Raw genomic sequence first — 106,767 nt, 5'->3', positions numbered from 1 at the left:
TTCCGGCTCCACCAATTCCCGGCGACTTCGCCGCCGTCGCCCCTATTGCCATCCACTTTCTCTTCTGTCTCTTTTCTTTAACCACCCCTCCCTCCCCCGTAGCACTATCATTTTCTAGCGAAATTTTATTTTTTCCAACGAGGTTTGATCTCAACATATACTTATGTCAATATAATCCAATAATAAAGAATCACATCAATTAATTAAAATTGTTAGTTAAAAATAAATGAAGAGTTTTTCAACTTCAAAAAACATCAGTTATGGAATACAGAAAAATATTTACGGTAACTCCATTTTTTCCGGCTATGGTGATAGAAATTCATAATTTTCCGGTGAAATCTTATTCATCTTCCTGTACCAAACTAGATGGAGAAAAAAAAATTACAGTTGAAAAATTGATTGAGGGAGGGAGTGTCTTGTGGAGTGTTGGGAATGTTACGGTTGGGGTTCACTGGAGAGGAAAAGGTGGGGTTGCCGTAGGGTGGGTGGGTGGGTTTTTTAGAAAATTCTTTTTAATATTTTTAGTTAGTTAAATAGGTTTAAATAGTGATTTTTTAGAATATCATTTTTTCAATAAATTTTTTTTTATTTAAATGCCACATGTCATATCATTTAATTCATTAATTTGTCATGTCACAGCAGCGAGTGTAGCACACACATCTCATATTTTGGCAGATTGTCAAAAAAATGTTAAATAGGTATTTAAGGGGCATAGGTGTTCAATAGGTACAAATATTAATTGAGGTGTTTAAACGAATTATGCGGACAACTTTAAGGGACTACAGATGACTTAAGTCTAGTTTTAATATGAAATTACAATCTATCCCTATTTAGTTTGTAATTACATTAATCCCTGAAAAAGTAAAACAAACCAGATACATAATATGTAGCTCAAATACATTAAAACTAGCTCGAATACATTATAAAATAAACTGGATACATAATATGTAGCTCAAATACATTAAAAATTAGCTCGGATACATTATAAAATAATTTAGAATTAGGAGAGAAATAAGGGATTTTAGAATGTTTTAGAAATAGAAGGGAACATTAGAAATAAAGGAAACATAAGACGTGTATTTCAGTAATTTTTCTATTTAATTACACTAGGGAGACTTTCACATGTAGCCACTCAAAATAGCTTAATTACGCTCTATAGTTATAATTTGTTAATTATGATTCGTAGCTACATATTATAGAAAAGAGAGTGGCGAGCGAGATTGGGAGAGGGATAGAGGCGAGCGAGAGGGACAAAGAGTGGAGAAAGGAGAATTGTATATGTATATTTATCGAATTGTATATGTATATATGTCAAATAAATGTATATATGTAACTAATATACATATGTATTTGTATATCTGATGAGGGAGATTGGGAGATGGAGGAGAGATGCGAGATAGATTGGGAATGGGAGGAGAGAGGGCATAGAGTGGAGAGGGGCAAACTGTATATGTATATCTGTCAGATAATTGTGTGTGTATACATATATATACACTAATTTTTTGCTAGTGTAATTGAAACAACACCATTGTTTGTCATATTTGATTTAAAAAAATTCTCATTTTCTTGATGTTATAGAATTATAAGTTTGAAATGAGAAAAAAAGGGCTAGCCCGCCCAAGCCCTCGGCCCTTCTAGAGTTGGGTTGGATTGAGTATTTTCAAGCCCTACCAAATGAAGGACCTGCCCTCCCTAACCCTTCAAATTCCTTGGCCCACGCTTGGACCGTGTGGGACTGAGCGGGCCCTTTTTGACAGCTCTAGATGTAGGCATGTAGCCTCCTTTCTTCAATCGTTGTTTCCTTCGTCTTCTATATAGATGTTTTTAATATTTATTTTTCAAAGATTAAAAAATAAATTTAAAATCTCAACTTATTTTTCAACAAAAACCTTTCTCAAAAGAAAAAATAATCCTCGTTCATATCAAATACTCCCGCACTCCGTCTTAATTTATGTGATATATTTCAGATATCGAGATTCAAACAAGTCTATCTTTGATAGTAAATTATTCATTTTATCTTTTAAATATTTTAAATTGTCAATTGTTGTAACTTATAATAATTTTTACGTAATTTATAAATATATAAAATTTATTTAAGAAATTTATTTAAATTATTTGACTCTCAAAATATGAGAACGGAGAGAACATAGAGTACACCTTAGATTGAAAATATTTTCTATATATATATATATATATAACCGCTTTCCATATTCTCATTTCAAATCAAAACACTCCTCCCTAGAGTGTGCGGACTCCATTTCTACAATGATTTCTTCCTCTTTCCATCAATCTCCACTGCCGACGCCGGCCAATACGTTTACCTCCGGCGTCAACTCTATGCTATCACCGTCGTGTGTCAGATTCCGGCAATCTGGTTCATTCTCCGTTGCTGCGACCAGCTACACTTCTGTGGCCACCTGCGTCCCAGTTTCTGCTTCTCCTGCTTCGTTTTACAAAATTCTCGGAATTCCGATCGGCGCAACGATCGAGGAGATCAAGGCTGCTTACCGGAGATTAGTTAGAGTTTACCATCCTGATGTGGCTGCAATTGATCAGAAGGACTCCTATACGGATGAGTTCATGAAGATTCGTGCTGCTTACTGCACTCTCTCAGATCCCAATAAACGCGCCCAATATGACCGATCACTTTACCCAAGGCGCTGGACCGGTAATTTGTATTCTGCTGCCTATACTTGCCGGAACTGGGAGACAGATCAGTGCTGGTAGAAATTCCGGTTCGTTTCTCTTTGTTATAAATCTCGTGAGGAACTGAAGGAAAAAAAAAGGATTTAAAGAGAAAAAGTTGGAAAACGAAAATGGCTTTGATTTTCAGTTTTTATTTGGATTTGTTACGTATATTCTGAGTATTTGATTGAATCCTCAGAATTACAGTCAAAAAAGGATTCAGTTTTTGGAACGGTATAAGAATAATACTGAAGGTTTATAAGTAATGCACACGTTAATAATATTGATATTAATTATGTTTGTATTAGTTATCCTGCAACTATAATGCATCTTTGTCAAATCAATTCCTTAATTAGTATTCCTTTCGTCTTCTTTTATATGTCATATTTTTACTTTGCACTTGCATTAAGAAATGATGTAACTTTACCTTTTACCCTTATTTAATTTTTTTGGAATTCAAGTTTTCAATCAATGAATATGAATGAATTTATTTTGATTAATTAATTTAATCAATGAACATGAATCATTTACTTGGTTTTTTTAAATTGGTCAAACATATATTTTCAAGGCTAATAACTCACAAGGATAAAAAAGGAAGAATAAGATAATTTATGCATTGATTTTATGAAATGACAAATATTATGGACTAACTATTTATAAAAAAGGATGACATATAAAATGGGATGGAGGAAGTAGTCAAAAGATAAAATAGTACATATTATCCGTATTAGTTATTGTTTCTTAATTGATGTGCTAAGTTAACAATGAATAACTATTTTAGACAAAGAGAATATTAAATTTCTTTGTAACAGATTACACTTACACAGTCACAGCGTCTAATTAACTACTTTATCACACGCTTTAAAGGTGCAAAATTTAAGGAAAGTTAATTTTTTTTTAATGAACACTAGTAGTGGCAAGGGCTGTATGCTTGCTTATTTGTAGTTTGTATTCACTCGGCGTCGTTTAATTGGAAATAAATTATCTCAAAATTAGTTACACCATGTATATATAGAATAATTTATTTCATTTCTATGATATAAATGGTGAGATAAATAATTCAAGAACTACTTAATACCTTTAACTACACACACAGAATAAAATAGTCATATATTTTGTTCATGATATTATTATACATTATAATTTATACCTCACACAAAACGGTTCCTTACTTATCCACTATTTTTTTTATAGGTGTATTCAATCCAAATAAGATAATTAAAAGTAAACGAAAGGAATATCTAAGATATGGAAAATTTCTTTAGCTCTTTTTATATTCATAAATAAATATGTTTCACTCGTGAAATTTTATTAAATATATTATTATTATTATTATAAAACAAATAAATATAAGATTGTATGATTTCTTAAATTATTTTTATTTAAATATTATGCGTACCTTTTAATATCAATTAAAGTTATAAGTAATTGAAAATAAACTTTAGTCTTGAATTCATAAGTAACAAAAATATTTATTTTGGGGATAATGTGTCTATTTTATCTATTTCATTTTACTTGATTTATATATTAAAAATAATTTTATTTATTTATTTATCTATATTTTAATAAATTTAAAAAATATTTATTATTTTATTTCAATATTACCATTATCAACTACTAATAACTATGTAAAGTAATAGTCAAATAGATTTATTAAAAAATTTAAAATAAATCTCTAGTAATTAATAATTTCTTAAACGAAATGCCAAGCGAACAAAAACAAGCTAAGTAAAATGGTACAGAAGAAATTTTATCAAACTCTCGGAGCCAGATAGCAATGTTTATGATATATGATAGAAAGACGTGAGATTTTCTTAATCGTATTCTCTTATTGATAGAATGATATATAAAAAAATACTTACAACTATATATCTATAGGGTTAGGTTCTATTCTAGAAAAGAGTATAAATCGTTGTAACTATACAATTTGTAATTAAGTCATACTGTAAAAAAGAATATATTTGTGATTACTATTTAATTATACCATTGCTTATTACCTTGATTCTTTTTACTCGAAGTGGAGTAAAATTATTTTAGTTTATGAATTTTAAATTATAATTTTATTTATTTATTTATTAGATTTTAAATAGTTATTTTTATATAAAATAAAATTTTAATGTAATAAAAATCTATCAAATATGAAGTTGTGTCAAAATCATACTCATCGCGCTATGACTCTATCCCATAGCTATTTTTTTCACTTTCACTTATAGTAGAAACAAAGCATATGCATGTGTGCTAGATTGATGATTATCACATGGAGTGTCTTAATAAGTGGGTATAATTTGGATGCTTTGGCTTGGCCTTGAAGAAAAACGAGGTGAAAGCAATGTTGAGCACACCTTATTTTTGAATCAACAATATGTATGGGGTCAATCACTATGCAATATCTAAAGTTGTCTGGATATCGATCGATACTGCTTCATTAACAAGTGAGCTTTTTTGACTTATTGATTTGTTGCGTAGAGATGGAGCAGTCATACGCTCAAATCTCGCCGAGTTCGATCCTCAAAAGTTGTAGGGATTCCAACCTCCAATTCCTAGTCAATTATTATTTGTTTATTTATTTTTAAATATCAACACCACTTACCAAAAATCGTTGATGGCCATAGGTTGAAAGTGAAAACAAATAAAAATGTCAACATCAAAGTTACTTGACCTTTGTTGGAGGAAAGTTAGTTGCTTGAAGAAGCCAAAAAAATAATAATAAGTGGTGGCTTTATCTAGCACATAAGCATAATTCAGAAGTATAATTAAGAATTTTTGTGAACTTTTTTCGAAAATCGTCTAGTTAAAGTAGGTACGTTGATAGAGACTTGTCTGCATCAACCTCAATTTTCTCATATATAATAAGAGAATATCGAATGTAACACTTAATAAGTTATGAATTAAGAAGAGAAAATATAGTCCGAAGCAATAGAAGTTCAATCCAAAAACTTTAATGTTGAAAAGAACACTTAATAAGTTATGAATAATTATTTTATAAGATTAATTAGTCTAGATTTTAAAAAAAAGGAGTAAAAAATTATTTGATGATTGTTTCAAACTGCTTCAATGGTGTTGATGGAGAACGAGGTGAAAATAACGAGGACAAGAAAGCGGTGAAAGAATCCTTCTTATTTTTGACAACCAAATAAGAATTCTAAACAAACTCCTATAATTAATTTAGAGTTTAAGTTACCATATAATACTTATTTTTAATTATTTTTATTTAAATATTAATAATATGTGAACATATTAAAGAAAATAAATATTTCTAAAAATGAACTGACAGTGTAATTTTATTGTACACTATCAGTGGAGAGAAGTTAATCTCATATAATAGTACCATTATTTATGCCTTGGAATAGCAGTGTAAAATGAGAATCAACAAATCACATCAAATCGATAATGAGAGTTAATTTGACAAAATAATCCAATTAATAATTTGGTTTAGAATTTAAAATGTGTACTCAATCATAATTAGCTTGATTTTAACTAAAAAAAATAATAATCGAACCAAATCAAACGTACAATAAAGGTATATAATCTTAAATAATATTTTATGCATAAACATTATTATTGTAATGTAACTTAGAAATATTTCTTAAACTTTTTTTAAAATAATTTTTATCTTTAACATATTATATAAGTTTGGACTTAAAATTTTAATGATTCAATAAGTTTTATCGCCCATAAATGTTAGTAACTTAAATAAAGTCAAATCAAAACTAATGCTAACCAAAAAGGAAAATCAATTCAACAATAGACACTATTGACATTAATATTAGATATATACTCTTTAGTTTCACGTGTTTGGATTAATTTAAAAATTGATCAAATCTACTTTTAAGTGATTTTTAGCTTTTGGGAGTATTTGACAAATTTAATAATAACTTAAAATAAATTTGAAATGACTTTTTAAAAAAAGTTAAAACATAAAACTAGGACTCTTCTTATTTTTTATTTTTTTTGACTTAAAAGTCGTTTAAGTTTAACTTTAAAAAGTTACTTATTAAAAGATATTTTTTTGGGCCAATCCAAAACCGACTATTAGTCTTTTTAGATTATTGCCATTTTTATTATGACTTGATATGTAACTTGGATCACATAAAATGAAATGCCTATAAAAGATATGTTTTGGTTGGGAAATGGACAGAGCATGTGATGACAAATCCCAAATGTTTCCATTGAAAAGAAGTAAACATTGTGTGTTGACTATAAATTTGGATGCATTTATTCTGTTGCTCAGAATATCGATATTATTAGGAAGCATGTTTGGCAGTTAGTTTGGCGGTGAGTCTGGTTAGGAAAAAGTAATACAATATTGATATTGGATTGAAATTACAAAGTAGTAAATAGCTTATCATAAATATTGTATCGTGGCAAATTACCTTGAAAGCTTCAGCCGGATTCCGGTGCAAATTGTAGTAGCTGGTTGCTCCCCAAGGTTTCATAGTTACTCTCAAACATGTGCACTCGTGACTGAAAGTTTGGAGATTGCTCAAAACTAATTGCCCAAAAATATTCTAAGAATAAACTTAAGAAAAGAAAGGAAGAAAAACTTTTTCTCTTCTTTTTTTATTTTTGTTGTATATCTATTATGCTCACAAAAGGTCATGCTTATATAGATATTTCAAGAGGAGGAGTTTCCAATAGAAGAGTTAATTTTTCATTTTGAGAAACAGATTGTCAAGGTTAATGGCATTAAAGGCCATTACTTCACTTTTACAGAAACCCCCTTGTTTGTCTTTTGGAACGGTTATGTTTTCTCCTTTGAAACGTATTGCTATTATATCTTTGCATTAGACTTAATTAGCATAGTTAGAATTAACTCAACTATAGAATTTACTCAACAATCCCCCACCAATGCAAAGATAAAGAGTATGAACTGACTTTTGGGCAAAAGGAAGGAACATGTACTTAAGTGTCAATATCTTTGAATTTGAATTGACACGTAGTGATATGAGGCAACAACTTAATATCCACAAAGTGAAGTACTCTTGAACTGAGTGGATATAAATTGAGAACCCCATAACACATACCATATCCTTAAATTTAAGCAACCTCCGTGATACAAAGTGCTTTTATGGTCATGCACACACACCTTAGGTCTTATGAGTGCTCTAGAAAGACGACCCAAGTCTTTCATAAAAGGCGACCACACCTTTACACTCATGTAGGTGACTCCATCAAGTCTATCTCAAATAGACCACCTTACAGCTATAGAATCATTAAGAGCAAAATAAGCTCAACCTTATAAAACACTACATTACGCCATAGAAAATAGAAAATGAGGTGTATATTGAGGCCTAACAGGTCCACAACATTACCTCAATTAATGGGCTTTAACCCCATCCCCCTCGACGTTTCAAGGATTATTTTCCTTATCAAGCCCTTGGTCATAGGATCCGTCAAATTTCTTTCGGACCTTACATATTCCAAGGAAATAACACTTAGTTTCAAAAATTGTTTAACCGCACCATGTCTGATGCGAATATGTTTCCTTTTTCCATTGTACACACTATTTTTGGCAATTTCAATAGCTGCTTGTGAGTCGCAATGAAGAGAGACTGGTGAAGCTTGTCTTCCTCCACAATGGCACATCCGTCAAAAGATTTCTCAGCCACTCAGCTTCTTGCCCTGCCAACTCAAGAGCAATGAATTCTGATTCCATGGTAGAACATGCTATACAAATATGTTTGGAAGACTTCCACTAAATAGCACATGCACCGAAAGTAAACACATAGCCACTGGTGGAGCTAACTTCATCATTGTCAGTTACCCAGTTTGCATCACAAAAACCTTCTAAAACAGCAGGAGATTTATTAAAATGCAAACACCAATTCATAATACCTCTCAAATACCTTAGCAAGCGATGAAGAGCATTCTAGTGTTCACTACTGGGATTATGAGTATATCTACTCAATTTACTAACAACATAAGCTATATCAGGCTGAGTATAGTTCATGAGAAACATTACACTCCCAATTGCTTTAGCATATTTAGTTTGAGAAACACTAGATTCTTTATTCTTCCTCAAGTGCATGCTAGGATCATAAGGAGTTCTCACTGGAACTACGTCAAAACAATCAAATTTTTTCAACATCATTTCAATGTAATGAGACTGACACAAAGAGAAACCATTAACAGTTCTTTTGATTTTAACTCCCAAAATCACATCTGCTTCACCAAGGTCTTTCATTTCAAATTTAGAAGACAAAAAGTTCTTGGTCTCATTAATAACATTCACATTAGGACCAAATATTAACATGTCATTTATATATAAACATATAATGACACAATCTGAACCTATCATCTTAGAATAAACACAGGTATCAGATGAATTCACAACAAAGTCATTATCCACTAATGTGATATTAAATTTTTTATACCATTGCTTAGGTGCTTATTTTAGTCCATACAAGGACTTCCTCAATTTGCATACTTTATCCTCTTGTCCTGGAACCACAAACCCCTCAAGTTGAGTCATATAGATCTCTTCCTCTAAATCACCAATTAGAAATGTTGTTTTGACATCCATTTGATGTACCACTAAATCATGAATAGCAGCTAAAGCAATAAGAGTCCTAATGGTCGCTATTTTAGTCACAGGAGAATATGTATCAAAGTAATCAACACCTTTCTTTTGGTTAAAACCCCTAATCACAAATCTAGCCTTATATTTATCAATTGTACCATCAGGTCTTAATTTCTTCTTAAATATCCACTTGCTACTTATGGGTTTACAACCTTTAGGCAAATCATACAAGTCCCAAGTGTGATTAGAAACTATAGAATCTAATTCACTTTTAATAGCCTCTTTCCAAAATATAACAAATATTGATCTCATTGCTTCATTATAAGTTTAAGGGTCTTCTTCTATTAAATAGATAGACACTAATTCATCATTTAAAATATTAATATCAAAATTTTCAGTTAAGAAAGTAGTGATAAAATCAGGATCAAAATTAATCTCAACTCTACGTCTTTTACTCCTTCTATGTTCATTTTCATGCCCATTAGAAATAACATTCGAAGAAGGCACAACATGAGAATTAACTGACATAGATGTAGAAGCATTATTTTGCACATCACTTGACACATTAATTTTTAAAGGAAAAATACTCTCAAAAAATCTTGCATCTCTAGATTCACAAATAGAATGATCATTGAGAGACATAAATCTATATGCAACACTATTTTGAGCATAACTAATAAAGACAGTATCAGAAGTCTTAGAACCAACATTTACTCGTTTAAAATCAGGTAGACCAACCTTAGCCAAACACCCCCACACTTTCAGAAATTTCAAGTTAGGAGCAAACCCTTTTCCACAACTCATATGAGGTCTTGTCTAACTTCTTATGAGGGACTCTATTAAGAATATAGCATACAGACAAGACTGCTTCTCCCCATATATTTTCAAATAGACCAGAGATTAAAAACATATAATTCATCATTTCTTTAAGGGTTCTATTTTTCCGTTCAGCTACACCATTTTGTTGGGGAGTATAGGGAGCACTAACCTCATGTATAATACCATTTTTCTCACAAAAATCTTCTAGAGTTTTAGTACTATATTCACCGCCCTATCAGATCTAAATCTCTTGATTTTCCAGTCTAATTGATTTTCCACTTCTGCTTTGAATTTCAAAAACATGCTTTCAGCCTCATCTTTAGACTTAAGAAGATATACCTTAGTGTATCTAGAAAAGTCATCAACAAAAGTAATGTAATACTTTTTTCCACCTTTGCTAACAGTGTTCTTGAAATCTGCTAAATTTGAATGTATTAGTTCAAGTAATTCGGTCTTTCTACTAATAACAGATTTGAAAGGTTTCTTGGCATGCTTTGCTTCTACACACATAGTATATTTAGAAAATTCATCAGCTTTTATCATAGGAATTAATTTCATTTTTCTAAGTCTTTTAATAGAAGAAATATTAACATGACCTAGTCTACCATGCCACAAATTGATAGACTCAATAATATAAGCAGCATTTGAAATACTTCCATTATTGACATCTCTTTAACAATGTTCAATACAAATAATCCTCCACTAAGATGTCCCTTCCCAACAAAGTCTCCTCCACGAGAAATAATTATTTTATCAGCTTCAAAAAGAAGTTTAAGGGCTACTTTGTTGAGAAGTGCTCCGGAAACTAAGTTTCTACGGAGGGAGGAAATATACAAAACATTGTTCAAGGATAATGTATTTCCAGAAGTTAATTTAAGTAAAAAATTTACTTTACCCATTACTACAGTAGTAGTGGAGTTACCCATATATACACACTCACCATTAGTGGACTCCTCAAAGTTATGGAATAAATTCTTTTTGGCACAAAAATGCCTTGAAGCGCCTGTGTCTAGCACCCAGTCAGTTTTGTTAGTCACCAGATTTGCCTCAACGACTACAACAACAATCACTTCATTACCCTTAGCCAGATGAGCTTGGACATCACTTTGTCCTTCCTGCTTTGAGTCATGCCCTTTTCTTTAATAACACTTGGCAGTCCTGTGACCAACTTTTCCACAAACAAAACAAGGACCCTTAAATTTTTGAATTTGACTCTCTGGCTTGTTGAATTGGTTTTTCTTCTTCATATGTTCCTTTTTCGAGACTTTCTTTTGTTTGCCTTTGAACCTATCTTTCACAACAGTACCAGAAGATTCAACAAGATTAGCTTTAGAAGAATTAAGAGAAAGTTCTTCCATCTTATCTTTGAGACGGTTCGCCTCTTCAGTCCTCATATGACTAATAAGTTCTTAGAGAGTTAAATTCTTTTTCTTATGTTTTAATTGATTTCTATAATCACTCCAAGATAGTGGGAATTTTTCTAGCAGAACATTAGCCTGAAATATCTCACGCATCTTCATTTCCTCATTGATAACATCAGCAGTCAAGTTCTCATATTCATGAACTTGTTCCATTATTGGCTTATTATCAACCATTTGGAATTTAATCCACTGACCGACAACATATTTTTTCTTTCCTGCATCATCAGCACCATGTTTCTTTTCCAAACTATCCCATATTTCTTTGGCAGATTTATAAGTAACAAATAAATCAAATAAAGGATTAGTAATATGTTTTAGCAAGTGTCCTCTCACAGTTCTGTAATCCTTTTCAAACTTCTTTTTAGCAACATCATCAACAACCATAACATTGCTAGAATCAACAGTAGTATTAGAACCATTCATAGAAGGTTCGTTAAATAAAACATAATCAACTTCTAATTGTTCAAAGAAAATTAAAAGTTTTTGTGACCATCATTTAAAATTATTTCCATCCAAAGGCTCAAGTTTTGACAAATCAGAAAGAATTTTGTTCAAAGAAATAGCCATTTATCAATATTGTATGTTAGTAAATTTGCTTTCAAATTGTTGGGAAAAAGTACTACAATATTGATATTGGATTGGAATTACAAAGTAGTAAATAGCTTATCACAAACACGGTGTTGTGCCAAGTCACTGCCTTGAAAGCAATTTCGGCCCGACTCCGGTGCAAATCGTAGTAGACGATCGCTCCCCAAGGTTCCACAGTTACTTTCAAACACGTGCACTCGTGGCTGAAAGTTTGAAGATTGCCCAAAACTAATTGCCCAATAATCTTCTAAGAATAAGCTTAAGAAAAGAAAGGAGGAAAACTTTTTATCTTCTTTTTTTATTTTTGTTGTATATCTATTATGCTCACAAAAGGTCATGCTTATATAGATATATCAAGAGGAGAAGTTTCAAATAGAAGAGTTAATTTTTCATTTTGAGAAACAGATTGTCAAGGTTAATGGCATTAAATGCCATTACTTCACTTTTACAGAAACCCCCTTGTTTGTCTTTTGGAACGGATATGTTTTCTCCTTTGAAACGTATTGTTGTTATATCTTTGCATTAGACCTAATTAGCATAGTTAGAATTAACTCAACTATAGAATTTACTCAACAAGTCTGAGTATATTCCAAATTAATACTTTATTTGATTTGTAATTTAATAATCTATATAACTAATAAAAGTATAAATTATAAGGAAATTTATATCTTATTTTATAAGTTGAAATAACAAATACATGAATAATTATTTTTTACATAAAATAATATATAGATTCTTTTATAACTAATTTGCATGTTTACTAGTGTAACTCTAATACGCTACCAAATGATTTATTTTTATTTATTATAGTAGATAATATATTTTATTTTTATAATTTAATTCTATATCTTTTATTTAAAAAAGGTTTATGAATATCATTTGAATAATTTAATAGTGTAAAATAATATTTACTCAAACGATACAACAAAAACAATGTAAACACAAACAATATATAAACTTTAATCAGCGAAACAGTGTTTCGAATTTTCCGGGGAAAAAAATCTGAGTGTTTGGATTCCGGATACTTCTCCGATCGGAGAGGTTTGCCGGCGGCGGTGAAGTGGACCCCACCATTTTCTCGATAAGCAGAGGAAGTTTTGTCTTTGTCATTCTCGACACAGTTTTTTGTGCATATTTATGAGCACGAGCTCTCGAAATTCTCATAACAGGGAATATTCCATATTTTTACGCTTCTTCTCAAAATGCTCTTAGCGTACGATAGTTAACGTGCGCATGGGTGGTAGCAATGGCGAGGGAAAGAGGAAGAGGACGGAGACATGGACAGAAAATACCATTAATGACAATAGGAAGCTTAGTAGGGACTCGAGCGGAAGGAGAAGAGATAAAAGCGCATAAACAATCCAAAACCCTTCCCATGAACGAAGGGGAAACGATAAAAAAGGGAACAACATCAAAGTCTGAAGTAGCTCGGAGACTGAGCTTAAATACTCCACCAACTAATGTAGAACTACAAGAGGAATCAGATCTGGAAAATTTTGATGACGGGAAAAGGTTGATAACAATGCAACAGTAAAACTAGATGCAGAGAAGGAGTCAATACACATTGTTGATACAGAAGGGATTACTAGAGACCAAGATATAGGGAAGGAGCAGATTAAGGAACACAAGGAGCCATAATGCAGCCCATGGGCTAATCAGATAGATTTGGAAGTCTGGGTTAGGAAGTGGCAGGCTCGGTACGGTTCGCTTATCCATCGGCAAACAGGTGTCAGGCCAGGGAAGATAACTGCATACCCTAGGGAATACAACTCCATAAGAGAGAGAAAGTACGGGGATAGAAAGAATCACACGATTCCCTATCGTGATAGAAGCAACAATAGGATAGGAGTGCGCTAATGACATAGTAGTTAGAAACTAGTGGCAATAAAGAGTGACAGTTCCGGCGGCAAGTACTGTTTGAGTACTTATAGTGAAGTGGTAGAAGCGGTCATGGACTAATATGTTCAAAAATAATTGAGCAGCAAATAATGGGATGAACTTGTCTATTTCCCTCCACAAATAGTAGGTGGGCAAACAATGGTTCAGCTGGAAGAAAATGAGGTACAAGTTGAAAAAGATAAATGGAAGTGTGCACTTATTGCATATGTGATTGGGGAATGCCCTGGGTATAACACCATGAGTAGGTATATAACAAATGAATTGGACAACAATGTCTAAACCTAATGTATATCTACATGAAGAAGGTTACTGCATAGTCAAGTTTTAGAATCTCAATGACATGAATGAGATATTGTATACTGGGCCTTACACTATCAAAAATTGACCTATCATTCTAAAACAATAGTGTCCTGAATTTGACTTTGGGAGTGAATTTTTAGGTGAGATTCCCCTATGGGTAACTTTTCTCAAACTGCCACTTAACTATTAGGGTGTGGGCTCTCGAAGTAGAATTGCTAGTATTGGAGTCCCATTATTTGCTGATGAGTGCACCACAAAGCAAACAAGAATTTCATATGCTAGAATGCTCATTGAAGTTAATGTTACTAAGCCTATCCCACAATAAATAACAATTATGGACCCAAATGGAGGAACTGTTATAAATGTCAGAAGATTGGCCACCAATGATAACCAGTTGTACCAACAAAGAAGGATCTACCAAAAAGAGAAGACCATGGAAAAAAGTAACTCAAACTTGGCAAATATAAAGGACCAATCCAACCACAGGAGGAAGTGTTTAAGCAGAATAAGGAACCAGAACAAATAGCAAGGGAAACGATTTTTATACCACTGCTGAGAAGGGTAAACAAGAGATAGATCAGATACAAGACAAACAAACACTAGGGGAGTTGAGCCAAATTAATCTGCGACCAAATGCTAGAGGTAAACATCTGGATTTTAATTATACAAATTTTCCTGGCAACTACCAACTAGGAATAGTTTTGAGAGCCTCATGCATAGCAAGCTTGCTTCACTGCCTATTAATAGAGGTGGAGCCCCCAAAACATGTTGATGAAATGGATAATTTGGAATGTGAGGGGTATAAATAAAAGGTATAAGCAGAAGGTACTTAAAGCCTATCTGCAAAATAATAAAGTAAATATTGTAGGATTAATTGAAACAAAGGTAAATGAGCCTAATATGAAAGCAACAATCAGGGGGATAGCACCAGGCTGGGGGATAATGCATAATTATAATGAAGCCGCAAATGGTAGGATATGAGTGATATGGGATGAAAACTGGTATGAGACCATTCTTATCAGTAGTATTGCTCAACTACTGCACTGCCAGATCAAGGAAAGAAGCAATGGACAACAAATTAGGCTCACTGTGATTTATGGATATAATACTATAAAGTAGAGAAAAAACCTCTGGCTAGAATTGAACACACTGGCCCAATGCATCTCTCAACCATGGCTCATTGCAAAGGATTTTAATGCTCTACTCTCCCACAAGATAGACTAGTTGGAGCTCCCTGTGACCATCAATGAAGTAAGGGATTTTGCAGAATGTGTGAAAGACATTAGTGTCACTGAATTACAATGGAAGGGGAATTACTATACTTGGACCAACAAACAACATGGCAATGATAGAATATCAAGCAGGATTGATAAAGTATTTGGAAATGATAAATGGATGGATAAATAGAGACATGTTATTACTGAGTATGAGAGCCCAGACATATCAGATCATTGCCCAATGCAACTCATATTGCAAACAACTCAGAACTGTGTAAAAGTGAATTTCAAGTTCTTGAATGTGTGGACTAAACATGAGTCTTTCATGGGCTTAGTGGAGAGTATATAGAAGCAGGATTATGGCAAAGATAGCATGAAGAAGGTCTGGTGCAAACTAATGGCTCTCCAACCTATATTGAGACAACTAAATAGAAAAGAGTTCAAACATATTAGCCAGCAGATTGAGAAGGCTAGAGTTGAACTCAGCAGAATCCAAGAACAATTATACATCCAGGCAACCGATGACTTAATTGATCAAGAAAAAGATATATTGATAGAGGAAAGTGCTCTTAGACAGAAATCAAGGACAAAATGGATCCAACAGGGGATGCAAGCAATAAGTATTTCAGTGCAATTATAAAGGAGAGAACTCAGAAGAAGTAGGTCAGGGGTATAACATCCCTAGCTAGAAAGATGTTGTATGAGCCACAGAAGATCCAAAATGAATTTGTTTTGTTTTATAAAGGTATGATGGGAACTTCAACTTCTACACTACCATCTATAGATGTCCAGGTAATGAAAAGAGGGTCCATGCTGATAAAACAACAAAGTATTAAGTTATGTGTTAATATAACTGGGGAGGAGATTTATGCAGAGTTGCAATCTATTGGGAATGACAAAACTCCATATATATATATATATATATGGTTATAATGTCTATTTCTTTAAGTATTCTTAGAAGACCATTAAAAAAGACATTATTGATGTTGTTCATAGTTTTTTCAAAATCGAAAAACTCTACAAACCTGTCAACTGCTCATTAGTAACTCTTATCCCAAAGGTACGAAGCCCCAAACCTGTGAAAGAATATAGATCAATTGCTTGTTGTACTGTGTTGTATAAAATCATATCCAAAGTATTGGAAAAAATATTGCATGATGTTATTCATACTGTCATTAGTGATAGCCAAGTTAGGTCCATACCAGGGAAGAAGATATCCGACAATATCTTACTAGCTCATGAATTGGTTAAAGCCTATACTAGGAAGAACATTTCTCCTAGAAGCATGCTAAATATTGACCTCCAAAAAAGCTTATGATTCAGTGGAATGGACCTATTTAGAGCAAGTGATAAACAGACTGGGATTTCCTGTTATGTTTACACAGTAGGTAATGAGTTATGTGAGAACAGTGAACTATTCTATAGTAGTGAATGGGCAGGCTACACAGAATTTTGCAGCAGCTAAAAATCTCAGACAAGGAGATCCAATGTCTCCTTTCCTCTTTATTATAACTTTGGAATATCTCAGTAGATGATTACTCAAGGAAGAGACAACATTCAAGTATCACCCAAAATTCTCTAAACTAGACATCACTCATTTATGTTTTGCAGATGACTTGCTAATATTCTCTAGATGAGATCTCAACTCTATCAAGGTCATCCAAAGATGCTTCTCACAGTTCTCACAAGCAAGCAAATCTCAACAAAAGTTCCATCTATTTTGGGGGAGTCCAGCTAAAGGTGAGGCAACAAATCGTACAACAATTTGGCTACAAAATGGAAAAGCTACCATCCAAGTACCTTGGGGTGCCTCTTTTTACTAAGAAACTGACAGTAATACAATGGTACCCTCTCATTGACAAAATCATGGCCCGGATCAACTCATATCGAAAATTGTCATATGCAGGTAGAACATAGCTAGTACAGACTGTGTTGTTTGGAGTTCAATCATACTGGGCACAACTGTTCATTATTCCTGCAAAGATAATCAAACTGATTGAGGGGCTATGTAGAATCTATTTATGGTCAGGGGTTGGATATATTATTAAAAAGGCACTAGTTGCTTGGGAGAGAGTGTGTTGTCCTAAATCTGCAGGAGGCATGGGACTGATTAATATGCAAGTTTGGAACAAAGCAGCAGTTACCAACTTATGTTGGGACCTTGCAAATAAGAGGACAAACTTTGGATCAGATGGATACATACATACTATATAAAGGGCCAGAGCACATGGCCAGAGTCCAAACAAGCAAGCTGGATGATAAGAAAAGTCACGAGTGTCAAACATATAACTGATCCAATTCAACTGATGAGGTTCAAAAAAGGGAGCATGACCAGGCAATTTTATCTGTACATGATGAGGGAGCAACAAAGGCCTGACTAGAAATGTCTCATGTTCAAGAATGCAACAAGGCCAAAAGCTTATTTCACTATGTGGCTCATGCTTAAGAAGAAGTTAGCAGCAGCTGATAGGCTAGCTAAATAGGGGTGGAAGTAAACAAGACTTGTGTCTTATGCAAGAATACAAAAGAGACTATAGAGTATCTGATCATCCAATGCCAATTTTCTAGAAAGTTGTGGGAAAGGCTGTTTCGATGGATCCATCATCATAGTATAGTTCTGATGGCATGGAGACAATTTATACAATGGTGCATTAAACATGGAAAGGGGAAGACTAAAACAACACAAATATTCTAGATTATTTTGGCCGAATGTGTCTATGGGGTGTGGATTGAGAGGAATAACATAATTTTCGAGAAAAAGAGCAAAATGGAGGAAAGTGTAGCCAAAGAGATAGCCTATGTGACTATTGCTAGAGCTCCAGCAAGTATTAAAAATATTGTAAATGAATTTAAATTCTAAGCAATAGGCTGTAGTGTTAGAGTTTTAGCTTTGATGAGACTAATTTTGAGAACAAAGCATGCTGTGATAGCTGCTTGAATGTAATGTTTTGCTTCAGGTAATTAATAAAATGCTAGTTATCGAAGAAAAGAAAAAAAATATATATATATATAAACTATAAACTCACTCTTTAATATAGGTGAATCCTTCCTTATTTATTTTTATATTATGCTCCTTATATATATCCCAACTTTATCATTATATTACGGGTTCACGAAAGTTCAGTAATTTTTATTTAAATTTTGTATTTATTAAAATATTTATTAATTTATTTTAGTGTAAACTTAATTATATTGTATATTAATTTAAATCTTTATAAAAATTTATAAAATTCTAATTCTAAATTCACATTTTTTCTTGAACAAAGAGAGTCAAATAGTGGCAGTGGATAGAGACCCAAAGGAACAATATATAATTAGTGGAGGATTAAGCATGATAGAATTGTTGAGAAACAAGGAAAAAATATAACACTAAGTATTATTTATGACTTGATATATAAATTAGCGTAAGTTGTGCTAGACACTATTTCAACAATACTAATATTTTCTTAGAATTAAACAAGTCTACGACCTCCACAAAATGTTCCACAAGATCTTATATCAGCTATACATCCTCCATGCATTTATGCCGGAGACGTCGCCAGTGCTATGGGCTTTGGCTTATGTAGATCAAAAATGATGAATGGAATTGTGGCACTCCACTCACCGCCAATGCGGAAGGATGCCGCCGAAAAGAATGGAACAAACGAGCTCTTTACCCTCAAATTCAAACATATATATATGTGTGTGTGCGTGTGCGTGTGCGTGCGCGCGTGTGTGTATACCTTGTGTTTGGGCCTGCTAAAATTCTAAAATCTTAAAGTAAAAAGAAAATTATACGGATAAGCTAACATATATTTAATTAGTTAACATAGCTATAGTTTGAATTAATTATGGCTCACAACTTAATTTTCGTTGTAATTACGTGACCTCTCCTCTCTTCCTCTCTCTTGCCTCTCTCCTCTTTTATACATATACAAATACAAATTATACATATACATATACAATTATATGACAAATATACAAATACAATTAGTCTCGCTCCACTCTCTGTCCTATCTCACTCGTCTCTCTCCTACCTCTCCCAATCTCAATTGCCTCTCTCCTCCCTCTCCCAATCTCAATTGCCTTTCTCCTCCCTCTCCGATCTCGCTCGCCAGATATACAAATTCATATGTATACCAGTTACATATATACAATTATCTCGTATATATACATATACAGTTCGCCCTCGCTCGCTTCTATCCTCCCTCTCCCAATCTCGCTCGCCAGATATACAAATACATATGTATACTAGTTACATATATACAATTATTTGACAGATATACATATACAATTAGACAAATATACATATACAATTCATCTCTCTCCTCTCTCTCCCAATATCTCTCATGTCTCTCCTCCCTATAACATGTAGCTACAAATCGTAATTAGCAAACTATAGTTATGTAGCATGATTAAGTTATTTTTGAGTGACTATATGCGAAAACTCCCCTAAAGTAAATGCTAAGAATCTAGCAAGCATTTGAACTATATAAAAAGAAAAAATTACATAAATACACATCTTATTTTATCATAATCTCTAAAGTTTCTTATCATTTAAAAGAAATACAAAAATCCCTTCTCGGATAGAAATGATACATTACTTAATGGAAGGGATATATCTGAGAAGAGATTTTTGTAATTATTTTAAATTATGGAGAATTTTAGAGATTATGGTATCTTAAGTTGTGTATTTATGTAATTTTTCTTTTATGAGAATTTTACACAAATCACATAGTGTTAAGAGCGAATTACATCATATCCCTAATCTTTTCAAATTAAAAAAATTCCTTAAATTTGGTGGAATCTGGATACATCCTAAAACATCCCGATACATCGTGTTCTGATACATCACGTCTCAATTTTAGATACATCACTCAACGTCCCGATACATCATGTACGTCCCGTACATCAAGTAAAGTGGAATAGGAGAGAATAGAAGATTTTGTAATTTTTTGAAATGGTGGGGAATTTTAGAGAATATGGTAAAATAAGTTGTATATTTAAGTAATTTTTCTGAAATATGCATATTAACAAAGAGTGTTAAAGTCTCTATCGACATTAGTAAATTGTCATCAGATTTAATATCGCTATAGGCTTTAACAATATTTATAAAAAGTGCTAAAATTTAATTGTCACTAGTAATTGGCTCTATATATTTAGCGGCAACTAATCATGTTATGTACCGGCGCTAAAAATCATTTTGATTTACGGCGCTTTATATATGGCGCTAAAAATCATTTTGATTTTTGTAACATGCATTATTTTTACAATTAATTACGATATATCGTTAATCAATTGCCGCTAAAAATTATTTTGATACAATATAAATAAGATCCCATCCAATTATCCAAACACAAGTTACATCTTAAAAGAGCTATGACAACCTCTTAGTAGGTCAAATAAAACACAAAGATGGACTAAGATTAAACAATTTTGACAGAACTAGATCCTAAACTCATAAACAACCAAATCAATGATATTTTGAACTACCCATAAAATCTTTTCCATATAATTTTTAGAAGTTATTAAGGTGTCATAACTACAAATTTCATTCATAATTAGCTTAACCAAACGTCAGGCAAAACTTAGTGATAAACTAAATCTAAATGAAACTGATTGGTGCTAAATGAGCTAGTAACTTGAGGTTGGCAAAACGTTTAAGACTTGTACTGGACCTATTGAGATATTAAAGGAAAAATTATCTTATCATACCTATTCATATCATATTTATTAATTCTCTATATAGTTTGAAATAACTATATATATTATATATACATGTATTTTAACTATCAATTACACTGAAATAAGGAGAGAGGCGAACGAGATAGTTTGAAGCTATTTAGGATTATACCTGTTTAGTTACCGAAAGACACAAAAATATAGACGCCACATATCTCTTTGTTCCAACATACCACTTCAACCATCCAAAAAATAGAAAAAGTAAAGAGAATATTTCAATTGATTAAAATAAAATTACAAGAAAATGGGAATTAAAATAATACCACACGTTTTCTATTATTTTTTTTAAAAAAAATACTTAAATAGTTGTATAGTAGCCACGTTTCCTTTTTCTTATCGGATTCCAATTAAAATCATGTTATTTGATTTATATAGGGGTAATATTGTCATACATGAATAAATTCTTAATGCATTAGGAATGGACTAATAAAATTTTAGCCTAAATAATATTGGATTAGAATTTCTAGTCCTACCTAACTTAGGTCTTATACTATTATAAATAAAGGTAGTTTGGTAGCTCTTTTCTATTACGACAAATAGCATAGAGTTCATTAGTTTATAAATAAAATACCTTTCATCAGAAAAAAGTAGAACGTTAAAATGAATAATTCTAAGATAACAATATACGTGGTGTCTTGTTGGATTTTTGCTGCTTTTGGTGGACTGATGTTTGGTTATGATATTGGTATTTTTGGAGGAGTTTATGCTACGGATGATTTCTTGATATGGTGTTGGTGTTGGATTTGGAAACGAGACTGTTCCATTGTTTTTAACTGAAGTTGCACCAATCCAACACAGAGGAGCTGTGAATATTATGTTCCAACTGTTTGTGACTATAGGAATAATCATTGCAAATCTTGTTAACTATGGAACATCAATGATACATCCAAATGGTTGGAGAATGTCGCTTGGATTTGCAGCTATTCCCGCGGTCATTCTTCTTTTTGGTAGTTTTGTTATTACTGACACCCCTACGAGTCTAGTTGAGCGTGGCAATGAGGAACAGGGGAAGGCCTCGCTAATGAAGATTAGAGGTGCATGTCAGTGATGTTGAGGCTGAGTATAAAGAAATCGTGGCAGCGTGTGAACAAGCCAAGCAAGTTAAGCATTCGTTGAAGAACTTACTGAAGCCTGCCTGCTAGCATTCCGCCACTTGTGATTGGTGTGTTGTTGCAAATCTTTCAGCAATTTACTGGAATCAATGCCATTATGTTTTACGCGCCTGTTCTGTTTCAGGCTAATGCCTCGCTTCTGTCCTCTGTTATTACTGGAATTGTTAATGTTGGCAGCACATTCGTTTCGATCTACCTTGTTGACAAGGTTGGAAGGAGAAAACTGCTCCTCCAAGCTTGTTGCCAAATGTTAATTTCTCAATTGGCAATCGGAGCAATTTTGGTAACGAGTTTGTCTGAGACGGGAACGTTGGACAGGACACTTACAATAATAGTGGTGCTTCTCGTGTGTACGTATGTGATGTCGTTCGCGTGGTCATGGGGACCTCTTGGTTGGTTAATTCCTAGTGAGACATTCCCATTGGAAACAAGAACAACTGGTTTTGCTTTCGCGGTCAGCACAAACATGCTCTTCACTTCTATCATTGCACAACTTTTCTTGACTATACATTTTCTTCTTTTTCTCCGGATGGATTGTTGTCATGGGATTATTCGTCTTCTTCTTCTTGCCTGAAACGAAGGGAGTTCCGATTGATTCCATGATCGAAAGAGTGTGGATGCAACACCCTATTTGGAAGAGACTATTCTAAAATGCTAGTACTATTTTTTTTGGGATCAAAACTAGTCTTTTAAATTAGCTTCAAAAGACTTTTGATCAGATTTTTACTTTTGTTTGTAGGTTCAGTTGTGCATTTACTTTTCTTTTTCATTATGTTGTCTACTTAGTTTCATCTTTTAATAGTAATATTTTTCTATTTACATGAATCACTTCTTAAGCCTATTATCAAATTTACATATTCTTCGATCATCGTGTTTCTTTTCAAGCATCTTATCGAATATAAAGATTCTTCAACCATCTACAACATCACAAAGTGAAGTATTGACTCTCGAAATTAGAACTATGTCATATAAATTGGGACTAAGGGAGAAAGTAGTTTGTTAGCTCAAAAGGCTTGTGATCAAATTTTTACTTTTGTTTGTAGGTGCAGTTTTTATGAGATTTATAAGAATACTAGTCTCTGGGTACATGCGTTGCACGTGCATCCCATATGAAAATCAATAAAAAATAAATTAAAAAGTATATAATAAACTATTAGGAGGACATGGTGTTTTTAACAAGTGTTTCTCGATATTTCCGATCTGCTGCACAATAGATAAGTCTCAAAATAGGTATGGTCAAATTAAGCTTACCCATCTAAAAGCAATTAAATGTACATACAATCATCAACAACTAAAAAATACATAAAATTCTGGCCAACCAAAAGGTGATTAGATATCAACATTTGTAAAATATTCCAGGAAAAGCACCGCAAATTAAAGAATTAAAAAGAGAAAATGTGATGTTACTTAAAGTCTTCTTGAACTTCTTGTATTCTTAATGTGTGTTTCGTTACAAATACAACTACTTCCTTATAGACTTTCAGATATACCCAGACTTACATTTATAGGCTTACAACTACTATACATCACTGCTAGAGAAGACTTGGAGTTGCTATATCTGTTTAAGAAAATGTGATATATTTTGCTAGCAAACAACTGCAATTTCAATATATTATTAATAGTATAAAATTTATAAAGCATAATTTCTTTTCTACGGGAACTATCATAGCAGTTAACTATCATGTTTAGTTTTTCGGAACACTTCTAATATATGATTATAAAAGAGTTTCAACTGCAATGCTTAGAATCAAAGAGAGTTGATCATCAATCAGCATCAAACCACATGTGTACAACACTCAAATGGGAAATGCATATGACAATTAGCTCCTGTGGATAGTAGTACGTTTTCTTTAGTTTAAATGTTCGTTAGAAATCTTTTATTTTGGTCAAGAAACATAATCAATAGAAACTTATTCATTATTGGTCTAAGATTATTTATTTATGGGAAAAGGGTTAAAAATGCCCTTAACGTATTCCTAATGGTTCAAAAATGCCCTCCTTCCACCTTTTGGTTTAAAAATGCCCTCAACGTTTTTTTAAGGTTTAAAATTACCCTTTTTTAACAGCTTGTTGACATGGCAAATGCTGAGTCATTAAATTAGACAAATGGCTTCATCTTATTGGTCCACCTATTTTTTAAAAATCCAGCCCAACGACCCGACCCATATATAATACAAAAACTCAAACCCACCCACAAACCCATTTAGATATTAACCTAACATATCCTTGAAACTCCATTTTAGCGCCATTCTCAACATATTCAAATTGGAGGCGCTATTTTATCTGCTTAAGCCACACCAAAAATTACCAGAGGAATGTCATCTTCTTCAGTTTCATCAGGACAAGTGGTATACGCCTCCCGTGTCTTCTTGCTTGCACCATTTGCATGACTGTTGGATATTTCCCCTACACCTCGAGCATGTGAATTGTCTACTCCACTCTGTTTCTGCTATGCCACTTGAGTGTGGTGGAAAACAATTGCCTGCATACCTTCTCGAGTCACTGTTTTCACCATCTTCACCAACACTTTGATGCACTGGCCTGCACTTCGCTGGAGCACAGTTTCCATCAGATGCACGCGGGATCTGTGTGTGATTAGAGTGTTGTGAAAAAGCATTGGTATCTTTGGTTAGTTGTAGAGTTTTCCCTGGTCTTGTGCGGCTGCGAACTAATACCCTTGAAAGATTTGCTTATGCATAACTTCGGGTTAATTGCTACCTTTTTTAATGCACCATTCCTTAGAGTTATTATATGAATTTTAATCCTAAGAATTAGTTGTCCAAGATGGTTGTAATCAATTTTCACCTATCGGGTCAAATTTTTGAACAGATGAATTGAAGGAGAAGAAAGAAGAGAACTAGAGCTAATGGGAACAAAAGACCCAAAAAACGATCAGCCCATCGGGTCAAATTTTTCGAAATTGGTTTTTAGACTAAGTGAGTCATATATTTTGAAATGGGTAAATCAAATCCATGTCACATTTGCCATGTCAGCCAATTGTTAAAAAAGGGCAATTTTAAACCTTAAAAAAACGTTGAGGGCATTTTTAAACCAAAAGATGGAAGGAGGGCATTTTTGAACCATTTGAAATACGTTAAGGGCATTTTTAACCCTTTTCCCTTTATTTATTACTAACATAATAAGACAAAATATTTATATTCTATTTGAAAATAATTTCATATGATCCCGTAAGGGGGACTGCATTGGTGCAATATGTACTAGCTATTCCATAAAATATGATGTTTTCTTGCTAATGTTTTTTTAGTCAAGCTTATCATACTGAGTTTGCCTTGTGTAATTTATATTTCTGGTGTGATTTGTGATCTATTACATAAAAATGAGTCTCAAAGACTTTAATTGCCGCCAAATATGTTTTTAGAGGCATTTATCACTCTTTGTAAACAGGGGCGTATGTACATGAAGGGGAGGGGGTTCACATGCACCCATCCTCCCCTTCCTAACCCCTATATAATACTACTATTTTTCTAATTATCTTTTTAAATTTGTATTGGTGAACCCAAGGTTAAAAAGAATACTCTAGTATATTGATAAGTAAGTACAAATAGGGGGTGCATAACTTATAGATTTGTGGTTCAAAATTTTCTATCCACATTAACATTTTAAATTTTTAATTAATATAACAAAATGTGCCACTTTTCATAGATCTTTTTAATAATTTATAAATAAAAAGAGATTCAATTACCCATATTTTTAGGTTGCATTAGCTATGTCTAGACCTTAAGCTAGAAGTGTCAATAAAGTTAAATTATATTTTTTACTTTCTTTTTCTCCTTTCCTTCTTTATTTAGACGTTTTTCTTATTTATTTTTTTTAACTTTTTCTTTTGACTTTTCAAAGCCCTAAACTAAAAGGTAAAAAGGAGTAAAGACATCATATTGTTATTCTTTTGGCTTCATTCCACATTTCCACTTTGTTGTTCATGGTGAAGTAGAAGTGAGATTTGAGAACAAGTAACAAGGTATGTTATCTAAAAAAAAAATTATTTATTAATGTACTTCATTTGTTTTATATGTTTTTCTTGATTTATGAAGTGGTTCCATTATTTGATTGCTTGAATATTTAAATTTATAAGAATTTCTTGATTTCTAAATAGTTATCTATATGTTTTTCTTGATTTATGAAGTGGTTCCATTATTTGATTGCTTGAATATTTAAATTTATAAGAATTTCTTGATTTCTAAATAGTTATCTAATAGTTGTGATTCTTTTATTAGTAAACTTGTTATTTGTGCTAATATTTTTTAAAAATTATTTTGTTTTTATAAGATTGAATAGAAGGGTGAATATTTAATTTTGTAGGTAAAATAATTCTTGCAATCAATTCATCAAATCACAAATGGATAAGTTTCTCATCAAGTTACCAAAGCCAAAAGATGGCCAACCAAGTTCTAGCTCTAATCAACCATTTGTGAGTTCACAAGTTGCTCCGGAAGTTCAAAGACATACAAATTCTTTTCCACTTTCAAATATGGATAATATGCTTGATTTTAAATCTCTTGAAGCAGATCCCAAAGATCGAATGCCTATTTCATCTTATGGTCCTAATATTCGAGATGCGGTAAAGAGGTATTACATTCAAAAAAAGCCATGTCAACCTGTTGATCATATCTTCCCTAAAACTAAGTTTGGAGAAAAAATGCGTCAATTTCGACCAACTTGGTTTAAGAGAAGATCTCAATGGTTGGAATATAGCATTAAAGCAGACGCGGCATTTTGTTTGTGTTGTTATTTGTTCAAGAATGAACTTGAAAGTCGTGGAAATGCCGGAGATTCATTTACAAGAGATGGTTTTAGGTGTTGGAACAAAGCTTTAGAAAGATTCAAAAAACATGTTGGTAAGGTAAATAGTATCCATCATAAATGTTTCAATAGGATGCAAGATTTGAAAAACCAACGACAATCGATCCAATCTTCTTTTGACAAGCAAAGTGAAAAGGCAAGAAGTGATTATCGGATGCGTTTAAATGCCTCAATTGATGTAGCAAGATTTCTCTTGACATCGGGATTTCCATTTCGTGGGCATGAGAAAGTGAAGGTTCCGAATATAAGGGTGCTTTTCTTGAACTTTTGAAATGGTATGGGGATAGAAGTTTTGATGTGGGAAGAGTAATATTAGGTAATGCTCCACAAAATGATATGATGATTTGTCCGACAATTCAAAAAGATATTGTGGAGGCTTGTGCTAAAGAAACAACTAAGGCTATCATTGAAGACTTGGACGGTGATTATTTTGGAATATTAGTTGATGAATCAAAGGATGTTTCTCATAAGGAGCAAATGGCTCTAATTTTGAGATATGTCAACAAAAGTGGAATGGTGATAGAGCGATTCTTGGGTATTGTCCACGTAAATGATACATCTTCTCAATCATTAAAAAAGGCAATTTATTCTTTGCTTTTGGATCACTCATTATGTACATCCAAAATACGTGGTCAAGGTTATGATGGGGCTAGTAATATGCAAGGGGAAATAAATGGTCTCAAGTCTTTGATTTTACAAGATACGTCATCTGCATATTCTATTCACTGTTTTGCTCACCAATTGCAATTGACACTTGTAGGTCTTTCCAAAAAGAATTCGGATGTGGATAATTTTTTTTATGTTCTCACTAATATTTTGAATACTATTGGAGCTTCATTTAAACGCAGAGATTCACTTCGACAACATCAAGAAGATAAGTTGAAAGAGTTGCTTAAATTTGGAGAAGTTCATACAGGGTAAGGTTTGAATCAAGAACGTGGCCTCCAACGACCGGGTGATACTCATTGGGGGTCTCATTTTAAAACCTTGGACAATTTCCTGATTCTTTTTTCTTCAATTGTTAATGTGCTTAAGGATATGAAACGTGATTGTCCATATCATCTTGATAGATTTGCGGCGGAAAATCTTTTGAGCAAGATTCATGAATTTGAATTTGTCTTTATGTTGCACTTGATGTTTAAGGTGTTGCTATTGACGAATGAGTTGAATAAAGTTTTACAAAAGAAAGATCAAGATATCTTAATGCTATGGGATTGCTTGACCTTTCAAAGAAACGATTGCAAATGATGAGAGAGGATGAATGAGACTCTATGATGGATGAGGTTAGCTTATTTTGTGGTAAACATGGAATTTCAATTCCCAAAATGAATGAAGACTACTCTAATGGGAAGTCGAAGCGTAAGAGGTCCAATATTTCATATTTGCATCACTTTCGTGTGGAAGTATTTTATGCCGTCATTGATTTGGCACTTCAAGAACTCAATAATCGTTTTGATGTGGTGACTAGTGACTTGCTCCTCGGTATGGCTAGTTTGAGTCCGGTTGATTCATTTGCTAATTTTCACAAGGATAGGATAGTGAAACTAGCCGAGTACTACCCAAGTGAGTTTGGTGATAAAGAGCTTCGGGAACTCAATTTTCAACTTGATGATTTTATTGTCGATGCTCAAAAGTGTGATAGCAAGTTTCTCAACTTGAAGGGAATCAAGGATCTTGCAAAAGTGATGATAGAGACAAAACTAGATCAAACTTGGTCACTTGTGTATCTACTTGTGAAGTTAACTTTGATTATTCCTGTTGCTACCGCAAGTGTGGAAAGAGCATTCTCATCAATGAAGTACATAAAGAATGATTTGCGTAATAGGATGGATGAAGATCTTTTGAATGGTTGTTTAGTTTGCTATATAGAGCGTAGTATATTTAAAAATGTAAGTAATGATGCCATTATTGACCGTTTTCAAAATATTTAAAACTCGTCGAGGACAATTGTAAGTGAATGATGTTTTTTGCTAATATATTACTATATAAAGATTGCTACTACCTACTTTCTCGTCAACTTGTTCTCACCGTAAAATTTATATAATTGAATTAATTGTCTATTTTGAAGATAATGGTGCCCCCATGTTCTTGAGATCCTGGATACGCCTCTGTTTGTAAATGTCCCTAAAGCCTATAGCGGCATTGGATCCAATGACAATTAACTAATACCCATAAAGACTTTAACACTTTTTGTTAATGTTCATATTTATTATCGCTAAAAATTGTTATTTTTATAGTGTGAGGTCTTATTGTTTAAATACCTAGATTATTGCATATCCAATTTATTTACTTTCGTCTTGTTGTCGGATCACCCAAATGATTATTGTTAGAGAAAAATGAGGGAACTCGTGGCTTGAAGTCATGAAAAATGAAGAAAAGGACTCGTGGCCCAAAGATGTGTTAAAAGGTAAGACACTTCAACCAAAGCCCAATATACAAGATTTCGCTAGCTAATATATAACATGAAAATAATAGCTAACACATATAACAATATTTCAGATGAAACATTTCTATTAAACGGCGTACTATAGAGCTTGAATCGAGCGTTCTCATTGATTGATGTGTTTCTTTTATTATTTATAAATAGTGATTTCATTCACTAGTAAAAGATTGAGTTTTCGCCAATACTAAGTAATATAGTTAGCTAGCTCTCAAGAACACACATATTTATACCTATGATTTCGAAATTTATTGCAGAAGGCTAGTTCCGTCAAACTCAAACATTATTATTTCAGTAATTTATATTTTACATTTTCATTTTTAATAAGCTTATTTAATCATAAACTACTTGCTTAAGAACAAGCTAACAAGTTAAATTGATCCACATTTCTCTCACTTAATCTCAAAAAAAAATAAAAAAATCGTACCAATTATTGCCTCATTCAGATGGTTCCCTTTTTGGTACCGAAAATCATTATTTATTATTTCATTTTCTATTTTTGTATATTGTTTTCTTTGAAGGAAATAAAATTACCCATAGTAATAATATATGTCAAGGACTATCAAAGCTAATACATATATTATTTTCTTTAATACCTCCTTACAAAACAACCTGTAAATGATATATATGAATGCCAAAAAAAAGGTAAAATACATAAATATGTTCTTTAATTTGGTTTCAACTTGCATTTATGCCCTTCAATTTTGGGTGTGTCAGATAGATACTTAAACTTGTATAAAATTGAACAAGTAAACACATGTGTCCTACGTGACACAATATATGTAGGACTCTACGTAGGACACAATTTGCTATGTAGGTCGATTGTATCAATTTGTTCAATTTTATACAAGTTAAAGTGCATATTTGTACACACCTAAAGTCAGAACATAAATGATACATTTATGTATTATGCCAAAACGAAACAGATTTTTGTTATGCGTGCATAAATTAATTTGACTTGAGTAGTTTACTACCTACAGTTACAAACTCATAAATCAGTTGATGCTTAAGTTCCTAACCAAGTTCAGAAAGTTCTAATTAAACAGATGAATTAATTTGTATTTAATTATATGTTTAGCTTTCATAAAAGCATATTATCTTAAAGTGCAACATATATCAGTGTCCGTTTCCATTTTCCTGTAGGGTAACTGATGGTTTAATTAGTTAAGTTTCATAAATAAATATATTCTTAAATTAAGTAAGAACAAATGAATTAGCCATGCTAAAAATGTTACTTAATTGTTGAATACTTGAATTAATTTTCTCCATATATATACGTAATTCTATGTAATTGTCCAGGATATCAGATTTTGAGGAGTAAGAGATAGTGATCCATAATTCCCAGGTAACTTTATACTTTCCCTAATTACTAAATTAAGCCATTAAGTAAGTTCTTTTTCTTTTGGGGTTGAACTTATATATATATATATATATATAGATTAGTTTCATTTGCTTCTTTTTACATACCAAGTATTCTATATTATTAAGTATCTATTTTGAAAACTAATTAATAGTTAAATTTAAATTTCTAAAGTACCATTAATAAGGATAATACTAAAATAAAAAATATATAACTAATATTCTCATTAGTTTATAATAATTACTTGTTATCTTTTATTAAGTGAGCTAATTAATAATTTGAAAATAAAATATAAAAGTTATACTTTTCTTTCTTCTCATTTTTCTTTTTGGAAATAGTATTAGTAGTTTTTTGAAAATTGGGGAGGGGAAGAGGATTAAATTGAACTCTCAGCAAGTAAGTAACTATTAGTAGTCAACCAACTGGATTACTTAACTCCCATCTGATCATACATTTTGATGTTTTGTGAGAGAAAGTATCTGATTAAATTTACAGGTCAAAGTCAAACGAATATTTAAAGAAAAAACAAATTCAATCAACTAAAGATTTCCCATATTAATATTTCTTTTATTCTTAATCATAATATTTTATTTTATTTCTTTTTTGGTGTTTTTGGATGTAGGAGAGAGAAGGAAAATATTTCATCTACATATATATATTCAAAGAAAAGAGATGACACTTGGTTTATTAGCTTTATTATCAACACTATTTTGGGGTTTAGAGAGCCAATCTCCTCCTCCTCCTCTTCCTCTCCCTCTTCCTCCTCCACCTTCGTCGTCGTCGATTTTCGATGCTATAGTTGCACTAGATGGAAGTGGAAATTTCATGTCCATAACAGAAGCATTGCAAGCAGCTCCAAATAACAGTGATAGGATATACACCATACAAATTAAAGAAGGGATATATAATGAACATGTTTTTGTTCATAAAAATAAGACTAATATAACATTTATTGGTGAAGGAATGGACCGTACCATTATTACTGGACGTAAAAGCAATGGCACGGGATTCAAAACAAATGAGACTGCTACTGTAGGTCAGTAATCGTCTGTTTTATTTTCAAGATTATTATAACTGAACGGTTACCTGACATATTTTATTTTTGGATTTAATTCATATATATTGCCTAGAACAAACATTTTTCAATTTCAAAGTCAACAATTACCTTATAAAACTTTTCGTTTCATTTTGAATGATGGAGAAAGAAGAAAAAGTTAAATACACAATCATTTGAAATAATTTTTTCTTTTTATTCAACCAGATTCTAAAACTTATAATGTAAAGATCCTTTACGTTACTCATTTATATATTTTAATTTACCATAAGTTGCCTATCTTGTTATTCTACAACTATCTTATATATAGGTAACATGTTTACGTAAAATTATTTTCTTTTACACTAGAATTTTTCATTTTTTGCTCATCGATCAAAATTGATTATAGACGCTAGCTAAATATACAAACAATATACACAATTGTATACCAAAATATACATTTGCCAATTATCTTTTTTAGGTAAAATTGATGCGATATTTTTTTGTTGTTGGTTCAAAATAGATATACATGGCCATGGATTCGTAGCACAAGACATTACAATTCAAAATACTGCTGGAGCATCGATGCATCAAGCGGTCGCGACGAGTATTTCAGCTGATCACGTTGCGTTTTATCGATGCAAGTTCGATGGCTATCAAGATACACTTTACGCAAGAAAAGGTGTACAATTTTTCAGAGATTGTGAAGTCTATGGTACGGTGGACTTTATATTTGGTAACGCAAAAGTCATTCTTCAAAATTGTAGTATATGTGTTAGAAAACCTGAAGATATTCAAAATGAAGTGACTATAACTGCCCAAGGAAGAAAACGTAAACATGAAGATACTGCTATTGTCCTTCAAGGTTGCACCATAAATGTGTCACAAGAGCTGCGCGAGCGTGAACCTAAGGTAATATCAATTAAATTGTATGATTGCCTCATTTAAAACATAAAGTTTTAAGAATAATACATTTTTTAGTTAGGAGTGTTTGTTTGTGACTTCACTTGCAAAATTTGACATTTTGCGAGTTGAAGTTCTGTCATTATTACTTGCAACTACTGAATTCTAGTGAGATATTGAAATACTTGTTTGAGGAGTATTTCAAGTGAAATATTAGTTTATTTAAAAAATATATATATATGAAGTTTTTTTTCCAAGAGAAAAATATGTCTAAATATGAAATCGATTTTATAATTTAAGTTCAAATACCCCCTTTTTTGAACTTCACCAAATATTGTCCAAGGGAAGGGGTTCAATACTTCAATTGAGTCCCCTACGCAGGGCCGGCTCTATGCTTTCAAAAATAAGGTCTTTGCCTTAGGCCCCCAAATTTCGGGGGCCCCAAATTTTTGTCAAGAATAAATTATGTGTTAATTTTTTTATAGAAAAATTAATTATTTATGATAAAAAGTATAATTTTTTTAAAAATAAATTATTTTATCCACTTTAACATCTTTTGTACTCTGTTAAAAATAAGAATTAACAGTGAAAAGTGTTGAACAAAGTGAATTACAAATTATTTTTTATTTCTTTTTAAATTTTAGTTTCAAGCATTACTCTAAGCATATTAAAATGAGGTATACCAAGTCATCAACTTTTTGAGTCAAATTCTATGATTTTAAACTTCTACCTCTTATCTTTATTTAATATTTATCAACTTATTACTTATATCATTATGTTAACAATACATATAATAATTGTCTCACTTAAAGGATGTTTTTCAATGTTGAGTTGATAAAATCTTACCTAAAACTAGTAACTCAAAAAACGATATTAAGTACTAATAATTTTCATCTTAATAGTGTATTTTATTTTATTTTTGAATAAATACGTATATGAAGTGTATTTATATTTTAGGCCGCAAATTGAAATTTCGCTTTAGGCCCCCAATTACGTTGAGCCGCCCCTGCCCCTACGCGGTATTTGGTGTGGGCGTTATAGCATTGAAAGGACCTTTCCCTAGTACGAGTAGAATGGAAAGGACGCACCTCTAATGTACAAGTTATAATGCACATGCAATAGGGTTATAACATGTTCATTTTGTTATACATAATTTTATCGAACCCCCTTTGATATACATAAGGGGAGATTCTACAAAATATATTGTAAGTCACATGTTTAAATCCGATATATACTCTTGCATTTTTTGCAAGTTCCCTTATATATATTACTAATAATAAATTTCTGATTTTGTCATTACAGGTACGAGTATTCCTAGGAAGGCCTTGGAAGAATCACTCGCGAGCGATCGTGATGTCAAGTTACCTAGATGATTTCATTGATCCAGAAGGTTGGGTTGAATGGAATGGGAATACAGAAGATATATATTTTGGTGAGTATAATAACAGAGGACCAGGAGCTAACATGGATGGAAGAGTGAAATGGGCAAAAATACTTTCAGAGTATGATGTTTCTAATTTTACTGTTCGAAATTTTCTACATGGACATGAATGGATTCCCTATGAAATCCCAATGACACTTGATCTACTTTAAAATATTGTACTATTAGAGTATGATATTTATGCTCTCTTTTTTTCACTTAGAAAATAAATGTACTAGACATTTCTTAATGGCATGTTGTGTACTTGAATGTGTTATTCCAAACAAAAATAATTGAAGTGCAAAAAATTACTCGATGTCTCAATTTATCAGACACATTTCGAATTTTGAGACTCAAACAAGTTATCAAATATCTTTAAGTATTTTGAATTATCAATTATTGTAACTTATAATACTTTTACGTAGTTTACAAATATATAAATTTTATTTTAAAAATTTGAAGAGTCCATGAGTAAATTCTCGATCAAACTTAAACTGACATTCAAAAAATGAAATGTGTCCATAAATACAGCACGAAATATGCATAGCCAATTTTCCTTGTTGAAAGCTGCATAAAATAAAAATGTACGACTCCGCTGGGGATCGAACCCAGAATCTCTGGTTTCGTAGACCAGCGCCTTATCCATTGGGCCACGGAGTCAACTTGTTTATAAAGCTGCTACGGTCTGTAGATTATTGCTTAGTTATTTATTTAAACTAGTTTAATTTTCTTAAATTAGTCACAGAAAAAAAAAAATATTTAAGGAATTTTAAATATTGTTACAATGTGTAAATGTAAGTTGTAACTTTGTGTGTAGTAACTGGAAACGTGTATTAAGAATCTGGAATAAATTCTCTTATTCTATAAGTGAGAGTTAGCGCAACACCATCAACATGTGTGCTTCACCTGCCAGCCAACATTATTGTGATTATATGTGGGACCATCATTTATTTCCTCATGTCAAAATTGATTTCGATAGTTAGTATTATGATAAATCGGTAATTATAATTTGTTTAATTTCAAGTTTAGAATAGAAAATCATGACTTTTAAAAATTAGTTTGATATAGTTCACATTTTAAAATTTAATTGTAATATTTAGTGATACGGTAAATCCGTTATTATAACTTATTTCAATTTCAAAATTTCAACTTACATATACTCATAGAATAGAGAATTATGACTTTTAAAAATTAATCGATATAGTTTGACATTTTTAAGTTTGATTTCAATATTTAGCGGTGTGGTAAATCGATAATTACTATTTGTTCAATTTCAAGTTTTCAATTTATATATACTCTGAATAGAAAATTATTTCTTCCATCCACTTTTAATTGTCATAGTTTTCTTTTTAGAGTCAAACTATTAAAACTTTGACTAATATTTTATGATGTATTTTTTCATCATATTGATATGCAAAAAATTGCAATTTATAGTACTTTTCGTGTAGTTTTTGAATATCTAAAGCTCCATAGCAAACATAAAATTTGTATAAAATTGGATGTTTCTAGCGAATTATACAAATCAAAAGCTCCATAGCAAACATAAAATTTGTTATAGAGCACAATTATACAAGCTATAGCTATAACATACATATATGATTTTTATGTTTGATATACGTGAAAGTTGCTCCACTTTTAACTCTTGGGCCCATCACATACATTATTGCACTAGTAATGAACAAAGTGACAAATATATATGCATGTAAATTGTAATCCAATGTAATTTTGGCTTAACTAAATATTATTTTTATTATTTTATTTTAACTGTCGTTATATCCTATAATATTTCACTTAACTACAAAACAATTCTCGAATTTTCAAAATATGACCAAATATATCCTTTTTATTTACTAAAAATTCCCAATTCTCCATCACCTACTCGTCCTCCTAAAAAGTCATTTTTCCTTGAGACTATAACAATATGTAGTTTTAAACTAAAAATATGTAGAATATACTAAAATAATTTTTAATTTTATGGACTTAAACATGTCATCTAAAAGTTATAATTGAAGAATTGTCAAAAATGGAAAGAAACATTCTTTTGAAACAGACTAAAAAGAAAAGTATGACAAACTAATTGAAACGGAGGGAGTATATCATTGCAGAATCACTCTTGCACCTTACAAATGTAGCCTTAACATTCCTTTGTTTTCTTTCTATAAATATCCTGACACGGTGATTCAAAAAAATGTAATTGAACAAAGTAGCTCTGTTGATTATTATCTCTTATCTCTGGTGTTTCCAAATTGAAATAGTACCTTTGTTATTCATCATATTGCAAATGTTTTATTAATAACAAAGGGTGTATTAAACTCACATTTAAAATGAGAAATATTCACGGACAACATCATAACAACTTACAACATTAATTAATACAAATATATTTCAATTTAATATTGTTATAAACATTTACAAATGTTTACATACAACGTAACTTCATATTTTTTTCTTTTGTGCTATATATACTAAACTACCGTACATGTTTTCGGTACCTAGGGTATGCAACGTGAGTCATGTCCGCGAAAAGAAGTTGGCGCTTTGCATGTGACAGACGATATAGTATTACAAGGTCTTCATCCAGTTGCATTCTTCCCAGTTTCGCGAGGTGATCCGCACAACTATTTCCTTCCCTTAGAGTATGCACCATGGAGATCCCAAGTTCAAATAGAATACGCCGACACTCTTCTATGACGTCACTATCAGGGTGATTGTCGACAACGCCTCTCTTACTCATGAGCATCAATGCTTCATGAGAGTCTGTCTCGATGATGATGTTCTTCATGTTAGAAGTTCTTCGCCAGGGTCAGCCCGCCATGTATGGCCCACAGTTTCACCGTGAGGCACGACGTTGTTACCACACCTAATCGCCCCATGAATCCTCCTAACCACCTACCCCTATCGTCTCTTGCAATGCCTCCATATCCCGCTAACCCTGAATTCTGCATAAAAGTTCCATCTATGTTGATCTTAATGTATCCGGATGGAGGGAATGTGTAATGACCTGTAAAGTCATTTTTAGAAATTTATACAAAATTATTATTTTACCACTACTGATAGTTGTCCCAGGTCATTTATGATTAGTCGGTGAAGTTGGTTTGAAAATTTGAACTATTCAATAATTATAGTTAATTAATTGGCAGGTATTTATTAAGTAATGTCTTTTAATTTGATTGGTGATTAATGGATCAAATTATAATTTATTTTTACCCATATATTAAAATAGGTTATTAGGGTTTGTCACTTTTAGAACCTGATTTATTCAGAAAATAAAATAAAGCAAAGCAGAAAACTAACCTGCGTGCGTGTGGCGTGAACACGGACCAAAGATGGAGGAACTGCTTCACGTAAGGAAAATTCAACCAAAATTTTCAATTTCTCATAGGCATATGCTTACATTAATTGCTCTGCATATGCTTTCATTAATTGCGGCATATATATTTATATATTATATTAGATTTGAATTGGAAGGTTAAGGTTATTTATTGAAGGCTAATAAGAATGAGATTTGGCTGATTGTTGGCTACATATTTTTGAAATTGGGGTCTGATTCGTGGGGAGGTTACATGCGAGGAGTTGGCTCCTTGGCTTATGCGGTTCCACCACTGGTTTCGTAACCAGTGGTTTTCGTATTTATTAATCCTTATTTTACTATCATATTATGATTCAAGTTTTGATATATTAAGGCATATAATTAAATAAGTAGGTGTATTGCATCATATGAATATAATTATATACATGATATTTGGAGATATTGGAACTTGACCCTAGCCTTGAAATTTAGGAAATATGAGATTTGACCTATTAGTTGGCATCACAATTTAGAAACTTGTTATAGAGTTGGGTGAGTTTTAGGTCAAGGCTAAACACATAGTAATGCGGGTGTTGTTACTTTCAAAATCTTATTGTAGTGATTTATTTGAATAGATTGCATTGATTTGGAAGCCCAACGAAAGGGGAAGACTCAAGTCATGGGGTGAATTCTTGATTAATTGAGGCAAGTGGATTTCTAAACCCTTGTTAAGCGTATGGAATTCATGTATTTCCTTGTAATATGTGTTTAGGGTAATGAGGCTTGGTGATGGATTGACTTGTCCACATTGATTAATTCTAATGATGAAAAAAGGATAATAAAAGGCAATGTGATCAATTGTTTGTGTGATGTGTTGAGAATTGTTTGAAAGGCTTGTTGAATCATCGTTGATGTTGTATCCTGATTGTCTTGTTGTGAATTGTGCAATGTTATGAAAATGGCCATCTCCTCATTATTTGTGTGAACATGTCATTTGCATTGTTCTGAGACATGGTTGTGACAAGTGTTATGTGCATTGAGAAAGAATAAGAAAATAAAGAGGATGTACCATTTCGAGGGACGTATCGCGTGCCGCGATGGATACTATATTTCGAGGGACGTGTCGCGCGCCGCGACGGATACTATATTTCGAGGGACGTATCGCGCGCCGCGATGGTTACTATTATCGAGGGTCATATCGCGCGCCGCGATGGATGCATGGACAGATATGTCCCCCATGGGTTCCGGACTGAGAGACAGCGGGTGTGTATCATTAGGTCAGACATGCATCACTATACTTGACATTGCATTTCATTGCATTGCACTTCTTTATTATTGGTGAACTTGATCTTGTGTGTTGCTGATCTTGTGAGTGCCTTTCTATGGAACTTGTGACTGATGAATATTGAACTTGTTGTTGAAGATATGCAATTGTTAGAGCGTTGTTGAGGATATGAAACTATTGTTGTTGCTGAGGATATGAAATTGTTAGAGTGTTGTGTTGAGCTATGTGCTTTGTAAACTGTGAACTGTTATGTTGGGCTGGTACTAAGCAGGTTGTAGTTGTGGAGGTAGTAATTGATGAACTTGTTGTTGAGAATATATGATTGTTAGAATGTTGTTGTTGAGATATGTGCTAGTAAATTGTGAACTGTTAGGTTGGGTTGATTTTTTTACAGATTGTAGTTGTGAAGGTTCGGTTGGGGTGTAAGGAGTACTTGTATTCTATCCCATTAGCTCGTGTTTAGAGGTTTACTTGCTGAGTACCGTGTGGTTTGGTACTCACCCCTTGCTTCTACAAATTTTTGTAGGTTACGAGCCTGGATTTTTGTGGTACTTGTTATTCTCTTCTTTTTCGAGGCTTCTGGGAGATTTGTGAGGTAGTTGTTTGTCTTCTCAACGATCATTCTTACTCCTGTTTATGATCTTGTTCTACTCTAGAAACAATGTCATATGAGACTTGTATTTTTCTTTTGATTTAATTGTAATACTTTAGAGGCTTGTACACGTGACAACCAGATTTTGGGGGTATATTTGAGTTTATTATAAAAATTTCCGCATTTTATTGTAATGGTTGAGTTTTAGGCTGACTTGTCTTGGTGGGTTAAGACAAGTGCCATCACGTCCATTTTTGGGTCGTGACAGAATGACCAACTAATATTTCCCTCTCTGTCTAACATGTCTAACTAAGAAGTGAACATGATCATGAACATTAGATACGTATCCAATAATGGGGGGTCGAACACAATGAACATTAGTGACATATCCAATAACGGGAAAATGGACATAGTGTCAATTATTGGCAGTAGGGACATATATTATTATTTTTTAAAAAGCTAATAATAAGATCACTTGTATGAGAAAATAAAAAAGTAGTTAGAAGTAATAAGTTTTTTTTTTTTTGCATATTAGAAACCTAATGGTAGAGTAACGTATTTATAGGTGTTTCATTTAGCCTAATCCTAGTAGAAGTTGAAATTTGATTTTGTTTGGTAGTTTTAAGTTACTAAAATTAGTTGTTAGGGTACTATAAAGTATTTATGGTAATATCATCATGATTATTTATATCATATTTTGATAAGTATTATTCTAATTTCACACTATAAAATAACAATTTCGAGAAAGTTGCCAATTGGTTAAAGTATGAATTCATTTTAGTGTTGTAGCTATTATGGTTGTTGTCATTTCTAATAGTTCAAGGATATTTTTGACCTTTTTCCGGATATATGTTTTACCTCTTCACTAGTATCATTTCCTAATCTAAAGTTAAGAATGCCCTTCGTTGTTTTTAAAAAAATTTATATCTGACCAAAAAATGAAGCAAAATAATTAAGAAAAAAAGAGGAGACCAACTTTATTGTTTGGAAAACAGAAAATATGCTAAATTTTTTACAATTACTATATATTATACAATATCTTCTTTCCTGTCCATTTTATTTTCATTTTTGGCTTAAGTTGTGTTATTGGAAAATACTTATCTTTTTACTAAATAAAAAATACTTTAGATTTTTTTTTTCTTCAGAGGTAGTTTACAAGGTTACAATAAAAAATATATATATAATGGTATATGTTAAAATTAATATAGAATATATGATCTAAAATATTATTGTACTACTACATTTTTAGAGATTATCTCGAGTTATCTTTGTGTATTTGTCTTTATTAAGGATATTTTTATTTTAATTGATTAAATTTTTAAATAAAATCTAAATTATATCAACAAGAAATCAGAAAGTATAATTAACTTGATGATACAAATGAGGAGTCAAAACTAGTGGAAACTTACCAAAGTTGGTGAGTGTTTTCCTAAATTGTTCTCTAACTATGGTTAGGAGGCTTGTTCAATTAATTTAATGTAGATCTTTAATTATAAATATGACAAGTTTCACTTATCTAAATATGAATAGGAACGATAAACAAAATAATGAATCCCTAATCCAAACTGAAATAGGAATACTTAGGATTTACTTTTCTAAAATACAACTAGGACTCTATGCTTCTAAACAATATAATATGTTCAAATTATTGATCAAAACAAGACACAAAATTGATATAGTCTTTATAACCTTATTCGTGAAATTATCATAATGATAGCACACAAGTTCTAAACGCATTCGAGGATTTATCAAAAATACAAGAAAAAAAGAAAATCAAATTAGGAAATAATTGATCAGTAAATTTTCGAGGAACACACACATATTAAGAATAATATTCAAAGACGTTAAACTATAATTTTCTCATTACCCTTTATATAATTATAAATATGACTTTATAATTAGTGTAATTTATTTTCTAGAAAATATAAAACTTAAATAAATGAATGGAAAATTATGAAGAAAAAAAAATATAAACGTACATCTAGAATTTTAAAAAATTAAATTATTTTGACCAATAGAAAACACCTCAATTATTAGTTAATATGGAATAGTGGGAGTACAAGCTTCCAAATGTTATTACAAGATATTTTGTTTTCTTAGTCCATATCAGACAATTATTTTTCGAAATTCAATTATTTGGAGCTTAAAAAAGTGAAGTAATTGGGATAAAAAATATTACTTCATTTCACTTTGTTCTTAATACTTTTATATATCCATTTTTATGTTAACACAGTTATTATTTATGTAAAAAATTTCATTCATATAAATTTATACATAATATAACATTACATTATTTTGATACTTTGACGAGACCGTCAAGTACACTAGTAAAAAAATAAGTTGCTATATGGTTAAACTACATTGGAAATGAAATTATATACACTACCAATTTTAATATTGTTTTTTTTTACAAAAGGTATATACTTTTCTAAATGACTTTAATATAGGCCCAGATGTTGGTACTCCCTGAGTCTCATTTTTACTTGTTTACTATACTAAAAATAGATAGTTATTTTTTTTCAAAGCATTGAATTTATTATTCCTTTACTGCATTCAAAGAGTGATTTAGTAAAATTATTATTCTATTTATTGCTCTTTAAATGGTGTGTCAAGTTAATACCGAACAAGTAAAATAAATGAAAGTGTATGACCAAATCTCTCTCTAGTAAAATGGATGTATATATAGGTGGAACCACATATGTTTTCGAGTACACATGTACCTGTTACCATCGGAAAATATTATATATATATATATATATATATATATATATATATATATATATATATATATAGCTTGAGATAAATATATATTTTACTATGCACCCAAAGACTAAAACCATTTGGTTGAGCTGGTTTAGATGTTGCATACTCTGAGGTGAGAGATTTGGGTTTGTATCCCATTTACTATTTTTCGTGAATAAGGGGATGACTAGTTTTGAACTTGCGATCTCATGGTGTAAAGTGAAATTTAAAATCATCAATCAACAAAGCAAATTTTATTTAGTTAGGTCATTTAATTCATATTTATACGTTAGTTATATTTAATAAAATTATCATATAAATTAAATAACATATTTTAACTAACGTATATTAATCATTGATGATGCATCCATCGTTTTCAAATTCTGAATTTGCCCTTTCATATCTTATAAGTTATAACTCGCAACGAGATGTGCATTAGTTGTCTTTACGATTACTGAACATTTTTCGATCATGATAATATTTGTATAAACTATTGTTTGTACCTACCTCTCTTGAACATCTCGCTTGCCTAACACAACATTAATGAGAAAAGACAGGATAGTTTGAACAAAAAAAAAACAGAAGTAAGAGAGACTTTTAAAAAAAAAATTAAATATAACTTTTTTAAAAAATTATAATTTTTTTAAATTTAAATTGATCAAAGTGACTAAGAGGGTGTTTGAATTGGTTTATAAGTTGGTCAAACCTACTTTTAGGTCAGTTTTTAACTTCTAAAATTGTTTGGCAAATATAAAAATAACTTAAAATAAGTAAAAAATGACTTAAAATAAAGTTAGAAAATGTTTGACAAAATTAAAAATATATTTTGAAATAAGTTAAAAATGACTTAAAATAAGAGTGTGTTTAGCATTTATGCTAAAAACTACTTATTTTCGGAAGCACTTTTTAAAAATAATTTTTTAGAAAAGTGCTTTTTGAAAAAAAAAAAAACAATTTGTTTTTGGCTAATTTATTTTATAAGGGGTTTTTATGAGTAAATTGTGTTTGACTAATTTTTCTAAAAAATGCTTTTGAGAGTCAAATTACCATAAAGGAAAAGTATTATGTGCTTTTAATATTAAGATTATTTTATAGTGAGAAACTAGTTTAAACATTTATAACAAAAAACTAAATTAAATTTAAATATTCATATTCAAATTTTCAATCAATATTATACATTTTGGAGGGTTGAAATCTTTTATTGTTGTTTTTTCTTTTTTCTAATCTTGCAAAAATATTGTTGTTACCTTTTTTTTTTCTAATTCTGCAAAATAATAAATAAAATAATAATACATAAGCGTAAAAAAAAAAAAAAAAATTATATAAAAATAAAAATAAAATTATCAAATGAAACTTACCGAGACATGTGAGATATGTTAATTAATTAATAATAGATATATTGGTAAAAATATATAAATGAAAAGAATATTTTAGTCTTGAAAAAAATAATTTTCTACTTCTGCTTTTTTAAAGAAGAATTTTTTTTTAGCTTCTCACCAACTACAGAAAAATTGCTTCTGCTTCCATCTAAAAGCAGTTTTACAAGTTTGCCAAACACCTAATTTAAAAAAAAATAAAAAATTCTCAAAATAAGTGCTTCTAGGCTCCCAACAATATTGTCAAACAAGCTCTAAATTAAAAATCAAAAGTAAGGCTCCTCCTACTTTTTATTTATTACTTAAAACCTACTTTTTTAAGTCAATCCAACGGGCTTTTATATAGTTTTCATCGGAGCGTAAAGGGATCCTCGCAAGGGAGTGGTAAAATATATGTTCCTCGTCTTTTGTCTTGTAGCGTGGGGCCATACCCAAGAGGACGTAGGGAACGAAATAGTCCTGTGACTTTCTGCTCCTTAGTCCTTGTATACTAATGGCCCGTTTGGCCATAGATTTTTCAAATAATATTCGGAAAAATTTGGTAAATAGTGTTTGTCTATATAATTTGCTATTATTTGGCAAATATTTTTGACAAATATCCCAAATACTAGTTTTTTCTAGTATTTGGGACCAATCTCATTATTTGGAATCTTTTGAAAATTGAAATTTTACACCAAACTTTTATCTTTTACAAAAACACTCTCTATTGTAGTTGTTTGCGCTGTATTACATAATTTTTTACGCGAACACCAAAGTAGTGATGAAATATTCAGTGAATGAAAGTGATGATATGGTTGTTGATGAAAATGATGAACAATCGGCTCAGGGTAACAAAGTCATGTGTTTTGTCTACTTCACGATGTATGAAATGATGCTTGTTGCACTCACTCCAAACTACCACATTGCTCTAGTGGCATGGACACTACTTGTTATTTGTTGCAACGAAGATCCAATTGACTTGTAATACAAATTTATGATTAGTTTTGATAGTTTTTAAAACTTATGGGTATAAATCATATTTTTCTAAAAAGTGAAATATATTTCCGAAATACTATGGCCAAACACATGGTAAAATTTCACCCAAATTTTCACCCAAATAATATTTTCCAAGAATATTTGGAAATTCATGGCCAAACGCTAGCTAAGATTCTTCTTCTTGTCCTTTCTTTCGTCAAAAAGACAAGGTTAACCCTAGTAAAACCAATTGATTCTTCGTTTCATTTTATGTGACCCAGTCTTCTTTCTAGTATGTTGCAAAAGAGTGTCACCCACTATAATTAGAAACAATTTAACTTTAAAAACCTCATTTTATCTTTAATGAAATGATTTATAATTACACATATATAAAAAGATTGTTTTATACTATATATATTTTTTTCTTAAATTTTGTATCAAATCCAATGGTATCACATAAAATAAAATGGGACGGAAAAAATATCTTTTTAAGTTTTATCATGATAAGAATCACTTTTTTAAGTCAAGTCACCAAAAACTTAAACTCTTCCATAGCCAAACGTCCAATAGAAGTTCATCTACTTTTTTTAGTACTATTATTTATTAGTCTTGCAAAACCCAAGCCAAAAGTCTTTCTTTATTTCTATCCCTTACAATCTTCATTTCCCTTTTCATTTGATATATACTATAGTCGTACGTACGACAAAGCAAAAGTTACATCAATTACTCACTTTCTCAAAAGTTTTTTAGTCATTGATTTCTCATCATTTCTTGGTTTTTGTCGGCAAGATTCTTGAGTTGGCTAAATAAAAACTTCATTTTTTAATTTTTGATCTAGCAATTCTGCCAAAGAAGAGCAAAAGTTCCTCATCTTGAACAGATCATAGATTGAATGAATGCAACAGAGTTCAATTTGCTCTAAATAAGGCAAAAGTAAGTTCTTTTTTTATAAATTGTTGAATCCCCTTTGTAATAAAACAAGTATTCTAGTATAGTGTTGATGGCGGATTTAGTTAAGCAAATCTTGGCAAATCCAATTCAATTAGCTGATCAGGTGATCCAGGCAGCTGATGAGGCTGTTTTATTCAGTCAAGAATGTGCTGAGCTAAAGTCCAAGACTGAGAAGCTGATTGTGCTGCTTCGTCAAGCAGCACGAGCCAGCAACGAGCTCTATCAACGACCCATGAGCCGAATTATTGATGATACTGAACAAACTTTGGAAAGAGCTATGTCTATTGTTACCAAATGCTGCACTCAGGGACTAGTGAAGCGCGTATTTACCATCATACCTTCTGCAGATTTCCGTAACTTGTCTTCACAGTTAGAGAATTCTATTAGTAATGTGTCGTGGCTACTCCGCGTCTCTGCCTCAGCTGAAGAGGGTGCTGATAGGTACTTAGGACTTCCTCCTATTGTTACTAATGAGCCTATATTGTGTTTTATTTGGGAGCATATAGCGATTTTGTGTACTGGTTCGGTTAATGATCGATCTGAGGCTGCTGCATCGTTGGTCTCATTGGTTAGAGATAATGATCGGAACAGAAAATTGATCATTGAAGAAGGTGGTGTAGGACCATTGTTGAAATTGTTGAAGGAAGGGAAATCGGAGGGTCAGGAGAATGCTGCAAAGGCAATTGGATTACTAGGATGTGACCCTGGAAGTGTCGAACACATGGTGAATGCTGGGGTGTGTCTAGTTTTTGTGAAAATCCTCAAAGAAGGTCTAATGAAAGTTCAAGCAGTGGTGGCTTGGGCAGTTTCTGAACTTGCTGCACATTACCCCGAATGTCAAGATGTTTTTCATCAGAATAACATAATCAGATTACTTGTTAGCCATCTCGCGTTTGAGACGGTTCAGGAGCATAGCAAGTATGCTATTGTTAGCAAATCCACGTCGATTGATGCTGTTCTTTCAGCTAGTAATGTGAGTAGTGTGCACAAGGTGAATGAGGATGATGATAATAGCCACATTCCACATCCTTTAGGAAATAAGAAGCCTACTCAGATGCACACTGTGGTTACTGCCACCACGGCTATGCAAGCGTCTCAGCAGATTCCGGTCAATGATGCAAACCATACATATCATCAGCAGAGTCTTTATGCTACAGGGGTCAGTAATAAAGGGCGAGAATCGGAGGACCCTAATACCAAGGCTTATATGAAGGCAATGGCTGCAAGAGCTTTATGGAAACTGGCCAAGGGAAATTCAACTATTTGCCATAGCATTACTGATTCAAGAGCACTGCTTTGCTTTGCAGTACTCTTGGAGAAAGGGGATGAAGATGTTCAGTATCATTCGGCGATGGCAGTAATGGAAATCACAGCTGTAGCGGAGAAAGATCCTGATTTGAGAAAGTCAGTGTTCAAGCCTAATTCACCTGCTTGCAAAGCTGTTGTTGATCAACTGTTGAGAATCATTCAGAAAGAAGATTTGAACCTGCTTGTTCCATGCATTCAATCAATTGGGAATTTGGCCACGACTTTTCGAGCTACAGAGACGAGGATGATTAGCCCATTAGTAACGCTGCTCGATCAACGAGAACCAGAGATTTCAAATGAAGCAGCCATTTCCCTCAAGAAATTTTCTTGCAATGAGAACTACCTTCACCTGAATCATTGCAAGGCAATAATAAGCGCTGGAGGTGCAGGACATTTGGTTCAACTTGTTTGCTTTGGTGAAAAAGTAGTTCAGTTTTCTGCATTGCTTCTGCTATGCGACATTGCATTGCACGTCCCTAATAGCGAAGAGCTTGCTGAAGCCGAGGTGCTTTCAGTGCTCAAATGGGCATCAAAGCAGGCACACTTGAACCCAGATGAAAAGACGGAGACATTGTTGCATGAATCCAAAAGCAGGCTGGAACTCTACCAGTCCAGAGGATCCAGGGGATTCCATTGATTGCATCAAAACTTGTGTAAAAAAAACTTCAGGGATATTCTATGTAGGAAAAGGCACAGTATCTGTTACTCTTGCAGTATATGAATAATCATTTTCATTGGCATTCTAGTTTTTTCTTTCATTCTGCTCAAGGCATTTTCTCCTCTCTTTTTTTTATTTATTAGAATAGTCCTTTCACCAATTTTGACAAGAAAGAGTAAGTAGTCTTTCGACAATGTTCAAGTCGTGGAAACATACAATGTATGTCTGCAGAAATAGACTCAATGGTCTGGCACTTCCTCAGACGCCACACATATATAGTGGGAGCTTAATGCACTGAGTCACCCCTTTTTGTATTGGTAAAGACTTGAAGCTTACTAAATGTGCGAGGGAGCATTTTATCAACATCTTATACTCAAACAAGACTTAAAATTGTATATGAACATAAATCTCACTTGAAATAAAGTTGAACATTTATGAGTAAAAATCCCTTATTTCTCTTGAAACACTTCTCAAACATATTGCAATATTTTACCGGTATTTCAGAAAGGTAATAACCAAACCAATATTTGTAGATGTACCAAACTTCATAATACTCCAATAACAAAATGTAAATTTTTTTGGCCTACTGGAATAATTTGCTTAGTATGCCACTAATCATGTGCATATAATAGCCTATCAAATTAAAATTCTCATTATGTGACTATCTATGACATCAAAGAAATTTTTCTTTGACAACTACTGTTTTAAAAATATTTTGAATTATTAACTATTACACTCATATTACTTTTAAACATAATTTTTAAATATGTAAATTTTATTACAAAAAAGTAATACATTCTTGTAAGGATCTCTAGTTTGTAAATTGTACTGAACATTTATAAATCAAGTTGTATTTATATTTTTGCCTAATTTTTTTTTCTAAAGACAGTTTGGTGCACAAAACATTCTGTATTAGCAAGATCCAGGGAAGGACCGCACCTTAAAGAGTGTGATATACAATCATGACTGCTTGAATAACTCAAACACGTGATTTATAAATCACATGGAGATAACTTTTGTGTTGTTGCTCCACTTCAAATTAAAGTATTTTAAATTTTGTCAAAAGACCTTAGGCCTAAATTGTGCATTTTTCCTTATCCTCACATCTTGATCTTCCAATCTCCTCCACACATTAATTCTAAATCAACTCATCTCTCCAGAAAGCTCCTAGTTCTTTACCATTCTCCTAATTTTCTTCTTAACAACCTCACTCCCCCCCTAACCCAACCCCCCCAAAAAAAATTCTTTTGTTCACCACTCTCAATTTCTTCTACTATTTCTCAGCATCATAACCAATATGGCTGCTGCATTAAGTGCTTCACTCTCTCTACCATCCTCTAATTCAACTTCTCTTTCCATCAAAACCATCTTCATCTCCCCTGAAAATATTACCTTCAACAAGGTAAATTTCGATTCATTTTCCTTTTTTCTCGGAGATCATCACAGAATTAACTTATATCCACTGACAGTATAAAAGAATTTTCACTTAAGATGTTGTAAAAGATTACTAAGCAATTCACTTAGTACATTTTATTTACTTTTCTAATGACTTATACTTCATAGTGTAAGATAATAATTAAAAAAAGCTACACTCTGAGTGTACACAAGTTATATTTGTTTGAACAGGTTCCTTTATGCAACAGAAATGTATCAGCTGGTGGAAAAGTGTTTCCCATTAGAGCTCAACTCACAACAGAAGTACCTGCAAAGGTTGCAAAGGTATCGAAGAAACAGGATGAAGGTGTAGTTGTAAACAAGTTCAGGCCAAAGGATCCTTATATTGGCAGATGCCTTCTCAACACTAAGATCACTGGAGATGATGCCCCTGGAGAAACTTGGCACATGGTCTTTTCCACCGAGGGTATGGAACTTGTTTGTCTGGTTTTGACTTGGCATAGAGTTTACGAAAGTAGAAGACTTTTGAATCTTCTGGTCTTAAACTAAACATGTGTAGAATGTACCAAAATGTCCGTCTTTTAATCGTGTGGTATCTGAAAGTTAAAAATAAAGAGTTGTCAAATAAGGAAAGAGACATTCTTAAACGAACTAAAAAAGGAAGTAAGACAAACAATTAAAATGGAGGGAGTAGTTCATTTGATTTTAGTGAATTTGTTAAATGAACTTAACTTATATATAATGACAGTATGAGTATTTTTGACACTTCATGTAATTGTAACTTGGTGGCATAAAGATTATTTTATACAGCTAGTGTATATAAGTTAAACTCTTTGTAAAACGATCATTTGAGGTTTTTGTGTTGGGGTTGATCAGGAGAGATCCCATACAGAGAAGGCCAATCTATCGGAGTGATTCCTGATGGTGTTGACAGTAATGGGAAGCCCCACAAGCTCAGATTGTACTCCATTGCTAGCAGTGCCCTTGGTGACTTCGGAGACTCCAAAACTGTAAGCTATAAAACTTCCTATTCCTTCAAATTTTATCCAAAACACTACATGATTCGGTGATGTAAACATTATTTTCTGTAAGATGTGTTGGCCTATTGCTATAATTTGTCCAGTAAAGAGTGGTGTTGACCTATTTGTATACATACATTATCTTATAGAATCGACGTCCCTCTTAGTAAAGGTTGCCCTATTTGAAATTCAATAACATAGGTTGGTTAGCTAGCTATTATCCTTCTTCTAGTATCTGAAATAACTAGAGCTAGGTTTCATACAGGTATCTCTGTGTGTCAAAAGGCTTGTCTACACAAATGACAAAGGGGAAATAGTTAAAGGAGTCTGCTCGAACTTCTTATGTAAGAATCAAGGACTCCCTAAACCTTCAAACAATGTTAGCTATTATCTCGTGTATTTCATCTTTTCTCATGTACTTGGCCTGAACATTTCTTAATGAATATAAGAATATATGCTTAGAGCCCTGCACCTACTTTGGAATGTTAATATTCAGGTGACTTGAAACCTGGAACTGAAGTTAAGATTACTGGACCTGTTGGAAAAGAAATGCTCATGCCAAAGGATCCCAATGCGACAGTTATAATGGTCCGTGCTAGCTCCTATGTTATCACTATTAGGCATTTCTGTGTGCTCTCCTTCAATATGACTTAAGCATAGTTGTTAATTATTAGTCTTTGATCTTTTCTTCTTGCAGCTTGCCACTGGAACTGGAATTGCTCCTTTCCGTGGATTCTTGTGGAAAATGTTCTTTGAGAAGCATGAGGATTACAAGGTAAACCAGAAATCATTAGTATTTTATCTTTTCATGTCAAAATGAGGACAGAAGTGGAATTGATCAGATGAATGTAATGGTGAATCTAACATTTGTGATGTATGTGTCAAAGATGAATAGTTTTGACACTTTTAAGAGAATTCAATCTCCATTAATCCAAAGCTTTGAACTATGCAGCTTCGAGTTTCACGATAGTTATATGACTGAGTTTCTTCTCACATTATTCATTACCTCCTCGAATGACACGGTTTTGGATTTATGCAGTTCAATGGTTTAGCATGGCTTTTCTTGGGAGTACCGACAAGCAGCTCACTTATTTACAAGGAGGTAATTTGAGTCTTCAATGCTTCTTGGATACAAAATTTAGTACTATGTCACAATGCAGGACTAAGATTTATAACTTGTTGTAGGAATTCGAGAAAATGAAGGAGAAGGCCCCGGAAAACTTCAGACTAGACTTTGCTGTGAGTAGGGAGCAGACTAACGAGAAAGGTGAAAAGATGTACATCCAAACCAGAATGGCTGAATATGCTGAAGAACTATGGACATTACTCAAGAAAGACAACACATTTGTGTACATGTGTGGACTCAAAGGCATGGAGCAGGGAATCGATGACATTATGACTTCACTTGCTGAAAGAGATGGTAACATAAGTTCAAATATCTCATTATTCCATACATACATATGTAAAAGAATTCGACTTTTGTGCACTGTGTCGAGTTAAACTGTAAGGTAGAGTAAGTACTACCTACTACAATCAAGCCGTCAATGTATATAACTTAAATCCGATATACATGTCTTGATCCACTATACATATCAGTCAAAGCCTAACATTCTTACCTATGTTTTTGAAAGGTATTAACTGGGCAGATTACAAAAAGCAGTTGAAGAAGGCAGAACAATGGAATGTGGAAGTCTACTAAAACTTTTGGTTTCTTTGTACAAATATGAGCAAAGTGTTAGTTTCTCTGCTCTGCATTCATGTAGATAATGTAGGTTTGTAATTATTATATATTTTTAGATCTTTTTTTAACGAAAAAATTCATATTTATTTTTCTTGTGACAGTGTTTTGGGAATTAATGTCCCTTTGGAAGTTGAATTTTAAAGGGGTATGGATGATAAACATACTTCTGGATGAACCTCCATATATATGAAATGTTTGTCCATTTGAACATACTTATGTAAAGTGTATTCCCTATAATGCCTTGTGCTTTAGTGTATAAACATGTATATCAGGAATCAGGTGTAATACTAATTGAGACAGCTTGTTTGGATGGTTGTTACCTGTCGTATTGTATTGTATTGTTTTTTTTTGGTTTTCCACTCGGTGTCCGGTATTTCAGTGGAGCACATAAATCTGGACTCGCTCCCGTAAAGTCCCACATTGGGGGTCTTGTTTTTTCTTTTTGGTTGTCCAATCGGTGTTTGGTACCTACACCGTGGCCTGACTAAATCTGCATTTGTGCTTGAAAGTCTCCCAGGAAGATAAAAGCGCTCTCTAACAAATGTGATTTCGTATCCAGTCCTTGCAAGTCTATCACAACTCTTGTTGGTATGCATTGGATTGTTATTCTTAGTGCAATGCTTTTGTTATTATTACTTAAATTTTATTTTATTGTTATATTTGTTGTTATCTAACCACAAATTAAATCCAGTGGCAACCTCTGATTCAGAAAATGATTAGCCAAAATCTCCTCATAGACTTCAAAGAAACATTCCTATGCTAGCAGAACTCAACTAGTTCAATCAGTGCTATTTAAAATCCAAGCATACTGGACTCAGCCTTTTGTTCTCCCTAAGGTAGTCAAAACTTATTGATAGTTACTATAGGAGTTACTTATGGTCAGCATGTGATAACATCAAATAAATATGGAGAAAGTTTTGTTCGGAGCATCACTTCGAGTGGAAAACCAAAAGAAAAAATCATTAAGAACTTAGTAAGAAGGCATTGGCGACTCCTTACTAAGATAGTTAAATAAATGGATTTGGTTCAGTTTTTCAATTTATAAGAAACTTAATGATATTTCTATCTTTCATTTTGTTTTTCCTACTGTTAGGAAATATTTTTTTCATCATTTTTCAACTTATAGTATATTATTTTCATTTATTATGAAAGCTATAATTTTCTTTTGGATTATGGATAAAATGTCTTGGGATATATAAGCTTTAATCAAGTGAATAAAATTTATAAAAATATATCATTTTTTTAGGGTAGATCTCATAGTTATTTCTTTGAATAAATGAATTTGGATTCATGAATTTCTTTTGTTTTTTTCTTGGTTCAAATCCTGGGTATGAAAAAATTTATTGATAGGAAGCCCTTCCCTAAATTAGCGCCTACACAACGCGAACTTAATTAGTCAAGCTCTAATGTGGATATTGAAAATCGAATGAAAATAATAGGGAAAATGCATAAGTATCCCCCCAGCCTATGCCCGAAATCCCAGAGATACACTTAACCTTTACTAAGGTCCTATTACCCCTGAACTTATTTTATATGTAATATTCTACCCCTTTTTGGCCTACGTGGCATCTTGTGGGCCCAGCACATGTTGACAAAATTTTTCAAGGATAGTGTCACGTAGGCCGAAAAGGGGTAGAATATCATAGATAAATTAAGTTCGGGGGTAATAGGACCTTAGTAAATGTTAGGTGTGTCTCTGGGATTTCGGATATAGGTTGGGGGTACTTATGCATTTTTCCAAAATAATAATAATAATAAAAAATTAATCATCTATGATCCAACAACTTCAACAAGTTACATATTATCATATTATCCTTTTAAGTAACAAGAAATATGAAAATGTTTCTTTTTTTTCTTCTCAAAATTATGTGGAAATGTATTTTTATTTTGTTTCATCTTATTTTCAAGTTTGAGAAGAAAAAAAAAAGAGAGAGTAATTTGAAGTAAGCATTTCCGATTTTTCTTTCCCTCTCTCCATTCTTTCCTTTTTGCCTTTCCTGCAATAAACCCCGAGTCCAGCTCCGGCGAGACCCAACCCAGCCGCTCGGCAGTCCGGTTCCGGCTAGACCCAAGCTACCGGCGATCCTCTGTAAGTATCTTTACATCAAACTCAAGAGAAGAAAATGTAAAAGCCCTAATCCCAAATTCCCAATTCATTTTTTTTTTGTAATGATAATCTAAGGTTCGTATATCCTTCATCCTTGTACAGTGATTTAAGGACTAAACTTTTAGTGGATATTCCTGTTTAGGTGAATACATATTTCTTAAGGTGGTATAACTTACTAATTATAGAGATCATGGAGAAAAGAGCTTATTTTATGCAGGTCATTATATGTTAATTACTCTACTAATGACTTTCCACTGAATCAAGCACACAATGCATTGTTATGTAAATAGATGAAAGAACATTTCTTTTTTTGATAACCAAAAAGATTATGCAAGAACTGTTCTGTTGTTGCCTATGATGAAAAAAAGAAATGAAACCTTTCATCTGATCATAGAAGCTATTGCCTCTGATGAACATACTGATCTTTTTTAAGTATAATGGTGGTACTTGTCAGCTTTCGCTTTCATCGGCTACCTGCTATCTCCCAATACGTGATACTGGGTAACTCTACCCACGCTTTCTGGGCTCTGCTGAATTGTTCTGGTCTTTGGTAGTAGACGAGCACTAGATCCTGCGAGTTTCAGATAAACATAAAGCAGTAGCCGGGGGGGAATAATTATTTTATGGGACAGGAGAGTTTGGAAAGGGAAAATGGTAGAACATGGAAACCAAAGCATAACTTGTAAAATGTCTGGGGAAAATTCCGATTTTTTTTGGTTTGTAACAACAGTGTATGCTGATTGCAAAAGAGTGGAAAGAAGAGTGTTATGGGGGGAGCTATATGCAGCGGGGGGAAGGTGTGCAGGACCTTGGGTGGTGGGAGGTGATTTTAATGTAATCAGATACCCCAATGAAAGAACAAACTGTTTCAGAATAAATGGAGCAATGTCTGAGTTCTCTAAATGCATTGAAGAGATGGAGCTTGTGGATCCTCCTTTATTTGGAGGTTCTTATACTTGGAGAAGGGGGGAGAATCATAGAAGTGCCTCAAGAATCGATAGATTCTTATTCTCTTCATCGTGGGAAGAGCAGTTTACTCTCATCAAACAGGCAGTATTACCAAAGATAGGATCTGACCACAACCCAATCATGCTGTCTTGTGGAGAGCTGAACTTCAAGAAAAAATACTTCAAATTTGAAAGTTGGTGGCTGAGGGTAGAAGGGTTCAAAGAAAAGGTACAACAGTGGTGGGGAGCTTTTGTTGTCAAAGGGAGGCCTGACTATATTTTAGCTGAGAAACTGAAGATGCTGAAAGAAAAGTTAAAAGAGTGGAGTAGAAACAACAGGGGCAACTGGAAACAAAGAAAGGGTGACATTTTAAACCAGCTGTCAGATTTGGAAGCAATACAGGAACAAAGAGCTCTCACAGATGATGAGGCAATGCAAAAATCAAACTTGGCTTTAGAGTTTGAAGAAGTTGCAAGAAATGAGGAGATAGCTTGGAGGCAAAGATCAAGAATACAATGGTTGAAACAGGGAGACAAAAATACAAAATACTTCCATAGGATAGCTACAGCTCACAAAAGGGTAAACTCCATAGATAACTTGAAGGTGGATGGTATGGAGGTGACAGATGCAGAGGAGATCAAAGAAGCTATTCAAAATTACTACAAGAACCTGTATAAGGAGGCAGAAGAGTGGAGGCCAGAATTAGTGTTACATGAAGCCACAAGGATATCTGCAGGAGAACAGGAGAAGCTACAAAGACAATTTGAAGAGGAAGAAATCTTAGAAGGCATTAAATTGTGTGCTATGGAGAAGGCACCAGGGCCGGATGGATTCCCTATGTCCTTTTATTTGTCTTTTTGGGAACTTATAAAGGAGGACATCCTGAAGACTTTCCAATATTTTTATGAATATCAGAAGTTTGAGAAAAGCCTCAATGCAACATTCATAGCCTTGATCCCAAAGAAGGTTGGAGCTTCAGAGTTGAAAGATTTCAGACCTATAAGTCTCATAGGTGGAATATATAAGATTGTGGCAAAGATACTGGCTGAAAGACTCAAGAAGGTGGTCAACAATTTAGTTAACAAGCATCAGATGGCATTTATAAAAGGAAGACAGATCATGGATGCAGCCCTAATTGCTAGTGAGTGTGTGGACTCAAGAATTAAAGGGGCAGAAGCAGGTGTCATGTGTAAGCTAGACATAGAAAAAGCCTATGATCATGTCAACTGGAGATTCTTGTTAAATACTCTCAGTCAAATGGGCTTTGGTGAGAAATGGTTGAAATGGATTGACTTTTGCATTAAAACTGTCAAGTTCTCTGTTTTGGTGAATGGTGAACCTGTAGGTTTTTTTGGTTCTGAAAGGGGTCTTAGACAAGGTGACCCTCTGTCTCCTTTCCTGTTTATACTAGCAATGGAGGGATTTGATAGCATGATGAGGATAGCATTACAAAATAGATGGATTAAAGGGTTTGAGATAGGAAATAGCAGAGGGGAAATAATGGAGGTATGTCACCTACAGTATGCAGATGACACGGTGATATTTTGTGAGCCAAAGGTTGAACAAATAGGTTACATCAGAATGATTTTGACTATTTTTGAAGCTTCTTCTGGCTTGAAAGTTAACTGGGGAAAAACCAGTTTGTTCCCGATAAAAAAGGTGCCAAATATCCAAGATCTGGCAATCATTTTAGGGTGCAAAGTTGAAAATATGCCAACTACATACCTTGGTATGCCTCTGGGTAGTGAACACAAAGCAGGGGAAATTTGGGATGGAATATTAGAGAAAACTGAAAAAAGATTGGCTAGGTGGAAGGCACAGTACATATCACTAGGTGGGAGGCTCATCCTTATCAACTCTGTTCTTGATGCACTTCCTACGTATGTAATGTCTCTATTTCCCATACCTCCCAAAGTTGTGAAAAAGTTGGACAGACTTAGGAGGGATTTTCTGTGGCATGGCTGTAAAGAGGGCAAAGGATATAAACTAGTCAATTGGCAGACAACAATGCGCAGTAGAGAACAAGGTGGCTTGGGCATCAGAAATCTAAGAGCACAGAACAATAGTTTATTGATGAAATGGCTCTGGAGATACAATAGGGAGGATCATGCATTATGGAGGGAGGTAATTAGACACAAGTTTGGTGAACTCAACCCATGGTGTACCAATGTGAGCACTGATACTTATGGGGTTGGAGTTTGGAAGACCATTAGAGCTCTATGGCCCAAACTGGAAGGGAACTTGCAGAAGAGAGTTGGAGATGGGAAAAGAATAAAGTTCTGGAAGGATGCTTGGAAGGAGCAAAGCCCATTAATGGAGATTTTTCCAGACCTGTTTATTCTAAGCAACAACCCAGATGGCACCATTTATGATATGTGGAGTGCACAGGGATGGAACTTATTCTTCAGGAGATTGCTAAATGACTGGGAGATCGATAGAGTAGCCGATTTGCTAAATAGGATTGATGATTTCAATGGCACTACTGCTGAACCAGATACATTAAGATGGAAACACAACATCGATGGGCAATTCTCTGTTAAAAGGGTTTATAAAATGGGAGAAAGGGTACAGTGTAGAGGGCAACCAAAAATATGGAGAAACTTATGGAATAGTCCATCCCCAACCAAGGTAAAATGCTTTACTTGGCTGGTGGTTAAAAGAGCATGCCTGACACAAGAAGTTTTGAAGAAGAAAGGGGCCATCATAGTTTCCAGGTGCTTCTTATGCAATGAGACAAATGAAACAAACAGTCATCTATTTTTGCACTGCACCTTTACAGCACAACTTTGGTCTCTATTTCTCAACATAACAAAGACAAGCTGGACTATGCCGGAGCATACTGCAGATTTGCTTAGTTGCTGGATGAAAAGAGGAGGCAGCAAAAGTCAAAAGAAGTGGTGGAGGATCATCCCACAATGCATCTGGTGGACAGTTTGGAGAGAGAGAAATGGGAGGTGTTATGAAGATAGATCCAATTCCATCCAGAAAGTTAAATGGAATTGTATAATATCTTTCTACTTTTGGTGTAAAGAAGTAGGTTTAGAGGATATAGATCAGTTTGTAGATATATTAAGATCTCTGTAAGTATCTTGTTTTTTAGTTGTTTTTTTTTTTTTTATCTAACACTTTTTGATGGTGTCCAGCATGTCCTTAATGCTGAGGAATACACATTTACCAGTTTCAAAAAAAAAGAAGAACTGAATGTAGATTTAGTGTTTTTTCTTACCAAATATTGTCGCTTTACTGGTTGTACGTAAAAATACTGGTTTTTCTTTTTGTTTTTTTGTGTGTCAGTCATATTGTCAGATGTACTACAAACTAGTTTTTCTACCCAAAAAAAAAAGGGAAGGATAAGAGGAGAAGAAGAAAGAGACAATATCTTTAAAAATTGGTTGTTGTTCTTCGATAAGACTTTGGGTTCATACATAGTTTCCCTAGCTTGTAGTCAAATCCATTTACATGTTTCAACTTCACGAGGAACCTTTAGCATACCAAAGCTTCAGAAAAGTGGTTGTTTAATACAGATTCAGAAACAAAGTTGTAAGTTCTCATTCTCTTTTCTATTTCTTTCTCCTTGAAAAACTTGGATTTGGCAGTGAACAAGGACAAAATCCTTTAGGAAATCCAAAACCCTCTTAACGAAAAAGAGAAAGTTGATATGAAATCTGCATCAAATTAACTGGATACCCAGATTCCTACTGGTTCTATAAAAATAAACCTTTTCTTTAGGTTTCTGTTTCTCTGTGTGATTGGATCCTATACATTGACTAGTTTGTGAGTTGGTTTTAGTATGAGTTCAAGTTGGCCTTTTTGTTTGATTGGATTATGGTGCATTCATTATGTAGAGAAGTTGATCACTCCATTAATCTTCTTCAATTATTAGTTTGTTTTGAATTACAAATATTTTGGATATGTGATTATTAAGCAATTGAAGTAGGAAAAATGAACGTTTAAACTAAGACTATGTACACTTCATTATTTCGTAATTTTATAGTGTGAAGATGCTAGAATTGCATGATAGAGCTAGATGATTATTCTAAAATAAAGAAGAAACATAATCTGATGTGAAGAGTAGAAAATTTGCATACTTTTGTACAGTTCTGCTAGATTACAAACGGGTTCAGAAAGGCTTGATTTTCTCGATCAGCTATTAAAGAAAGTACCCTAGAGGGTGTCATGGGGATGAGCAAAACTGAAGTGAATTTGAAGAGGTTACTTGTAACTGCACCACAACAGCAAAATCAAGCAAAGCTTATACATGTATGCACAGGTCATTCAAGTTCAACTCTTTATAGAGAATTGATGGTTGCGTTTGCTTATTTTTCTTTTCATTCTTCCCTGCTTGGGTTTGCATTATGTGAGACTTGTCGTAAACATGGTGAATTTATCAGCTCATTACTTCGATTGTGCTGGTTTTTTGGATACATATTAATTAAGATATTATATTCTTGTTTAGATGATTTAATCCTTAAAGGCTTGCGTTCTCAAGGATACATCTTTTGGCTTTGCAATACTTTTGTGTACAGTGTTGTACCCCACTTGCATGCCTTCAACACATTTACCTGTCAATATATTTCTTGGAGCAATAGTATTTTTCTGATCTCGACATGGTGATTAAGATTAGTAGTACTGCAATATCACCATATCTAGGATGAACAGGGCTCAGGATGGCTCGTCCACCTACTGAATATTTTTAGTTATGTAGGATGAGAGATAAAGAGTCATAGTAATACCTCCTTGTCTTCCCTAATCTTCTGAACAATCATGCATCAACTGTTTTTTTGATGTCTCTGGTGGAGCCTCTATTTATTTCAGGAAGCTGATCTTTGCCCTTTCTGTATGTTCTCTGACGTAGTTGTTATTTGTGAAAGTTGATAATTTTCTGTGCACACAGCCACAAATTGCGGTATAGGTTGTTTCTATGAAAAGCTTTTCAGAAATCATGGCATTGCAATTGCTTATGTAGGGAACTGTACAGTTTTTTTCATCTGATATTTTTCTTTCAATGGGCATATGCATTTACTTTTTCCTTTTGGTACATCTTTCACAGTATGTTGCCACTTTGAGGGAACTACTGGAGCAGTTGGCTGAAGAGAGGAATCCTGATGGATTACCAAGGTCTGTATACTTTGTTCTTTTTCAATTAGTTAATTTGAAGAAAATAACATGCTGCTACAAAATTTCCAGACTGTTGGTTTCCATATGTGACTGTTCTTTATAAAGTCCCTGCCTTCTGTTCGTTTGGTTGGAATTATCATTTAAATTTAAACGTATGCTTCCTAGACATTTCACTTTACCTATTACATAAGCAATAAATTGGAAACCTCTTATCATGGTCGATTAGATGGAAAATCATCCTCCTTTGATCTCAACTCCGCTTACCCTCCTCCTCACTGGACATATTTTAGTTATATTTTTATACAGTGGACTAATATCCTGCCTATAATGAAAAAACATCGCATCCTGACAGTATGACTAGTCTATCTTGTCTCCTTCTATGGAGGAAGTCATGATGCTAGTATTAGTAATCTCTGTGCAGACCGTTTGGTGATGTGTGGAAGTAGTTATTTTCTACATTTTTGTTGCATTTGTTATCCGTACAATGGACAGGGATGGCATAAAAGGAATTATTATCTTCATGTGTTTAGATTAGAACTTCAGCAATATACTTATAACAACTCCAATTTTTTTCTTTACTGCATGAGAACATTTTAAACTTTTATAAACCAGTCATGTGAGTTTTTCCTGTATTAAAAAAAACTAATTTAGATTGATTTAATGCTTGAAACATTTTGCTTGAGGGTGTATGTTCTTATTGGATCTCTATTTTTTTTAAATGCACTAGATGCTTTCTTCCTGATGTGTGCTCCATTTTCATGTTGTCTCCCAAAATAGGATTTCAAAAGCCAAGGTGAATGAATATGCTGAGAACATTGAGGCTGTTGCTGCCAAGTTAGCTGTGCCCACGGTATGCACGTGCTAGTTTCATTTCCTGTGATTTACCATTCAGATTCACCTTGCTTTCTTATACGAAAACCTATCATATTGCAGTATATTTATTGATTTTTATGGAATATGAAAGAGCTGGCTTTTGTTTTTATCAGTAGACTGCCCTTAAAGTTTAGTGCCTCATTGTTTGCTTTTAGTCCATAATGCTCAGCATTTCAGACTTCATTATTCCTCTGGTCTTACTGTTACTTTTGTTGTCATACTTCTGTCCTTTCGATGTTTTTGAACGTGGTTCAATCTTCTCTTCTGGAGTCACCTTTCAACTTATATTAGATCAACTTATTATAGACACATGCTAGTAGTTTTTTGAAAATATTGCTTGCTTCTATTGTATGATTAACAACAAAATTATCTTCAACCACATCCAGTCTGATGTGCATACACCCAAGGAACCTGAGGGTGAGATTTCCAGCAGTGGAACTCCTAAAGCAGAAGGAAGTGTGAATTCTGCTTCTGAAGGATTGAGAAGAAGATTTGGGTACTTGCATGGGTCTTTTTTCATTTATAGCCATTGCAATGTGTCATTTTATATTTATCTCTCTTGACCGTTGTTCTTTGAGTGAAACAGGGTCCATTCAAACAATGAGGAGAAATCCCGAGATACCATTGATTCTGATCAATCATCAGCTGCAGTTAAACTGGATGATGCTGCACGGACACATATTGAGAAGCACAGGTGCTCTATCTGTACTTCTTTTCTGTATTAATATTTATAGACAGCTTTGCTTGTTGACTTCTGTTCCACCAAGGGCTTCCCCAATGTGTATCTGTTCCTGAAAAGGTACAGCTTGCCATGTGTGACTAGAAGTGATAGTAGATGTGTGCTCTTATGGTGTAGTTAAGCTAGTTAAATAATAATAAGCAGAACAGTGGCCCCCCCCCCTCACACACACCTAAAAGAACGAAAAAAACTCAAAAAGTTTTATGGGTGTATCTTTATGGATAACATCCTTACAAAGGTAGTTGAAAGGTTGAAGTTAATATTTACAGAAGTAGTTCGATTTTCAATATGCTTTTGTGAACGGAGGCAGATAATAGGAGCAACTTAGGGTGTGTTTGGTATGAAGGAAAATGTTTTCCATGGAAAATGTTTTCCTAGAAAATGTTTTCCAGGAAAACAAGTTGATTTTTGACTTATTTTCTCATGTTTGGTTGGTGAGTAGAAAATATTTTCCGGAAAAGATATTTAGTGTTTGATTTATGAATGAAAAATATTTTTGAGAAATATCTTTTATTTTTATTAGAGTAGAAAATAATTTTTGAAATTGAAAATAGTTTTTAAAAACAAACTTAAATTTTTTTTTGGGGGGTGGGGGGGTGGTAGGGGGTGGGTGAAGGGGGGGGGGGTCGAGTGTAGGGGTGAAAAAATGAAATTTTGAAATTGAAAATATTTTTTAAAAACAAACTTGAAATTTAAAATTTTTTGGGGGGTGGGGGTGGGGGGGGGGGCTGGTAGGGGGTGGGTGGGTGGGGGTCGAGGGTAGGAGTGAAAAGATGAAATTTTGAAATTGAAAATATTTTTTAAAAACAAACTTGAAATTTTTTATTTTTTTTTGGGTTGGGGGTGGGGGGCTGGTAGGGGGTGGGTGGGTGGGGATCGAGGGTAGGGGTGAAAAAATGAAATTTTGAAATTAAAAATATTTTTTAAAAATAAACTTGAATTTTTTTATTTTTTTGGGGGGTGGGGGTGGAGGGGGGGCTGGTAGGGGGTGGGTGGGTGGGGATCGAGGGTAGGGGTGAAAATATGAAATTTTGAAATTGAAAATATTTTTTAAAAACAAACTTGAAATTTTTTATTTTTTTTGGCGGTGGGGCGGCTGGTAGGGGGTGGGTGGGTGGGTGGAGTCGAGGGTAGGGGTGGAAAAATGAAATTTTGAAATTGAAAATATTTTTTTAAAATATTTTTTAATATTTTTTTGGGAGGGGGTGGGGGTAGGGATGAGGTCGGGGTAAAAAAATTGAATTTAAAAACAAATTTTAAATTTTTTATTTTTTTGGGGAGGGGTTGGTTGGGGGGTGGTTTGAGGAATAAATTGATTTTTCAATAAAAAATAATTGTAATTTAAAGTTGGAAGAGAGTTTTGGAAAATGTTTTCCTTAAGTTTAGAAGGGAAGTCATTTTCCTTAAATTTGAGGAAAATGAGTTGATTTGGAAAACATTTTCCAAAACATTTAGCCCAACCAAACATGAGAAAATTGGAAAACATTTTCCGGAAAATGTTTTCCTTCATACCAAACACACCCTTAGTTGCTAATGAGAAGTTGGACTGAAGAAGGAGACAATGAAAAACAGGTATCCATTGTAAATTAGATGTAGAGAAAGCGTATGACCATTTGAAGTGGTCGGTTTCTCTTTAAAGAGATGGATTTTGATAGAAATAGAGGAGTTGGTAAATTATTGCATTTCCCAGTTAAGTTTTCTACATTAATAAATAGGAGTTATGCTGATTTTTCTTGTCTCGACTCCCAGGCAGATCTTCTTCCTATTCCTGTTACTGAAATGTCTTGATAGAATGTTGGACTAGGCATTGGAGAAATGATGTTTAAGTGGATTTAAGGTAGGTCCAGAGGACAATAACTTAACATTTGTCTTTTCGGAAAATAAAAAGACAATAACATAATAACACACATAGTTTCTATGCCAATGGTGCACTGTTAGTGTGTGAAACAAGGAAAAACATATGATGTTTCTTAAGGTGGCCGCCTGGCTTTTAAAGTTGTTTCAGGTTTGAATATAAACCTAAGCAACGTCTGATGTATGGATGATAAGGCCATAAGCTAATACTTGTAAATATATCTGGGTGCAAAAGCAGGAGAATTCAATGCATTCAGGGCTCCCTTTAGGAGATGAGCATAATTCTATTGAAGTTTTGCAAGTATAGGAAAAGTTTGAAAAAGGTTAGCAACTCGAAAGAAAAATAATTTGTCAATATGGGGAAGATTAACTCATAAACAGTTGATTAGACATCATTTGATTAATTCATAAACAGTTGATTAGACATCATTCCTCCCTACTTTATGTCTTTGTTTCTTGTGCCTGATAATTTTTTGAAATATTTGGACAAAAGAAGAAAGAACATTTTGTGGGAAGGCAACCACAACACAAAAGTTGTCTTAGTACTGAAAAAAAGGAAGAGGGGTGTGTGTGTGAATGTGTGAGTTCTGTGTAGATGTTTGCTATGTAAATGGTTATGGAGATAGAACCAAGAAGATGAAACTTTGTGGGGAAGGTTGTTAATGCAAATTATGGTATGCAGATGAACATTGGTGCACAAAGGCTGTTGTTTCCTCCTATAGATAAGGCTTCATCTGTAGAACTCAAAATTAAGGTCTGTTTTAATAATTTAGAGATGGTAAGATAAAATCCTAGACTGGGGCATACTCTTATAGTCCATCTCCAGCCCAACACGAAATTTTACACCAAATCTTGTTTTGGTGTAAAGTTTGGTGTTATGGGTCGGAGATGCCCTTAAAGGAAACAATTTCTTCAGGTTTTCACTATTGTTACCATGTCGGAAGAAAGGAGGATGGGACCTTAAACTCAAACTGCATTGCTTGGATTGGGGAAGTAAAATCAATCTTGTTAGGGATGCTGGAAAGGTAGAGTATATCACAGTGAAAACTGGGTACACTACATGAGGAAGTCAAGAGACTCTTAGATAAGGGTGTTAAGGGGCTGCAATAAGTTGAATACTTGACTCGGACGGTAGCACAAGTGCAACTTGCTCTTTACTATTGAATTACCAAATAAACCAAATTAAAAATAAACTCATAATTAAGAAAACTATTAAATCTTGCTAGCACTTCAAGAGATATATAAGAGAAATGAGATGAAAGTTGAAAGATTAGAGAGAGAGAGTTGTGGGAAAATATGAAAGGGGGGTGAGGGATGGGGTGGGGGTGGTTTATAGATTTTGTAAAGGGCAAATTAAGGGGAGGGGTTATTTTTTAAAACAAAAAACAAAAAATAGGCTTAAATTGCAAAAACTGCAAACATAGCTGTTTGGGGGGCCCAACGGTCAAATTGAAACGGATTTTTTTTTATAAAAAAAAGTTGCCATCAAACCGTGCTGGTCCGGTTCTTCATTACTGGAGCTGATTTGGCGTTTTGCTGGTACGGTCCTGTGAGAAATATATACGAAAAATATTATTGAATTGTGTATCTAAATAGTTACATTGAGACCCTATTTATAGACACTACATTGGAATCCTTTTCCAACTAGGATTCCTATTCTTATTCCTATTCCTATTCCTATTCTTATTTCTATTCTAAGTAGGAAATACTTATTTCTATTCTAACACTCCCCCTCAAGCTGGTGCATACAAATCATATGTACCTAGCTTGTTACAGATGTAATTAATACGAGGACATGTGAGGGACTTGGTGAAGATATCTGCAAGCTGATCATTTGACTTCACAAATTTCGTAACAATATCTCCCGAGAGTATCTTTTCTCTGACAAAGTGACAGTCAATCTCAATGTGCTTAGTCCTTTCATGAAACACTGGATTTGATGCGATATGAAGAGCCGCTTGATTATCACACACAAGTTCCATCTTATCAACTTTGCCAAATTTTAGTTCTCCCAGCAACTGTTTGATCCAAACTAGCTCACAAGTTGCTGTCGCCATTGCTCGATATTCTGATTCTGCACTAGATCGAGCAACCACATTCTGTTTCTTGCTCTTCCACAACACCAAATTACCTCCTACTAAAACACAATATCCGGATGTCGAATGTCTGTCAGAGGGTGATCCTGCCCAATCAGCGTCTGTATATCCAATGATATGCTCATGGCCTTGATCCTCAAAGAGTAGTCCTTTACCGGGAGCTGACTTTATATATCGCAGAATACGAACAACTGCTTCCCAATGACTATCACAAGGGGAAGTCATAAACTGACTTACAACACTCACAGGAAAAGAGATGTCAGGTCTAGTCACTGTGAGATAATTCAACTTTCCAACAAGTCGTCTATACCTTTCAGGATTACTAAGTGGCTCCCCCTGTCCTGGAAGAAGTTTAACATTCGGATCCATAGGAGTGTCAACAGGTCTACATCCCATCATTCCTGTCTCCTCAAGAATGTCTAAGGCATACTTGCGCTGAGAAATAACAATACCTGATCTAGACTGAGCAACCTCAATACCTAGAAAATACTTCAATCTGCCAAGGTCTTTAGTTTGGAAGTGCTTAAAGAGATGTTGCTTCAAATCGGTGATACCATCTTGATCATTACCGGTGATAACAATATCATCAACGTAAACAACCAAATAGATACATCGACTTGGTGCAGAATGCCGATAAAACACAGAGTGATCAGCTCCACTACGAGTCATGCCAAACTCCTGAATTACTGTGCTGAACTTCCCGAACCAAGCTCGAGGAGACTGTTTTAGACCATAGAGTGACCTGCGCAATCGACATACAAGGCTACTAGACTCCCCCTGAGCAACAAAACCAGGTGGTTGCTCCATATAGACTTCTTCCTCAAGATCACCATGCAGAAAAGCATTCTTAATGTCCAACTGATGAAGAGGCCAATGACGAACGGCAGCCATAGATAGAAAAAGACGAACAGATGCAATTTTAGCCACAGGAGCGAAAGTGTCACTATAATCTAGCCCAAATATCTGAGTATACCCTTTGGCAACAAGGCGAGCCTTAAGTCGATCAACCTGACCGTCTGGACCAATTTTGACTGCATAAACCCAACGACAACCAACAGTAGATTTACCTGCAGGAAGGGAGACAAGCTCCCAAGTACCACTCTTATGTAAAGCAGACATCTCATCAACCATAGCCTGCCTCCATCCAGAATGAGAAAGTGCTTCACCTGTAGTCTTAGGAATGGAAATAGAGGACAAAGACGACACAAATGCATAATGGGGTGATGATAGACGATGATAACTTAAGAAGGTATAATGTGGGTTAGTATTTCGAGTGGATCGTATACCTTTTTGAAGTGCAAACGGTTGGCTAGGAGGAGGCAAGTCCGCAGTAGGAGCAGGGTCTGGCGCATGACATGAATCATCTGGGACTAGGGTTGGACGTGGACGGCGATGATAAGTTAGTAGTGGTGGCACTACAACTGGAGATGTAGAAGTAACCGTAGATTCCACAAAGGTTGGCACAGGTAAAACCTGAGGTATGGGTAAGACCATAGAGACATCAGGATGATCAGAAGATGTATAGTAAGGCTGAGACTCAAAAAATGTAACATCAGCAGACATAAGGTATCGATGAAGATCATGTGAATAACAACGATACCCTTTTTGGACTCGAGAGTAACCAAGAAAGACACATTTGAGGGCACGAGGAGCTAATTTATCTTTTCCTGGGGCTAAGTTATGAACGAAGCATGTGCTCCCAAAGACACGAGGAGGGATAGGATAGAGATGTGACTGAGGAAACAGTATGGAATGGGGAACCTGATTCTGAATAGAAGAAGAGGGCATTCTATTTATCAAATAACAAGACGTAAGAACTGCATCTCCCCAAAAACGCAATGGAACATTGGATTCAAGGAGAAGAGTACGAGCGGTCTCAATAAGATGCCGATTTTTTCTTTCAGCTACACCATTTTGTTGAGGGGTGTATGGACAAGTAGTCTGGTGAATAATGCCTTGGTGAGTCATAAACTCCCGAAATTGGGAGGATAAGTATTCTAAGGCATTATCACTACGAAAAGTACGAATAGAAACACCAAACTGATTTTGTATTTCAGCAAAGAAACTTTTGAAAATAGAAAATAACTCAGAACGATCTTTCATTAAGAAAACCCAAGTACATTTTGAATAATCATCAATGAAACTAACAAAATAACGAAATCCTAAGGTGGAACTGACTCTACTAGGACCCCAAATATCAGAATGAACTAATGAAAAAATAGACTCTGAACGACCCTCAGTACTACGAGAAAACGTAGCACGAGTGTGTTTCCCAAGTTGACACGACTCACAATCTAATGTGGATAAACTAGACAAACTAGGCACCATTTTTTGCAGTTTGGATAGACTCGGATGTCCCAAACGTTTGTGAATTAAATCTGGGGAATCTGTAACGGAGCATGCTGCTAAGGAATTTGAAGAGGTAAGATAGTAAAGGCCTTGTGATTCATGTCCTGTTCCAATCATCTGTCCCGTACTGCGGTCCTGCATGAGAAAAAAATCATCGAAAAAAGTTATGCTACAATGTAGGGCTTTCGTCAAACGACTAACAGATGCTAGATTAAAAGGAGAACCAGGGACATAAAGAACAGAGTCTAGGGTGACAGAAGATAGGGGTTTGGCTTTTCCAACCCCTTTTGGTTTGGTTTGGATCCCATTGGCTAAAGTAATAGCTGGAAGAGATTGTGAATAAACAATATCGGATAAAAGTGATTTATTACCAGAGATATGATCAGAAGCCCCAGAGTCCATGACCCATGTTCCAAGAGTACTAGATTGCGACACACAAGCAAAAGAATTACCCGCAACAGAGACATCAGGTTGTGCAACCGAAACTACTTGTGGAGACGTTTGCTTATTTGCACGATACTGAAGGAACTCATCATATTCTGTCTGAGCAATATGAGCATTATTGGATGGTTGATTAGGTTGAGCACCATATGCTACTGGTGGAGATGTCTGTTTACTTGCGCGATTTCGAAGGAACTCATTATATTCCTTTAGAACAATAGGATCATAACTGGGTGGTGGACCATGCAAAATATAACATATATCACGAGTGTGTCCAGGCTTATGACAATGACTACACTTGGATCGAGGTTTCCCAAAACGCCCTCCTCCTCGCCGATTCTCCATAGATTGATATGTACGCTTTTCAAAGGTTTGAGATGCAAGAATAGATGAGTCAACAGTGGGTGATGAAACTACCTTGTGACTGGGAGGTGCCGCAAGACGAAGGAGACGAGAGAATAATTCATCGATTGTAGGAACTGTAGGGCTAGCTAAAATCTGATCACGTACAGAATCATGATCAGGAGGAAGTCCAGCAAGAGTAAGAACTAGAAACAATGTTTGTCTGTGTTCTTGTTGTTTTTCCACATTCGTAGTAACTGGCATTAATGTGTCAAATTCCTCCATGACTGCCTGTACCTGTCCTAAGTAAGTAGACATATCGGATTCTTGTTTCTTTAAGTTGGTCAATCGAGATATCACATCATAGAATCGAGATATGTCATTAGTGTATAAAGCACGAGCCTTTTCCCAAACTGTATAACACGTCTGGAATGGGCGAAACAAGGGCATCAACTTGAAATCAATAGAACGCCATAGGAGACTACATAATTGAGCATCTACTTTCTCCCATTGTGCTTTGGCTTTTGCATCTTCCTCACTAGTCTTTGCCTTTACATCTACCTCATAAGCCTTGTTCGTTAAGTGATCTTGGACACCTTGACCCTTGCACCACAACTCAACCGAGGAAGCCCAAGATAAATAGTTTGAACTTCCCAATAAAAGTTCTGAAGTGATTATAGGGCTAGAACTTCCAATCCCCATATTTTTGGAACCAAAAACATCACACCCAAAAGACATTATGCTAAATTTGTCTCGGAAAATTCAAATCTCGAAGAAAAGTCGCCGGAAACTGCCTGGAAATAGCTGGAACTCTAATTCCGGTGATCGGATCTGGTCAAAAACAGTATGGGCCTGGTCGGATTGGCTGGACGACCCCAACTGTCAAAAAAATCTCAAAAAAATATGATCAGAAAAGCCCTCACGCGCCGGCGCGTGAGACAGATCTCGCCGGAAACTGCCACCTCCGATAGGCGCGTGAGAGCGCGTGGGGTGGTGTTTTCCGGTGGTTTTGGCTGGGGTTTGGTCGCGGGGGCTTTCCGAGCCTCGTGGTGGTGTTGGTTTTCGCACAACACCCACAGAAAGAAAAAAGTATAACAAAATCAGACCCAACAGTCACCGGAAATTGACATAGACATACGGTGACTTGTTTGTTCTCACCAATGCTCTGATACCATGTGAGAAATATATACGAAAAATATTATTGAATTGTGTATCTAAATAGTTACATTGAGACCCTATTTATAGACACTACATTGGAATCCTTTTCCAACTAGGATTCCTATTCTTATTCCTATTCCTATTCCTATTCTTATTTCTATTCTAAGTAGGAAATACTTATTTCTATTCTAACACCCAGTGGACCTCCACAACCCATGCGGGTACAGGTATATACCCAACCCTGCCCAATCCAACCCCCTTTAGGTGGCCCCTAAGTAGTCTCTAATAATGAACAAAATGTGAAGTACCCTTTTGAGTTTATTCTTTTGGCTGGGTGTTCTTCACGAGTCACGCCTTACAGAAGAAAACTTGAGAAGGAGAGGATCTACATTATGCAAAAGGTGTCATTTTGGTGGTCAAGAAATGAAAGATACCAACCATTTGTACTTACATTGTGCAGTTGCTTTGGAAAGGTGGGATATGTCTTTGAACTTCTTTTGGATGCTAAACAGGTTTAAGTTTACATATCTCAGCTGGTATGTAAGAAAGATAGGAAAAGCCACCAAGAAGATCCGAAACACCATCCCTTACAATATTGTATGGAATTTGTGGAGGGAGAGAAATAAGAGATGCTTCGAGTTCATAACCCTGAAGTCTAATTGTTTGCTGTCTTCGTTTTTTTGGCATAAGATGAAACATTTAGACTTGTAATAGTGCAGATGAACTAATGAATTGTGTAAGCAACCTTCATTTTTTACAAGGACGCTAGTAGGGCTCTATTTTGTAAAAGGGTTGTTTTGAAACATTTACTTTGATGAGAATATAAAGTATAATTAGTTAGTTATGTACAGTAGAGTCGGTTATGTACAGTAGAGTTAGTTAGAATCTATGTACAGTAGAGTTAGTTAGAATCAAGTTTGTTAGTTAGTTAATTTCTGCCAGTGATTATATATATAGTCACATTGTAATTCTTGTAGTTTTAATTCACATTGAATGAGAGATAATTTTCATGTTGCTCTTCTAGACTCTTCTTCTCTTCTCTTCTCTCTTCTTCTCTCATCTTCTCTCATGTGAGTTGAAGCTCCATCAATGGTGGAGCTTGACTGATCAGTAGCTGATTTCATCATGGTATCAAAGCACAGGGAATTGCTCCTGTTTTTTTTCGTTTCCAATTCAATCTGTGAGCTTCGTTTCCTCTTATGTGAATTTTTTGTTTGATCTGGTTGATATCGACTGGATCTTCGATCTGTCAATTTTGTTTGTGAACTCTGTTTGATCTGGTTGTTCTCGACTTGATCTTCTTCCCAATTTTCAATTCACAATGGTCGATTCTTCAAATGATTCCATTCCAAATGCTTCTGCATCCACTGTTAGGGTAGAAATCCCTAGTCCTTTCTACTTGCATCCATCTGAGAATGCGAGTTCATCCCTATTACCTACAGTTTTCGATGGAACTGGTTACAGATCCTGGAGAAGAGCAGTTCTCAGGGCTTTATCTGTTAAGAGCAAGACAGGATTCATTAATGGGAAGGTTGTGAGACCTGATCCTACTGATCCTAGCTTTCAGCAATGGGAAAGGTGTGATGATATGGTCACATCTTGGATCCTGAACTCCTTGTCACCAGATTTGCGTGATAGTCTGCAGTATGTCAATAATGCTCAGGAGCTTTGGGGAGAACTAGAAGAAAGGTACGATCAAACCAATGGTTGTAAGTTGTACCAGCTTCAAAAGGAGATCAATGACCTTGTCCAAGGCACTCTGGATATCACTGGTTACTACACTAAAATGAAGAAACTCTGGGAAGAAATGAGCACTATTGATATCAGCTCTCAGTGCAATTGTGTGTGCACTTGTGGTGGTAAAACAAAATTGGTTAAGGCTGAACAAGATCGCAGGCTTATACACTTTCTAATGGGTTTAAATGAGATGTATACTGCAGTCCGAGGCAACATTCTCATGATGAATACTCTACCAAGTATGGCCCAGGCTTTTGCCATCTTGTCCCAAGAAGAGAAGCAAAGGGAGGTGAAGCCTCATAATCATACAGCCTTGGATTCTACCTCTCTCAATGCTTATGGACAGACCAACAGCAGTGCAGGATACAGGGGATTCCGGACAAACTACAGTTCATCTGGAGGAGGTGGAACCAGTTCTGGTAATGCTGGGTTTAGAGGCAATTCTAGCACTGGCAAGTCTTCTTTGTTTTGTGACTACTGTAAGAAATCAGGACACACAAAGGATAGATGTTACAAGCTTCATGGATACCCATCCAATCCAAATCCAAGGTTCAAAAAGGGAAAAGCTGCAGCAAATGTGTGTGCCCCTGATATGAATGGGGTTCAATCTGAAGAAGAACCTGAAGTAAGGAGACAAATGCCATTGAACTTGTCCAAAGATCAATATGAACAACTACTCAATCTCCTGGGAACTTTACAAGTTGGAAATGGAGCCTCAAATTCAGACAACATGCTGAATGGAGCTGTGAACTTGGCAGGTATACTTGCATGTTATTCCTCTATTACTGATATAGGTGATCTTTCTTGTAAATGTGTTAAACTAACTGCTGGCTCTTGGATCATAGATTCAGGAGCATCACACCATATGACCTATGATAAGACCACCCTCACAAACATCATTTCACTTCCATATCCCTTTCTAATTTCACTCCCTAATGGTTACAAGGTTAAAGTGACTGAAATTGGTGATGCTTGTTTAAATCCAGCTTTGACTCTAAGCAAAGTGTTATTTGTACCTAGCTTCAAGTTTAATCTCATTTCTGTTCATTGTTTAGCACTACAATTCAATGGTGTAGTCAGTTTTGACAAATCTTCTTGTTTGCTGCAGGGCCCTTCTCTGAAGAGCCCTCTGGAACTTGGTAAAGCCAAGAATGGCCTGTACTTCTTGTGTCACAAATGCCATAATTGTTGTCCATCTGCTGAGAGTAAAGCACCTCATGTTAATTGTCCTCTTGTCTCTTCTTTAGGCAATACTAGCAGGGTTTCAGATTCTAATGTGTCCACTGGTTCTTCTGTAAAATACTCTCCTATGAATAAGGCAGATTGTACTGTTTTTCCTTCCTCTTGTTTTACTCATGCTTGTCCTTCATTTGCAAATGTCTCTAATCACACTCATGATGATGAACTTTTGTGGCATGCTAGATTAGGACATGTACCTTTTGTAAAAATGAAAAAAATCTCAACTATACCTGTTCATTTTTCTCCTAAACAGCCTTTTACTTGCAATATATGCCCTATGGCTAGGCAAACTAGGATGCCTTTTCCAGAAAGTATCACCACCACCACTAAAGTGTTTGAGTTGTTACATGTTGACCTATGGGGACCATATCATGTTCCCACTCATGATGGATATCATTATTTCCTCACTATGGTAGATGACCACAGTAGGTCCACTTGGACACAATTGCTGAGATGTAAGAGTAATGCTCTCCAAACTATCAAAGCCTTCATATCTCTCATAGAAAACCAATTCCAAACCAAGTTAAAAGCCATAAGATCTGACAATGGGTTAGAGTTTACTTCAACTGAAGCCACAAATTTCTTCCAAAACAAAGGTATCATACACCAAAGAACTTGTCCTTATACACCTCAACAAAATGGGGTGGTAGAAAGGAAACATAAGTACCTACTTGAAACAGCAAGGGCACTTTTGTTTCAGTCAAAGTTGCCTATGAGGTACTGGGGGGAATGTGTATTGACTGCCACATACCTGATTAATAGACTGCCTACTCAACTTTTACAGAATAAGTCTCCATATGAAATGTTGTACCATAAATCACCTACATATTCCCACCTTAAGAGTTTTGGTTGTCTTTGTTTCCCCACTACCTTGAAAACTCACAAAGATAAATTTGAACCTAGAACCACACCTCATGTTTTTGTTGGTTACCCTTTCAATACAAAAGGTTACAAAGTTTTGAATTTAGCTACCAAGAAAGTTCATATATCAAGAGATGTTATTTTTCAAGAAAATATTTTTCCTTTTGTTATTGCCCCTGATGGTTCTAGTTTCAATTCCATTCTGCAAATGCTTACTCATACCACTAGCATGCCTTGTATGTCTGGTAATATGAACATTTTTGCTAATGATGATCAACTGGAAAATTTCACACCACATGAAGTCACTAATAATCAAGTAACCAGTAATACCAACATGAATGAAGTACCACCTGCTGTCCTACATGAATCTACAACTCAACCTACCTTACCTGACCCAAATGCCACCATGCATCATGATACTTTACCAGTACCTACAATATCAGCACCTAGAAGAACAACCAGAACCATACACACTCCTAATTACCTAAAAGAATACACCTACACCATACCCAAGCTGCACTCCCTCACTTCCTTTATATCTCCCCATAAACATGTATGTTTCACCAGTCTTTGTTCTGATAGTCAGCAGTTAGTAACAACCATTTCACATGAATGTGAGCCTATTTCATTTGAGGAAGCAATATTGCACCCTGCCTGGCAGCAGGCCATGACACAGGAGTTTGAAGCTTTGTATGCTAATGACACTTGGGAGATGGTCATGTTACCTGATGGGAAGAAAGCTATTGGGTGCAAGTGGGTGTACAAAATCAAGCACAAAGCTGATGGGAGTGTGGAGAGGTTCAAGGCTAGGCTGGTGGTCAAAGGTTATACACAACAAGCTGGGGTGGATTACACTGAAACCTTCTCACCTGTAGTTAAAATGACTACTGTTAGAACATTAATCTCTTTAGCTGTTAAGAAAGATTGGAGCTTGTATCAGCTAGATGTCAATAATGCATTCTTACATGGTGATTTACATGAGGAAGTGTACATGGCACCTCCACAAGGTCTTGTAGTAGGTTGTGATAACATGGTGTGCAAATTGAAGAAGTCTTTGTATGGACTAAAACAGGCCAGCAGGCAATGGTATGAGAAGTTGGCAAACTGTCTATGTTCAAGAGGGTATCAGCACTCAGACAGTGATTACTCACTGTTCTACAAAAGGAAGGACTGCTCCTTGGTGTTTGTTGCTGTATATGTGGATGATATAATTCTAACTGGAACAGATGTGGCTGAAATCAACTCCTTAAAGAGCTTCTTAAATGATCAGTTCAAGATAAAGGATTTGGGCAAACTACACTACTTTCTGGGACTGGAAATATTATACAGACATGATGGAGTGCTAGTTTCACAAAGGAAATTCACTTCTGATCTCCTGAAAGATTTTGATGTGTTAAGTCACAAGGCCACTACATCACCACTTGATTGCACTGAGAAATTAACAGCTACAGATGGCAATCTTTTATCTGATCCTACTCAATACAGGAAGTTGGTTGGTAAGCTAAACTTTTTGACCAACACTAGAATGGACATAGCTTATAGTGTACAACACTTGAGCCAATTTATGCAATCACCTAGGGAACCACATTTAAAAGCAGCATACCATGTGCTCAGATATTTGAAACAGGATCCAACATTGGGGATTTTTATCTCAAACAAGCCTGATCTCACTATCAGTGCTTATTGTGATTCTGATTGGGCTGCTTGCCCTGATTCCAGGAAGTCTGTTAGTGGATACCTAGTGCTTCTGGGTGATAGTCCTATCAGCTGGAAGTCTAAGAAGCAAGCAACAGTGTCTTTGTCATCTGCTGAAGCTGAATATAGAGCTGTGAGGCAAGTTGTAGGAGAACTAGTGTGGCTTGAAAGATTGTTGGATGAGTTGACTGTACAATGCTCCTTACCTATCTCTGTCCATTGTGACAGTCAAGCAGCAGTCCACATTGCAAAGAATCCAGTTTTTCATGAGAGGACAAAGCACATAGAAATCGATTGTCACTTTGTTAGGACCAAGCTTCAACAAGGCCTAATCACACTCCATCATATTCCCACTGATTCACAGTTGGCAGACATCTTCACCAAGGCTCTGACTGGAGTTAAACATACTGCCTTATTGCACAAGTTGTCTGTAATTACATCACCTCCAACTTGAGGGGGGGTGATGAGAATATAAAGTATAATTAGTTAGTTATGTACAGTAGAGTCTGTTATGTACAGTAGAGTTAGTTAGAATCTATGTACAGTAGAGTTAGTTAGAATCAAGTTTGTTAGTTAGTTAATTTCTGCCAGTGATTATATATATAGTCACATTGTAATTCTTGTAGTTTTAATTCACATTGAATGAGAGATAATTTTCATGTTGCTCTTCTAGACTCTTCTTCTCTTCTCTTCTCTCTTCTTCTCTCATCTTCTCTCATGTGAGTTGAAGCTCCATCAATGGTGGAGCTTGACTGATCAGTAGCTGATTTCATCAGGTAATGATCCAAGTAAAATTGCTTATCTACACTTGTGAGGCCTACTTTTATCACTGAGCTGAGGCACTGCGCAGAAGTAAGGGAATTGTACATCATCTCTGCAACTAACACATGTGGATAGAGAGTTGTTTGGAAGCATATATTTGAAAATTGAAGATGAGAGTTTGGGGCTCTTAGGAGACCTAGGCCTCCATCTGAAGTGATGTATGTATATGTGCCTCAACTAGATGTATGTTCCCAACTGTTCTACTACATGATCCATAGTGCATCTTTGCCACTACCATATGTTTGTCCAGTCTTTTTCATTGTAGGAGAGAAGTAACCACAGAAACTAATCACTTATTTATGCAATATTTATTTTTCTCAGAGAGGGGTGAGATTAGTTAGGTAGAGTCTACTTGATAAACTATCAGACATTCTCATCTTTTGCAGGAAACTTCAGGAGGATTTGACTGATGAAATGGTTGTTTTGGCACGGCAGCTCAAAGAGAGCAGTCTCATGATGAATCAATCCATCAAAAACACCGAGAAAGTAAGTCTTTGTTTCGTTTCATTTTGCTTAAATTGTTGGGACTTGGGAACTTACTCTTAACAATTTTTCTTTGAGAATAATTTTGTGTCTCCAATCTAAACTATTTTTTCCTGTTGGGAGGCAATTGAGGCCATTGGTAACCTAAACTATCTTTTCTGACACAACAATATTTTATTAGTCTATCTCTGATATTACTACATGTTTGAAGATTCTATACTAATTCAGTGCGGAAAAGAAATAAAAAACTGTGGTATTCAGTTTGTTCAGATTCACTGGATTTCTGATTCATCTTGTCTAGTTACAAACTTTTTACTTCAGTCTCTGGTTTTACTAGTCCCTTTGTAAATATTGTCCTCATTGTTGTCATATATAATGTGGATGTAGATACTTGATTCAACTGAGAAAGCAGTTGAGCATAGCCTGGCAAGCACAGGGCATGCAACTTCCAGAGCAATGGATGTGTATTCGCGAAGTTTCAAGACAACATGCTTCCAGTGGCTTTTGATCTTTGTCATGACATTAGTCTTTGTCATGGTTGTATTACTTATTCGAGTGACTTAGCGGCCAACCCTTTTTGTAACTGAAGATATAATAGAACTCTTGCCTTTTCCCTATCTTTGTATAGTACTAGAAGATAATTCATTTGTAAGGGACATGTTCAGAGGATAAACAATTCTATAGATGCTGAAAGAGAAATGCATAACTTCTGCATTACTTTCCCTTACTTGGTCTGTTTAGGCAAGCGGTTGGGAGGCCAAAAACATTTTATTTTTTTCTTAGAAAAAAATACTCTCTTCTTTTTTGTTCTCTGAGAAATGAGGTGTAAAATTGTTTTTAAATAGAAGCAGAAACAGTTTTGTGCGGAGCAAAAAATTATTTTTTTCAAGTTAACAATGTCATACCATTTATATATATTTACTATATATCTCTTATTAATTTATTAGCATAACTCATAGTTTTACCTTTGCAGCTAACAAATTCTACTTATATTGTGGTGAATTTTTCGTACTGATTTAATTTGTGAAATAGTTTTAAATATTTTTTTGGTTGATAATTTTTTTTATAGCTAAATCTCCATGTTAATAATATATCACTATTTAATTTATTTATGTATTATAATGTATTGAAAATTTGAAATATACTTTTCAATAAATAAAAGTAAAATATCATTAAATTTTTTTATAATAATTATATAAATTAATTTTCTTTCTATAAAATAAATTTATAGTAAAGGTGCATAGATACTTATTCTTATTTGTGATTTAACTTTTTAAAATAATATTAGTTAAACATAATATGTTTATCAAAAGTATTTTTAAAATAAATTAATCAAATACAAATTATCAGAATAAGTAATTTTTAATCACTTGGACAAAAGAGCTCTTAATTAATTTATTTTATAGAAAGTAATTTTTCAATGAAAATTGGATACTAAATTAAAAAGTTAATTTTTAGTCAACAAATGTAATTGCGTTCTGGGTTCACATAAATCCTGAAGCAAAAATTGAACGAACACATAGGCATAGTCCAAACTCCAAACGCAGAGAGAGGAAGTTCAGTTCCGATTTCAACTTCCTCTTCCTTTTCCTTGTAATTTCCTAATCTGAACCCTTATCTAAACAATCGCAAAATGTTAATCACAACCAAATAATCACTTCCGTTTTCGATCAATCACAACAAGAATATGAACCGCAAATTGGTGAGCTTCCTTCTCATCTTTGATTTATCTTATGGGTTTAGCAAGATTCTTTCTTTTTACCATATCTCATCTGGGTCCTCTTTAATTGATCACAATCATAACTCTTTTTTTTCCTGCTTATTATAGTAATATTTTATTTATTTTTGGTTTTGGGTAAAGTTCGTCAATTTCAATGATAATTGCGCTTTGTTATAAAAATTAGGTATGGGGTTTTTTTTCTTTCTCGAAATTTTTCCTTGTTGATAAATTTTATTTATTTCTACTCTAATATGTGATACTGGGTAACTATTGTTCTGGACTTAAGTAGTTGACGAACACTAAATCCTGTGAATTTCGGATAATCATAAAGCAAAAGAACTGAATGAAGATTTAGTGCTTTACCATATACTGTCACTTTACTGGTTGTATGTTACTGGTTTTTCTTTTTTACATAGACATTTTCACAAATATATCTGAGACATCATTGATTCCACCATTTTCTCCCATCATCGATTCCAACATTTTCAGTCCCCTTATTGTTTGAGCTAAATAATTTGCTGATTAAAGAGATTGTATAGAAATATTTTTGAACTTCTTCTGCTTGGTCCTTACAAGGTTGAAAATTCGTGTTCTTGAAGTTTGAATTTTGATTGGATACACTTATTTTGCTACAAAACTTATTTGAAAATTCTTCCCGTGTGTTAAGAATTGAAGTTGGAACTGATTCAAGATCTTGGTTATAGACTTATAGCAGTTGGGTCCTGTAACATTCGAAGTTGCCGTTGATTCCTTTTTTGGAACTGGGACTTTTTGTGTTGAGTTCAATTGCTATTACTGATTGGAAGCTTGAAAACCAGATTGAAACAGTGGATCAATACCTTGGTTTGAAAACTTGAGCTGAACCACCATAAAAGAAGGGTGGGATTTGTTTGTCTTGGGGAAGGAGATTGTTTTTTTGTTTGTTAGATAAGATTCTTTAAGTGGTCCATGCACTCGCCCTTTTTCTGTGTGAAATATGCACTTGCTACATATTTAGAGAGGTGTTTATTAGACACACGTTTGGTTGGTGTGTAAAAGTTCCTGTGGAACTGGGATGTGTAAAAGGAATTTGGCTACAAGCTGAGGGGTTAACTATGTAGACGTAATGCATGCGTGTTGTAAAATTACATCAATAAAATCTTGTATGATAATTCATATTTGCTGTGTTTTGTTTGTGAACCTAGTCTAATTTGTGATTTGGAAACTTGATATCTCAGTCATAGGAAGGAAGCAGATAAATGGGAATTTCGGCTGCAAGCTCTGTTAGTGAAGCTATGAAATTGTGCATATTTGATTTGAGAAGGGGTCAACATGAAGGGCAGGAGTTGGACAAGATTTTATATTTCTTTCCTGCTGATTTGCCTTTCCCCACCCAACTCTCTGTGATAGGGCTTAGTGAAGGACTCATAACATTCACCAGGTTTGTTGCAACTGGCACTCACATCTAAACCTGTATCTATTAATGAGTAGAAATTCACGTGGTTCTTTACCCATCAAAAATAAATAAATAAAAAATTCATGTGGTTCTTTACCCATCAAAAATAAATTAATAAAAAATTCATGTGGTTCTTTACCCATCAAAAATAAATAAATAAATAAAAGATTCATGTGGTTCTTCGAAAAACTCTTGCTTAAAGATGGGATATCTGGATTGCTATGATTTTATATTTTTACATTACTTCTTTAATGCTGTTTCAATAGTTGATCTGCAATGTGATTTTAAATCTGTATTCCTGGATATAGCTTCAGTTCTTATCTTTAGGGATATGTTTTTCATTGTTCATCTCCTTTCATAAATAGTCATTCTTATCCAAAGGATTCTTCAGCCATATCATTAGGTAGAAAGATAGCTGTGCTCATGTTTGTGTATTCTCATATTAGAGACATTAAAGTTGTTTTAGAAAAAGAGCTTGATGATTGTACCTAAATTGAAATTGATTTTCTTAATGAAGAGCAATGTGATTCTGACGTGGATGGGTTATTTTAAGACCAAGAGTCGTTCTTCATCTTATATTTATCTTCATTTTCTTGCTCTGTAAGGTAGATATTCCTTGATATGTGAACTGAGCCATCTGGATGTTGTTGTCAACTTCTTGCAGTTGTATGCTAGATGACTCTTTCATGTGATATGATGATCTTTTTTATATTTTTTCATTCCGTGCAGAATATTTTCTCCAGAGGCTCCATGTGAGGTTATAGAAGCAGAGATGCACTCTCATGTTTTCTATGAGGCAGAGCGTGATATCTGGATGGTGATGGTATGACCTCTTGCACTCATATAATCATTTTTCTTTATTCAATTAGTGAACTTTTCTGCCATTTCATGTTACCTGTCATGGTTAAATTGTAAAGAATTTTTTGGTGAACTGGATGAAGGAAAGTTCTGCCAACTATACGATTAAATAATTACATGTGGTGATCACTGATTATCTAAACTGGTTTTGGGAGATTATATGATGTTGGTCTGTCCTACCTGCTACAATTTGAAAGTATGATCATTATGGAGGCTGGCTATAATCTCAATGATGTAAGCTTTGTTGGATATAAGTGGATATATAACTCACAAATTTCATAGATCTGATGCTACATCCTGGAGTTAATATCTTAAAAGATCACTCAATTTTAGGAAATTATCTAGTAAAGTCATTGAACTTTATTTTGTATCAATATAATCACTCAACTTAAGGTTTTTATTTTCAAAAATCATTCAACTACATCTATCATTAGAATAAATTTGATATGGTTAATTAAATTATTTTTAAGCCATTTAATAATAAATCCACAAATAAACAAAATTATAAAATCTATTTTATTTATATTCAATCTCCCCGTAAATTAGATTCATCTCAAGAGTAAAACCATAGTTCCTCTGGAAAGCTAAATCTCCCGCTTCTTCAACCTCTTTCTTTACTTCTAAGCTGAATGTCACAGATTGGATTTATTTATTTCTCTTTAATTTCATCTCCAATGTTGGCAAGAAGTGTTTCAAATAAAATATTAAACTTTGACCATCTGTAACCTTCTGTAATCCAGAAAAACACAGCTACTTATTTTGAAAAAAGAAAATCATGTCAAATAAGGAGAAAAAATATACACGGCATAAAAATTAAAAAAATTCTACAATTTTGCTTACTCACGGGGTATATGATTATATGGAATAACTTAAATAGATTCTATAATTTTGTTTATTTTTGGGTTTATTATTAAATAGCATAAAAATTAATTTAATTTGTCATGTTAAAATTATTTTAAGCATTAATGTAGTTAAATGATTTTTAAAGATAAAAGCTGTAAGTTGAGTGAATTTATCGATACAAAATAAAATTCAATGACTTTGTTAGATAATTTCTCATAGTTCAGTTACCTTTTAAGATATCTACATCCTGTACCATCAGATTAAATAGCATTAGATTTGACATCTGTGAGTATGAACCGGAATTTACTTTTGAATTTGAATAATTTAACAGGCTTGTTAGAATCAGAATGTATAACGGAAACAAGTCCCGCTTTTAATATTTGCTGAAGTACCATCTTGGTACTGTTTCTAAATAAAAATTTACCTCATCCAACGAAAAAAAATAATAAAATCTGCCGGTACATCCTGACTTGCGTCTTGTATTGTCCTTGCTATACTTGAATAATTTTAGTATGAACAGTTCCAGGACTGTCACATGGAGTGAACTGAAGTCTAGAAGATTGAGGACTAGATTAGGGAGAATGAAAAGAGAACTAGAGAAGTGGTAACTCAAAAGGAAATTTTGTTCCATAATACTTCTGGTTGAAGTCTAAATAAACTGCCAAACATCATAGTTGCAAAACTTCCGTACTGACCATGGCAGGTCCCTACTTCTTGGCATGCTCAGACATGTCGTTAACGGTCTAACAATGGAGTAAGGTTGGTCTCATGCTGGATATAGACATAACAACCTTGAGAGACACCAGTGATTTATGGAGTTGTATCAATATTTTCTATGATGTCGATGAGTATAATATCTCTAATTCAATAGGGTGCTTAATGCAATACTATGATTTGTATATGTAGTTGGCTGTGAAATAGATTTCCCAGAAATTCTTTAATAAATTTGACTGGACAAGATGGAATGAATTAAGCATGACTATCATTTCTTGTTGGTGAAAAGATGAGTATGACAAGTTATCAATTTCAAAAAAAAAAGAAGGTGAGTATGACTTGCCTCTTTTTGACAAGGAAGCTAAGTATGATTTTCTTATGAAAACAAGAAAGGCTTGATGCACACATCTTTTGGACTAACTCAAATTTCCTCACGTTTTATTTCCATTGCAGAAGAAATTTATTATGCTTTATGACTCTTCTGTTATGTATTTGCTTTTCTGGTGGTATTAGGTTGTGGAAAAAAGTGAGTCAGAAGCCATATGGCGGACTGCTGCTTTACGAAGTGTTCTTAAAGAAGTTCACTCTCTCTTTGTGATGTTTCATGGGTCCATAAGAGCATTACTTGATAGAGAACCAAGTGGAGGGCTTACCCGGACACATTTGTATTATTTCATCATGGATTATTTAAGTGGTGAGGCATCATTAGCTACCTTGAAAATATGCATTTTATCACTTTTATAAGAAAATATTCCTGTTCAAATTATTTCATTGCAAGTCATGATTGTCAGCATTTGAAAAGCGGCCTTCATTGGAATTTCGCTGCTGGGGTAATACTGTAGCTTCTGTATCTAATAAGTTCATTTCAGTTTGTGCAATTTGAACATTAGACTGCATCTTGAATGCTTTGCCTATTAATTTTCCTCTGTGGCAGATTTTCTTTCTGGGAAGAAGCTTCACTTGCCAAATTTCCGTGACTCTTTGAAGGAGCGTGGAATGGTACAGATGTTGACTATTGGGAGGGAGGCAGCACTTGAAGTTCAGGTTTGTCTTGTCAGTTTATTGATTACACTGAAGGCCTGGCCATACTGGGACGAATAGATAAATCATAAATCTGTGGATTTATTTGTTTTGCTGGATTTATTCATTATATTGCTCAGCTCTGTGTCTGTGTGCTCATCTTGTTGACAAAAATTGATCAGGTTTGCACAGTTGCTTTGATTTGCTCTAGTTAGGAGCAAGTTCTGGCTTCTCTGGTCTAATCTAAAGCCACCATAATTCACTCTTTTCACATGATAGCTTCTGCCAAAAGGTCATGGCATCTTGATGTCCAAGAAAATCCCAGCTACTATCGTTTTAGAAATTAATCATGATGTCATTACTGAAACACTTGGCGCTGTTCTATTTTATGAATGCCTTAATAAAGATTAAGTGTTCCAGTCCACTGTGTAAGGAAGAATAAAGATTATTAGCTCAAGCATATAGGTTTACACACATGTTTGTTCACTACTTTTACACTTTTAGCTGTCCCTACTTGATTGCCGGGAGATCTTCATGTAATGGAACTCACACTCTAGGAATGAAAGAAAAAATTGGTTATCACCATTTCCTTTAGCTATTACGCTAGCCTTCTAATCGGCTAGCCCCGTGTAGTTGGAGGAATAGTTCCAAAAACTCCAAAGTCTCAGTATATCAAACATCTGGTGGACTTGCTTTATCTTCCACCTTTAGCATGTACACCATGACCTCATTAACATTATTAGAACATATGTTTATAGCGACAAAGCTAAAACTTAAGCTAATAACAGCTTTAATAATGAACAACTGTAGCTTAACGTTCTCTCCATCTCTCTTTTGTGAGATAACAAAATTTTAAACTCTCATCTTGAGTTGCGTAAAAGATTCTGCCTACAGCTACTATACTATAGGAAAATAGATAATATATGTAATTTGGTAACATCTTAGACAGTAAATCTAAACATTTTTTGTGGTCTTTCCAACCTTCCTGATTCTTGTTTCTTTCTCTTTTGGGCAATTCATGTGAACTATGTTTCTTTTTTGGAATGTCTCAACTTCAAAGTGCACTGTGTATTAAGAGGGCCGCAAGTCATTACCACCTTTTCGGCACACTCTTAAACAGAGTAATGTGCTACACAACTTTAATGGAGTTTTAGAATTCAAACATACTGAATGATATAATCTCTCCAACAACAACAACAACATACAACTTTCAGAATTGATAGTTGCTTTTATTGCTCACAATGAGAGGAGCAGTCACTCTTATCGGGCAAACTACAATGCGTAAGGTGGGATTTGACCACAACCCAATTCTTACAGGCATGTGGGGATCTGAATTTCAAGAAGTTCTATTTCAAATTCGAAAATTGGTGGATGAGAGTGGAAGGATTTAAGGAAGAGGTGAGATTGTGGTGGCAGCGTCTTTGCAATAAATGGAACCCAGGTTTTGTTCTAGCAGAAAAGCTGAAATTGTTACAAGGAAAGATGAAGGAATGAAGTAAGAATAACCGAAACATTTGTAAAGCACGGAAGGAGGAGATTATGGAGGAGTTGGCCAAATGGGAAGCTGTGCAGGAACAAAAGAATGCTCACAGTGGAGGAGGTCCAACAAAAAAAAGTTGGCTATCACCTATGAGTAAGTAGTTTAGAATGAAGAAATAAGGTGGAGGCATAGATCAAGAATCCTCGTTGTGGTGCAACTCCTCCAACTTTCCGAGGACATGACCTTAGACAGGAAGTTATGAAGGTCGCGAATTAGGGTAGAAGGTTAATAGGTAGTTGAGCGTCGTCTTATTTCCTAGTAGGATTGATTGGTGCATTGCATTTGTTTCCTGATTCTTATTTTTTACTAGTACTAGTAGCGTTTGTCTCTTAGTTGGCCTATCTTACGACCTTTGTTATTCCTCATCATTTACTGTACTTCGTTATCACATTAGTTAGTTATGGTTATTGCCCCTCATCGGTATGTTATGTTTTCATTATTATTTTCTATGTACTCTTTACCTTTGTATTGTTCTGTTAGCAACTCTGATAATCGTTACTCGAGCCGAGGGTCTTCCGGAATCAACCTCTCTACCTCCTCGAGGTAGTGGTAGGGTCTGCGTACACTTTACCCTCTCAAATCCCGCATTAGGGACTATACCGGGTTTGTGGCTGAAGCAGGGGGATAAAGTTACTAAGTTTTTTCATAGAGTAGCTACTTCTCACAAGAGGTACAATTCCATTGAGTCTCTCATGGTGGATGGATGCAATACTAAAATGACCCTTTTATCAGTTAAGAGACCATCAAAAGCTTCTACCAAAATTTGTAAAAAGAACCAGAGGAGTGGAGGCCTGAGCTACAGTTATAGGGGATCGCAAACATCAGTGTAGAGGAGCAAATAAAATTAGTCTTTTTGAGGAGAGAGATCTTGGGTTGCTTAAAACTCTGTACTATGGAGAAAGCACCTGATGGTCTTTCCATAATCCTTTTATTTTTCCTTTTGGGAGATCTTGAAAAAGGATATCATAAAGGCTATACAGGAAGTCTATGCTATTCAGAAGATTGAGAAGAGCTTTAATGCTACTTTTGTAGCAATCATCCCCAAAAAATAGGTGTTGCAGAACTAAAGGACTTCACGTCAATAAGTCTGATTACTGTAGTTTATAAAGTTATACCGTAATTACTGGCGGAAAGGTTGAAAAAGGTGATTGATAAGCTCGTCAACAAAAACCAAATGACCTTTATTAAAGGAAAACAAATATTGGATGTTGCTTTCATTTCAAGTGAGTGTGTTGTGTCTAGTTGGAAAGGGAACACCTTAGAGATACTGTGCAAGTTGGACATTGAGAAGGCATATGATTATGTAAATTGGGGTTTTTTTTTCTTGTTGAACAATTTGAGACAAATGGGTTTTGGAAAAAGATGTGTGAGATGGATAAAATTCTGCATAAGCATGGTGAGATTCTCAATTCTTATAAATGACGAACCTGTGGGATTTTTCTCTTCAGGCAGGGGAATCAGGAAGGGTGATCTATCTCCCTTCTCATTTATCCTGCTAATGGAGGGGTTTGATAGTTTGATGAGGATTGCTACTCAAAACAGGTGGATGAGAGGTTTCCAAATTAGTGGTAACAATGGTGATAGTAAAGAACTTTGTCATCTACTTTATGCAAATGACACAATGATCTTCTGTGAGCCACATGAGGAGTAACTTAGTTTCATCAAACAAATTTTGTTGTTTTTTTGAAGCTCCTATAGGTTTGAACATTAATTGGGGAAAGAGCAGTTTATATCCCATCAGGAATGTGACAAACATCAAGAGGCTAGCTAACATTTTGGGTTGCAAAGTGAAAAAATTTCCCACAACCTACTTAGGTATGCCTCTAGGCAATAAACACACAGATTTGGAGAAATGGGACAACATAGTAGATAAGACTGAACAGAGACTAGTTAGATGGAAAACACAATATATTTCCCTTGGTAGTAGACACATCATTATCAACTTTGTCCTAGATTCTCTCTCTCCCAACATATGTTATGTTTCTTTTTCCTCTACCTGCAAAGATGGCTATGAAATCGGACAAACTTAGGAGAGATTTCCTTTGGCATGGCTGCAAAGAGATCAAAGGATACAATCTAGTCAAGTGGAAGGCAGTTTAGCATAGAAAAGATAAAGGTGGTTTGGGCATCAGAGATTTGAGGAAGCATTACAACTACCTTTTGATAAAATGGTTGTGGAAATATACTGAGGAGAGGCAAACTTTGTGGAAAGACTTGATTAAATGTAAATATGGGGAGGATGGATTCTGGTGTAGTAAGGAAAGCATGGATGCTTATGGAGACTGGAGTGGGGGCTAGGAGAGCTATTAGAAACTTATGGCTCAAGCTAGAACCAAATTTACATTTCAAGGTGGGGGAGGGAAGGAAAACTAGATTCTGGTGGGATGTATGGATCAAACAGGCATCCATGATGGACCCGTTTCCTGATCTATTTATTTTGTGCACTAATTCTGAGGCAATGATCAGTGCTTGCTGGATAGAACAAGGTTGGAACTTTTATTTCAAAAGGCTACAAAATGATTGGAAAATAGAGAGAGTAGCCAAATTATTGTAGGAAGTGGGGGATTTTGCAGGTACTAATACAACCAATGATGAAGTTAGATAGTTAGATGGTCTCACAGTGAGGATGGGATCTTCATAGTTGGCAGGGCATACAAGGAGGAGTGCAACCTGCAAAGCAGCGGACATCAGAGTTTATGGAAAAAGATTTGGAGGAATTCAGCACCAACAAAAGTTTAGTGCTTTACTTGGTTGGTCATCAAAAAGGCATGTTTGACACATGTAGTTGTGAGGAGGAAAGGAAGGATCATACTTTCCTGGTGCTCTTTATGTGGGAAGATAGGGAAAACTACTAGTCACCTATTCTTACACTGTACTATCACATCACAAATATGGTCCATGCTTCTCAACTTTTCAGAAGTGAAATGGACAATGCAAGAACATACAACTGATTTGATGAGGTGCTGGATTAGGAGAGGAGGTAGAAAGGGACAGAAGACCTAGTGGAATTTAATTCCACATTGCATTTGGTGGACAGTGTGGAAAGAGATGAATAATAGGAATTTTGAAGATATATCGAATTTCATTCTCAAGGTTAAATAGAATTGCATTGTATCTCTATATTTTTGGTGTAAAGAGATAAAATTGGAGGATTCAGATCAATTTGTAGAATTCTTAGTATTACTTTTTGTTCTTTTCTGATTTTCTAAAAGGTTTCCAGCATACCCTTAATGCCGAAATAGACAATGCTATCAATTCTCAAAAATAATAAATGGCCTAACTGATTATTTGACCTCTATTTTTTATGTCCCCTCTTGATTGAGGTGTGTATGAAATCCAATGCCTCAATGTAATTTTTGTTAGTAAGGGTAACGTTATTGTGCAGATGCCATCATCTTTTGATCTATTGCCATTCTAATTACAGTTTCTTGCATTTGGCATTCGCAGTCACTTGTAAGAGTGCTAGAATCATGTGCTGGCTGCAAACAGAGCTACTCACTGATCATGTTCCAGGATTTGCTGGTGTCCACAACTCTTTCTCCTGTAGGCTTCTCTCTCTCTCTCTCATTTTTACTTGAACTTTCCCTCTTTATACTTCTAGTCTTGTTAGACCTGGCAGTTGGATAGGGTTAGCCTAGGAAACTGGCCCAGAAAATAGACCCAGGAAGGTTTACTGGGCCTGGCTAGTCCAGGCTTAGGTTTGGGCCAATTTCAGGACTTCTAGCCTATGAATTGGGTCAAAGGGAAACTACTTCCAAATTGGACAGTCTGTGATCGTCAGGGAAAAGAACACTACAAACCAAAAATAAAAACTAAAACTGGTGATTCCAGTTTGTGCCGTTGCATCTCTCGGGGAATACAGCAGAGGTTCTTGTTAACTTAGAAGGTTGGGTTAAAGCTGAACTAAGAAATCAAGTGGTCAACAATGATTCAAACACAAAAGAACGAAATATATTCGAACATGATTATGCTATCTCATTATATTAGATTGAGATTTCTTTTGTTAACTTTTTGTTTATGAAATGATTTTTTTAAAATTTGTACTTCCGTTAAATCTAATAGTCTAATAGCTATTGTTTATTTTACTTATTTTTCCTCAAGTATTTTGTGTTTTAATTTACAAACTATTAAACAAATACATGTCACATTTACGTTTTCCAATAATATTTTTTAAAAAAAATAGATTAATTTTAAAAGTTACAGTTCACATTTTTTAAAATAATTATTGCCAAAATCTATTTAAATAGATACAATGATAAAAGTTTTAATAAATCCCGGCCCTGCCCACCAAAGAACCGGTACAATCGGTTAGTGGTCCTGGTCCTAGACCGGACCCAAACTATAAGAATTTTTGCTAGCCCAGCGCTAAGCTGAAACCAGCTTGGGCTGGTTCAACCCGGGGTGGTCCCAACTTAACTAGGCGATCATCTTGGTCAGGTTATGCTAGTTCCCAGATTTATCTTTAGTAACTTTGTTATAGAAGCAGTTACAATTCAAAACCAGTAATGTCTGCATTGACCAACTATATATGGGGGATCCTTTAAATGCACGTTTTGCTCTAATCATGAATGGTCACTATTCATCTTTTCAGGATGACCTGATTAACCTATTCACGTACACTGTCATGAGGTTGACCCCAAATGCTCTGTCCGCTGGACCTAGCTCCTGGTCCTATTTACGCAAAGGAAGTACTACTTCTAATGCTTCTGCGTCTTTATCAACAAGCTCTAACTCTGTTCTGGACCGGTACTACAACTCACGCGATACTTCTCCAGTTGGAGTTCGTAGCTATCAGGTTGTTAGGCCCTTACAGCATGAGAAATGGTCCAAAGGGAAGGATGGTTTCCTTGTTACTGATATTTGGGGCACAGAAGTTGGCAGCTTGAGTCCTAGCAGTCCAACAATTTGGCTCAAGCAAACAGAGGAGAGGATGTATCTTTGTGCTTTTCAGCATAAGAGCCTCACCATAATACTTCTCATTCCTGTCACATCTGTACACAATGGGGAGCAAGGGTTGTCAGTGGTGAAGCAGCAAATTCTGGAGAATGTAAGTTAATGCAACAAATGGTCTTATTTTCTTGAAAATAAATTGGTCCTTGTTTAACTCACTTCTTGTTGTAGGCTGTTTATTTTGACCTTCACTGACTTCCAAATTAGGAATCCTTTGTTTAGGACATCATTCTGTAAATTGGAATTTATAGCAGCAGGGCTTGAAAAGGGTTTAAATTTATCTTTATATCTTAAAGCTTTTCTATGATCTCTTTTGAAACATTGAAAGATAAAACTCAGTGGGTTAATTATAATCTTTTCGTCTTAATTTCACATTGGCTATGGATAAGGGTTTCAGAAACAACCTCTCTACCTCCACCAGGTAGTGGTAAGGTTTGCGTACACTCTACTCTCCCCGAACCCCACTTAGTGGGATTTCAGTGGGTATGTTGTTGTTGTTGTGTTGCTATGGATAAGGGTTAGCCTAGTAATATCTGCCTGGTTCTTGTTGATTTTCTGCATTTGGTTAACGTTAACAATGGTGGATGTGAGAAGAAAGTAATTGCATAAAGAACTTACCAATTCTCAGAAAAGAAAGTAATTGCATAAAGTCACTAGGGAGCTTGGACCTTTTTATACCTCACACCTTCTATATAAGGAGGAAGGTGTCTCTATTTCCTCTTCTTTTGTTGGGGATATGTACAATGATAAATGGTTAGCAAGGGTGAAGGTGGGAGGCTATTGGAGTAGTTGCTGGCAAAACCTAATTTATCTGGTGACAGAATGGACAATCAAGGAAATAAAAGTTTATTGTACTGTTGCATCTGGGATGAACGAAGAAAGGGGAAATGCCAATCTCTTATGAGCAGGAAAATCGGAACTCTTTTCAGTTTATATTGGCAATAGATTGAAAGTTTTCCTTCATGGCGATCTATAGCAACTCCCAAGCTTGTGTATCTCATGGAATTTTGAACTGTCGTGGATTGTAAATCACCCCACCAATTCTTCATTTTTTGTTTCAGTATGTGCAATCTTGCATTTTACTATGGGTTCAGACTGACACATTAGGTCAATCTGACTGCAAATATAAAATGGAAGGAAATCTATAATTTACCCTTGTCAAAATTAGAAGTTACAAACTACTAAATCATTCTGACGTAATTAAGATTGGTTATTAACTGAATTCCTTGGTGTACAAAAGTAGAGTCAGTCCTAGACATTTTGTATCCCATGTTTTTTCTCTTGTGAATTCTTGACTAGGAAAGGAGATAACTACTTAAGCCTCTTCTATATTTTATTTAGTTGACAAACTTAATAATAGTATCAAGTTAATTGTATTCTAAACTCGACATTTCCTTACTAAGAAGCTCACTGTACTGGGTCCTGGGTTTCCTCTCCTTTTGTTTTCGTGCCTTATTTAGTTGACAAATACATATCCGATCTGTATATTGTTGCTCTAGGTTTTACAGGCCTTCTTAGAAGACTTTAAATAGTGGCTAGTAGTGGTTACTAGCGAAGCTAATCTTGGTTTGACTCCTCATAAGTCGAGTGGGCACAAGTAGAAGTGATAATCACTTGATGCAAGAAGATTCTGCCAAGTTCCTTGAGAAGAAAAACAGAAAACAAATATATGAGCTCAAGTGAAAATAACTGAAATAAATATCAATCATAGTGCTTTTATCAAGATTATGTTTCTTTGTGTTCTCCGTGGGTTTTCCCTTCCCATTTTCGTTTGCTGAAAATATTCGCTGCTTTTGAGATTGATATTCCTTTGGCGAGCATAATTGTGATAGATGGAATTATTATATTGATCAGTTAATGACATATCTTGTAATTTTAGGCCTCACCCAAAATATTCAAAGTTGAAGAGAAACTATCCCGAGGATGGGGTGGTGAGAATGCATATCATGTGAGTGGTTACCGCTACTTACTTGTGGATGGTGATAAATACATCTCTCGGGCATCCCCACCTGGAAAAGTAACAACGCTTACAAAGGTTGGATCACTTCCTCTTTCCTTATTTTGGTTGTCAAAGCTTTTAGAATCTCACTACTAGTGAAATTTTGAAGATAAGATATTTATTGGAGTTATTATTATATCGGTATAGCTGAGCGAGCTAAATTGCATCTTTCTGTGCTTGCTGTCGGAAGGCTTATACAAAATTAAGTATTGGTAAAGTGAATTTACATTAATTTTGGGGTTTTTGTATTTTTGGATAAGTTGAATTTCGGAGCCCATGTAATTTGATATGTTGGAGACTTCTTGTTAGCTTCCTTTGGAAGTGAGGTGTTTGTTGTGGCTTCCATGATGCTTAGGTTTTTGCATGTGGCTCATAATGAGTTTTTTGGCTACCTTGCACTCTTAATATGAGCTATGCGCACCCAAAGGGTAGCGGCTGCGGGTTTCCATTGTCATAAAAAAATAAATATATATGAGCTATCTGCCACAAGCGAGTAAAACTGAAAATTAGAAAAGAAAAAATAGGCTACCACACAGTCCGTATATTTCGGTGCTTGGTTGCTTGTTATTTTGAAAACTCTCATCCATTTATTGACAAACATCTATTTGGTAGCTTGTTTTAAAGATGTATAGAACCGAAATCTGCTCCTAAAGTTCTTGTATTAGGTGACCTATTAAGCCCCAATTACCTTTCAATCAATATTTATGTCGTAATTAGATACACACTCTCTGTACATGTTGAATATAACTTTCTGACATTTTCCTTGATGCATGAGTGCCTGTGTTACTAAACATTTACCACGTGACCAGTTTCTTGTTAAGTTCACAAAACATTTGCTTAATGAGAGTTAATCATGAATTGGTAATGTTCTTTTCTCATGGGATGATTTAGCCATGGTGATCAGGTTTGTGTACTGTAATATTAGTTTTAACTGTTACTCTAAAAAGTCTGATTACGTGTGCAGGATTCTTTAGTTGCAATGAGTAAGCTTCGAGGAGAGGTTGACTTAGAAAAGAGCAGAGCTAAATGTGATGACTCTGACTGCGAGAAAGACCAAGAAATATGCATTAGAGCAAAAAATGGTGCTTGGGTGATTTCTCGGTTGACACGAGGGAAGGAGCTTTATATGGTACTTGAGAAAGCCAATGAAACCCTTCTTTACGCTTCTGAGGCTGTTGAAAAGTTCAGTGACAGGTAAAATCTCCACCAGCGAAGTTTCCAAGCCAAAATCATATTTACTGAAAATTTTCACTTCTAAGTTCTAATGAAGTACTTCTGAAATCACAAGGATTTTTTGAACCTACATGTGCATCAATAAGTTCTCTATGAGCTCCCTGTTTTCTTATGTTTCCAATAGGATTTAACTTACATATATCTGGCCCTAAAAATATATACATTTTAACCTATTGTAGCAAGTACAATCCACCTTGTTTTTCAGATTACGAATTTCATTGAAATTTCTTTCGCGCACTGTGTATATATAAGTTAGACTTTCCAGTAAACCCATTGCAGTGAAAAGGGTTTAACCCTATCTTTGGAATATTGTTGGTCTCATGTTAACTTTCTTAATTTGCACAGGTATTGCAGTGGCGTTTTTTCTTTGTAATAGATCTGGGAAGCCAATTTTTGATTTTACTGAGAGACAGAAAGCTATAGCTATTGTTTTGTTGTTAGTCCAAATGTGTGTACTGTTTTGTAAGTAAATAAACTTCACTTGTATAATGATGCAATTTTTCGCGCTGTAATGTCAAGTATCAATTTGCAACCAGTCGAGTCTTCGCCTTTTTCTGGAAATCAGAGAAACGTGAAGAAAAAAGAAGAGAATAAAAGAATGTGGGTTGTCTGCTAGAGCCGATTAGTCTAATTTTGATATGTTATACTTGAGCTGAGGGTCCTTTGGAAACACTCTCTTTACCTCCACGAGGTAGGGCTATGATCTGCGTACACCACCCTCTCGAGACCTCACTCACGGAGTATATTGTTATTGTTGTTGAGTTATTAGGAATTGTCATTCCCTTGAGATGTTATCGTCAGAGGCTCCAACGCTTGCAACTTCCTTCTTTATGCTTCATTTTCTTGTTTTTTTTAATTATTATTCTTTTCAAGAAGATTTCTTTTGACACATTACTATACTTTAGTTATTGTTCTGGAGTCCATAAAATGTTTTATTTGAATTATAATGAGTATTTCTGCTTTATTTTCTACTTTTAAGCTTTCAAAGCAACAACTTTATAGCATTGTCATTTTTAAATTATAAAGAAATAGAATATCATTATTTACAACTCTGAATATGTTCCATTTTAGTCAATTAATTCTTCCAACAAGAAACGAAAGAAGAACGTGGAACAAAATCAGTGTTTGCAATAACGATATGGTAGGGACTAGGGAGGTCCTGTCCTGTGGAGAAATAGCACTTAAAGAATTTGTTAAAGGAAATTAAGGATATGTTAGTCCAATCATAACTTCTTTACATTAATGATAAATATATAAGACAGAGGAGTTCCCTTTGCCAAAAATTGTATTATGCTTGTCCATCATTACTCATTTGTCATCTTTCCTAGTAAGGAGAATAGTAATAACTTCAAGCTTGATGGCTCTCTATATCTTAACATCATATGACTTGATGAAGGTCTCCATTCTTACTTTTCAGTGTGAGCAATATTTTTCATTAAAGTAAAGAGGGGCTGAGTTGTGAAGTTTCTTCTTGAAATGACATTACATTGGTGATTTGTTGAGACATCATTTTTTCTCACTTGTTATAAAACAAATAGATATGATATCAATTGGAAGTGTAAAGGACGGATGAATTGATCTTTTTTTTTTCAATCGATTTTTTATTTCTAGTAGTCAACTATTTAACAGAAAAACAATAAACAATAAAATGTTGAAAGAAAATTTAACAACAAATATTTTTATAATGATTGGGATTCAAAATGAATCTTAGTCCAATCTCCTTATTTTTTTAGCTTTTGAGTATGACTTGTACAATGCTTGCCGAGTATAATTCCTACGTCTACACTCAACTTTTTCTCTTTTTAAAATTTTTTTTTTTTTTTGATACAAAGTCTTACGAATAATATTTTTCTTTCTTCACTTTGTTAAATACACAGTAATTCACTGAAAAAAAAATATTTGTTAAAAGTATGACAAAGCTTCAGAGTTGGGTCAGATGTGTTGATATTTTTTTTTTCAATCAAGACTTTATAAAAATAGATGATTAGCTTGAAGGTCTTTTGAGAAGAGATTTGATCCTTAAAAAAGAAAAAGAAAATCTTATTTCCAAAAATAAGATCTTGATTGACTTTCAATCAATTAGTCCGTTGATCAACTTTAAGAAAAAAATTCTCTCTAGACAAGATTTAGGGACTCCAAATAAGATTTACGTCATGATTACTTTCTTGATTGAGGGCTTCTTGATAGGTTCCTTATGAATTCTCCTCGATTTATGATGGTATAAATTATGTTCGATAGTTTTCTTGGTTGATGAGATATGAAATTTTTCCGTTGATTGCAATTCAATTACAGCTTGCTTATTGGCTGTTTTTTTTTTTTTTTCTTTTGTGTTGCTTTACTAAGTTCTTTCTTGAGATCTTTTCTATCTTTCATCATATATATACACATTATTAAAATTAACACACTAATAATTTCTAGTAATTATGTGATTTTGCAACTACTTTGCAAATTGGCTAATGATGAAGAGGGTTTTTTAGTACTAAAATCAAATAAAAAAGTTACAATTATCATATTTTAATAATAGACAAATATTTTTTGTCCTTTATTAAAAAAAAAAATCGAACCTAAATCATAGTTTGAGGACATAACTACGCCAGTTTGGCAAGCCATGAGAATTATTTTAGAACCTAACTTAGATAAAAGGATATCATTGTCCTATTTTTAATAGTTGAAAAAGAAAAAATATCCCACATAATTTAAAATTTGCAATTTTAATATAAATACAGTTCATTTGGTATATAATCTCAAAAAGTCCCATAGGATATTTTATAGGATATCCACCCTATAAATTATCATAAGATTGTATAAAACATTTTCTAAATGAATATAAGTAGAGTAACTAAAACTCAACTTTTTGGTTTTTACAAATGAAAATGAAAATATATGCATAACTTATTTTATCAATGTTATTTCAAAATTAACTAATATTTCAAACTAAATATGGTACAAAGTTAATAGAGTTGTCAAAAGGGTCGGCTCAGCCCCACCTGATCCAAGCCTTGCGGGCCAAGGAATTTGAAGGACTAGGGCGGGTCGGCCCTTCATTTGAAAGGGCCTGAAAATGTTCAACCCTATCCAATCCTAGAAGGACTGAGGGCTGGGGCGAGCTAGCCTTTTTTTTTTTTTTGTTTTGTTTTTCTTTTCAAATTTAAAATTCTATAACATCAAAAAAATGAGAAGATTTTCAAATCAAATATGACAAACAATAGTGTTGTTTTAATAACACTAGCAAAAAATCTAGTGTAATTAGCATGTATCTATGATACATGTGTCTAGATCCCAGATACGCGTGCCGGATAAGAGAGTGGCAAGCATGATGGGAGGGAGGCGAGGGTGCATGATTTGTCTATATATCCTAGATACAAGCGAATCCAACTGGATAAAGTGTAATTAGAACAACTTAACCTAATTTTGAGTTCATGTATCCCGAGATACATGTATTCGATCGTACCAAATTTTGGTAAGATTCATAATATCACAACGTAGTGTGCATTTAAGTAATTAACTCATATACTAGTGAGATTATTATAAGTTACCCTTCAATAAATAGTTTTGACCCATGGGCCAACCCCGACACGACCCAGATCAAACCTCAAGGGTCAAGGGCTTTTATGGATCAAACTTATAAGCTCTAGTTTTAAATGGGCTTAAAAAACTATATTCCAATCCTATCCAAATAACGGGTTGGGTTGGGTCAGCCATCGCAAACTCTATTCCTAAATTATGATATTATATTCTCCCGAAAACATATAGCGGGAAATTCCCAAGACAGTTAATTTGGCCAACTACCAATGACGCGTACTTTTACGCGTTTGGCCAATAAGTACCTTTTCTCTTTATTTATTTTTTTCTCGGAAATTTTTTTCTTCAACTTCACTTTGATCATTCTTCCTACTTCAATGGCTTCCAAAAACCCTAATTCCTCTTCAATGTATCCACAAGTAGCAGTTGACCAAAATGCCCCTTTCCCTTCATCTTCCTCTCGCCAAAACCTTTATCCAACCATTGACATGAACGACCTTGTAGAAAATCTCTTCCCTCAAAATGACCAAACTGCCCCTGAAGAACAGCATTTTTCACCATCTGCCCCTCCTGAAATCCTTGAAGAAACCCTTCTCGTTATCCCCGGTTCCATTCTTCACTTGATTGACAAGCACTATTCCGTTGAACTCGCCACCGGCGATTTATTCCTACATCGTCTCCGACAAGGGAACAATATCGTCGCAGTACTTGTTCGTGTTGGAAATGAAATCCAGTGGCCGTTGACTAAGGACCTCGCCGCGGTAAAGCTCGATGATTCGCATTACTTTTTCTCATTTCAAGCTCCCAAAGACGATGAATTGGATAAAGAATCATCAGTCAGTGACTCGGCCAATGACTCGTTGAATTATGGTTTGACGATTGCTTCCAAAGGACAGGACAAGTTATTGAAGGAGTTGGATGGCATTTTGGAAAGTTACAGCAACTTTGCAGTGCAGAAAGTGGAGGAGAAGGCCGCGGCAGCATTAGGTGGACCGGTGGCGAAGGAGTTGTCACCGGCGGATTTAAAGTCGGAGAAGAAGAAGGAGGTGTTGGAAGAGAGATGTGTGGCGTATTGGACCACATTGGCGCCCAATGTGGAGGAGTACAATGCGACTGCGGCAAAGTTAGTTGCTTCAGGCTCAGGACACTTGATAAAGGGGATTTTGTGGTGTGGAGATGTTACTACAGATAGATTGAAGTGGGGGAATGAGGTTCTGAAGAATAGATTTAAGACAGGTTCGAAGACTGAGGTCAGTCCTGAGACGTTGAAGAGGATCAAAAGGTATGTCCTTTCTAGGATTTTGGCGGATTTCTCTTTGGCTGGCTTGACGATTAGCTAAATATCTTGACTGTTTTGCATAAGATCAAGTATAGTGAGACTACCTGTTGAATTCTTAATGGGCTATGTAGGTAGAATGTGAAGGAAGTGCTTCTGTTTGTTCTCTTCAAATGGGAAAGCAGGCAAATTGAAGTAGAAGAGATTTTTTGTTTCCCCACATTAATACATGACTGCCTGTTGTATTTCAACGATTGGGATGAGTCAATGTCAGTTGAAGGTGTGATTGTGAAAGTGTTGAATTTAGAAAAATTTAGCCTTTTTCTTTCGTGCACACAAGGCTTTCTCTTTTGTTTTCTTGTGACAAACTTTCATTGAGTGATAGGATATTGGTGGAAGAGATGGTTGCTTGATATTAGGTCATTTGGAGTGAGATTTCTAATTTTAGTCATTACAAGGTAATATCAACTATGGTTCATTTATATATCACTGGACTGATTTACCAAGGTAAGGGTAAGGTCTGTGTACACATGACCCTCCCCAAACCCCACATATGGGATTACATTGAATATAGAACAACAAATACGAGGATACAATGGTTTCTAAGTTTTTGAATGTGGAAAGAAGGGGATGCAATAATCCACTTGCCAGAATAGGATGATGTGAAAGTTTTAGAGATTTTGCTAATCCAAGTAAATTGTTGGGCTATGAAAGTTTATGTATGACTTTGTTAACTGTTTTGGCTATAATGTGTTAAAACTGACCCTTCGGAGTGGCCCAGTGGTTTGGGCATGGGACTTCCATGTTGGAGGTCTCAAGTTCGAAACCCCTTGCCAGCGAAAGCAAGGGGTTTGCCTCCTGGGTCGAGCTCGTCGCACCGGGCTTGCCTAGTGCGGGTTACCTCTCCTATGTGGTTTGCGAGCTATTGCATAGGAGCGAGGATTTTACCCTGTGTGCACCCAAAGGGTAGAACCAGGTTTCCCTTGTCATAAAAAAAATAATGTGTTAAAACTGTTATTTAGTTTTAATAATGTGTCCTTAAAGTCCATCTATCGGACCAAGATAATTTTGGTTCATCTGAGTGTAACTAGTTTCTATTACTGATGATATTCCTTGTTACTACAAATGCCTATAAATTCTAAAATCTGTTATACTTAAACTGTAGCATTAGAAACTACCATGTTAGATTTTAATGGTAAGTATGGAAATAAGCAGCTCAAAAAGTTTTCTTTCGTCAATTTCCACTCCCAGAAAGGGAAATTATCATATGCCTGCTTTGATTGGTTAGCAGCCAGGGATACTTGTTTAAACCAAAATTACTTGCAAAGGAGGAGAGGCTATTCCATGTGCAGCAGATGTTTTTATTGTAACAGGAAGCAGGAAACAGTGCGCATTTGTTCCTACTTTGCAGTTCCTCAAGACAATGCTGGGAATTGTTTCTGAACATTATGGGTGTGTCTTTGGTTATACCACAGAAGATCAGTAATCTGTTGGAAGTTTGGCGAGCTCAAAGAGTCAAGAGAAGTGTGAAATAGATATGGAGGACTATTCTCATTTGCATATTTTGGACTGTTTGTCTGGAGAGACACAAGACATGCTTTGAGGGGAAAAGACCGCAGATTGCTAGAGTTAAAAATAGAAGTATCAAAGACTTGTTTTTGGTGTTATGAATGACAGTCTAGATAGGATGGGACCAATATTTGGATTTTTTTTGGATATATTAGGGTTGGGGGGGGGGGGGGGGGATATGTAGTATGAATGTGGTGGAGATGATGTAGCTTTGTCTTGTACTTGGTCCTGTACCATCTCGGTACCATATGGATAAAAGCTTTTACCCATTAAAAAAAAGACCGACTTATTTCTTCGAATGTTTTTTTCAGGGTCAAGCGAGTGACAAAAATGACGGAGAAAGTGGCAGTTGGAGTCCTATCTGGAGCTGTGAAGGTTTCAGGATTCTTTACTAGGTCCCTTGCAAATACCAAAGCAGGAAAAAAGTTCTTTAGCCTCCTACCAGGGGAAATGGTTCTTGCCACTCTTGATGGATTTAGTAAGTCACGTCTTTTGGTTTCTCTCTGTTCTGACCAATTTTGTGGAATTTGTATGTCTATAAGTTCCGCTATTTGCTTTTCTGCCTTTTCTTCCCCGGCTGCTTCAGGTCACAAAAAAGAAATTCAACTGTAGCTTTGTAGCACCTATATTGTCATTATCACAGTCAAATGGATTAGCTAAGATATCATGTTTAGACTGTATAGGGCCGTTCATAGCGTCAAGGACATGTCTGATGGGAAAGGAATAAACCTTGATAGATTTTCTTAAAGTAAATGAACTAAGTTAAACTGAAAAAACATTTATTCATTATACAGTGTTACCATTCAGCAAAAATAGCATATTCAGTGCATATACATCAGCAACAATGAGTGATATTATATTCTTTTCCTTTTTCTCCTAATTCTTCCTCTTTTCCTGTACTCAATAAGCGACTCATTCTTGAAACTTTCAAACAATAATTTAACCTTGTCTCCTAGAAAAAAAAAGGTAAAACAAAATGACATGAGAAAAAAGAAAGCCTCTTGTAAAGTGCACTTGTTTTCATGAATAAAGAGTGCTGGGGAATTGTAGAGGAAACATATATAAAACAATCAGAAAATTAGTCGCATTTTCTTTGGGGGATAAGGTAGATAAATTATTGGGAAAATTCCTCTATGCAAGCAGTATACCAAAAAGTAGAGACTCAACTATAGAACATGTTTCTCTACAAAAGTTACACAATCATATATACAAGCAAGTGAACCAAAAATAAGTTATAAACAAGAGACTACCTCAAATATACAGAGTCATTTTTACTCCCTTCAAAAGCTTTCCTACTTCTCTCCTCCCATATAGCCCATGTAAGAGCTAAGGGGGCAAATCAAACCAACAAGAGTTTGGGGGGTTTTCGATCTTGGATTTTTCGGGTTTTTTTTTTGCAGGGTTTTCGGTATAGTCTCCGCAACACAAAACTTGTTACTAATACTTCCAAATATAGTGTCACCAACCACAAAGATGATGAAAACCCATAAAACAAGTACTATTAATAAGAGATAATGAAAATGAACATTGTTTGACTTGGGTTTTATTTGAGTTACTAGATGTTTATAGGCTATAATTCTATAAAAACTTATTGTACCATCAAAAATTGTAAGCTAAAACTTGAAGTAATATGTTAAGAAACATGAATTTTGAAAAAGTGTAACAAATACTTGCAAATTATATTACACAATAAATGTTTAAAGTATAAAATATTTATAAAATTTGTATCAATATATCTGCTTTACTTGAGTCGAGGGTCTTTTGGAAACCGCCGCTCTACCTTCACAAGGTAGGGGTAAAGTTTGCATACATATCATCCTCCCCAGACTCCACTTGGGGGATTACACTGGGTATGTTGTTGTATAAATATATTGTTTGTTTGATTTGGTTTCGCTTTGACTTTTTCTAGTTAAAACCAAATAAAATAATTATGGTCAGGTTTTTCTTTCCAACACCAAACCAAGTCAGACCAAACCACTAGTCAAGTTCTTTTCTCGGTTTATTGGATATCTTTGAACACCACTACTGGCTTTGGAGGCCTTGAGTTATTGATCTTTCAATTAAGGATTTCGGTTATAGTCTATTTTCGTTGGGTTTCTTATCGTATAATTCAACATTTAACTGCAACTCATTTTATTCACAAAGTTCCCCTTTTAGATTACCCCAGTGTGAATAAAACAGGTTCAATTTTCTAGTTTTGCTGTTTAGATATAGGTGATACAAGATTCAATCTTTATTTCAGTACCTTGCCCTTCCCATCTCTCCTTTTATTCTCTTTCTAAAGTCCATCAGAACTTTAAAATCTTTATCGCTCCCATTCCCCTCCTTTCCTTTCTCAGCTAATCGTTCAATTAAAAAATGAAACATGGCATCAATTTTCCTAGATTAGACATAGTATTACTGCTGCATGCACAATGGTGTAGTATGTAATGTTTGAATGGAGGAGAGTGCAGTATAATTCATTGATATAAGGGGGAATTTCTGCTCATTATATATGTCTCTGGATTCTTGTGGTTGTTTTTAAATTTTTGTCCTTCATGGCAAGAATGAGTTGATCACCCGTAGACGATTTAGGATATAATGACAAGCTTGGTCGAAGCACTTTTCTGCATGAAAAGAGGATCAAGTCAGCCCCATTCGGGCTGTCAAACAGACTACTTTGAGTAACTATTTTATGTTTGGGTCACTGGGGGGCTCCTGCTTCCTCCCCCAACCCCTCTCACTCAGGATGCCAGGTGGCATAAGGGTGACAAGAACATTAACTTTATGCATCTTGCTTGTGTTTCAGTTAGAGTACAATATGTATATTGAGGACCCGAAAGATGATGTTTGGTGGTTTCAACACAAGTAAATGCACTGGTTCTCACAGCAATGCAATTTGTCTTTCACAGAAGTAGATGCAATTTATTTGTTTTTTGTTTACAAGTTAGTGACTTAATTTGGAAGAAGTCTAATGCAGATATTCTTGTTAATAGGCAGAATATGTGATGCCGTTGAAGTAGCTGGAAAGAATGTGATGTCTACATCAGGCACTGTGACAACTGAATTTGTTTCTCACAGGTGAAGCTTAGTTATCTTAGAGTTTTACATATCTGCAAAATTGCCAAAGAAAAACTTCTCTTCTCGCCTTTTTACTACTTTAGCATTGCTGACAGCTAGATTAAGTAATTGATCAGTTATCTTGGCTAGATATGTTTTTTTTCTGTTATTTACTAGAAACCAAAACTAGACATTCATATGGTAACAGACCTCCATCTTTCAATCGCAATACATTATCATTTATTTTGTCACGTTCTCTTACTCTTCACGATAGTATGGGCATGAGGGAAGCACTTAACTAAGTGCTATTACACACTATCAGTGGGGTTATAGACTAAGATAAAGACAAAGACATGAAGCTCTAATGGTTCAGTTCTGAATTACAAGTGAAATTTGTGTTTTGTAGGTATGGAGAAGAAGCAGCTAAGGCAACCAGTGAAGGGCTTGATGCTGCCGGGCATGCTTTTGGGACTGCCTGGGCTGTTTTTAAGATCAGAAAGGCACTGAACCCCAAAAGTGCCTTGAAGCCCACTGCCCTGGCCAAATCTGCTGCTAAAGCTGCTGCTACGGCTGCTGCAGCTGATAAGAAGGCTAAGAGTTCCAAGTAGTCACTTATTAGTGTGACCTTGTTTGACCTATCATCGCAGGTGACGCGAGATTACATGCATTGGCTCTGACCTCTTCATATTTTCGTGTATGTGTGTATATATACTAGTGAGAGCATCAACCGCCTGCTGTAAACTGTAGGTTTCCTTTCCTTTTTAAGATTAAGATTTGGTTATTTGTTATAGTGAATTAAATGAATCACTGAACTTGTAAACTGGTAGGTTTCCATTTTTTTTAACATTAAGATTTGGTTATTTGTTATAGTGAAATAGATGAATCGCTGGACTTGGTGTAAGTAACAACAGTTCACGTCAGTCATAGTTTAACAAGACTTCCATCTCCTCAGTGCTTCCATTCTAGTTCACATTGACCAGAAGTCGTCAAATTGGCAAACTCTAATTTTCTTGGTGTTATTGTTATAAATATATAGTGTAGCAGATCAGTTAGCCTTAGTGGTAATAACTACTTGTGGATGAAAACCCATATGGAACTTATTCTTAGTGTTTCATGCATGCAGCTAACCATCAATAGATTATTTTTTAAACAATGTGGTTTAATTTTCATGTATGAGACCTTTTAAGAAATATTTTCATAAAAAATAATTCTAAACCAAATTAAGAAACCACACTGTTAAAAGAAAACTGAAAGTACATTGATAGATAAAATTTAAAATCTTGCAAAGAAAATTGTAAGAATTGAGTTGTGTCAACTATGACCAATTCTTAAGCCAGAGATCTGTATAACCAATAAAAAAGTCTTCGGAGAAAAGTGGGATAGAATCAACTTCATCTTCTTGTGGTGGTTCCGGAATGTAAGGAACCATTGTTTCGAGTACAGAGACAGCATATGCATCAAGTTGTTTGTGGTAAGTAGCAATGTCATAATTATGAGGACGAGTTTCTTGATGAACAGAGCCTTGAGGCAATTTTGATTCTTCTGTGAGTAAACTAACTTGTCTGATGTTCCCATTCGAAATACTGTTTAACTGATCAGATGGAATTACATTAGCAGCACTGATTTGTCCCAAATCTTGAACAAAAGATTTCACAGTTTGTTGTGGTTGTGATGAAGAAATTGGGAGAACTTGAGAAGAAGAATTGACACTCCTTGTAATGCGACATACAACAAATTCCTCCTGAATACGACCACTTTTTATTAAGGCATTTAGGAATTTATCACAAAGACGATATTCTTTCATAATCCAGATATGATTTTTTTCCTCAAAACGGAAAGTTTTCTTGAACCCAATCACTGATTTTTTTCCAGTCATAAACTGGTTTACTAATGTCAATTCCTTTCCATGAGCCACCACCACCAACAATTCCCCTGTTGAAGTTCTTACCATTCCCCTTTTTTTTCTTTAACTGAGTAAAAACATGATATTCAGTAGTAGTAGTAGTAGTGGTGGTATCGAATAACTGAGAAGGTTTATTATTGCCATACAAGTCGACAAATTGAATTTGAACAGAAACACCATTAACAAATTTAAGAAGAGAGATCATGAGTTGTTCATCATTAATATTCATCTCCATATTTTAGTTATCGTAGAAAGACTTCAACTTATGTATATAATATATAGAGAAACTAACGCTGAACTACTTCTATGATTCGGAACTGGGATAACTATTTTAGGTAACTTTTTTTTCTCTTTTAATATTTAAATATAAATATGAGACAATTAGGACTTTAATTATCTTTTACCAAAAATAGAAAGGATTCACAGTTGGTCTTTGTTTTCGGTATCCTATTTACGACAGGAGAGTATTTCCTCTCATTAATGATAATTCTAGAGAAAATATATATACAACTTTTTCAATAAATTGGATTAGTGTTGAATAATATTTGTTGCTAAATTTATCTTTTTAATATATAGTTACCGTTAATTAATTTTATGCCCTTTTTTTTTTTTGTAATATAATAGTATAGGAAGTAAAATTTTGATTATTTTAGTGCTTCGTGAAATAGATTACATCATAATGAACAAAGTTTGAGTGAGATACGTGGGATAAGAATAATAATGTTGGTGTTAACTAAGATAATATTATCTTAAGACGTATAGTATTTTATCGATAAGATGATCAATTAATTAGTTACTATCTCATATAGAAGGTAGAGAGAGATACCTTGTCTTTGAGTAAGCAAGCCTAATTTGGGACATGAATCAAAACCTTGAAACGACCATAATCTCAAACCCAAACTCACTTGTACAAACCAAATTGTGATAATATGCCTACACTGCTTGCTCAGAAGAAGTTGAAAATGGCATTCAAAGAGCTTGAGAGAAAGGCAAACTGAGCTTTCATTGTTAAAGTTCAAGTATGACTCTTTTCCAATACCTAAAACCTCTAGTAGCACAAAATGCAAGAACCCCGGGGTCATGGTTTAGAGAGAATCAAAGATGGATGCAATATGAGCAAAGGCCAAAGTATGACAAATTAGGCAGTGATAATAACATGGGTGATGACATTGAATAATCTCCAGATTCTACTGACCACTCTCGGTATCTATATTGGTGAGAGGCAACAGGTACCTGGTGGAATAGTCGAGGTACGCATAGGCTGACATGAACACCACTAGTATAAAAGAATAATCTAAAGGTGGGTTTGCCACATGCATTTCAGGCAGGGACAGATTTCACCAATGTGTGAACACATGCATTTGAGTCGATACATAATAATGAAGCCAAAGATACTGATGAGATGCACCATATGTTACCTTGAGAGACAGTGAAACATAGTGGCTTCGTTGTGGTCCAGGCAGCCACACTAGAAGGAAGAGTTAGTTTTGACTTGATGTATATATAGAATTCATCGAAAACCTGGTAATGTAGATTTACTGAAGAGCGGATATCATAGGTAAAACCTTTCTGACAGAGTACTGTTGATCAAAGTGGTTGATTAATTTTCTGAAGAGTGGATATCCGAATATAATGTTACCCGTGCCCAGAAACATACATACAAACCAACAATCAGAAGAAGATGTCTCGAAGGCCTTTTCGTTGAAGCAAGTGATTCTGATTCAGATAACCCTGAAAAACCTCAGCAACATGGTTGCCATGTTGGTGGTATGGAGAAGAGAGATAACAATATCGACATTCTTTGAAACTAATAAATGTTAACATATCATTTTATACATATGCAATATCTCCTGAAAGCAATTGTAACAGAGATGCAAATGATCAATAAATCATTATATCCATGAGATGTTCTTCTCTATTTCCTAGTTTTGATGTGCATTAGCGTATATAGTACATGTGAAGGATGTTAATTGCTCAGGCGCCATTTATGACCTGCCACGGCACAATATCTACACCATTTCCTACCCCCTTAATCTCATGAATAGTTGTTTTCATTGTCATTTGCCTTCCCTCGACAACTCATTTGCTGATGAGTGATGACTAATAATCGTGGAATCAAATTCATGAGGAAGAACACATTAAACAAGTAATGTTGAACTAACAAAAGGAACATCAAAGTCTACATTGTGGAACACGTATTGCATGGAATTAGTGAAGGTGTGCATACGGCACCACGATTATAAAAAAAAAAACAATTTGATTTCAGAAACCACAAAGTAGAGGACTGGTGTAAAAGAAAACTGAAATGCATTGACAGATAAAAAAAATTAAAAACATATACAATTCTTCAAAGAATGAGCTGTATCAACCATCACAGATTACTCTAACTCCACAGATTTGTATGACCAATATAAAAATCTTCGCAGAAAAGTGGGATTGGATCATCATCTTCTGGAAGTTCTGGAATGTAAGGAACCATTGTTTCGAGTACAGAGGCAGCATACGCATCAAGTTCTTTGTGGTAAGTAGCAATGTCATAATCCTGATGAGTTTCCACAGGAACAGAGCATTCTTCTACTTCTTTTGCAGCAGGCACATTTGATTCTTTTGCGACGAAACTAACAGAGGGAGTTACTTGATGAACCACAGGAACAGAGCATTCTTCTTCAATTGCGGCGAAACTAACAGAGGGAGTTTCTTGATGAACCACAGGAA

The 106,767-nt window shown here is 34.5% G+C and overlaps 9 protein-coding genes, 1 non-coding gene and 1 pseudogene across 16 annotated transcripts; 10 read left to right on the top strand and 1 right to left on the bottom strand.

The window, feature by feature from the left end:
- Positions 1-2,250: 2,250 nt before the first annotated feature.
- Positions 2,251-2,769, top strand: LOC125825200 (chaperone protein dnaJ 11, chloroplastic-like). The gene has a single exon (XM_049504534.1). It carries the CDS (start codon positions 2,266-2,268, stop codon positions 2,725-2,727), a length of 462 nt encoding a protein of 153 aa, XP_049360491.1. The 5' UTR covers positions 2,251-2,265; the 3' UTR covers positions 2,728-2,769.
- A 19,125-nt stretch (positions 2,770-21,894) lies between these two features.
- LOC125825169 (sugar transport protein 6-like) lies at positions 21,895-22,932 on the top strand (annotated as a pseudogene).
- Positions 22,933-26,639: 3,707 nt separating this feature from the next.
- On the top strand, positions 26,640-27,374 carry LOC125825168 (uncharacterized). The gene has a single exon (XM_049504502.1). The coding sequence runs from the start codon at positions 26,640-26,642 to the stop codon at positions 27,372-27,374; it is 735 nt and encodes a 244-aa protein (XP_049360459.1).
- Positions 27,375-27,442: 68 nt separating this feature from the next.
- LOC125825166 (uncharacterized) lies at positions 27,443-28,024 on the top strand. The gene has a single exon (XM_049504501.1). The coding sequence runs from the start codon at positions 27,443-27,445 to the stop codon at positions 28,022-28,024; it is 582 nt and encodes a 193-aa protein (XP_049360458.1).
- A 353-nt stretch (positions 28,025-28,377) lies between these two features.
- On the top strand, positions 28,378-34,432 carry LOC125825165 (pectinesterase 2-like). Its single transcript, XM_049504500.1, has 4 exons — positions 28,378-28,951; positions 31,625-31,939; positions 32,460-32,848; positions 34,142-34,432. The coding sequence occupies exons 1-4, from the start codon at positions 28,378-28,380 to the stop codon at positions 34,430-34,432; spliced, it is 1,569 nt and encodes a 522-aa protein (XP_049360457.1).
- Positions 34,433-34,846: 414 nt separating this feature from the next.
- On the bottom strand, positions 34,847-34,919 carry TRNAR-ACG (transfer RNA arginine (anticodon ACG)). Its single transcript has one exon. It is a non-coding gene; the product is annotated as a tRNA-Arg (tRNA).
- Positions 34,920-45,244: 10,325 nt separating this feature from the next.
- Positions 45,245-47,514, top strand: LOC125825205 (uncharacterized). The gene has a single exon (XM_049504538.1). It carries the CDS (start codon positions 45,498-45,500, stop codon positions 47,391-47,393), a length of 1,896 nt encoding a protein of 631 aa, XP_049360495.1. The 5' UTR covers positions 45,245-45,497; the 3' UTR covers positions 47,394-47,514.
- Positions 47,515-48,601: 1,087 nt separating this feature from the next.
- On the top strand, positions 48,602-51,894 carry LOC125825273 (ferredoxin--NADP reductase, leaf-type isozyme, chloroplastic-like). 2 transcript variants are annotated; one of them, XR_007442841.1, is made up of 10 exons: positions 48,602-48,816; positions 49,041-49,275; positions 49,686-49,819; positions 50,094-50,172; positions 50,325-50,416; positions 50,526-50,603; positions 50,868-50,930; positions 51,014-51,248; positions 51,460-51,587; positions 51,671-51,894. XR_007442841.1 is itself a non-coding variant. In XM_049504623.1 (10 exons), exons 1-9 carry the CDS (start codon positions 48,712-48,714, stop codon positions 51,525-51,527), a joined length of 1,089 nt encoding a protein of 362 aa, XP_049360580.1. In that variant the 5' UTR covers positions 48,602-48,711; the 3' UTR covers positions 51,528-51,562; positions 51,671-51,894. The 2 variants fall into 2 exon arrangements, 1 of the variants encoding a protein (XP_049360580.1); XM_049504623.1 differs by having other exon boundaries at positions 51,460-51,562.
- A 6,551-nt stretch (positions 51,895-58,445) lies between these two features.
- Positions 58,446-77,301, top strand: LOC125825140 (uncharacterized). Of its 5 annotated transcripts, none has more exons than XM_049504477.1 (7): positions 58,446-58,884; positions 59,675-59,742; positions 60,520-60,583; positions 61,002-61,123; positions 61,202-61,309; positions 76,335-76,434; positions 76,819-77,301. In XM_049504477.1, exons 1-7 carry the CDS (start codon positions 58,801-58,803, stop codon positions 76,993-76,995), a joined length of 723 nt encoding a protein of 240 aa, XP_049360434.1. In that variant the 5' UTR covers positions 58,446-58,800; the 3' UTR covers positions 76,996-77,301. The 5 variants fall into 5 exon arrangements, with proteins under 5 accessions (XP_049360434.1, XP_049360433.1, XP_049360436.1 ...); XM_049504476.1 differs by having other exon boundaries at positions 60,520-60,592; XM_049504479.1 differs by having other exon boundaries at positions 58,448-58,894; positions 60,520-60,592.
- Positions 77,302-78,103: 802 nt separating this feature from the next.
- LOC125825139 (vacuolar fusion protein CCZ1 homolog B-like) lies at positions 78,104-93,126 on the top strand. Of its 2 annotated transcripts, XM_049504474.1 has the most exons (11): positions 78,104-78,133; positions 79,369-79,571; positions 80,316-80,409; positions 82,515-82,695; positions 82,793-82,831; positions 82,936-83,045; positions 88,009-88,104; positions 89,153-89,608; positions 91,391-91,546; positions 92,475-92,704; positions 93,089-93,126. In XM_049504474.1, exons 2-11 carry the CDS (start codon positions 79,390-79,392, stop codon positions 93,114-93,116), a joined length of 1,572 nt encoding a protein of 523 aa, XP_049360431.1. In that variant the 5' UTR covers positions 78,104-78,133; positions 79,369-79,389; the 3' UTR covers positions 93,117-93,126. The 2 variants fall into 2 exon arrangements, with proteins under 2 accessions (XP_049360431.1, XP_049360432.1); XM_049504475.1 differs by lacking the exon at positions 82,793-82,831.
- A 3,515-nt stretch (positions 93,127-96,641) lies between these two features.
- Positions 96,642-103,100, top strand: LOC125825228 (protein EARLY-RESPONSIVE TO DEHYDRATION 7, chloroplastic-like). Its single transcript, XM_049504567.1, has 4 exons — positions 96,642-97,547; positions 99,422-99,588; positions 102,086-102,170; positions 102,556-103,100. Exons 1-4 carry the CDS (start codon positions 96,643-96,645, stop codon positions 102,755-102,757), a joined length of 1,359 nt encoding a protein of 452 aa, XP_049360524.1. The 5' UTR covers position 96,642; the 3' UTR covers positions 102,758-103,100.
- Positions 103,101-106,767: the final 3,667 nt, after the last annotated feature.

The sequence above is a fragment of the Solanum verrucosum genome, unplaced genomic scaffold, assembly GCF_900185275.1.
Source record: "Solanum verrucosum unplaced genomic scaffold, falcon-dt-bn FXZP01000113.1, whole genome shotgun sequence".
In the NCBI taxonomy this organism is placed as follows: domain Eukaryota; kingdom Viridiplantae; phylum Streptophyta; class Magnoliopsida; order Solanales; family Solanaceae; genus Solanum; species Solanum verrucosum.
Note: the sequence above shows the minus strand (reverse complement) of the source record. Positions and strands in the feature narration are given on the sequence as shown.

Coding starts and splice junctions, on each gene's coding strand:
- LOC125825140 (XM_049504476.1), top strand. CDS start 58,801: ATGGGGATGAGCAAAACTGAAGTGAATTTGAAGAGGTTACTTGTAACT. Junction 60,593..61,001: donor CCAAGTTAGCTGTGCCCACG/GTATGCACGTGC, acceptor AACCACATCCAG/TCTGATGTGCATACACCCAA. Junction 61,124..61,201: donor AGATTTGGGTACTTGCATGG/GTCTTTTTTCAT, acceptor TGAGTGAAACAG/GGTCCATTCAAACAATGAGG.
- LOC125825166 (XM_049504501.1), top strand. CDS start 27,443: ATGATTTGTCCGACAATTCAAAAAGATATTGTGGAGGCTTGTGCTAAA.
- LOC125825273 (XM_049504623.1), top strand. CDS start 48,712: ATGGCTGCTGCATTAAGTGCTTCACTCTCTCTACCATCCTCTAATTCA. Junction 49,276..49,685: donor CATGGTCTTTTCCACCGAGG/GTATGGAACTTG, acceptor GGGGTTGATCAG/GAGAGATCCCATACAGAGAA. Junction 50,417..50,525: donor CCAATGCGACAGTTATAATG/GTCCGTGCTAGC, acceptor TTCTTCTTGCAG/CTTGCCACTGGAACTGGAAT.
- LOC125825165 (XM_049504500.1), top strand. CDS start 28,378: ATGGATGAGGTTAGCTTATTTTGTGGTAAACATGGAATTTCAATTCCC. Junction 28,952..31,624: donor GGATGAAGATCTTTTGAATG/GTTGTTTAGTTT, acceptor TTTGGGGTTTAG/AGAGCCAATCTCCTCCTCCT. Junction 32,849..34,141: donor TGCGCGAGCGTGAACCTAAG/GTAATATCAATT, acceptor TTGTCATTACAG/GTACGAGTATTCCTAGGAAG.
- LOC125825228 (XM_049504567.1), top strand. CDS start 96,643: ATGGCTTCCAAAAACCCTAATTCCTCTTCAATGTATCCACAAGTAGCA. Junction 97,548..99,421: donor ACGTTGAAGAGGATCAAAAG/GTATGTCCTTTC, acceptor TGTTTTTTTCAG/GGTCAAGCGAGTGACAAAAA. Junction 102,171..102,555: donor ACTGAATTTGTTTCTCACAG/GTGAAGCTTAGT, acceptor TGTGTTTTGTAG/GTATGGAGAAGAAGCAGCTA.
- LOC125825168 (XM_049504502.1), top strand. CDS start 26,640: ATGGATAAGTTTCTCATCAAGTTACCAAAGCCAAAAGATGGCCAACCA.
- LOC125825139 (XM_049504474.1), top strand. CDS start 79,390: ATGGGAATTTCGGCTGCAAGCTCTGTTAGTGAAGCTATGAAATTGTGC. Junction 82,832..82,935: donor ATTGGAATTTCGCTGCTGGG/GTAATACTGTAG, acceptor CCTCTGTGGCAG/ATTTTCTTTCTGGGAAGAAG. Junction 91,547..92,474: donor AAGTAACAACGCTTACAAAG/GTTGGATCACTT, acceptor TTACGTGTGCAG/GATTCTTTAGTTGCAATGAG.
- LOC125825205 (XM_049504538.1), top strand. CDS start 45,498: ATGGCGGATTTAGTTAAGCAAATCTTGGCAAATCCAATTCAATTAGCT.
- LOC125825200 (XM_049504534.1), top strand. CDS start 2,266: ATGATTTCTTCCTCTTTCCATCAATCTCCACTGCCGACGCCGGCCAAT.